At 43.8% G+C, this 144,179-nt stretch overlaps 4 protein-coding genes across 11 annotated transcripts; 1 reads left to right on the top strand and 3 right to left on the bottom strand.

Moving 5' to 3' along the window:
• Positions 1 to 56,188: 56,188 nt before the first annotated feature.
• Positions 56,189 to 74,756, bottom strand: KLF15 (KLF transcription factor 15). 7 transcript variants are annotated; one of them, XM_072347694.1, is made up of 4 exons: positions 74,723 to 74,745; positions 69,271 to 69,488; positions 63,070 to 64,179; positions 56,189 to 58,086 (listed from the first exon to the last, which is right to left on the bottom strand). In XM_072347694.1, the coding sequence occupies exons 2-4, from the start codon at positions 69,423 to 69,425 to the stop codon at positions 57,918 to 57,920; spliced, it is 1,434 nt and encodes a 477-aa protein (XP_072203795.1). In that variant the 5' UTR covers positions 69,426 to 69,488; positions 74,723 to 74,745; the 3' UTR covers positions 56,189 to 57,917. The 7 variants fall into 7 exon arrangements, with proteins under 7 accessions (XP_072203795.1, XP_072203792.1, XP_072203794.1 ...); XM_072347691.1 differs by lacking the exon at positions 69,271 to 69,488 and having other exon boundaries at positions 63,070 to 64,177; positions 74,723 to 74,756; XM_072347693.1 differs by lacking the exons at positions 69,271 to 69,488; positions 74,723 to 74,745 and adding an exon at positions 69,237 to 69,270 and having other exon boundaries at positions 63,070 to 64,177.
• A 10,988-nt stretch (positions 74,757 to 85,744) lies between these two features.
• CFAP100 (cilia and flagella associated protein 100) lies at positions 85,745 to 97,057 on the top strand. 2 transcript variants are annotated; one of them, XM_072347687.1, is made up of 17 exons: positions 85,745 to 85,919; positions 86,690 to 86,798; positions 87,401 to 87,580; positions 87,776 to 87,859; positions 88,644 to 88,750; positions 89,716 to 89,908; positions 90,497 to 90,564; positions 91,168 to 91,331; positions 91,929 to 92,009; positions 92,202 to 92,362; positions 92,441 to 92,573; positions 93,171 to 93,219; positions 93,813 to 93,964; positions 94,743 to 94,875; positions 95,090 to 95,292; positions 96,423 to 96,516; positions 96,727 to 97,057. In XM_072347687.1, exons 3-17 carry the CDS (start codon positions 87,505 to 87,507, stop codon positions 96,838 to 96,840), a joined length of 1,812 nt encoding a protein of 603 aa, XP_072203788.1. In that variant the 5' UTR covers positions 85,745 to 85,919; positions 86,690 to 86,798; positions 87,401 to 87,504; the 3' UTR covers positions 96,841 to 97,057. The 2 variants fall into 2 exon arrangements, with proteins under 2 accessions (XP_072203788.1, XP_072203787.1); XM_072347686.1 differs by having other exon boundaries at positions 86,690 to 86,863; positions 96,727 to 97,050.
• A 312-nt stretch (positions 97,058 to 97,369) lies between these two features.
• Positions 97,370 to 107,957, bottom strand: ZXDC (ZXD family zinc finger C). Its single transcript, XM_072347505.1, has 10 exons — positions 106,788 to 107,957; positions 106,078 to 106,230; positions 105,297 to 105,375; positions 105,050 to 105,180; positions 104,341 to 104,511; positions 103,356 to 104,041; positions 102,486 to 102,570; positions 100,577 to 100,749; positions 100,097 to 100,198; positions 97,370 to 99,546 (listed from the first exon to the last, which is right to left on the bottom strand). The coding sequence occupies exons 1-10, from the start codon at positions 107,872 to 107,874 to the stop codon at positions 99,460 to 99,462; spliced, it is 2,754 nt and encodes a 917-aa protein (XP_072203606.1). The 5' UTR covers positions 107,875 to 107,957; the 3' UTR covers positions 97,370 to 99,459.
• Positions 107,958 to 109,632: 1,675 nt separating this feature from the next.
• UROC1 (urocanate hydratase 1) lies at positions 109,633 to 143,059 on the bottom strand. Its single transcript, XM_072346950.1, has 20 exons — positions 142,905 to 143,059; positions 137,707 to 137,837; positions 134,994 to 135,087; positions 134,513 to 134,572; positions 132,444 to 132,572; positions 132,034 to 132,095; positions 130,952 to 131,018; positions 130,312 to 130,455; positions 127,608 to 127,696; positions 127,101 to 127,163; positions 126,254 to 126,433; positions 125,492 to 125,589; positions 125,273 to 125,345; positions 124,212 to 124,333; positions 120,337 to 120,407; positions 119,330 to 119,428; positions 117,677 to 117,776; positions 115,300 to 115,381; positions 110,587 to 110,686; positions 109,633 to 110,005 (listed from the first exon to the last, which is right to left on the bottom strand). The coding sequence occupies exons 1-20, from the start codon at positions 143,028 to 143,030 to the stop codon at positions 109,865 to 109,867; spliced, it is 2,031 nt and encodes a 676-aa protein (XP_072203051.1). The 5' UTR covers positions 143,031 to 143,059; the 3' UTR covers positions 109,633 to 109,864.
• Between the last annotated feature and the right edge of the window lie 1,120 nt (positions 143,060 to 144,179).

Here is a 144,179-nt window from a genome sequence, read left to right as displayed (position 1 = left end):
CTACTAGGAAAAGAAGTTCTGCTTCAGCTGTCATACAGAGTTATATATTTGAGCATGCTTGCGGTTAATCAGTATTTTATTTTGGGTTTGAAATGGTTGGGCCTTTGCGGATTTTATTTATTGATTGCTTTTTAAGGTTTATTATTTCTTTCAGAGGCTGAATCAAGCTCCCCTGTGCCCCCATCTGTCAGTCACACAGGGGACTTATTTGGAACTACGATGGTTTCCATTACTGGCAACACAGACCTCTCCCCTGCTGAGGCAGCTTCACAGCACGGAGCTGGTTGCCTTGGGATGCACAGGCACGGTGTATTTCATCCAGGAGATTTCAGAACCTACATTCAGAGGACTGAAGCCCTGCTGAACACTCAAGGGTGAGAATAAGTCCCAAGAACTACTTCTGATTTAATCCCATAACTAGAAAATACTAGCATGGGCTGCACAGGGAATGGTGAGGTTACCATTTCTGGAGGTGTTCAAGAAAAGGGCAGATATGACGCATGGAAGGTGAGGCAGTAGTTTCCAGATGTTTTTGGTGGGTTAGTCCCAGGCACTACAAGACCTGATGTCCAGCTCAGGGTCTAGCTCTAAGCCTGTGATCCACATCAACTTTGGTGGGAATTTTAGAAGCCGGAAGAAACAGTTGTTTTTTCCTTCCCCAAACCCCTGCGTGTTGGATTCAGTGATCTGCAGACATCTGTGACAAGCTGCTGAACAATTACACAACATCTGGGCTTTCCCCACCTTACATATAGAGACAGCATCGATACCACATGAAGTCACTGAACCGAGGTCATTCATTTCCCAACAGCAAATTGAACTCAGCTGAGGATGATTTTGTGGATTCAGAATAAATAAAAAGCAGAGGGGGAGCAAAGCAGAGCCCACAGGTCACAGTTTCTAAAGCACAGTTAAGACTCTCCTAATTCTTCAAATCATCTCAAAATACCACTTCTCTATTTTCATATCTCCTTATGAGCGGTATGAGCTACCATCATATTTTCAATATATGAATATATATATTCATATATTCATATAACAAAACAACAAAAAAATCAAGACTGCTTTCTAGGTACCAGATTCCTATACATCATGATGATCCCCATAGAATAAAGGATAGAGAGAAGAATGGATTGGAAATACTTGCTTCATGGAACAGATCATTGTGGGCTACAGCAGTAGAACATGGTTGTTAATGGAAGGGAGTGGGAAAATGGGTGTAAACTCCCCCTATGATCCACCACTCCATTCAGGTGCAAGGTTTGCTTCAAAGTAATGGGTAATAAAGAACAAAATATGCAGTGCATACAGTTACTCTGGGTAAGTGCCATATGACCAGTTGCTTCCAGTATGGTATAAACACTCCTGGGTGTGCATAAAATACAGCTTTTTTTTTCTCCTTCCCTTGTTTTTCTGAATTTTTATTATCTGCTTCCTAGTGAAAAAGAACACTAAGTAGTAGCGACTGTGCAGTCCTTTCCCACAACAGTACTCTGAAAACGACACACTTGTAAACAGCTCCATCAAGTAGGGAACAATAATGCAATCTGGCAGAAAGAGTCACAGAAGCCAAGTTACACAGAGAAATTATTGTTAAAATTACACTAATCAAAACCAGTTAGGAAAAGATGAGAGGAAGACTCTGGCAGAACATGGCTGGGATGTTACCAATTAAACTTGTTGTTCTTCCTAAAAGGCAATAGCATTCTTCTTAATTAGCCTCTGTCATTTTAATTCTAACAATAACCCATGGCACGATTACTATTTGAGCTACTTGAAAACTGAAAGCCTGCACCCCATCTCTTTTAAAGATTAATCCATGAACAACTGGTGTGGGTGGCTGAGCTAGAGCACAAGATCTATTCATTTAAAAACAGCAATAACAAAACACCACACAAAATTAACATATTGAATAGTCATCCCAGGGATAGGCTGAAGCTGAAGCTGCCTATAGCATAAATCGCCCAGCTAGGAGTCAGAAATAAGCAGAAAGATGCTTCTTCCCAAGTTCATGTTCTCTGTGAAGCAAGACATTGGCAGAGAGCTCTGCACAAAGTGTGGCATTACAGGCTCACACTGCGAAGGTGCGCACAGCTTCTATTCCCAGTGATGCCACTGGCACTGAAGAAGTTAATGCCTGCAGGCTGCAATGCTAATCCTCTGGTGTTACTACACTTTGCAACAGGAATGCTTGGCTGAAATGAGATTAGACATCTTAATGGTGTTAATGAAAATCTGACCTACAAAAACTGCTTAAGAACAGAAACACTGCATTTTTCAAGTTATCTGGGCTGAAACACTCAGATTCTCCCCTTTGCTTTAGCAATGCAGGTTCCAAATGGGAAGTACACGACTTCTGGACTCTCAAAAAACCTGTGATTCTAACAGAGAAGGTTCATAAAGTTATATTTGGTCTTAGTGTGTACCAGATTCCTGCCTCATCACTTTTCCCTCATCCACCAAGGAGTTATCACTCTGTTCATACTCTCTGTGGTGTGAGAGCTGGGAAAGATGACAGTTAGATAAGAGTTACGCTATAAGTCATGTGAAATCCCCATTCGTATCTGCTCAGACCCGCTCTAAAAACACACTAAAACAATGATATATTAAGTTTGTGGAATACTCCTGTTCTTGTTGAAAATTCCTTTTATACCCTCACCCTGGCCTACATTTTGTGCCTAGATATCTTAGCAGGGAAAAAACAGTCCTGTAGTGTTTTTGAATTTCTTCTTTACTATGGAAATAAGTCATTACTAAAAAGCCCCCCAGCCTTTTCAGTTCTTTTCCTGTTCTTTTTCTTAGAAAATGTGGTTCTCTTCAATCCATGAAAGGCAGCTGCACAATGCAGACCTTCACAGTGGCAGCTTTCTGCCCAAACAAATGAATTAGCCCCTTCCCACCTGGCTACTCTTAATTCCCTTCTGCTGTTACAGAAGGGCAAGATACAAAACAGGAACATGAGTAAGGAGATCTGAAATGGCAGAGACCACTTTTTCCTGGACAAAATACATCCCCTCCCTCCTACTGGGAAGGTGCCTCCTCCCTGAACTCCCAACACAACGTACAAGATAGAAGTAAACAAGCACCACGAGATACAGTGAAGCACATCAGAGTGTTGAGAGAAGGATTTAACAGTTCTACAGATGATCAGAAAACATCCGCAGTGACACTAAGCAGGATATGAGAGAATTCAGGCTCCAGGATGAAAGCCAAACGTTAACCACCAGGAATTCAGAAGGAAATTTCTCGAGGTAACAATGCTACGTAATTGTTTAATAGGATTTAGCATCTTGCTCTGAAGCATCTGGTAAAGTTTAGCTGCTGGATGGAGTGCCCGGCTGACCAATTTGTTTGATAAGGGTGGGAACGTTACTCTTTTGCCCTACAAAGTAGCAGCGTGTTACAAAGAGCTCAGCCCACACCAACCACGCTTTACAGCGCTGCATATTCTCGTGGCGTGCTGTTTCCATTACACTTCAAAAGGTATTTTAAAAGTGTCCCAGCTCTTCTACAGAATACAGTTTTAAAATAGCCCAGCACAAGACCCGCGGTATGCTGGCAAGCACTATGTGTTGGCAGCCAGTCCAAGATCAGGGCTGGCAAAAAAAGGGCACCTGTTTTCAGTGTTCTACCAAACACGATCCCTTTAACATCAGGAATGTTAGGAATGGTTTCATAAAATGTCAAATTAGCATCCCAGCCCACCACCAACTCAACTACATCTTCGAAGTGTTATCAATTGGCCAACATTGAACAGACATGAGAAAACTAGTTTGGCTTGATAGGCACTCTGTTTCACCTGTAACTTGAAATATCTGCTTGCAAAAAAAAAGGTATGTGCCAAAAAGAGTATTTGAAAGACACCCACACATTGCAAACAGGTATTTCTAGTGAAAGCCCTAGTGAGTGAAAGGTAATCACCAGAAATATATGCTGAAGAAGTTCAGAAGGACGCTAATAAACAAAGCCACATCAGAGATTGAAGTCACAGCCCCAAAGCTCCTGTTACTAATCTGGGCACTTGTGAGCAAACAACAGGAGTGGAATAGCCAGAATTCCATCAGCTAGCATTGCCCTTCCGTGCTCTCCTAGAGTGTTGGGTGTGTTTTCTTTGGAAGGAAGCATTGTGACTGTCCGTACGAGTCAGCGTGATGGTAGCTTAACAGCAATTCCCAGCTAAAGCCAAAGAAAATGAATCTGTGAGATGCTCTGGAGAATAGGCACACTTGGCAGAAGCACTTTGCATCAGCTACTGAAACAAGAGGGCATTTAGAGGAACAGACAGAGCAGGAATACCCTGGATATTCCATTCCAATGATTGCCATAGGCAGCAGTTTGCTACTTATGGGATTATATATGGATGCCCCCTGATGCCAGCATCCGGAGATCTTGCCTCTTCCTGTATGTATATTGCCACAAATCCACCTAAGGCACTACTTCTAGAAAGAACCTAGAAGAACAAAACAGCTGTGATTCAACACCGCTACAAAAAACATCACCATCGATGTCTGCTCTGCCAGTAAGGTACACTGCCAAAGACTGCCAACAATTCTTTCTAGCATTAATTAGGCTATGAGTTTGGTCCATAGAACTCTGGTTCCTACAGGAGGCCACTCCAAAGCTCAGCTCAGACTGAATAAGCACCAAGGGACTCTTGAAAATTAAACCCACTACATAAGGAATCTCTCTCATAATGCAAGCAGGGTTCAGTTTTGTTGTTTTGGGTTTTGTTTGTTTGAGAATGCATAGAAAAAGGAACAGCAGAAAGAACAGTCCTTATGGATGGTCACATTATGAGGTAGAATCAGCTCCGATTCCTCCATGCTCTGGATGGGGCTGGTAACATCTAATGCCATCAGCCTGAGCTGGAACCCAGTAATGACTACACTCAACTCCACATCTCAAGGTCTCATTTTGTTTACCACAGTATAGACACGCAGGGTAAAAATCCAGGCTCTAGCATCAAATGAAACAGTTTTTTTACTCACATAACAGGATTTCTCCCAGAGCAAGAGGCCATCCCTGCCCATTTTTAATCTAAGCAAGATCAGTAAAAGGCAGAACAGAAGAGGGAGCAGTAGGGGATGAAGTTCAAAAGTCATGGAGAGGCAGAACTCCAAGTATTGCTTCATGTGTTACAGTCCATCACAACAACAGCAAATTCTGCTAGGCTACATGACACCAGCTATAGGTAACATGGAAAAAATAAATCTTTCTCTTCTTAAGCTAGTACTTTATTTCCAAGAAAAATGGCAGAAACAACGCTCTCGGTCCAATAATGTAATTACTACAACCCATCTAAGATGGTGACAGTAGTACTGAAGGATGGAGGACATCAGCACTTTGGGAACTTGCTGGCTCCCCAGATGAAATCTGAGGTCCAAGCAATTCTAGGAGCAGCTACCAGAAAAACTTACAGTCTTCCAGCTCTGCTCTTGGAAAGCTGCCTGTAAGGGCCAGATCAACCTCTACCAAGCTTCAGGAATTAGTATTTGACAATGATGATGAACAGCCTTCAGCATAACAGTGCTGTCTCATCACAAACACAGCAGTTTCCTATAAAGTAAACCAGACTGTTTCACCTGCATGCATCTATTCATCTTACAAGCACAGATACTGGCTGGACCATAACGTTTTGAGACAGGCAAGAGCTCTCTGTCTGTATGTGCACTCCGTCATACACTGGTAAGAAAATCTGAACACTGCATAAATATTTTAAGTCAAAGTCTATCAAGCACACGTACAGTCTCAGCTACTGGTGCTAAAACATACATTAGAACAATAATCAAACTGACATATACAACAAATTTAAATCAATTAGAAATCAATTACATCTTGTTAGTTTTGTTCTAGTTTGGCTTTTATTAGGTTCAGTGTCATTTCTCCGTGAGGCATTTGTTTTGTTGGAAGCTTCCACTGATTTATAATAAATATGCTTTAACTATTTCCATGCCCCATCAGCAGCAGCTCTGCATGGAAAACTCACTGATTAAACACAGCCTGTAGCCTGATGTGAGTAATGCACCTCTTCTCTTCCAGATGATGGGACCTTTTTTGACTTGAACGGGTGAGATAAAGTAACAACTTCCCCACCAGAACCAGGTCTATTCCAGGGCAACTGCAGTCAGAGCTTGTTACCAGTCCTGCAGGTTATGTAAATACTCAAGGTAAATAGTGAGTCTGCAGCAAACAGACAAGTATCTCTGTCCTCTGACACCATAGATGAAGCCCTGAGCACAACCGAGGCAACACAAGAGTGACATAGAGTGACAACTAACATGAAAGGAACACAAACTATACGTGTCCTGATACCCTCAAGACAATGTAGAATGGGCTCAATTCCATCATATTCCCAAATACAGAACTAGCTATCTATACTGATGTCTATGAGATGTTTGCATTTTTGCTGTCATCTTTATAAGTATCTGTAGTGGTCACCCTCACTGCAGCCACCTGCCCCTAGAAGACTATGGCAGTATTCTCCAACCCACAGTGCTGCACAGACAGAAAGAATGTGCCAGTTTTGTGCCAATATCAGGGACAAATGCTCAGGCAAGAGTAACTCAGACTTTCAGCCCCACGTCCCTCCATTCAGCCCCCAGACTGCTTGGGAAGATGAAAAGCCCTGCAGATATATCTTATTTTCTAGCTTTCCTCACAGCTGATTCTTCCAACAAAGCCAACTGTTGTGTTTGCCATCTAGAAAAAGAAATATCATACGGAAGTAAATAGATTACAATAAGGAAACTGAAGACTCTGCTGAGGATAAACTCTTCAGCTTATTAAATAACTATGGACATCAGACAAACCTATTGCCTCATGCTACCAAAGCTGACCACACTGTCATTAACTTTGGCATTTGGACCCCAGACCAACTTCAGAATATCCAAGTCTTCCTACGTATACATTGCTGCATCTTAGTGTCATTTCTCTTCTATGATTTTGGAAGTTTGGTCTTGCCCTTTGCCCATCATGAAGAAGTGTTAATTAGATCAACTCAAGTATTTAAGCCCCTTTCCTCCATCAACCACATCTGTTACCCTTCTGTTGGATTAATGCCATTTTTTTCAATCAACTGCCTGCATCTCCTCCTCTCCCCCTTGGCTGAATTCTTTCATTAGCATCCCAGCCTCCCGTTCATACTTTTCAAGTCTTCAACTGTGCCCTTCCATTTCTATCTCCTTTTCATCTCTAAGTTTATGGTGTATAGAAAAAGGAAATGGTTTACAATATGCAGACAGGATGTGCAATGTTTCCTCCCTCTGAGTGAAGTTCTCTGGTATTCTTATATTGGAAGCTCTTAAGGAAAAGAGGCAGATACCTCTGCATTTGCTGTGGTCAGTAACAGCTCATTTTCATCATCGTCTTTGACTGACAAAGTAGTGCATCAACATTATTATCCCTTCCATGAAAAGAATGTGTCACCAGGGTAATCTCTCTAAAATCCTAGATTTACTTTTGCAGAGCCCCTTCTCTTTTTGCTGAGTATCTTGAATAAGGAATTCAAGGACATTTAATATATCTCACAGGAGCTATCAGAGCTGTTGTTTTTTCTTATTTTTTTTTAAATCCTTCACTGGTTTTACACTTAATCATGCACACCTCTGTTTAAGTCAGTGATATTTAATTTGCTATCATAAACTGCAGTAAAGAATATTAGAAGTATAAGGTCCAACTTTCTTCTCACATAGGGGACTGTTCTTTAGCAATAAGAACTATGGGCAGAAGAACCTCCTGCAGTCATACCATCAGCTCACTCAGTTTTTACAACAGGCTGGTCACATCTATCTGGAGTGCTGACCATACTGAGGAATTGCTTGGGAGAGTGCTGGGTGACCAACAGCATGCTAGGAACAACACCACTAATACAGTGATACAGATGATGGAGCTCCCATCTCTAAGAACATTTCTGAGATGCTGTAGCACAGGTGTAGGCTTAAAGACTTAAAGGATTTTTCTCCTTCTACCTTGAGTAAGTACAGTACTCATGCAAAATAACAGAGATAATAACATTCTGGACTGACAGCTTGGCACTGCTCTTATGAATGTGCATGCATGTATAATAAAACCTACATACAGGACATTATAAATTCTGTAGCTTATAAAGTGTGTGCTTGCAGACTGGAAGGCCGACAGTATCTTGGGCTGCATCAGAAGAGGAATGGTCAGCAGGGAGAGAGAAGGGACTGTCCCTCTCTACTCCAGCAAAGATGCCAATGGTTTGCACTTAATTTATTCCCCTCACCACCATCCCTGAACCATTAATACCAACAGTGAGATGCTGAAGGACAAAAGCACACAATTTGCATTCAGTCTGGCTGGTGCAAATCTGGAGCAACTCAGCTGAGGCCAACATAACTGACATCAGAATTCGGCCCGGACTCAACAAACAGAGCCAAATTACCACACTTTCCCTATACGCCTGCATATTAAAAAACATGTCTTTGGTTTTGTTGTTTTGATGGTTTCTAATTCTTGAGCACACATTTCAGCCAGTCTGAAAGTACATTCTGTAATTGCGACAAAAATGCCAACTGACGTAAAGAAGTTCCACAGATTTAATAATATTTTGCTTGGAAATGGGTGCAGAAATGCATGCATTTTCAGTGTGCTTCGACTCTGAGCTGTAGGAAACACCTTTCTGAGAAAGAAGGGAACTTTTCTCCCACACAGAAAGCTTCCAAAAGATCTCAGCAATGAAAACTACTTTTTTAAACTTGGACATTTCCTTTAGTGCCCAGAGGAAGGCAATTAAACCAAGATGGACAAATGGAAAGTGCACAGAAAAGACGTGAAGATTTTAGGGACATACGTAGTGAAAACTCTTCCTGCCATTTCTTTTCAATTGCTATCCAATAAATATTTTGCTATGTCCTGCCTCTTGATTGTGAAAGCACTGGCTGAAATGAAGTTATCTTTCTGCCTCTTTGATCTTCTTTCAAGAGCAAAATTTCCAAGTTCTGTCCCTACACACACTCTGCTAGTCAGTTTTTGACTATTCATGAATGTAACAAACCTGGGCACAGCTCTGGATCCACATGAAGAAAGAGGAAGGGGCCACACTCACACAGCTATGGGCATACTGAATGGCAGCTGGGGAAGGGGAAGGATGATTATCCCCATAAAACATCATCGCCCACCCTGGTACAGCACCATGCTCAGATCTGCACTGTACTGACAAGTGTCATGACAGATCTATGACAAACAGACATTCTGGATTCATATAACAGTAACAAGAATCAGAATCCAGCTCTCAGAGCCAGCACACAATTCCTCAGCAGCAACAGAATCATTCCATTTTCCTCTCCAAGAGCCAGAGGTCATCTACTTCATTTTCTCACGTGGCACAGCAAGTTCTGCAGAGGGTGACTGGGTCCTACAGGAATGTCAGCTGAGGAAGCATTCTGGGAAACACTCATAAGAACCATATTTAAAAACAGCCTCTCTCCTGTTTTACTCCTTCATTTTTTCCTATTACCTCAAGGTTTCAGCCTCCTTAAGTGCATGGAACCTACTCACCAGAAAACTATTATCTCCCTTCTATGCCACTGTTCATGCAGAAGCCATGAACTGCTCCTCTCCTTCTCTCCACCTTCTTGCATCCATTTAAAGAGCTGTAGCTGCAACATCAGCACTATCAGCTTCCACATTCACTTTAAGGCTGCTCGTCACTGCCAGATGTTGCCAAAGTGGCTGTGGAATTAATGAAGTTTGGGCATAATAAAGCCTATTTATTCTGTCTCATTTAGCACCGCTCATGTTCTTGGGTATGTATTAGGCACTGAACTGCATGGAAGAGGAAAATATTTGGTGTAGTTTCAATGGCTCTGTATGGCTCTCTGACTCAGTGGCCTCTGAAAGCACACAAATATTTTCCAATAAGCAAAGGACTGGTTTCAAACTATTGCCCATTGAAAGAGAAAGACTGAACACAGACTCATTTTCTTTTTTAAGAACTAGAAAGCATTCAACTTCTTTTTCTTTTTGCTGTGATGTGACAAAAGTCTCCAACTTCAATATGTGCAGAGGGCAATGACTCCTTCAGTCTTCAAGGAGCAATAATTCAACCAGATTGTTAGCAGCCCAGCCTAACGCTGTGAGCTGTGAAGTACAACAGCACACAGTCATCATTTTGCTATTACACTCGTTTCAGAGAGGACTGAACCAGAGATTTCTTGCACGTCAACATCTTCCAACCTGAATGCAGGTGTAGATTTATTGCCATGCAATCATCCGTTGTAGGTCAAACTTATACAAACATGCTAGCACGTGAACAGGACCCAGTGAGCTCTCAAAGGCACAGAACACGTGGACATCATAAAACCAAGCAAGAACAGAACTGAGTCATTGTGCCAGATTAGTGAATAGGCAAATTTCAGTGGAGTCAAAGCAATCAAGAACAACCTCTCTCAGAGTGATTGAAGCTCTTCATATCTTTAACAAAACTCTTGGACTAGAACTGGTATAACACAGGTATTCATGCTGGGATTTACCTTCTCCTACACCTGCATTTTTTGTGTGTATCCCTCCCAAAATGCCTTAGCATTTTCATTTAGTACCACTGAATAGACACAGGTCTAAGTCAAAGTCAAACTTCATTGACATATTCAGTAGAATTACGCAGACCTCAAAATGGGGGTCTGTATAACAACCACTTACTTATTTTGGGAGGTTTTTCAATAAGAATCACGTGTTGATATGTAAAAACTGAGTAAGATGCCTGAAGCATTAAAATTCTTCACAAAACAGTCTGAATTTCCAGGAGATCACCATATGAAGAGATCACAGTATGAAGAGATCATCACAGCATGATACACAGAACTCTGGAAAATGGATAGGGTAGAAAATGACTCAGACAGAGATAGGAAAGCTTATTTGAAAAGGAAAAAACTCTCAGAATGCCCTTACTTTCAATAGCTGCAGTCACACAATATTGCTCTCTAACCAGTATTTATTTTATTATGGCTTACACAATATTTAGCAAGCCATATATAAACAGAGGCACTGGTGTCTGTTGGACAGACTCCGATGTCTCCTAGGAATGGATTTCTATATTTGTTTGCTCTTAATGCCACATGGAATCTGTCCAGACTTGGAACAGGGAAGAGCGTGCACATTTCTGCATCCCTAAGAATGGTGAAAAACCTTCTATATGTTAAAAGTTTCCTTCCTAAACTATTTTAAACACTCAGTTCCATTTGCTGTTTGTTTCTCTTTTTTTCTGGTTCGTTTTGGTTTCATTTCTAATAAAGTAGTTTTAGTATTTCATTACAACCTTGTTTATCCCATAATTAAGGCAAGCTGCTCCTTTTTCTACACCCAAATGAGAAACGAGATCTCTAAATCAGCTTGTGTGAAAGAGTTGCTCACTGTGAATGACAAAGAAAATTCAACACAAACCAAGCTTCTGGATCCAGAGCCAAAAAACAAAAGCAAACAAACAAAAAAAACCCCACCTCTTCCTTTTAAAATTATTATTATTTTAATAGAAGAATTTTTCCTCCCCTCCACAGGAAGATTTCAAAACTTATTGCAGCAATAGCATAACTGTGATTGAAGAGAGATCCTATTTCTCTGGAAATACTTTTCTCAGGGGAGGGGATGTTTAGAATCAAATCAGAAATTATATTTAGAAAGAAAACAATGAAATTTTACAGCACAGCTTCCCACTCAGTTTCATTTAAAACAGAAAAGGCAACTTTCCTTCATATAGCAGTATTTTCTATCTTAAACACTGTTTAAGAAAACAAACTTAGCTTCCCATTAAGTGACACAGATTTAACATTTTCACTACAGAAAACACAGTAAATATGCCTTGTCTGATGACTGATATAGTCAGAATCATAGAATCACCAAGGTTGGAAAAGACCTAAAAGATCATCCAGTCCAACCGTCCACCTATTACCAGTAGCTGCCACTAAACCATGTCCCTCAACACAACATCCAATAGTTCCAGTTGTCCCTGCTCAGATCTTCTCTAAGCCCAGCTTCTCCTTAAAGCTGCCTATTTATCAGGCAGCACCTTTACCAGGGAATAGTACCATGATGCTGTAGGGATACACACCTCAGTACAGGATTTTTTTCTCCATCTGCTTCAAAACTGCATCCATCCAAAGAGCAATGTCTGCTGTTCACACTATTTTCTCTAAGGGACAATACTGCCAGTGATACTTAAACCTGTCCTTGGGCTGCTGTATTAAGCCTGTCCCTGAGCTTTGCAATTTGTAAACCATATAATGCATTTATAACACAACAGTTTATCAATATAAGAGTTTTCACACCGTCCTCAGCACTACATCAGCATTAAACACCGCACACCAGCATGAGAGAAAACTGGTGTGTGAAGCTTGCTGGCAAAACCCAACTGTTTCGCATATTGCCTTCTGATTTTGGAGGACTGACACCATAAGGAAGATTCACTCATTTATTCTTTCTTCCTGTCCAGACACTACAACAAATTGGGATCTTTGCATCACGGACTATGAATCACATAAAGCTGTGCTGCATTTTGGAAAGTCCTTGATCTCATATGGACGCAGATAAAACACTTGAATCATACTGTAAAATGGAAAAAAAATCTGCCTTTGCAGTATTGCAAATCTCATGATTTCATCTTGAAGCTTGTGATCAGTGCACAGCCTCGTGATTACCAGAAAGTTCCAGCTTCCACTTTGAAAAGTCAGAATCCAGTTTCACTGTTTTTCACAGAGAACATAATCCTATCATACCCTTAAATCCCGAGTGGTTCAAAAGCTGAGCCTTAGGATGCAACATTTAACATTTTATGGGAAAAAAGACTTTTCTAATATACCTTAAAATTGAATTCCTTTATTACTGTCTTCCCTCCTCCAAGGAAATTTTATTTCAGCCCTGAAAACATTGATCTTAGATAACATATTTTGAAATACCGAAAGTACTTCTGGTTTCCAAAAGTGAATTCAGATTCTTGTCTTTTTCCTCCACAGTTCTTCATTTGTCAGCATCCTGGCAGTCACAGACAGCAGTATTTAGAATCTACTTGAAATACTTACACATTTTAACTACCATTCTCTACAGGAGGTTAAAAGAGAGACGTAGTGATTGTAGCAAAACTGGAAATGTAACTTGTTGTCACAAAAATTACCCTTCTGAAGGAATCCAGAGCACTGATATCACAGTAAAAAGAAGTTGTAGCTTTTAGAAAATAACTTCTTCCTTTATTTAAAAATCACGGTCTGCAGATTAAAAAGACAAACTGGCACATCAGGCAGCATTTCCTTCCCTTTCCTGAAGCTTCAAACTGAAATCTTCGTTATAAATTATACCTACTGTTGTCAGAATGGGCTTAGTTTGTTTTGAGCACATTTATCACTGTGCACTCTACTGACTAGGAATGGTAGGAGCAGCCTTGAATCACACAATGGCTTGGGTTGGAAGGGACCTCAAAGACCACCTAGTTCCAACCCAACAACAAAATGCTTTGCTGCTTCTGCTTTTAGAGCATCAGATGGATTTGGAAACTCTCTTTTCATTTATACCTGTGGTTTAGAAGTTCCCATGTTCTCCCCGACACTAATAAAGAATAAAAAAAACAATCTATTTGGAGCCATTGCATGAGATCCATCCCTCTGTTAACCCTGATATCATTCTTTCTCCAAGATTTCAGCAAGAGTTGGGAGCCTTAGAGTTATCCCATGTTTCAAATTGTTACCATTTGAAGCTTAAGCAGAATATACACTAATTAAGTGCTAATATAGTAATTAAGATTCAGTTTAGTAAATGAAGCTGCACACGCAGACACTAATGGTTTCTAGAACCTTAGTAACAATGAACTCGTTTTTAACTGTATTGTACTAAATTAGATGGGGAGGGAAGATGAAGAAAAACAGAAAGAAAAAGAAAATAAAGAGTTCTGAACAGGCACAGATAAAACTGGAATTCCAAGCCTGATGAAAATACATACACAAAGCAAATCAGATATTAGACATTGGCAACAAGTAGCTTCTAAGCTTGCTCTGTAGATGACTCAAGCAAATGTTGTACAAAACTGTCAGATTTATAGTGCGCAGATCAGTTGAAAAGCTTTATGCTTATAATAATAGCCTGCATGCATGCATGCCATGACATTCTTTCTAAAGTGCTTTTGCAAGCCTCCCCCATGCAGAGATTCTTCTTCTACCTTTAAAGCAATAAAGAGCAGACCATTAACACAGAACAGAAATCCTACATTGCAGCTTTTACAAGAAAGCAAAGAATACTGCAACCAGCTGAAAACATGAAGGGGAATAAAAACGACTCTACGCAAATTACAGTCTGGCCAGGGCTCTGGGATTAGAGACAAGGAATGAGCTTCAGTCCTTTGACTCTTTATCTGCTGATCTCATCACTGCAATTCCTCCCATGATAGCCTCAAGATAACACACTAAAGAAAAAGCAATAATGAGTTCATAGCCAAAATGCATGCTAATTTCAAAACTCTTAATATAGCCTTTACGTTAAAAGTTCCTGTAGAGATGCCTTTTCCTCAGGGAAGAACTATCTTTTATGACAACCTATAATGAGTGAAAAGTCAAGCAAGCGAGAGTTTGGAGGTGGTCAGAGTAACTCATTTCAACTCCTTGAGCACAAGCACACAGGACAACAAAGTCTGCTTTAGCAGATACCTGCAGGTGGCAAGCAGGCCTCTTGGACATGAAGAAGAGGAGAAAAGTAAAGGAGAATTCATAAGAGCATTCTCATCATCTTAAAAGTACCCCAGGCTCTATAAAGATATGTAGTTGTGGTGAAAGGTGAGAAGGTAAACAGCTTCCACACTTCAAACAATTATATTGTCATTTTCTTCTTTTCTCTTGCTCAGGAAGAAATGCAGCTGTCTGGAATCCTAACGATTTTGTTTGCTTTTGCAAACATAATTAAACTCTTAAGTTTCTGTCTCTCTTTGTGTTAGATGTACTGTCTGGGGTAGAAAGCAATGCTGGTGGGACTAAAACTCATCCAACTCTACGTTTAGAACTATAGCGAGATGCAATGCAAGAGCAGAGACTATTCCAGTTTTACAGGCTATGCTGAACAACCACAAGTCACCCACTGTCTCGATCTTTCTCCTATGATCTGCAAGCCTTTCTCCAGTATTGCTGAACTTTGAAGTGGAAGTTTTCAGCCATCTCCAGAAGAATTAACAGAGAGAAGAGATTCTCGTTTCACACATCTCCAAAGCTCTCATCTTCCAAAAGAGCTGAACCTGATGTGTTCCTGGAAGGAGGGGAGGAGCGAGCTGAAAAACCCAAAGCGGTAGTGACATTCTGAAAATTCCCTCCTTGAAACAGCCAAACCGGGCACTCAAAATCTACAGGAAAACAAACCCCACATCCTAAACCAGGGGTTACTTATCAGTAAACTACTGCCATCCCTTTGCTACTGCCACTCCCCTGTTTCTTATTCCCCTTTACCAACCTCTGTACCCAGAGATCATTCCATCTCTTCCCTCTGAGCTGGAGCCAAGTGTACCATCTGCCAGTGTGAGCATGCACGTGGCAAAAGCAGACGCAGCAGCCACTCTATTTTTCCATTTAAAACATGGTCTTCTGCTGTTATTAAACTACTCCCAAGCTTTCCCCTCTTGGGGCTCTGCACATGACTTTGCCAGACTTGTTTTATTTAATTCTTTTTTGTTAGGTTTTTTTTTTTTTCCTTAGGATGGAAGAACTCAGACTGTAATTTAACTGCTACAAAGGTTATGGACGCTTTGTCAATACCGAAGCAAATGAGGTCTGTCTTTCTAAACCTCTTACTTAGCATTAGTTTCCTCATAGTCTGACTACTGGTGGATCAAGACAGAAATAAACAGTTTAACTTCTTAATTTTAAAGGGGCAAGAAGTATTTCTTATCGCTATGCACTTTCCTCTCTCTCCTTTCCCCTTCCTTTTTAGCCTAGCCTGAATCATTCCTTTCTCCGTCCCCATTCCCTCTTACAGCTACTCATGTGTAAAGCAGATTTCTCCTGAATACCTTCTGTTAATCCAACAGCTCAGCAGGCACTAACCCCATCACTTCCTGCCTAATGATAAATAACTGCCATGGCATAAAAACTGAGCAGAGAAGACAGGGATGCTCGAGGTCAGTAACACCTACTTTTGTGGTACCGACACAGTAGGAAAGCACACTTAAGTGAACATCTTTACAACCAAAACAATTGATATTTGTGCAAGAGAACAACCATGAAGAACCTGAAGAACACCAAAACAGCTCCATGTGGTGTGTGGTTTGTAAGTGCAGTGTGGATCTTCACTGTTTAGTTCTGACAACATTTTCTTTAATTAACCATTACTGTTCTATTTTCCTCTCTCAGTAAGGCCCCCAACCAGCTGCTGCTGCCTAACCAATGATGATATTTAAAGCTGACACAGGGTAAGCTGATGATTTTGCTATGTCAGGGTAGACATGGCCATTTGAAGGAGATCTTGGATTCAAATTCTCTCCTATCCTCCAGTTCTCCAAAGACACCACAAAATACTACAAAATGCAGCAACTTCCCAGGGAAATCAGGTGACTTCTACCTATGGGAAAAGGTCATGAGTCTTCACTGCTCATGAAAGGGGGCACAACAAAAGTTTCAAGCCCATGGCAACACTATTTTAATATTCATTACTATCCTGCACCTTTGAGATCTCTCAATTTAGAGTTACATCAAGTTTAGGAAGCGAGAGAGAAGGCAGAAGTTCAACGGGGAAGCCTCCTCCCTCTGTCCTTCAGCTCCCTGCATCCAAAAACACAGCACTGAGAACATGCTGTTGGAAGAGGGGAAAAAAAGAATCAAACCATGTACAATCTTAAAACAGAAAGATTTTAGAAAATCTCCAAGACTTCAGTAGTTTGAGACTTTGGAAACATTCATTCTTAGATCCCAGCTTTGTAATCTAGTCCTAAATATGCATCTAATTTAATCAGCTCATCTCACCTGTTGGGAAACTCTAACAACCTCAAGGAGTTAACTGCCAGGAAGCTCTTTCTTGATATACATGCTTCACTTTCCATTGCTCAATTTACTTAACTAATTCCTCCAAGTTACAGCCTTGTTCTTGACTGCTCCTTGAGCAATCCCCTTCTTCTATCTGGATACTAATGCCTTCCAGAGAGTCTGTAAACAGCTATTAAACATTTCACCATTTCCCTGATCAGATTAAAGCACATTTGTAGCTTTGTTTGTTCTTCACCTGCTAAGAAGAAAGGCGGAACAGAAGACATCAAGGCTCTTTGGGAAAAGAGAAGTACGAACTTAGTAAAGACATGGGAATAGAGAGTAATGAATGCAGCAGGAAGACTGGATTTGTAAGGCAGTGATACCTCTTGTGAGCAATTCTGCCTCAGTGGTTTCTTGAATTGGAAGAAGCAAGAAAGGTGATCTGTTATCATTATCAAACTATAGGCCAAAAATCAAAGAAAGAACATGAAAGGGGCACCAAACATGTTACAGTACGGAAGCTATTACTACAAGAAATTATAGGGTTTTGCAACTATGAAGGGCTTTGTATGCATCAGTTGAGTAGAGCAAGTCCTACTTCTCAGCAGCTACACAGGCTCCACAGACCATAAGAGGCTGAGCATCACTTGGCCGTAATACAGACTCATGAATGGAGCAGCCTTTTGACCCAGCTGAGCACTTTTCCCCTCCTCTTCTTTGAACTGCGCTAGGCAAGGTAACCTCAGGAAGTTGCACATGCAATGTAAAATCATCTGCTTCCTCCCTTAATATGCTCCCACATCAGTTCTGTCTTCAGTTTCCCTGTCTCATCTGTCACATACTCCTCACTTTGATAAGCAAGAAATTCAAAGGAGCGCATCAACAAGCCCTCATGACAGCTGCAAACAGATCACAATTACCAGGCAGGAACCAGGAGCTAAACTGTTTGACCTTAAAAGTATTTGTCTCAGAAGAGCGACAAAACTCTGAGGCAGGCTCCCAAAGCAGCAGGTTAAGCAAACACCGGGTGTGATTTCTCAGCTGTTGGTTACATGGAGTTGTTTGAATTCATTTGCCTGACAAAAGCCACTCTATATACAATAGCAATCAAGCAAGGTCACAGTGACATCTGGTTGCTCCTGCAGCCACTTTACTTACAGCGCTGTACACAGCGGCTTTGGGCTCAGGCACGCTGATAATCAGCTGAGCTATTCTAAGCCACAGGGCTTCATAGAATCTGGCTTCAGACTTAAAATACACCTGCAGCTAACCGAACACAAGGCTCAGAGGCAAGGAGCCCTGCTGAAGACTGCTATGTTAATGGGAACTGGGCACGAAGACACACGGGATGTTAGTGTTAGGGTAGCTGACACCTCAGTCAAGGCATGCATAACTAGCCCCATCCTGCTCAGGTATGCATTTTCATTCTGCTGTCAGTAATAGCTGCACTAAAAACTTAAGAATGGGGCTTTATGTAGATGAACAAATGCTTTAATTGCTTCTAAATTCATCTCTACTACACTTTCTCTTATCAGACTTTACCACTTTCTGGTTGCTTATTAACATCTCAGTTTAATTCTGAAGATTTAAAGCTTTGACCTTTGTGTCATACACAGAGACACTTTCCTACTGTGTTGACATAACATGTTTTCTCATAGTTGCCCATCTCAGAGGTGGCAGAACCTCCTACAAAAGGCTTTGGGTGTACCAACAGCCAATAGGAGATCAACAGGACAATTATGAGAGCGTCTGCATGGGAAAGAGATGTTTACATAGGAGAATGACAACTGCTAATCACAGCTATTAGCACTACAAACTATCAGCACAAGTCCATGTGTAGTGGAACAACATGTTCTGGTACAATGCATCCTACAAAAACTATCAAGGCCCAATCTGACCCAGTTCCCAGAAGCTGTACCTTCTTAAGTGCTATGAACTTCAGTGCAATTACTCACACAGACAAGCGTATCCACAGGCAAATCCTGATGCAGTAACCTCTATAATAAGACTGAAGTTCTGGTATGTGTATAGTCAGCAACATTCAGGATGACTCAGGTTGCTCTAAATATACAGTACCATTTTGTCTTAGAGCTTGAGAAGTTTTTAAACAACACAGATGCAAAGCAGCACGTGATGAGATTGTTCCTATTGCTCTGCTTGGCATTGCTAAACAAGAGTGTTAAGTAATCTACTGTGTAGCACATATAGCACACTACACCATAGTACACAGTGCTCCACCCTAATTCCAACAGCAGTTTCCTATGTAGTTTCTGATAAAGTACACGGGCAGTCAGTGACTGTGTCTTGCACATTTCACACTTTAAATCAATATGTAATCAATGACAGATTCTACCAAGTAAGTTACCAGCCCACGATCTATCACAAGCAATACCAATTTTGAAATGGTCAGAGAAGCTTCTGGTGTTCAACACTCAAATGGCCACAACAGAATCATCCCTCTGTCATTTGACTTCTTTATATCTGGGCAGTAGCAGATCTGGCACAGCAGAGACACAGAGGAAAGATGCAAAGAAAACCAACCTGGGCCACGGCCAGTCAGTGGAGTCGTGCTAATTTATACCAGCAGTGATTCAGTCTTGTAATTGGGCACACAAAGCATTGTTTGGGTTATAACTCTTCCCAGATTACAAATGTCATTTTGCTGTTAAAGCCTTTTTGCCTTCAAGGAGATCACAGTTCCAACTTTAAGAAGCAGAGGGGAAAGGACTGGCAGAGGATGTACAGGCCATAAATCTTCTATTTCAGCTGCCATTTCCCATCTTTGAAAACATATCATATCTCATTCTCTCTTGACTGATTTCTCATGCTGAGGCATGAGAGATAAATCAGCATTCCTGTGCTTCAGACACACCACAGCTTTACCACTGTGGCTATTCCACAGTCATTAGAGTCTGAAACATCCTTCTACACCCAAAGACAGTGGATGCAACAACTACAGACAGCTCACGTGAATTCATATGAAAACAGACCGTCTGAGAGAATTATACTTCCTGATGCAAGTTCTACATAAACTGGTCTGCTTGCAATATAAGATACGTTACACTTCCCACCAAAGTATTACTTTCTGGAATTGCCTTTGTTGCTGAGGACAGCTTCACTCTTTGAGCCTGATTCTTTTCATTCCTGCCCTTCCTAAAGGCTTTTCTAGCCTAGTTCACATCAGTAATCAGATTTACACAGAGCATCCCTTTGGCACAACCCAGAAAGAATAAGCTGTGGGAAAGGAGCAGACATTCCTTAGACACTTTCCTTCAGAACTTCTCAGGTGAATCCAACAGCAACAGCCTAGCAAGATCAGAAGTCCTGGCTTCACCCAGAACAAAACAGTTCTTCCAATTTCCAAGTTGTACGTGGTCACTTTACCTCTCAAAGTAGCTGCACAACATACCCTCAACACACACCTTCAAGTGAAATTTGCTCCTATATTGAACCCATCTCAGAGGCTTCATTATTGAAAACATGTCTGGACATTGCAGAGACTTCAGGAGCAAGTAGCAAAACAAAGGGTTGCACCAAACAGATTCAGGTCCAATTCAGTTAGCAAATCTCTGTGGACACAGCAGAAATGACACAGATAACAGCCAAGGCGACAAAGTTTTGGGAAGGTCTTGCTGTACTTTGCAACATTAGTAGGAAATTTCCCCATTTTATTGGAGGAAAAGACAATATGTTTGATCACGAGGCAACTAGGAAGAATACGTGCACTGGAAGATAGACTGTTCTGGGAGGTACTCCTCCACCTGCAGATCTGCACACACAAATTCATCAGGTGACAGATGCACCATCTCCAGTGGTGCACACTGCAGCACTCTGCTATCACCTTTCTGATCTATGAGATAAGCTCTCTTGGACTATCCTTGTCATGATGTTGTTGTCTCATGCTGCAAGCAGTCCAAGTAAATTAATACAGGTATCTGGTGAGTCTTCCCAGTGCCACGTCCAGGAGAAATCAGGAAAAAAATCTCATCTCAGGCTGTACAAGGGGGACAGATGAAGGGCAATTCCTACCAGCTCTTTCCTTTCCTTAAAGAAACCATGGCCAGACAATTAATCACCTGCTGTCTATGGGCAATAGGGGCATTATTTCCTCTCAACACCTGAATAACAGAAAAAATGAATTATCAGAAGGGAGAACTGCAAATACTTGTCCAGGCACAAACTGCTTTGTTTGCCTTTGTTCATGTGAAGAACAGCCACTCCTGTACAGGTATCCTGAGAGCACATTCACAAGGGCATCTGAGTCCATGCAGAGTGTGAACACAGGGGCTCTGCCTCCAGTGAGATGAACGGAACGCTTCTCAGTGCTCCTTTCTGCCCAGAAGTTGGCATTCTCAGGCTTTCAGTAACTAACCCACTGCCAGCCAGTTGTCCTACCACTGTCCCCATTAAATTAAGCATGCTTTATTTCTGACTCAATTTACGCATTACTAGAAAACAGAAGTGGACTATTTAGGAAAATTACTTCTCCACCATTTCAAGGCTTGTGGTTGGACATAACATCCTACAAGGAAAACAGATCCAAACATGACAGCTCCTACAAGAACTCACTTCCATCACCCCAGGAGCTGCAATTTAGCAACACTGGCTGGTCTTTACATCAGCATCTTTTGCAGTTCTGAACAGGGTTCCCTGACCCCCTCCTACAACAGCCCCTAGCTGAAGAACACCACCACACACTCTCATTGCCAAGGTCTTGCACAATGTACTTGTAAGTCTTTAAGGCAGGCTCTACTGCATGTTCTGGGCTGCTGGAGAGGAACAGAAAGTGAATGTGCCCATTTTAGCTTCAGACTATTTAAAACGCATGATGACACGCTCTGCAGCGGGAAGGGCCCTCTGACTGCTTCCATAGCACAAGTACACACAGACATGCACACACACACAGTGCAAGAGATGGGGAACAGAGCTCAGTGCATGACCCTGCCAAATCCCAAATAATGGCAACACCACAGTGGGCTGGGAATTAGCAGTCTCCTACCTTCCTCTGAAATCCAAGATGACACCATTTGTCCAGTATTAACAGAAACAAGCAACAAACAAAGCCAGTCACACAACAAAGAGTTATGCCATATCCTATCAAGCAAGTGTCACACTCCAGCATGCCACTGCATTAAAAAGGATTTTTCACAGCTTGGGGATACTGTGTGTTTAAGCCTATAATCACCTCTCTACCCATTAGTCAGCACAGAGAGTACAGCTATCAGTCTGCACAGGGCAAGGTTGAAGATCAGATCATGCACCGCTGGAAATGAGCATTTCTGGAAAAGGCTTAAACCTCCACCTTAGCACAGGCTGGATCTGCCTGAAGATGCACAGCTGGCCCTTAGCAATGGCTACAGGAAAAGTTGATGAGCAACACTCACAATGCCCATAGTTAACATAGGTGATAACTGTCACACTTGGAATTGTGGCATTGAAATCTTCAGCCATTATGTTGGTGAGATTAAAGATCTGAGACAATAAATCCCCAACACTCTGAGAGATGCTTGGACAAGATTCTGTGAGACATAAGAGAAATAACGATCTTTCTAAATCAGAAATAGATCTCCATCTCTTGACAAGAGTGACCAACAAAACCAGTAAAACACTTCTATTCTCCTTCCTTTTCTTCCTTGACAAAGGATTCCCAAATGGATACAGCAAAATGACTGAATTTAAAGAACAAAGAGTTAAATATGATGGTACCTTCAGCTTCTGTTCTTCCACGTCTCAATTCCACACACACATACGTCTATGCTTAATTTTAGCACAGAAACCTGCTGGTTTTTGTAGCTCAACTTATGGAATCTAGGGTGAAGACACTCCCATCAGCAGAATGAGACCACACTGCAGTATTTCACTCTTCAAAATGGAAGTTGGTAGGAAAAGGTCACACAATTGGAGTAAAAACTACAGGGGAAATCCTGCTGGTGAAGGGCAGTAGATGGATGTGCAAGAGCAGTTTAATCTGATTTGCTACCTTAGGGAAAAAGCAGCAGCCATAAGAGTACTCTGGTCCTACATACACCCAGTTAAAACACTGTTGATATAACATACAATCAAAGAATCATTTGAGTTATTAGAATATTGTACATGCTACAGCAACATAGCAAAAGGATTAAGACAAGTTTCTAATCACACAAATTGGAACTAGGAAAGGACAAGCACTCTGATGGAAAACACAACCCTAGCGCTAATCTCAGCTCAACTCTTGTAGCAGTCACTTTAAGCAAGTGCTGTAGTCATTTGTCAGGCTAGAATCAACTCGGCTGCCTATGAGCCAAATTTTGATTACTCCATACTCTATTCATTGTTAAAAGTCATCAGGATGCAAACATATATTTAGCAGGGGTCAAGGATCTAAGGTTTGTTTCACATGAGTCACTACAACGGGGGATGCATCACATTCAAGTGAGTAAAGATGTTTTGGCGAGAAGGACCTTTCAAGAACATGATTAAGTCAGATGACTGCAATGTCATAGTCTACACAGCCCTTTGAAATCAGCCTCATCAGATGCAGTGACTCCTGCTGCAATATGTTAGGTTTCATTAGTAGGCTGGTTGGGGGAGTCACTGAGTTGCTATTTCGTCTGATTGCTGTGGTCCCAGACAGCACAACTTACACAGCAGGATTCACTGCAGATTCATTACAACTCGAGTTTCGTATCACAGACCACTGTCTATGAAACATTTCAGACAGCATCACAACTTGAGTTGTATTCCTGATCTTCTGGAGACCTGCCATAACATGTCAGTTAGTCATTTAGAGAGCCCAGCTTTTTTCCCCATTGGACAGATTTAGGAAATTGGCCCATCCCAGGTACCAGCTTATTTTACTTGTTCTCCCATACTGAAGAGAACAAAAAGACATCTCACACCTTTTACTCCACTTTGGAATTGGTTTTTAGACGTCTGACAAGAAAATCTTTCACAACAAACACACGGTGCAGCGTAAAAAGAGACAGTCGTTGAGATTTAAGACTTCCCATCAAACTCCCAGAGAAAGGACTGAATAGACCAGTAGCAGGCCTAGGTCTGAAAGAAGTATTGGGTCACTTCCAAAAAGAAATGGGTCGGTGTGTCATCTGCTTTCATTCCTTTAAAAAACAACAACAACAAAAACCAAAAACTAGCCAGACACTGAAAGGAAAATGAAGGAATGAAATCTGTCTTTTCCATGTGTTGTTTCTGCTTTATATATAGAGATTGTGCAGACAGCATTAAAACATAACCTGGTCAAAGTATGAAGTTGCAAGGCCAGGAAAACAGAACTCTCATACTGTCTATAGACAAGGCTACACACATTGCCTACGCATCTTTGTTCTTAACATCCCACACACACAATTTTCACATCAGCTGTTGCTGATGAGATCTAAAAAGCTGCAGAGACCATTAGATGCCTAATCACCCATGATTAATTAAAATGGAGCCTTCCCATTCACAGGAGCACTCCCTGCTTCTGAGCTGCAGTGTTCTCAATTGTGTTTCAATGTGCTCAATGAAGTGTGATGAAAGAAGGCAAGAAACCTATCCTGGAGGAAGACAACAGGCTACTAGTGTTTTAATAAACATAAACTTAGTTCTGTATGAATGCAGCCTCCCATTACGTGTGCCAAACCAAAACTGTTCACCACATGCTTTCAGGATATTCGTTTAGTGTTCTTAGACCCCACATCAATGCACCAAACATGCTAAGGTTTAACTTTTCTTTGACCCTCTCACAGATCCATCTTGTATTTCCTTAGAGTGAGACCCCATCTTCAACAATGTTCACACTGAGTGAGATCTGTTCTGGCAGGTTTGGAGCTACATCTGCTGTTCCTTGCATAAGCCTTTCATATTTTAGCAGTGGTAAGTCATGCACTTGGCCCATTCTCACCTGTGCACTGCAGCAGACAAAAGTTAAGTAGGTTTCCCTATATAGACTTCAGATCACGTACAGATGGAACTATTTCTCACAGCTACTCTTTTTTTTTTTCCTGGAGGGAGAACATGGATACAAGGTAAAGATTCTTCAAAACCAAATGTTATTCCAGACAGTTCATTTCTACCATACCCAAAATTGTGCACTTACAGTGCCTTGCATCTTTTAAATGGAAATGAGCATAGAGATGAGTAGCCTGTAGCGGGGGAAAACAGACACAGACACACACACACACATACACACCAGCCTCTATTGAAGTTCTCTAACTGAGACATCCCAAATCATCAGTTCCAGAAGCCATGCCCAGAATCCTTGATGACACCTCAAGCCTTTCAGTGACTTCATGTGTAGACTTGGCCACTTCCTGCCTCAGTTTCCCCAGTTGCACAATCACAAGTTCACTTCTTACTGACTAGCACTTAGAGAATGTGGGGAACAGCAGGTTTGGTTGGTTATTCTCTTGTTTTAACCTGACACAATACCCATGATTTACCTCTTGGGTTCATGTATGAACACTGAATATTTTACACAATACCAAGAGCTCCAACCTTGACCTTGGACACCCAGTTCCACCTGAAAATTCAAAGAAATGCTCTCCTCATCCTCCACTGCAACTTCATAACAAAGAATCACATCGATTCCATCTTCCAGATTCTGTTTCCATGATGACAAGCTCAATATGAAGCGTGAAGGGTGGTGCAAATCTAATACACAGAAACAGAAGCAAATCCAGGACTGAGCATAGGCAATAGAAGACACACACCGTAGTTAGGCCTTGCCCTTGAGCTCAGTTACATTTAACAACCTCAGTTCCAGGCAGACAACAACACACACGCATCCCCTTACCTAAAATGAGCTGCTGCAACAACAAAGAAAGATGCTTCAAATTTCCAGATAAGTAGTGACAAATAGGAAACTAACACGGATAAAGCAAATGCTGGCAAAAGAAAGCAACCAGATATTACAGAAACACATGCCAGGAGCTCCACATACAGAGCCCAGCCAGTTCTCAAGACAGTGAAGCACTTGCTCCTCCTCATACACCATCATCAGTGAGCCAGCACTATGCAGATCAGTAACAAGAGGCCTGTTGCTGCTCTAACTCTCCCTTGTATTCCTAGACTATGAAAGCAAAGGAATTAAATTGAATAAATGTACAGTGTTAGCCTGTCTTGTGAGCCAAACCAAAGAAGTTGCATCTTCAGGACTGTGAGTTTTCCTGACATACCACAACTGTCATCCAGTCTCTTGAAAAGGACCACATAACTGATAGAAGATTTTGACCTACTTGATTTCCCAGGAAAAATCTTCAGTATTCATCTTCTTGGTATTCATAATTAAGAATAAGTGTTAATTCTTCTCACAGGTTGCTTCTTTAAAGTGCCTAATCACTGCCCAAGGGTGACATAGTTTATTTCATTACCTCCACTGTTCCCAGATTCTCCTTAAAGCTGATGAAGTCTGGTAACCTGGTAGTTAAGACTCGCTGATACCACATGCACAGGCTCCCAACTGGTTGCCAGATGGCAAGTAACCCATGTGATTTCTATTAACTTTATTGGATGGAACCTGGGAGTTGCAGAGCCCTATATCTCACAGCCAGTCCTCAGCTGAGTCCATTCCTTGCTGCTCTCCTTTCTTTGAAGGTTCAGATTTCATTCAGACAATGAGGCACTCTTCTAGCTGAATAGCACCTCCAGCCCTCACTAAAGAAAATCCAAGTATCTGTATGAATGATGAGACAAACTTAACTACAGCATCTGAGCAGGCACTTGGACATGAACTCCCCCCTGACAAATCCAAGACACCTGCACTGAAATGGTATTTATACATCAGTACTGTCTCTCATGAAGAGCACTTTGAAGACTGTAATGATTTTAGTTTCACAGTTACAGCTGTGGAACTTGTGTGAGCTGTAACTGCTCACACAACTCTGCAGATTAAAAGTCTTGAGGCACAGGTATGTTAAGCAACGCAAATCTATGGTAAAGCTTGGAACAAAAACCACTCTCCGCCTTATAGTGTTAAGCTGTAACTAGAAAAACAATTTTCCTTTATATAAACACCTGCTCTGCCCTGTATCATCAAGACTAATGTGATAAAAATTGCACTAACATAACTGGAATGGAAATTAATTGGTAATTTTTGATAGGATTGTTTTCTTTGCAAGGTGATACTGCTTTGTTAGCATCTAGCTGACGCGTGCAGAACTGGCAATAGCCTTGTGCTCTTGCACTGAGACTGAAATGGTTGCAATCCCTCTTTTCCAGCTGAACTTTGAATGAAATGCATTGATTTTCTGACCAGGAGCGACCTTCATGACCAAGGACCTCAAGCTATCGGCGTAAGAGATCACCCAAGAATTGGAGATTTTGACAGAAAAGCTCTGTTAGACATTACACCATAACTCTGTTTGAAGGGTGTGGAGGAAATGCTGTCCAACCTGTTAACTGAGTAAAAGGTCCTTTGAACTGTAGTTACCTGTTGGCACAGAGTTCAGTTGGGCAATCTTAACTGTTTGCATTTGATTATGCATATAAAGAAAACGTGATGCTGCGTCACTTTGAACTAAGATATTTTCAAAAAGACGTGGACAAACAGCTCAGGAACACACTGCAGGAACACCCAGAGGTCTCTTCCTGAAGAAAAAACAGGTTAGAGAGACCACAGGAGAACCCTTTATATTCACTGAGCTGGTTGTTCATCCATTCATACTGTCACCATCCTTTTCTACAGTGCAAGTGCTGTTTGATAGAGAACAAAGAAGGAAAGTCTTGAATGGACAAAATACAAAATCAGTATCCTCATGTGTTCACTGGTCTTCATTTGGACCAGGTTCACTCAAAGCATCTTTTGAGAGATGAATGTTCACATTGCACTTGGACCAGATCTGGACCCACATGTGTATGTGCAAAGATACACAGCAATGTGCAGTTACTAATGGCTTTTGTGGGACTGGTAGTAGTGTAAAACACATTGAAGAACACAAAGTATTCTAGTTATACAACATAAAAGCATTTCACACTCTGTAGTCAGGTATTTAGTATGTGCTGTGGGGGTGCTGGTAACAGAGATACTAACACAGCCACAGGAAAGCAGATAGCTTGGTTCAAAGATGAAAAACTGACTGGAAAAATATAGTGATGACTGAGGAAGGGAGGACAGAAAGAGAAGAAGATATTCGGTGTCAAGGAGTCCAATCCATATCCTGATTCTTGGCATCAGACCTTTTGACACTACCCACATTTACATGGAACAATTCTGGGGTGGTAGGAAAGAAAATAAATGTCATTCTGTAGGCTGTACGCCAAAGTATTCATAGAGCTGCAAATGATTTATAGTGTACCAAAGACACTTAGATCAGTGCTTGGAGCACAGAGGCTATTTTTCATTGACAAGACATAGGTCCATATAACACAGAGGAATGAGGTGCTATCCTCCATCAGAAACACTCATGGGACATCGGGTTTCTGATGCCAGGGAAAAAGCTTCCTGTTTGCTGTCTCCTGGCTCTGCCCCAGGAGCTGCAGTGTGTCGTGTGCATCATTAGTGTTTCAGCATCTTTGTTTGCTTACAAAGCAGATGTTTGACAGGCGCAGAGATAATTCCTTCAAGAACTCCAGCAGTTGTGGCCAGCATTCAGATAAGAGGCCCTATATTTCTACAGCCACCCAGCCAAGGCCTTATGCAACTTGGTTAAATTACCCTTTGAGACTCTGCCTTGCCAGCTCGAGTAAGTGGCAGACACCTCTCTACGGGAGAAGAAAATCACTCCTTTGTTAGATGCTAATTTACTTTTCCTTTGGGCTTCAATTTTGAAACACTTAATTTTTCCTGTTGTATTGTTTTTGGGAGGTTTTCATAATGTGGAGACTTCATGCATCCTGATGTGGGCTGCTTCTGCCCCTGCCAGCCTTCCATGCTTTGGCATGGAGGCGGGCTGACTCTGACTCTGTAGGAGCACTGAGCTTTCAAGGCCCTTGGTGTTGAGAGGCCATTTTCACAACCCTGGTCCTCCTCCTCTCTGCATGACAGATTTTGCTCTGTCAGGGCACAGCCTACGGTTGATATGTGGAATTTAAATGATTCCTTTTCTGGAACTAAAGCATCGTTGTATGACCATTCATTAAGGAAGAGAGAAGAGAAACCAGACTGAACTCAGCAGAATCCATGAGTATCCCTCAACAAGAAGATGAACAATCCCAAGATATTTTTGCAAACACAAGAGGAAATGTAGGAAGATACAGAATCATAGACTGGCTTGGCAGGAACCTTAAAGACCATCTGGTTCCAACTCTCCAGCTGTGGGCAGGGTTCGAACCAATAAAACAGGCATTAGGTCAGGCTGCTTAGGCCTCCATCCAACCTGACCTTGAACACCACCAGCGATAGGTGGGCATCCCCAACTTCTCTGGGCAATAACATAATACAAAAGTACTCACACTGTGTGGATGTAAGCCATTGACAGCAGTCTAACATTGGCCTGCTATTGTACTCACTTAAAAAAGTAGATCCAACACCAAGCATCAGTACTTTGGTCCCACCACCACCGGGTGCTGTCAATTGGGCTATTGCTGGCTGAGGTATTTTTATGCTATATCTATATATCTATGGTGTCATCACAGCTTCTTGGTTCACTGATATTCAGACTTGGTACACCCAGTTCAGAATTCAAACACACACCCTGTTTACTCCAACTCACTGCAGTCAACAGAAAGTTTACCTGGCATATTAACACGTGCTTTTGGTTTTCAGATCCTAGATCATGTGTGGAGGACATGAAAGAGTTGACAGCAAAGACAGAACTGATTTAGTGATCTTTAAATAAGGGAAAAAGTGTAGGTGGAAGAAAGCCTTCCATATTCTGAGTCTGGAGCTGAGAATGAAACTTAGCTCCATCAGTCCAGACAGGAATTTCCTCGGGATTGATGACTGAGGGAGTGCTCATCACAAAGACAGAGCTGGGAAACAGAACAAACACGGGGTGAAGCTCAAAACAAATCACACAACCATGCTTTTCAAAACAGGAGTCATAAAAAGCCAAAGGAACTACTAACATTTCACCCTCCTGTTGTAACTGCCTTCAAGATGCTTTACTGAAGACACATGCAAGGCTCTGATGCCTTTACTCATGCATCTTGCTACGTGTGACCTCTTCTAATTTTATGGTTTAATGCAGCGTACTAAATACAAAGGGATCAGACTTTTGCCCTAGGCAATGCCTTGTCGGTCATTTAAAAATTGTTTTTTACTAATGAAAGCGTTGAGTCAGAAATTACTACCACTTTCTCTTGTCATTAGTCTTCATATTCGGAGTGCGCTGTACTATTTATATTACGTTATTTAGTGCACTAAAAGATATGAAGGACTTTGACTTGCTCTTACACCTGCTCTTTCAGATTCCATTGCAGGATTTTCTTAGCTGTTCAGACCTTGCTGAAAGGAAGGTCACCCACAATGATAATTCCACAGTGAGTAAAACGGAATGACTACCATAGCGTGTCATTTTCTTATCATTTTTATGGTAAAAACACTCACAAGGGTTCTCCTAGCTGTAGCTGTCAATAAGAAGGATTGCAACATCGTGCAGTTCAGTTAAATGATGATTCCACTCAGGAACAGTGTCCCTGTAGCAGCAGTGTGTGTGTTGTGATTCTGCAGAAGCTCTACATTTAAAAGCATTGAAACAGGTGTTTTGATGGCGTTTTCAAAGTAGTGAGAAATGAAATTAGATCAGATGGGATTGGATTAGATTGGATTTTGTTGTTGTTCCAGGGGATTTCTGAGTGCTTGAAATCCCACCATTAATCCATGCTGCCAAGTGAAAAACACTGGAGTAGAATTTCCAAGAGCTTTCCTAATGCTTCCCTCAACTCGCAGGTGTAAGTCATGTTGATTGTTCCCCTTCAGTCCCTTCCTCTGAATTTGCTTAGAGGACTTGGGAAGGTGCTGCTGAGCTCATAGAGGTAGGGACTGCCTGTACTTCACAAAGACCTTGGCCATAAATCAACTATCATCACTGAAAAATCAATAAATTCTTCTGACGCTAACTCATGGTCAGCTGTTGAAGCATTCGGTAATACAAGAGATGCCTCAGTAGTTTGCTGTGGGAATCAGTACTAATTAAACATCATGCTTTCATGTTTCAGTCACTAGCTCACAGCTAGTGGATTAGCTGAAGAGGTGATTTCAGAGAGCAGCTAAAATGCTGGGCAAGGGGAACTGAATCCTCTCATTTATATATGGCACAGAGCAGGCAAAACCATAGCTTTCCAAGAAGGTGAGGAGGAACGCATTGAAACACCAGTAGATGTGGGAGCTGATCACCAAATTTCTTTGCTCCAGTGCTGGCCATTAATCAAGTATTTCCATTCCAAGTGGATCTCACTTTATGGTTTTTAGCTTACAGGTGTTCTTCAAAATGGTTCATTTCTTCCCTTTTCCCCTATAATTGCACAACCTGGACATAATTTTGAGACAAACTATATTAGTGAAGGGCAAAACTTGGACTGCAATGCCAGAATTTTGCATTTGCAATATTTCTGCAAGCAGATCTCTTTGTTTCAGCCCTCAGGTCAGACATCTAGCTGATATATATAGAAATGACTTTTCATGGACCCAACTAAAACAAAGCTGAGTGGCCAGTGAGAGAACTATTGCTTGCAACCGATTGCACTCAGAGTTGCAACACAGGCGAGAGTGGATTTTTGCTTTTCTGCAGTTTTTCTTCCCTCCATCCCCCCTTGTCGCCTTTGGAAATTTCACAACTTTCAGTTAGCCAGACTGAATCTGAGCTGAGGATCTTGCAACACTGGTTTATCAGTGCCACTGAAAAACAAATCCATATCACGTCATGACTTTCATTGATCCACCAGGCTGGTTCCAAGCTGACAGCAGCACAGATGAGATCTCAGGAAAAAAAAAAGAATCAGGTTTGCTGATTCAAACCAATCTAGAATTGCAGCCTGGCAGCCTCCTGGTTAGCAAATAGACTGCATGGCTCAAGACTTGGCTCAGTGCAAACTACATAGTACAATGAGGGAGGCATCTTCTGCTATTGGGCTTCTCGGGACTTTCTGTTTAAGCCTCTACTCAGAGCAACCAGGAGTCGAGTGGTGAGAAAACTGCACGATCCAGAAAAATGCTACATACTACAGAATGCTACTACATACATTTAAAACAAACACACAAATATATCCCGCACTGAACCTCATGGTCCTATGACACTGGTTGTTGCAGAACGTAATGGATGCCAAAGGCATGTGTTCAAAGAATGGATCAGTCTATGGCTGATCTCTAGAAGTAACCTAACAATCCACAAGGAATGTGAGGCTTAGAAGGCCCCCTGTTTGCTGCTGACTTTAACTGGAAGAACAGGCTATATCTGCAAAACAACACTACTGGCCACTATCAGCAAAAGGAGCTAAGGCACGTTTGTTGATGCTTTTCTCCCCTGCAACTCCACCAATGACCCTTGCAATACTGATGCAGTCAGCACAACAGTACTTAGTGCGGGTGGCCTGTGTAGATGTGTGAGCTGGTTACACAACTAGAGGATGTCTGGGGAATGGTTTAAACCCCTGACCTGCTGCAACGCTCCAGATTTGTGCAGTAATTGTTATTGGGTAGGTCCTGCCTGGGGCTGAGAGTTCAAATTTGGATCTAAGAAAGAACTTAAGCAAGTGATGCTCTTCGTATAATTCTTGCTAAAATTTCAGCATGCTAGTACATGCTCTTGGAACTACATCTTCTACACTTTCTTCCATCATATCCATCATCATCTTAGAGAACGAGGCATGTCAGTGATGGATTTCAGCTTTTTCATCCAGCACCAGCAGCACTGAGAGTGTGCCAAGAACCAAGACTGCAGCACCTGAGAAGGTAGAGGCCATGAGGGTCAAGGTGACCCCATCACAAGGAGAGATGCCAGGTTCCTGGGACTTGTGGTGCTGCTGACCTGCTGTCCGTTTGGAAGCTGTAGCATTGGGTCAAGGACATAGATCCTTCCCAAACAGATAACCACACACAGTCAAGGTACGATCAAGGTACACCAGTTCTGCTCTTGCACAAGAAGAGCTTTAGAAACACTCTCATTGATGCTCTTGACGTTTGATGTCTGGGAGCTGTTGTTTTGTAGGGAACAGCTGACATCCCAGGAGATGGGAATCCTGCTTTTGTGCAAAATGTCCCATATGAATAAACCATTTGAGAGGGGGAAAATGCGAGGACTAAAACTCTGCCATCAAGCATTAGATTTTTCCTTTAAAGCTGGGCTTAATAGGGAGATGAAGGATTAGGGTATTTACACCAGTTTTATCTCCTCCATCCTGTCTTCTTGACAGCACTAGTGAGAACATGAGGTCTGACCTTTCCTAGAACCTCTTCCGCTTTTCCTGGAAATAAGTCTCCAGTCACATGACTGTGTTTTGCTTCTCTTCAGGAATTCCAGATCCTGAATAAGGCAGACTGTAAACAAGGAAACCTGATACCTCAAGGACAGAAAGAGGGAGAGAACAAGATGTCCATAGACATACTGGAGTGTGTTCAAGCATTGCAATGTGCTCTGTGGTTTGTTTATAAATGTGTGTGTGTGTGAACCTAGAGACATGCACATACATACACTCTTACAGAGTACATACTGTGATTTTTTTTACCCTGCATCACTAAATGCTGCTTAGAGAGAGACAGTCCAAGTGAGACTTTCCAGGACAGGCTCTGCTCTTTCATCCTGGTTCTGACCACAGCTCTCTCTTTGTGTCTGCAACTCTGTGTTTTCAAAAACAGCTATTTTCTGGCACACAGCAGGGATTGCAAGGGGTGCAAGCATGTACGTGAGCACCCACAAGCCGCCATGAAACACCAGCCTCTCTTGGCTAACTGGTTATTAAAACCCTGTCTGGCTTTTAAGGAACATAGCCAGCATTGTGGCCGGGGTGGATGCTGAAGAGCAAAAGGAGGGGTTTCGGTATGAACAAGAGTATGGTTAATAGAAAGAAAATGGGACAGATTCCTCAAAAAGCAGAAATTTCGGGAATCAAGGGTAGCAACTGGATTGGTACACCACACCACTGAGACCCTTCCCCAAAGGGAGGAAAATAACCACAGAGGAACCTGAACCTTTGCATCAGAGCATGCTTTCTCCTCTGAATCAGATGCAGTTTGCATTTCTACGTCAAACATTCACATAAACCCCAAAGAGCTCCTTAATCCTAAGGCATTCTTAGGCTTCATGTTAAACATTTACCTCTTATCACAAAAGTAGCCTCAAACCTAATAGAGCTGGAACCCAGCCATAAGTGGGGTCGACAATAACCTTTTTCTCCCTCCACTTATTGTAGAATACTTCTAGACAGTTGGAGACAAACCTCACTATCAAATCCTTCCCAAGTGAGTAAATGTGTTGCTGTATGCACACTGTTGATTAGGGAGCCCTGTTTGCTTCATTTTTTATTTTAAATCTTTTAAATTATTATTTTATTTATTTTTTTTTTACAGGCACAACCCTCAGTGGTACTGGAAGAGGAACATGCAAAATCATAGCAAGCAAGCCATTAATTATAGACTCATAAAAACTCTATTGAAGTTACTGGAAGGATTCCCATTGATCCATTAGATTTTGGATAAGGCTTAAAATACAGCAACTGAACTAAAAAGAGCATAAAAGATCTCTCTCCAGCAGGATTTTTTGCTGATATTGGTATTTTTCCTTGTGCATCCAATACCAGAGGAATTAATGACCAAAACCTCTGTGCAGTCCCTGCAGCGTTGGTGATTGGTTTGGGCTGCTAAGTATTGTCTCACTGTCTTCCTCCTGGCTCTGTGGTGTCCCCAGAGACTTTGGATACCAACACAGCTGTGATTTTTACAGCATGGCACAGTGACTCGTGTAGTACAATATCACAGAGTAATGAAAGTGTTTAACTGCAGATTCTGCCATATCCACCAAACTGAGTTGAGCTTTACCAGACAACAAGAACAGCCTCGTAGCTGAATGATTTCTCATAACAAAATTGTTTTCTGCACTGTGTGCAGCCACTGCCCAGAGCCATTCACAGAACCATTCCGTGGTCCTCTCTTGTAATACACTGATTTAGCCCAGAAAGCACCAAGATCAGATAGCAGAGCAGCTGAAGCACTGAAACTGTTGGACAGAAAAAACCTGACTGATCTCCAGGACTATGGCATTGTAACTTCTCAGTTAGAGAGCTGCTGATGACTCATTTTGTTCCAGCCCTGGGCTAAACACCTGCCAAGTCATTTCTCTGTGTCAGTGTTTCTGTAAAGTAGAACCAATTATTGTTAGATGTCACTAATACGATTGGTACCTAGCCCAAGACATCTAATAAAGTACTGGAAAATTCATGAGCAAACACACATGCAACATGTGTTAAGATTCATCTCATAACTAAGCATTCAGCTCCCCTGCTAAATCAATGGGGCTATGATGTTTCTGCTATTCCCTCCTGCATGAGTATAGCTACACAGACAGATAATGGCAAGTTTCCATCCCATAACCAACTGCCTGCATGCAGCTCCCATCCTTCAATAAATGTCACTGGCTTCCTTGGCCATGAAAATAGGGGAAGCTGCTTTCCAGCCTCTGTGGTGTCAAGGTGGGCAGCTGGGCTCAGCCCAACTTGTTCATGCAGCCATTGACTGGAGCTGCTACAAGACTCTTCCGAGCCCATGTCTTCATCTCTCGATCTTCTGGAGGTAGTTCTAATGAGCTGAAACATCTCAGAGGAAGATTAGAAAAACAGCCAATTGTGGCATGTGCCAATCAGCAAAAATTTTCCTGACAGTCCACCAGTGTGTGGCTGTCTGATGGCTTTATATCCCTTCTGATATTTCCTCTCCTGTCACATAACTGTGATTTCTCTTGTTAGTCGTACTGTAGCACTTCCAGCACCTCATTTAATCCTTCTTCATCAAAATACCATTAAAACAAAGATTAACCTATTCGAAAAAGTGGTTGCTGTCATCACCTCCCTTCCGTGCCATATTTATTTACTGCTTTATTCTTTTTTGGGGTGGTCATGCCAGGTAATTTTTGATGAGGAACATGCTGTTTGCATATTCCTATTATGGTCAACAAAGCCCCAAAGACACCAGCAGAAATGAAAATAAAGCTCATTTTATGACACTGAAATAAGCAGAGGGAAAAAATATAGCATTGTCTGACAGCACAGCATGCCCTATGCTGTCAGACAGCACTTTTCCATATCATTCTCTTTGCGCCTCTTTGGAAAACATCCTGCTTGCTTGCACACACACAAAAAAGCACAGATTCCCTAGATCTCACACGAAGCAAGCATAATGTCTCAGTAAGAGTCACTTTATGAATCACTGAAAAGAAAAAAAATGCAGGTATAAAGCACTCAGGAGGGGTAGAATATTCCTACTGCATCTACAGCTGCTGTACAGAGGCGATTTGTTCCCACTCAGGTTGCTGTGTTTGTACCCATTTCTTGGCTAAACAGTCATGCATACGCTGGGTACATTTGCAAGCATACATAAGCCAACTTCTGTTTCTGTTGCAAACATATTTGCAAGTAGAAGTATGCAGTTTCAGAGATCTGACCTGATGTCTTTCTCTGTAGAAGTGGCCAACAGAATGGGCTGTACATGCAGCATAGATATCATTTGGATCACTGCTAAATGCCCACAGGGCCAGGGTTAATAAAGCAAAAGGGAACACAGCACCAAAACACTGTGATAACTGTGGGTGCACCAGAGACCATTTTATTGGCTTCTGTGAAAGACCTTTCTATCATGTCATTGCTCAATATTCAGAGCAATACTTGATGCTGCTTACTCAGAGATCTACAGTTCCAACCAGAAAAAATATATAGACTGACAGAAAAGTCTGTGTTGGGAATGTCACAACAAGAACTGCAATGAAAAAGCATCTAGCCAAGGAAAAATATCAGTGATGCTACCAGATAAAGGTTGGTCTGGAGTCTGTAATAAATTCAGGCTTTGTATGGCAAGTGTGCAAGTCTGGGAAGAATTAAGAGCTCCCCACAATAATCTGAAATGGGCTGCTTGTTATTCTCATCACACAGGTAGGAATGAAGGCTAATGGTTTGCCCAAGGCAGTATGGCAGAGGAGTAACCAAATGTGAAGCCTAGACTTTCCTCTATATACCATTTCGTGCCAAACCTGATTCCATCTATTTACCGACTCAGAGGGTCTCAGCTACCCATCCTTTGGATATATATACATACATATGTAGATGAAGCTGTAGCCTACCTGGTAGCCTGTATATCTTCTTTAAAGAACAGAGAGAGGAAAGTAATAATTAAAGACACTGAATGAAGAAACACAGATTGTAGAAGCTTAACCCTGCTCATCTTGTCACTGACAGTCCCATTGCCCCTAATGGGATGGTAAGCCTGGCTGTGCTCTAGTACTTGGTGATCTGTGCCTAAAAGAGTCACACATAAATAGATCCAAATTTGATTTACAGTTTTAAACTCCTTTTGACAATAAACTCTCTTTTCACTGTGTCTGTAATAACATGAAGCCCATTTTGAGCACTATAATATATTCACTACCACTGATAATAATTACAGTGATGATCAGTAACAAACTCCTCTGGCAAGATACAGCTGCCACCTCCCCAAAATAATGGCAGGGAGATGCCCAGAGATGCTCATCTTCCATCTTTTACTCCACTGAATGCAGAATAGAAAACTCTAACACAGCCAATACTCATTCCAAAATCAGACTGAGTTGTACCAGAGTATGAATGGAGTTTGCCATAGGAAAAGCTTTTCTCCTAGCAGCTTCCAAGGGATGTCCAACAGGAGTATCTGAAGCACAGGCAGCTAAAAATCCCCTCGCCTCTCATGGGCTCATGATCAAGTTGTAATTGCTCAGCTATTGCATCTGTTTGCGTAATTAAAACCAGCTGTTGCTGTATTAGCTTCCATCCAAGAAATAGCTGTGCAAATACATTTTTTACTGTTAATGTAAAGAACAGTTTTGTGGCCTCTGCCCTAACTGGTCCCTGAGAAGTAGCATTTGTGTTTTAATTCCTTCCAAGTTCACACAAAAATGTAACCCTCAAGAAAAGTCAGTTCCTATCCATTTCTATTATCCAGTACATGAGCCGAGGAGTTTCCCACTTGTATGGATTTATTGCCTAGTAATTACAGTTCATGAAACCCATTCACTGGAAAGTGCGTCCTGTATACTCCAACTCTTCCTGGCAAACCAAATGCTTAACATCATGAGGGGTAAAAAAACACCAGCGAGCGTGTTTGAGTCACTTTTAACATAACAGATTAGTTTGCATGGTCTAGCAGTGTTTCTAACATAAATCACACTTTAGAAATGGGAAAATACTCCTAAATTATCTAGTTCAACTGTGTTTTGCAAGAATCTATTCTCTGCTGCCTTCATCTAAACCTAATTTGAGAAATATCTCTATGCATGAGATTTCCACCACTTCCCTTTGGGATTATCCAACAGCTTGACAGAAATCGCTGTTAGGAAATATATCTTGACATTTAAGTCTACAGTTTCCATCGCTCAGTTTAAGCCTTTTACTCCTAATACTCAAACTTGAGTTACATAAATTGAGTGTCCTATTCCCTCCTTCAATGTTCACCATTTCTCCAGGTATTTACAGAAGGCTCAGATGTCACTGTTCCCTATTTTTCCCAGCCAAATCCTTGGCTGATACGAAGGACACCTCCTCAGCTTCAGCTCACACTATGTCAGGAATCACCCTATAGCCCTTGGGCACAGGTTTCACAGCAGTGGAAAGAAGAAGGATGAGGATTGCTAAGGACAGGTCATCGGCCAAGGCAAACAGTCCCTATTGCACAAGGGTGCCATTTCCAGTATGTCAATGTATTTCACATTTAATAGGTGTTTTCCTTGCTCTGATAGTTCTTCAACCACCTTTTCCATAGTTGAATCACTCCTTGGACCAAAAAACTGGAGCAACCAAGTGAAACACATTGGGAGTTAAAGGCTGCCGCTATTTACTACCATATTTTTCTTTCTCACAGAAGTATTTGGTACATTGTGGCCTTGTTGCTGAGTGAGTAGAGACAGGGTATATGGGGCATGTAAAGAACATATTACTCGTTCTGGTCAGGACTTGGCAGGAGGCACTTAGGAACAGCAGCTTAATGCACAGCTGGGCACCCTGACTTCCTCCTCCCAACACCATGCTTCACCTGGGGTTTGAGACACATGAGCTCTTGGTGCCCTTGTGAGGACACCAAAGGTGAAGCAGTGACCCCAGCTGAAGCAGTGGCAAAATTTCCACTGACTCCTCTGAGGCCAAGATTTCACTTTAAATGACTGTTCTTCAAATGCAGTGAAGGATTAAAACCGTACCACATGAGTGCACTGGTTAAAATGAAAGACTTGCTAAGCAGATACAGGGTCCAAAAAGAGTTACAGAGGGTCAAGTTTCCAGTTCAGTGAACCCTGTCAGCTGTCCCAGGGCAGCGCTTTGCTCGGGAGGAATGGATCTGTTGTCAGCACACACACTCATGAGAATTAAAGGCTGAGATTTCCAACGCTCGTGGTCTTGGAGGCATGGAAGAGCCTATTTGCTCTTCTGCTGCTTGAGAAATAGAGTACAAGGCAAAAGGAATATCATTCCTGTCCTGCTGAGCCTCTCTGAATGTTAGAAATTAGGTACTTACACACTCACACCAACTAGAACGTAATGCCTGGTTTGACTACTGTGCCTACTTTCACTGTATGGAAATATCACCAATGGGATGAGGTTGGATATGAGGAAATACTTCTCAAGAAGAACAGTTGGGCACTGGCACAGGCTGTCCAGAGAGGTGATGAAGTCAGACTAGGTGATCTTAGTGATCTTTTCTAACCTTGATGACTCCACAAAATTCTGGGTTGTAGAATAGTCAGAGAAGCACTTCAGTCCTTCCTACAGACTCCTGTTTCTGGAGTGGTTACCCTCTTAGTCCCCAAGACATACCTCTCTAAGGACATAAAGAACCAGCTTCCCCACTCTGGAGCTCACAAAAGAGCCCAGGTGAGGTCCTACATAGATTTCTTTGCTGACAACCCACTGTAGAACTGGCCCCATTAACGGAACGAACACCTCCCATTTTGAACAAAAGGGCCAGGGAGCATTTCCTTGTTTAAAATGCCACACATCATCGCATTGCATTTACCTGTGACACCATAGGTCAAAGGGTTGCAAGCTTTCTGACAGACCCTGGCCCCAGCAACACGTGGCCCTGCTGGGAGAGCTGTGTGAAGATTTACACTCCATCCTGTCATCTCTGCAAGATATTTCATCAGTCACCAGGCTGTTCTGCAACATACTGAATTGTGTAAACTCAAAGAAAGTGAAGGCAAAGAGCAACTTTGGCAATCCCTGTGCAGGACAGCAAAGGTGGTGAAGGCTGGGAATGGTCCTGCCGTTCAGTCATGTTACAGGTGGTGATTAGATATTTGCAGAGAGTTTTGCAGGTGTTTGCGATCCTGAGACAAAGGCTCTGAAAGGAGATACGTGTGAGCTCTTTTATTGCACCGAGCTGGTTGACCAAATGCAGCAAGTGGAGTAAAGTTTCATAGCTGTGTTTTCTCCCTTTGCTTCAGCTGATACCATGAGATAAAACTGGTTTATAACACCTTTATCAAAAAAGTGGTAATCAGCACTAATCGTAATCAACGTCCCTCTGCAAAACAACAGCCAAAGTAGGGAGCTGAGCCTAAGGGAACGGATTTAATCTGCTTCATTGACATTTGGACTGATTGCTACAACTGGAACTTGGTCTCCTATCTCGTTTAAAGTCTAGGCAACTCACTGCCAGTAATCTTCCAGACTGACAATGGGAGCTAGTCTTCACTTCAGGTCCCAGGTTACACTCTCTTGTGTTTCTATACAGCTTTCACCTGCTATAAATGATGCTGCAAGAGCTTGTCTTCCTCAGGCAGACAAAAAGTGGGTTATGATCTTGGGACACATCTGAGTTGTTTCCACATTACATGCAAGTGAAGATAGTTCCAATGAAAGGTGCTGAAGTAGCGGAGACTGAAGTCCTGTATTGATCTCCCAAACAGTCAGTGGCAACACAACGTGCCCCAACCCTGACCCATACAGCCAGTTGCTCTCCTGAGCCCTGCACCTCTCCATTGAGAAAGCCAGCCCAGAGAGCAAGTTATGTCTCTGGCCAGACAGGAAACATTTGTCTACTGGGTATGTGCATTTACTCTCTCATGAGGTAGCCATGTTTAACACTAATAAACATCTATTTTTTTCTTATGGCCCAAAAGCTGACATTACATCCTCAAGCATAAATTAGCATGGTGGGTGCTTTCCTATGGATGTGGCAGTACTGGGGTCTGTCTCTGGCAGTTCTCATAGCAGCATCTTACCTACCCCACGGATGCTGAAGAGCACGGTACCAGTTTGCTGACAACATGCAGTAATGCAATTGGTCCACAGAAAAGCTTACCCTCAATAAAGATTAGAGCAAGTAAAAGCTGACTCAAAAGTTCTGTGATATGATACAAAGTCTTTCTTCCCTTAGATAATTGCTACTAATTACATAGGGTGTTCTTGTTTTTTGTGAGGGTTTTTTTGATGATGTTGCAAAGTCACAGTAATTCAGATGCTTCCCAGGTAAAATGAGCTCTAGTTTTGCCATTTGGGGCTCCAGGCAATGTAGTCCCAACTGCAGATGCCTTCTTCCAGGCCTCTTACTTGTCATCTCAGTTTCAGGGACAAAGCTGGGCAAGCCTGGGATGAAGACTTGCTTTCTAAGGTGATTTTTCCCTGCTGAAATGTTTGTTATCCTCCCAACAGCGAAGTGGTAAAAGTTGTTTTAAGGCAGTCACGTAGATAAGATGCTTGTGATGAGAGCTTGCAGTCAAAGCCAGATAAATAAAATACACAAGAAAAGAAAAAGGGAAGAAATTTGAAAGCAACTGGAAAGCACTGACTGGGACCCTTCAGGCTGCTCCAGCAGAGCTGTCCTGGAGACCGACAGATAATCCCAGGGCTTTGGCTGAGGCAGCTTTTGCCAACAGCATCCTTTGGTCCTAGTAACATAATAATCACACACCTCTGGAAGGGCTGCTGGAGACATTTGGGTTCCCTGGTGACTAATTATAGATTTTAAAGCTGTGGAGGGAGCGGGTGTTTCCCCTATTAAAAAAAGAAGTATATTTATACAACTCCACACCCGTTTGCTTTCTAATGCAACGCACATAGGGAATCTCATACATCAACTACAAAGTGCCTATTGTTCTATGTCAGCAGATAAATAAGTCACCCTCTGAAGACTTGGAAGCTTTGCTCTCGGTTCAGGATTATTGTTCCATTTGATGCATGAAGTTGGCAGTTTTTCCTTTCCTCTTCTTCCCAAGCGAATTGGATCACTCCAAAACTTGAGTAACATCCAGGCTAAGAGCTCACCAGAGTTGTGTGTGTGTGTGTGTGTACACACACGCCTGTGGAAGAAGTTAGGCTGAGAGGTGATTTCATTTGTCTTTTATTGTCATTTGTTTTTAATTATATACTTAAGCGATGATGTTGCAACTGTTGCCTCTTGAACATCTTCCAGACATATTTAAAACCTATGATGCTCTATCAGCCAAAAGTTTCAAGGGAGGAAGGAAGGTCTGTATTTCTGGTTTATGATTTGTTTTGTTTTTGTTGTTGTTTTAAAAACCAGAGTGGCTTGGTATTAACACGTCTGACCACAACACTATTATGTAGTCAGTGTTGTCCTTCACAGCAGACTGTCATTGACTGACACAGCAAGGAAAGGAAGATGTGCTACAAGACAGGTTCGGAAAGCTCATTTTATCAAAGCAGAAGTCCAGATCCTTTTCCAATAGCCTCACTCCCTAGTGCAGAAAAAAGAAAGGTCGGTACAGACCTCTGTCAAGAGAACAGATTCCTAATGTGATTATGCTTTTTTCCTGGTATTGTTAATAGTAATTAAAAGTGCTCTCAAAGAGGAATGTTTTTCATTGACTTCAGCAGGCTTTGGACAAGAAACAGTCTGGAGGTTGTTGGAAAAAATGCTATTTTTGACAGAAAATGCAGACTCACTGAAACAGATCCTGGGAATAGCTTTCCCACCAACAGCTTGGGAAGAATGTTCTGTCAGGTCCAGGGTGTATTTTCAGAACCAGAGCAGGAAGAAAAAGCAGAAAGTAGCAAAGGACAGATGGCCAGGTTGCCCACCCCAACACAGCAGGCTGACTCAGGCAGCCTTGGTTCAGACTGTTGGTTGAAGCATTAGGGAGAGTTTTTACATGATCTGATAGTGATAGGACAAGGGGAACGGCTTTAAACTAAATGAGGGGAAATTTAGGTTAGATGTTAGGGGGAAACTTTGTGGTGAGGCGCTGGCACAAAAAAGCTGTGGATGCCCCATCCCCAGAAACCAGGCTGGATGGATCATGGGCAACCTCATTTGGTGGGTGTCCACCCTGCCCACAGCAGGGAGTTGGAGCTCAATGATCTTAAATGATTCCTCCAACCTAAGCCATTCTGTGATTGAGAAAAGTCTCAGCTTCCTCAGAAGAATGCAAATCACTAGAGCTTTAGCTATATGCAGCAGGCTGCTTTTGCTCTCCAGTCTAAGAGCTTATCTCCGCACAGAGCAGGACTGTTTTTGAAGGCTTCAAGTGTTCTTTGGGATAGGAAAGAGAACATTTCCTGCCAGCTGCATTGTAATCAGGCCCTAAAGACTTATGTTTAAAAACAATTGTGAAACAACTCAAACAAGATGCCCTCAAGGCCCTCTACTAAAGACAACAGCTTTGCCATCAGCTTTGATGAGCACTCAGCTATGCATCTGCAGCCTGACAATTCACTAAATTACTACTACCTTTCTAAGAGAAAGCACTCTTACTAGAAAAAAAGGTGTGCTGCTCTTGCTCTCATTCTAGACCTCTACAGATAAAGATACAATTGCCAAGACACAACAGTACAAAAGAATAATTGTCCTCAAAAATTAGGAGAGGAACTCAAACCACAGCAATAAGATCAACGTTCAGAGAAAGCAAGAGGTTGCTGCTGCAAAAACAACCAGCCAGAAACTCATCTGGCATTAAATGGCACAGCTGCAGCGCATTCAACAAGGCAGTATTGATTTACACCAGCTGAAAAGCCGTCCCAGAACTTGTTTGTAAAATAGGGCTAGCATTTAGGGTCAATTTCAAATGCTTTAAATGTGGAAGTGGTACAAGAAGAAAAGACCTTCTAGCCAGAAGTTGTATGTGAAAGGGACAGAAAAACAACAGCCTAGATTTGGCACGGTGCTGCATACAAGCACATGCAGGAAGGAGGGCACAGATGAATGCTGTCCTTCCAAAAGTCAGAATAAGTCGCACCTCAGACGCCTGCTGCACACAGCAGATTGACAAAGGCATGCACGTTCACAGGCCAGAATTACACTGCGTACAGTGATAACTCCACAAGGAGAACAAACGAGTCTGTTTGCTTTCTTAAAACAACAACCCTGAATGGCTTATTGCATGTCAGAGAAGGGCACAAAATTTAAAGGCTTTTTTTTTTTTCCTGAACAGTGCGTAAGAGCTGGTGGATTGGGATGGGGTTACGCAAGGATTGCATTAAACCCTACAGAGTACATTTCCAAGCCTTGTTTGTCCGAACAATTGACTCTGAGCACAGACACTTATCAATAGAAGCCTAAACAAATTTCAGAACAAGCTTTATTTTATTTTTCGCTGACTTGAACATCAAGGTGTTCCAGGATTGCAGTTGCTGTAGCAACAGGAAGGAGCTCATTAAATGATCAACCTGAAGGCCAAAGCTATCAGAGTTGAAATGAACGAAGGTTAATATTTAACCTAAATCTTCTTATTTGTTTAAAAACATGCAGCTCACTTTCTATTAGCAGTTGCCTTGTGGAACTACTTCAGAAATAGCTATGGAGCTGTGAGACCACTGACATTTTCATACATGTCCCGAATAGTGTCTGGTCCTAAGTTGTGCAGGCTCTGATTGCTGTAATGTACCAGAAATCATACAACAACATTCCTGGCCGAGAGCTATTTCCACTGATCTGTTATGCCTGGCAATCACTTGATATACATGCTGCTATTCTTAAAGATTTCCACAAACTAATAGCACTGCACATTATTTTAAGAGCTCATGAGAATGTGTGATCCCTTTTCCGACTCCTTAGATTCTGTCCTTCAGACAACCGTTCTGGGATGAGTTACACTTTGCCTTGGGCCCAGCAAGCAGAACCAAATGGAAATAGATTGCTGCGGCAAAATGAAGTGACCCATTCCCTGCTATTGCTTAACCATGTCTAGCCTCCCTCAGTGATGTTTCACATGCCTGGCAGCCTACTCTTTCCCCAGCTTTCAATATTAACTGCTATTTTTCATCAATGAAATAGCATCTGCTAACAGCCAGGAGGGACCTCATAGCTTTGTGCTTGCCCTCCAGTTGAACAAGGACACTTCAGGGAAGGCTGCATCTGAGAAACACTGCTTGGTCAGCTCCTGCTTTAGGAACAAAGCAACACATCTCCTTCAGTATGCAACTGCTGAAGGACTTCAGCAGACCGTTACTTTTAGCAATTTCCTGTAGCTTAGATCTCCCCTGTGCAACTTGAGGCCATTCCCTCTCATCCTATTCTTAAATGCACGGAAGAAATGACAGCTCACTATCATTTCTGATCTGATCAAACATCATTTTGTGATTCTGATGGGGCACCAGTAGAACCCAGGTAGAATACACAGGTCACTCCAGCTATCAGTCACGCACGTCACCAAATATTCCCCTTTCCAATACTTCTCCTTCCTATGGATAGCAAACCTAGAGGCAAGACCACATCAGTAATTTATACATTTGGGTTAGTGCTCAGTAAAACTGCCCTGTAAAATAAAGCTGTGAATCATAATTATGTTGTCCAATAGTTTCCTAAAAACAATTTTTATTGAGATTGCTGTTGGCATAGAGAACACAAAGTTCTAAAAAGACATTACAGGAGCAAGGCCCAAGTTACAGCTCTGCCAGTAAATGACTGCGGGTCTATCTCAAAAGGGTTCACATGGGTTGTCTCAATACTGATGCTGAGAAAGGACCGCTCTGCAAAGCAGCACAGAGGTTTCTGCAAGGTTGAGGATCAGAGCACAAGCTGAGCCATCCTGAGGGGGAACCCTCCAAGTGGTAAACCCCAGAAAACAAGCAAATAAGAAAAAAAAACAAAAACACAAACCAAAAACTACCCAAGATCAGCTTTGCTCTTGCACTGTCTCCTGGCTACTTTCTGAAGCCAATCTCCAAGGAGAAAGAGCGCTTGGACTTCACACACACACACAGTTGGTGTTGAGAAAGGCTGGGAAGGATGCCTGCAGGTCTCTTATCCCCCGGATTCCCTCCCCCGTGTGATCTAGCTGTGCTCTGCAGACCTGCAGCTGTCAGACCTGACTCTCCCAGTGCTCAGTAATCTGAGGCTCTGCAGGCAAGTGCTCGTTGCCTTCCTAAAGCAACACTTGCTCAGCAAACACAAATATGTTTACTGTGGAAACTTTGTACTTGCCTTACTGCCCTCGCTCTTTGCCAGGTGTTTTTCTTTTTATACCCACAGGGGACACAGAGCCATGTTCTAATATAGAAATATAGATTGGCACACATGTTTATTAATAAACAGGTGGGCAAATCTATTTGCTTACTGCTTTATTTGAGTGATTTATTCAGTTATTTTTAGACCCCTTAGACTCAAAGCAGCAACATCAAGCACTCACTATTGTAATATAACCAGGCTACAGCCACAAGTTGTTTTGTTCCAGAGAATAAAAGATAAGTAGATACAAGGGCACCCAGCACCAGTCAAGCCTGTATTTCTCTCACCACATTTAAACCAGTATCTTCCATGATACTGAACTGCTGAGAATAAAACAACAGGAAAATGGTGGCTAGGTAGACCAGGATCTCTGCTACAGGTTGCAGTATGGGATCATGTATAAACACTCTGGTAGCACAAAAATATGCTACTCTAAATAATATATATATATATTATTTTTTTCTATGGATTATATATGCACACACACAAATATACATGTACTAAAATATGACAAACAGTACAACCCCCAGCATTGCTTTCTCCACGTATGGAAAATGGGCAGGCACTGGACACCAGCACAAATCAGCCCTGCTTTGCTGAGATGAGTACTCAGAGGGCTTCTCTTAGCCAGAAAACACCTTAACACCCACTTAGATCATTCGCAAGGTAAAAAAAAAAACAATAAAAGATTAAGTGCAAAACATCCTCTCAAGGGTGCAGCACTACCCAAGGCCACAGGGACATCACTGGAGGAGACCTGAAGAAGCACGATCAGACAAGATGGGACACAAAGAGCTCCCAAGAAATCTCACTCTTACAAAGCCATTTTCACTCTCCTTCTGCCTACTGCACAGGGCCTCCCCCAAGTTGGCTGCTATGCATTTTGTGCCCCCTCAGGGTGCAGGTCCTGCTGAACAGGCATTTTCACTGTTCCTAGCATCCTCCTGCTACCCCTGTTGCAATAAGCAGAGTTAGTTGTCTGCCTCAGCCAAACAAGCAAGCATAAATGCCAGTAAAACAAAACATTGCATACATCTCTCATCTGGAAGTTATTTTTGTTTGTATTTATGTTCCCACATGTTGCCAGGGTGATGCCTGGGCTCAGGCCCGCATGTGGAAAAATCTGGACTGTGCCGTGCACTAGGAAGCTCTCTAGCTCAGAGGCTGAATTGTGCTTGCTCTTCCTCACCTGCCAAAAAAACAGCTTATGTGCTTGGCCTTACATCTCAGAGCACAGCCTCTTTCATCCTGAGAAGAGGAAAATAAACAGTTGAGCTTTGTTTTCCCAGTGTGACAGGAGGAGCAGGAAGAAGCCCTTCCTTCTGTGCCAGGAGAGGAGACAGGAGCACATGTCCATCACGCTTTGTGGCACAGCCTGGGCCCGGCCATATGAACCCATCTCACACCTTCCTGAGCAAAGCCAAGCTCAGCTGGGGCCCTGACACCTCAATCAGGGAGCTTCCTCCTAGCAAAGCACAGTTCAAAACCACATTGGTTCAAACACCAATAATCCACCTTCACCAACCAGCCTCAAGATTCCTCCATCACAGTTGGATTTCTCATTCCCCCCAAACAAGCTAAAAATTTCAAGACGTTACCTTCTGAAGGCTCATTTCCCAAAGCATCTCTGTCCATGCCAGCTTCTCTTCTACCACCACCTTCATCTTGGGTGCTCCTCAGAAGGGTCTGTGCCAAACCATGCCCTTTTGCACAGCCCCAAGCTATATGCATTTCCCCCACATTTCAGTGCTCCTCCCCTCATGCGGGCTTGGAAGCATCCTCAGCTGAGCCCTCTAATTAGCCCCAAGCCCTGCTGACAACCCCAGTTCCCACCTGTGCCCAGCCTGAAATTATCAGCTCTGATTGGGAAGGCTACCTGAGGACAAACTAGGGTTGAAGCCATGGCTTTAACCAATTCAGTTTTTGGTCATCGTTAGCAGAGCTGGGACTTCACCTTTCTGCATTTTGGTCTCTGCACTCAGAACTTGATTGGGACAGGCTCCAAATCCACGTGCCACTTATCAGCCTGGCAGACACAGGCTCTTAGATTAAACACGAGGCAGGACATCAGATCTGCAAATCACGTTTCCACCTCTGTCATAAAATCATAGAATGGCTTGGGACTATAAACATCTTCTAGTTCCAACCCACTGCCCTGGAGGTCACCACTGTCCTCATGCCCATCCAAAAAATTAGGAGAGAAAGAGCCACTAAACAGGACTTCTGACCAGGGAAAGCAAAGCACAGTAGAGGTTATAATTTAGAAATGACTGAGAATATAAGATAGGAAACTGAAACATCTTTTCTCTACAAGATTTTCTCCTTTCCCTCCTGATGGTGGCTGTCACTTAGCCACAGTAATCAGAAATATCATGCTGTTGTGGATGGCTCCACTTGAAGGCCCTGAAGGCTTCAGTTGAGTCTTCACATCTCTTCAGTTTTTCACTTGTCTTGGAGTAAAAAAAAAATGGCATTATCATGAAAGCAGTATTTCTGAGGTTGCTGAAAAGTGAAGGAAAAGTCAAATTAAAGGAGAACAAAACCAAGCAGTTCTGTAAATTCCAATTTGACCATTAAAAAAAACAAACAAACAAAACCCCTTTTTAAAAAATATTATTAAAAATGACAAAATCTGATGCTCATTTGACAGAAGAGTTTTGACTGGTAGCAGACCTTGACCAGGCAGGAGGAAGGAGGCATGGAAAAGAGAGAAAATGGCTTATGTAGCCCAGCACTGCCTGTTCCAACCTTAATTCCCCATGGTCCCAGGGCTCCTCCATTAATGTGAGCACAGATGTGCCTCCCCATGAGGGATTCTCAAGGATAAAGCCTGACAGAAGTGCAGATACATTGCTGTGAGGCAGAGACCCTGTTTGTGAGGGTTTCTGGGGGTTACAGATACCAATGAACTCATTATGAACAAGGTGAGTAGAAACCTCTATCTCAACAACACATCTCTCTAGCTTGTGACTAGACATTTGTTGATCTAATTAACTGCCTTGAAAGTATTAATTAGAGCTCATCACAACAAACAGTGGAGTTTATTTATTCCAACACAGATTCTCTTGCAGAAGTTGAAGAAAAGATGAGAATAAACAGCCAAGATTAAATTGGACTAGATCTACTGTACCAACCTTCAAAACGAGCGCTCTTATGCAATCTGAAATGTTTGTGTTAATAGATAACAGCTAGATAGATAGCTCACATATGGTGCACCAGCAGTCAGTCGTTTTCTTTAAAACAGATGTGTTTGAGAAGATTCCTGATAAGCAGAAAATATCAAAGTCAAGGAAGGAAAAGCTGCAGGCAGATGAATAGAATGATCCGGCAAGGTGCAAGTTAAGTTTTAGCACAAGGAAAACCCTGAGGGTGCTAATCAGCTTCCTTTTGATCACACCATAAGAGTGAAGTCTTAAACAGTGTCAAAGTGCTTTATGGAGTGACAAAATCAGTAATAAAAAGAAATCAAACTGAACTTCTCCTTGCCAATTACTACTGAGCCAAATGGTCCCCACAGAAGAACACAAGCCCGTCTGCCTAGGCCACTGAGGGCCACAGGCAGATACAGCCAAGCTGTCCCCTCCTGTTCCCCAGGGTCCTGCAGCAGCTGCAACCACAGCCCATTTGCTCAGCACCATTCATGCTAGAGAAGCAAAATGCACACATCTGTCATCCCTTGCACTTGACTTCATGGTTTTCTACAGTGCAGACACTAGGCTTAGACATCTTCAAATCGCATCCCATGATTAGGCTGTGATTGAGGCCTAGGTCTGTAAAATGAACTGGTTGCTGTACAGTTCTGCTACAGGCTCCCTGAGAAATATTAGTCAAATCGTTTAAAATCCATTTTCTGCCTTTGCACAATGAAGGTGACAACTGCTCTTCAGGGGCCTTGAAAGCCTGAAATCCTCACTGGGAAGCATGTTCTGCTCCTCAGCTGGAAAATGCCAGCAAAGTGCCAAATATTGTTATTAATTTAGCACAGCTAATTTGTTCCACGGAGATCAGCATGCAACTGCTGGAGCAAAGTGAGGGAGGTGGCTCCAGCTCTCTGCATTGACTGTCCTCCAGCTACACCAGGGATCTGTGGCATGGTATCAGGTAACTTGCATGAAGTCATCAGCACCAATTCTAATTTGCGAACCATTCCCTGAGGCATGACACAGATTGATTCACATTAAACTTTCATGGATGCTTCTGATCTCATGCACAAGGCTGGATTATCTAGAAGGCTCTGCCAGCAACGCTGACTGGGGGGCAAGCACTTAGGCAGCTGTGCAGTGCTTGAGATGGGCTGCTGTGAGCTCTGGTGCCAAAGAAAACCCATGCTCCCTTGAAGAGAAATGTGTTACCGATGTGTGCTTATTTATCAGTTGCTGGAATACACTGTGAGGAGACTAAAGGTCCCCACAGCAGGTAAATGAACACCCTCTAGTTGTGCCATTAATTTCTAGAGAGTGAGAGGAAGAGTTTGCCAGCAAACTTGTTGGCTGTAAATCACTAACTGGCTCTTCTGGAGAAGACAGATCTCTTCTTGCCCCATGCACCCCTTTTAGCCAAAAGTGGTCCTCGTTAGCAGCCCCTGCCCCTTCCAGAAGAGGTGAGGATCTGCCTTTCGCTTATCAGAGGCTGTTCCCTCAGGCTGTGAGGTCTCACTGACAGCAGTGGACTCCCTGCATCAGCCCTACCCTAGGATGCTGAGATCCCATCTCAGCCCCATGGTGTCACGCTCATACCCCAGCTCCTCTCCCCAAGTCCACGTGCAGACACGCTGCTGCCCTCAACACGTTACAGCCCGGGTGTTTTTCCAGCCGCTCTGACATAACAGAATTTCCAAGCCCTTTGCCCTCCCCAATGCATTATCTGCCACCAGGGACAGTTGGTCTGAATGAAGCAAGCCCCAGCCAGCTCTCTAAGGTCCAGGACATGCTGTCCATGGAAAAACAACGCACCAGAGAAACAAAAAGTTAGAGACTACCTGGCTGCTGTTAATGGGCTTCTCAGAAAAAGTCAGCAGTCAACAGCCAAACTTGAACATGCGCGTCAGTCTTTTGCTCATGGAAGGCAAGCGAGCTGAATGCCTGGCCTCCTTTCAGCCCAGCAGCCCCATCTCTGCGTTTGAAACAGTAACACTGGAATAAGGAGCGCAGCTTAAGTTGGTGCCTGCTGGAGTCAATAGGAGATGCAGGTGCCAGAGGCTTTTTTAGATACAGAACACTGATTCTTTGTACCTTTTTTTAGTGTGGGTTGCTGGACTCCACCCTCAGTCACACACAAAACAATTCCTGGATGGATATTTCTACTAAGGATCTGAGTGCGCCTTCTAATTAGCGTGTTTCCCAGTACTGGCGTCATAAATAAATAACTTTTGTGCTTCAGGAAGTGCTAAGTCTCACTCAAGGCCTCTCCAAGAATCAGCTACAGTCAGGAAAATTGACATCATTGTAGCAGGAGGGATGCAGAGGACCAGCAACGAGCCATCCCAGCCCCATTTCTCCATCTGTCTGTCGCAACCCTATAAAGTGCTATAGTTTCTGTTTCCATTTCCATTCCTCTCTCTGCTCCCTTCCAGGAAACTACAGGACACATTCACCTTGATTTTCTCTGTCTTGTCAGCACATGAGCAGAAAAAGTGTCACACAACATGCACTGGTACAAGCAAGATGAGCACTGGCTTCCCCATCAGTTCCTTGCCACTCTTGCATTTCACTCCCATTTTACCTAACGACTTAGCTCACAGAGAAGCAAATGCTACCTTCTGTTCCTGCTGGCCAGAGCCCTGCTGGATGCTATTCTGCACTGCAGGATGCTTGGATAGCAAGCTGGGGCTCAGCAAGACTCTGGCCAAGGAGTGTGACACACTCCACAGCACAGGACAGGGGAGCTGATAAAAGCTCTCTGTATCAAGGTCTCCAAGGGCTAAGAGTTTCATCCAGCCTTAGCTATGCAGGAGACCAAACACTAACAGGCCTTTGAGTCAGCCTGACCCCAAACCATTGAAAAAGTGGTACTTGGGTAGGGAATGTGGTGAGAGCTGGAGAGGTGCTCTAGCTGTGGCTGGAGGAAGACATGCAGAGTTTGCAAAGCAGATCAAAGCTCAGCCCTGTGAAATGCTGAGCACTGGGAAGCTACAAACCCAGCAGTATAGGAACATCAAACCAGAAAAGCCATCAAGTAGTGTCTCTGTAGCTACATGAAAACACACACAGTGTAAAAGCCAGAATATTCTTCACAACATCTATTTAGGTTGGATTGGATTTAGATCTAGAGATTTAGAGATCTGGAGATTTAGATTGAATATAAGAAGTTTTTTGTTGTTGTTGTTATTTGTTTGTTTAAATAAAAATAATAATAATGATAATAATAATAAGGGACAGTGAGGCACTGGCACAGGCTGCCCAGAGAGGTGGTGGTGCCCCATCCCTGCAGACAGCCAAGGTCAGGTCGGATGGGCTCTGAGCACCTGATGGTGCTGTGGGTGTCCCTGTTCATTGCAGGGAGGTTAGACCAGATGGTCTTTAAGGGTCCCTTCCAACTCAAACAATTCTGATTCTATGATTTCTGTTTTTCACACATCACACAGCAGAGCAAGCTGGAACAAAACTAAGACCTGTGGGATAAGGGACTGAAAGCCACAAAAGCACTGATGTCTCAGAAGGAACAAACAAGGGAAGCCAAGGACCTGCTGGGATCTGCAGTCTCTGCCTTAGCTGGAAATTTTTTCTTGAGTGAGCTATGGCAGTCACTGCCCTTGGCTTGCACTGAAGTCAGTGGGAGCTGAGCACAACTCATTATTTAAAAGCAATGTCTCTGAATGACAAGAAAGCACAGCACGGCAGTTGCTGAACTGAATGAATAATGAGTTTCATAGGTGCTGTCAGGAGGGTAGAAGGAAAACCTCAGCTGTCTCCAAACAACTTTCTCTGCACACTGGCAGATCCTTGGTATTTCTCCCAGATGGGGAGTGCAGGTCCAAGCCAAGTGCCCATGGTACAGCACACCCAGGCTTACATAATCCAGGGGGCCCAGGGTAATAATTAACACTGGCTTGTTGCCATTGGCTTTGTGCTTGAGTCACCTGGCTGTTTGGATCAAACATACAGCGGCCATTTAGGCAACAAGAAGGCTCCCAGCAAGAGGATTTAGGTAAAAACAACCCCTAGGGAGGTTATGGAGCAGGGGCTGTTGCAGACATTTAATGTGATCAGGGGAGTGGGACACTTTTAAGGCAGATTTGCCTGGGTCAGTCCCAAGCACACACAGGCAAGCAAGATCCTGTTCTCTCTCCTTGGCATCCTTTCTAAAAGTAGACATTATCAGTGCAGCCTGACTTTATCTCATGCCCCGTCTTTACCTTACTTTGCTTATCTGATGTCTCACTTACATGTCCTATCACTCTTAGCCTTCTGTAACCTGCTACGTGCCATTGATATTTGGTCTGTGCCAATGTCTGGGGCAAATGAGATTTGGGACATCTTGGTTCTGTTCCTGTTTCCCTCTGTTTTGCTTTGTAGTCTCAGACACATCACCTCACTGCCCTCTGTTTAGCTAAAGGCCAAAGAAGTCAGGTCGCCTTACAGAAAGGTCACTTTACTCTCATTCCTTACATTTAGTTCTTACCTTCAGGGTGACCTTCTCAGTCGGTGGCTGCTCATAACACTGTTCCTCCACTGCTACTTCTGATGAAGAGATGAAGAGTCTATAAACAACCAGGATTTGCCAATAAAAACATTCAGAATTACACAGAGCACCCACAGGTGTTAGGAACCTCCTTCCAGTCACTATATAAAAGCCGTAACACTGCACGTGTCCATTCATGTCTCCAGTTATAAACGCCTTAAGTCAGTGAGACTTAGCCATGTGCACAATGGTGTCGTGCTGTGCTTTACCATTCAGAGTTGCAAAAGCAAAGACATTATAAACCTACCTATGGTCATGGCACCAAAGCACTCTAAATATTCATTTATCTTCAGGTGTGTAGACAGTAATCAAGTTTAAGGCAATGCCACTTTTCTTCACCCCCAGCCAGGCCCAAACAAGCCAGTAATTCCAGGTAAAACAAACACCTTAAACTTATTCTTTCTTGATATTTTAACTTTTTTTTTTTTTCTTTTTTTTCTGCAACAACCCTCTGAAAACATCATTAACTTTCATGCAGAACTAACTCTGCTTTCACAGCAAAAAAAACAGCCCTACTCTTCTAAGCAAGATGTTGAAACTTTCACTTAAATTTCCCTACAGGTAAGCCTTTAAAGCCAAGGAAAAGCAAACCAAGAAACCACCACAAACCATACTCAGAAACTGGACTTGGAACAGAAAAGGGAAAGAAACAATAAAGAAGAAAGAAAGAGAAACTAAGTGTTTCACAGACAATATTCCAGGCTAAAACATGGGTTAGATCTTAAGATTTCTTCATTTTGTGTTACCCCATTTGTACTCTAAGTAGTGCCTCTTGCAGACAAATAACCACTTCTGCCCCAAGGGCTTTGCAGGGTGAGTTGCCTGACATTACAGCAATATCAGAACTCCAGAGGAGATGGGGAGGAGACTGAGATGCTGCTTAAAAGAAAGCAACTGTTTTAATGCATTATGTTGGCAAGGTGAGAACAGAAGGCAATTGGTGATCCTCTTGGCACAGGTTTGCTAATTGAAGCAAGTAAGCAGTTAGAAAGCTTAAAACAGCTCTCCTCAGGATTCTGGTCTTCAGGCTACACCTCAGGAGGTAACAACACAACAGAGTGAGCAGAGCTTGCTTTGCCACGTCCCTCAGCCCTCTTGCTGGGCTCCTAGGGGTGTTCTCGGAGAAATAAGATCAGCTGGCATTTTGGTAGCTGTACACTTTCATCCCCAAACACCCTTGCTGGGAGATCTGGACCTGCTGCACTATTGCTCTTGTGGGTTCTCAGATAAAATTAATGATTTCTTCTTCCAGTGGAGGCTGAACACATTAGAAGAGATGTCCCAGCTTGCCAAACACAAGAATCTTATGTTTGTGCCCACGTTGTTCTGCATGGGAAGCAATGGTTGTTTCAGGACAGGGCATCCCCTCCTCAGGTCTGAGGCATGCTCCATACTGCAGGTCCCAACACCACTCCTCCATATGTAGGATCCACAGCAGAGCCAACCAAAGTGCCTTGGCACCGAGACCTTTGCTGCGCAGAGCTCTTCTTTCGCAATCCAATCCTGTTGGTCTTATTGCATCTAAGGATTATTCATAAATCAAGTCCCACAATGTCACCATGATGCATTCATGGTCTCCATTTTACAGGGAAGGGAACTGAGGCACATGGCAATAGAGCCCTGTGCCCTGGGTCATGCAGTGAGTCACCATCCCAGCCTCAAACAGACTGAAGCCCTCCTCCTTGACGCTAGTGACTAGAGCTTGAATTTCCTCGAAACCTCAAAACCTGCTTGCTCTAATTTATTAACCACAGCCTGGCTGCAGCTGCAGACCTGTTCCACAAGCAGAAACCATAGACTGCATTTTGGTCCCAGTGCTGCCAAGCAAGGTGTGAGGGCTCCAGCAAGACAGCTCGTGCCTCCCAGGAACTTTGGGACAGGAAAAACTGAAGCAACTCGAGGTGTGCTCTGTTACCCAGCACCTGAAAGGCTACATCCAGGTGAATCCAAATTTCCAGCACTAACATCTTGATTACGCAGCTGGCGACAAAGGAAATGGATGAATAATCATTTCAAAATAAGGGATTTAAAATTTCCATTTTCATTTTATTGTCAAAGTATTTTTTTTTTTTTTTTTATGAAGAACAAAAGAAAATATACAGAATTGTAACTTATGTACACTGGCTTTATAGGTATTTTTGTTTCCAATTTACACAAATTTTGATATGTTATTAAAAGATATTTTATATAGATATGCGTCTATGTACAGTTTTATTTACATACATTCATAGGATGTGATATAAACCAGTCAATAGATGATAGTTCATTTATATTAATTTCTAGAGGACAAAAGGAATGCATTCGCCTTTGCAAGACCTGCTGTTCCTGCACAGCGCGGGCTGCTGCTCTGCCTGGCGCTAGGAACACAGCTTTCTATTTCCCATTTTGCCAACAAAAAGACAAACAGATGCCGTCTGCAAATGGAAAGGAAATGCAACATCCATTATAAAATCGCTCCTAATTACTGAATTCTATTTTCTTCTACAGCTTCTTACAATCGCCAGAGTTCAAAAGGAAAAACAAAACAAGAAGAAACACAATCACTTGCCTGCTACAATCTGATCATTTGCTTAAATTCCCTTCTTAGTCAGCTACCACATAAATTGATTTCTTTTGGCTGTTCTCACCCATTCGCCCACCCCAGCTGCATGGAGCTCTGACATGGCTGTTGGTAAGGAAAAGTTCAGCACTGAAGCTCACCCTGGGCCAGAAGATCTGGTGCTGTCTCACCAGGCTGGCACCCACTGCTGGGTACTGGGACACCCGGACAGATGGGGATATGGAGCCTCAGCCCCAGCCAGCGAGGCATCAAGCTGAGCGGGCAGTGAGTGCTCAGTGCCTGCCAGTTTCAGAGCACAGTCATTTGAAAGCAGCCTCCTGTCGCCTTACATATTAGACAACAGCTCTTCTGCTAAAGGCGGCGGATGCTTCAAGGCAAAGCAAAGCAGAGTTTCCTTCAACTCATGGGCATCCTTTCACCCTCAGTGGTAGCACAGGACAGGAAAAGCATGCACATGGGATGCACAGAGTCACACCAAAAGGCCTCTGCACCAAGCCATTCCATCCAGCCTGAGCTTTGGGTTTGTCTGGGGTACATCATAGCTTAAATATATATATATATATGTATGTATGAATATATATACATAAATATTTATATATAACCCTGACCAAGGAAAAGGTAAATGTGAGCTGGAGAAATGAGAGTGGTGCGGAGGCACGTTCCAGCACCCGCATGCCTCGCCTCCCCCTCTCCCCAACTCCCACTGTTCCTCCTCCTATGGCCGGCCCCTACAAATCCTTGGCTCAGGCGACCCAAAAACAAAGGAGTTGTTTTCATTTCAAAAGGAATTTGCTGTTTCCAAACTGGACAAATAGAGCAGCTTAATAAAAACTCACAATGAATGGCCTGTACATGAGCAAAGCCCTCAGGAATGCCAGGGCTATAATTAACTAGCAGCAAGCAACTCTTACATTTTCCTGTGCAGCAGAAAACAGCTAAAAATAAAACACTGTAATTTCCAAAAGAAGCGGCAGCAAAGGAGGGAAAGATAGAAAGAAATTGGGGAAAAAAAAAGCATCCTTGAAAAAATAAAAGGAAAAAAAAAAAAAAAGAAAATAAAAGAAGAAACATCCCCCTCCCCTGACCCCAGAATAACTTCATTCTCAAATCATCTTTAAAGGACACGGGATATTCAGACACGGTGGTATCAAGTAACAGCATTGACTGTTCTGTGAAGACAAATAAATTATCACTAGAAACATAGTGAGCAAAGTGCTGTCATCAGCGGCTGCGGGAGGGGAGGTGGGAGCAGTCAGTTGACGGAGCGCACGGAGCGGCTGCTTCTTGGGAACCGATGCACCTTGACGTGTTTGGACAAGTGGTCGCTTCGAGCAAATTTCTTCTCGCAGACGGGACACTGATAAGGTTTCACTCCCGAGTGGGAGCGCCGGTGCCGAGACAGCTCATCCGACCTGGAGAACCTGCAAGAGAAGAGAAGAAGGCTTTTAAGACAGATGAATGAATTCTCGTATGGCCTCAAAACATCCCCTCGGGCCATTGGGAAGACTCTCCTTGGGGAAAAGCCCATGTAAGCAAACTGAAAGGGTCAGGACACACAGCAGAACCGCTCCGGTCCCAAAGAGTGGTCAGCAGTGGTGATGGAAGCAATGTTTGTATGTAGAACACTTGCACTAAGCCCAATAATAAGGGTAAATAATAATTGTACAGCTCAACTGAGACAGCTCTGCTACTTATCCCTCTGTGAGTCCCCTTCAAAGATAGTCCCACAGTCTCTCTCCTGCAAATCCAAGCACAAATCCTTCTCGAGCAGTGGGAAGAACCAACATCCCACAGGTGAGGTCTGCTCCAATCTCCATCACCAGCATCATGGCAGATACATGCTGAGATGGGCCCCAGATAATAGCCAGACACAGCTACCCAGAAGCTACACAGTTTATCAGATCCAGCCAAAAACAGGCCTTTGTACATGCTCCTGCTGGCTAAATAAAGAAGACTTAGTACATTGGTAACACGGATGCTCAGTGTTATAACAGCTGAAATCCAGGTGGGCTGCAATGGCCGTTAGCATCAATACTTCATGGGCAAACTGAAATCAAGATGGAGACTCTAATTACCAAATTTATCTCCCACAGTCATTTTAATTTTAGATGTTTCCCAATTTCCACCTCAACAGAAACATCCCCAATCAGCCATCGTGAATCCCACAGGCATTAATGAACTCAACTCAGCCAATCCCTTGGTCTGAGCAGCTGGCTCTGCTTCCAGTCTGGACATGACTGGGAGCCACAGGGTTAATTAACAATGTCACACTAAAATTGCCCAGCCCAGATGGGTACAAAAAATTTGCTGCCTGACAAAGGGCAATTAAGAGTTTTGTTGCCAGAACAGTAACAAAGAATGGTACAGAAAGCGAGCTTGCAAGAAATGGTATCAGCTGTTTATTTACAATAAATAAATGAAGTCATGGGCACTAGTGGAATAAATGGGGGAAAGAACATGTAGAAAAAAAAATGTGCCCTTCTGGAGCAAAATATCACATCATCAAGCGGGTGGGTACACTATTTTTATGAAAGGGGAAAAACAGGACTGCTGGGCTCCTATGAATAAGTCCTTCATGCAAGGAAAATAAGTTTCCACATAAAGGTTTTAATTAGCAGAGATCTCCCGCCATGAGCTGCAGAATGAGGTGTGGGCACTGGGAAGGGTTCCTTCCATTCCCACAGCACTTCAGACTAGAGCTGCTCAGAGAGAGCCCCATGGATAGAGATTTTCACCCTGAGTGAGGCTGAGAAAAGATGCATCCATCCCAGTTGTTTTTCTATGGGAGAATCCTTCACCCATTCTTTTGCTTTCTTTGCCTTGCCCTTGCTTTGGTGTCCTCACCAAAGAGTCACAGACACCAAGAAGAGCACCAGGCAGATGCCTTAATGAAGCCACCAATTCATTCCTTGCTGTCTCTGTGGGACTTGGCTAGGCAAGGAAGGGACTGGTTGCCCACAGTAGCAACCACCTCCAGGAAAAGAGGGAGGAGAGACAGGAAAGCTCCTTTACATAGAGCTGTCCTCTTCTATACCAACTTATCACCCCAAAAAGGAGTGAAACCAGATGTGGCTGTGTTGCCTTGTCCCATGTCCTTGGCTGTTAAGGTCACCATCTGCAACACACACACAGCTAATCCCAACAGGAGCACATTTCAGTGGGAACTGCATGGATGGTGAAGGAGAAAAAGGTGCACATCAGGAACAAGCAGCTCCGCTCCTACCCGGGGAGCTCGGATGAGTTCATCCGATAAAAATACACGCTGCTTCATAACGATGTCCTTAGCTGAAAAGGCAGGAATGTTGCAATACTGTTCTCCAGCAGTCATGGAAAGATCAACTTACAGAGCCCACAGAAATAAACGTCAAGCTGTCAAGTGTGTTTACAAAAAAACAACGCAAAGGTTAGGACAAGGAAGCCAGGAGATCTGGTGGCCTGGCTCCACAGTGACAACGACATTTGCAGCACATTTTGGCACTGAAACCATCCCCAAAGATGTTGTAAACAATCCCTAATGGAAAGCCAAATTCAAATGAAAGCAAGGCGCCCCCCAAGGAAGACCTCACTAGCCCAGCTTACTGCTGTTTGCAGGATTCCTCCTTCATAAGAAAGGTAGAGGGAACTGGGCAATCCCACAGCAACTGGAAGTCTCCTTCATCTCTCCCTCTGGTGGTTACCAGTAACCACATCTCCCTTGGAGACCAATCCTGCTCTGCAATGCATGGGGCTGCCAGTCATGCAAGGACCCATGGCTCACAGGGCATCAAGGTCAGTAGATTCAGCTGGGACTCCATGGTCCCAGCCATTGCCACCAGCCCCAGGGCTGCCACAGGTTGTGCCTCTGCCTTGTGGTGCAGGGCAGGCCCCAGACACATCCCGAGCTGCTCCCAGACTCTAAATCCACACGAACAGGCTGTCTCCTGCAGAGTGGGTTGTGGGAAGTGCTTCCAGATGAAGGATGTGCAGGACATTTGAACACTATTGCCTAATCCCACGGCTTTTCATGCTGCTGTCCAGGGGAAGGACACTGAGAGCTCTCCAGCCCCTGACATAGCAGAGCTGCTGGGCCAGCCCAGCATGCTGATGGAGCCATCTCAAGAGCAAAGAACCAGAAGTTGCCAAAGGCACAGGACATGGATCAGCACATTGATACAGAAAAGTATGGAGCACAACAGGTCACCTCACCACCTCTTCCACTGTGCCGAGCACACCCAGTGCCAAGATTCAGCCTCCTCATTGGATTTTCCACTGTCTCAGAGGCTGGAGATGGGTCTGCAGCACACACAGCCCTACTCTGGTGTATGAAGCTGCCCAGAGAGCAGGGTGAGATTCAGTCACTTTGCTGTGTTTTTGAAATTACCATCTTCAGTGAGCTCACATCTCAAGTGTCTTTGGTGAAGAATAAATACACAAGCACACAAATGTGGGGAAAAGGGGAAGAAGTGGAGCCCAGCAGTGCTTTAGTGTTTAAATTCATTCAAGATGATCTAAAACCGGGGGAGGACAGAGAGTTTAGATGCTTTGATGTAAGTCATATGGGTCCCTGCTCTGGAAAAGGCAACAATGCTGTACTAATAGAAGGGGCTGAGTAATTCAGTGCTCAGCAGGGTCTGACATGAGAGCAGGGCGCATGGAGCCTTTCTGGGCTGCTCACCTGGAAGGATGCTCCAAGTATGGTCACCAGCCTGAGGCTCCCCAACAAGGCACCCCATGCCCTAATCCCTGCAGCACCCAGCTGCAATGCTCAGCCTCCACCTTTCCTTGCCTTACATGCTTCCCCCTAATTCTGCAGCCTTGAAAATGCCTTCTCTATGGGAAGACAGAGCTAGAGGAGGTCGCCCAGAGGCAACACTTCACACTCCTGATCCTAAGCCACAGAAATCACAGGAAGCACTGCCATAAATCTTGGCATGGACCAGATCCAAACTTCACGTGCTACATGCATTTGCCATAGAAACAGGATTTTTGTACAAGGAAAGCCCACACAAGACCCAGGGGCAGGATGTGTATTGCTGTCTGCGGCATGCATGCACGCACCAAAATAAATGGGAATGAGTGCCTTTGTGACAGGTCAGAAGCAAGATGCCTGTGCCTGGTGGGACCAGTGAGCTGAACAACACGGTGTTGCTTTCAGTGCATCCTGAGCAGCCACCAAGCCCTCTGCTGTGCCACACCACTCTCATGCACAGAAAGAAAATCTCCACCCATCCACAGAGCCACACAAATTGAAACAGGCAGGAAAAAAAGATAGCTATCAGAGAAATGAATTGCATCAAACCATCTGAGAGGCAAACTTCAAATCTGGGCCAGTTCAGAAATGGGATTCTGCCACATTCTGACCTTTTCCCTTAAACCAATTCAGCCATCTCTAACTGCTGCCATGTCTCACAAAGTTGCATTTCTATTCACAGTTTCTCCAGTTACTTTTTACTTTGTCTGTTGCCTATGATCACCACCTATTTCCTCACTAGCCATTGCTCACCAGAGCTCTGATGGATATTCTTTGAAAGAAATCTGGTTTAAGTTAATAAAAGGGAGTAAGGGCTATGTTTTGCTCCCATCATAACTCGTGGTGCTTTTTATTAATGCTTGCCAGCAGGCAGACTATTAGCACAGCTAACTGAAAGGAGAGACAGAAGCCTCCATCAAAGTCTCTGGCAAGAAATTCAACTTTTTCTCTCTAACTTTTTCAGCTAGTATTAAAAAATAATTAGAGATTGCTTCTACAAAACGCTTTGCTCAATCAAACCTGCAGTCTTCCATTCAATTCCATCTCAGCCTTTTGGGGATGCTGTTACATCTGACAGTTTTTTGCAACTCTGAGCAGCACCCACTCATTTTCCTCAATCAATGCAGAGAATAAAACCCACAGCAGCCTGGAGTGCCACTGCCAGCACTTGCAGAAGGCGTGGGATGGAGTGTGCTTTCTACAAAACTGCACAGAATGCTGCTTTTCTTAACCATACTCACTTAGCACAGCTCTTCACCGACCACATTTAGCCCCGTGCAGCCCTGATTCACATCATGATTCTGCCCTAAAGCACCCTGCTCATTTGGTAGCAGCTGAGCGTCTGCAGCAGCTGCCCTGTTGCAACCAGGCCATCACGGCTGCAAGGTATTGCCTGCAGTTATAAGCTTAATCTGACCATCTTAGTACAACATACCAGTTATAACAGGCTTTTTCCTTTCTTAAAAAGACACTCATCCAGCTGGTGGCAGCAGGTGATGCTCTGCCATTTCATACATCCAGTCCACTGGATTTACCCAACAAGAAGAAAAGGTCTTAATTCTCAAGCAAACCCAGCCAGCTTTAGGAACAGAAAGTGTTTATAAATGAGAGTGCAAACCTATTTGCTCAGCAAGTTAGAGAGGGGGATCAGACACTGCTGTGCCCCGATACTAACCTCCATCCACAACCTGGCCACGTGCAAGCAAAAGGCTTTTCTCCCGTATGCCTCCTCAGGTGGGCTTTCAAATGGCTGCTTTTCGTGTACATCTTGGTACAACCAGGGAAAGAACATTTGTGCATTTTAATGAGTTCTGCTGCAGGGTTCTTTTGAAATTTCTGACCCATGATGATTCCCGTCTGACCCTGGATCATGCCTCCTGGCCCAATTGGCTTGGCGGCGATGGGGACGGGAGCAATGCGGACAAATTTAGAGGGCAAGTTCAAATTGGATGATTGAACTATCTGGGGCACAAGGGCAAATGTCTGTCCTTGGATGTTGACTAGGAGCTGTGCAATTTTAATGTTCTCCTGTGCTGGTCCTTGGGAATTAGGGCTCGTGCTGGACTCCTGTTTGATCTGTACAGGTTGAATTTGGAGCATAACCGGTATGCCATTCTCCAGGGACGCTCCTCCATTTGAAGCTTGGCCACCTTCTGTTGAGCTGTTCAACTGTTCATTTTTACTCTCTTTTAAAGTAGCACTGGGTAACATATGGTCTTTTTGCTGTAGTGAAGCAACAGAAACTTGGCTGCAAGCTCTCAAGTCCTTGGTCTCACTTTTAGGTCTTTCTTTGAGCTCCAGCTCCATGTTTTCTTCCAGAAATTCCTCGATTTCCTCAAGCGTGGGCTGAAATGGTCCAGAGTCTTCCATATCCACAGCGAATTCAGGCAACCTAAAATACTCCTCTTTCACTATGGGCTCAAGTCTCCTTTTGTCCCACCATGATGCAGCGGTGTTCCCCAAGGATGCCTGGGACAGCAAGTAGTCTAAGATGCTGTCCTGACTCTCCGCACTGGATGTGCTTCCATAGCTGGAGCTGAGTACCTGGGATTCCGGGCTGGAACAAGAACAAAAGCTGGACGAGTCGCTGTCATCTTCTGACAGAGGAGAGGGCAGCATTTGGTAGGACCTCACCCCTGCTGTCATGTCCCTAAAGTATCCCAGAGAAGACCTTGTAGATGAAAAGGACTCATCAGTAGGCACCAGGTGATCCACCATTCCTGGGCGAGCTCTTACAGGTATCCCAGCAGCATACACCACGCAGCGAAGGTTCAGGTGAGAGCCTGGGTACAGGGAAACAAACCACCAGCAGTCAGAAGTCAGTTTAATTATTCACCTCCAAGAACTAAACCTCACAAAGCCCTCCAGCTTGTGGGGAAGTCCAAAGCATGCAGCCTCACCGTGCACATGCTGCTGCACGCTTTGCTATGTCCGTGCCACCCCCAAAGGACTGCCAGGGCCGAAGCGTTCTGCAGGACTGCACCACGTATTTGCAAAAGAATTCTTTCAGAAATCATTTCACAACTGCATGTGCTTTAGATTTACAGCTCCCTTTCAGAATATTACTGCCAAAAGGAAATAAATTATGGGCTCTCACCTAGCGGTGAAGCCAAGAGCCAAAAAAGGGAAGGGGAGAAGAAAAGAAAGAAAAAAAGAAGTGTTGAAATTTTTACCACCCCAAAGAAACAGAAAAACAAGCAAACAAAAAAAGAGAAGTTTATTGCCGGGGTCCATAAAATGCAAATCCTTCCCTCATCTTGTAGCTTTCCACCAACCTTATTTTTAACTTCCTGCGTTCCACAAATACAGGCTAATCAGCGTAATGCAGGGATCAATCTGTCAGGAGCCAAAAATATTTACTGTGCTTCAGCATTCACTAGGCGGATTTTCCCCTCCAGATGTAATGAATCAGTGTGCCAACGTCATCATCACCTGCACTGCCCTTAACAAGGCTGGCACCGCACTGAGCTAATTACCGTGGCCAGCTGCAGGCTGCCTGCACCCCATCCCTTCACATCCCATCCCTTTGGGTGTGGAGATCCCGGTAACCCAACCCTTGTTCCGGATGCTGAACTGGGAGGGCTGCACTGGTCCCAGTTCCCCCTGCAGAGGTGACATCCTATGGGACTGCACTAAGCCCCAACCCCACGGCACCCATACAGGCAGCACCACATACCGACAGCCGGGCACATCCCACGGTCTCCCAGTTAGGCTAAGCAAAAGGTTACTGGGGAGCGGGAAAGACAAAAGGGGTATCTATGGGTCTGTTGTCTTTTTTTCTTGCCTGCTACCCAGGGAAAAGAAAGAAGTTGCTTACGAGCTGAAGTCTGTGCCCCTCGCAGTGACCGCGTCCCCCCGCACGGTGCGCACAGTGGCCCTCAGTCATCTGCTGAAGGTGACTGATTGAAAGCAGAGCCCTACGTGTGCATAATAAAACAACTCTTTCTGGGGAAGGCATGCGGCAGGCAGAGATAGAAGTCATTTGATCAGCCTATGAGGGGTGCGTGTGTGAATTAGGAGGCATGTGACCAGCGCGAAGGAAATGCCACTCAGGCTTGTTACACGCTGTCATTTTCCACAGGCTCTGCCGCCGCGCTTTGGACGCTTTGCCATGAATAGTCAATAGCACCGTGCAGGGACAAGAACCTTCCTGCTGCTACTGCAGCCCCAGCTCCCGGATTTGCCCACCTTTGCCTTCTCTGGGTTAAAATGAAAAGCCGTATGTGCGCTCAGCAGCGAATGTGGCACACAGCACCCTCCGAGAGCTCCATCCCACTGACAGCATCTATTCATGTTTTGCTGGGAATGAGGGGAAAAAAAGCCTTATTTCTTAAAGGCACAGCTTCCTCCTCCATCCACACATGGAGGTTGAAAGAGCTCAGAAGCAAGCCTGCGCGTTCCCCTGGTCTGTGCAGCTCCGAATGCTCACATGTGCTGAGCGCGAGGAAGTTCACACAGAGGTTAGCAGCTCAGCCTATAACCATACCCTATAGTAAAAGTGAAGAGCCAGAAGAGCTGAAATTTGACACATAGCTCCAAAAAACAACAACAAACCGAACAGCGCTGGAAGAACTCTCCGCCCAGACTGCAGCAGAGCGGTGCTGAGAGCACACCGTGTTTTTTTCTAAGAAATGCTGGCACGCTGCGAGCAGCTGGCAAGGTTTCCTTTTGCAAAAAGAAAAAGCTCAGGTTGTCTTTAAATGCCTGCAAGAGGCAGGAAGCCACGTATCTGCACAGCCCTAATCGTGGGGAATAGAACTAAACCGCGGCGTGAATGAGGGCTGAAAAGAAGGAATGCCAACAGGAGCAGCAGAGCTGGCAGGGGACAGTCCGTGTGCGCAGTGCCACCTGCGTCTCAAGAGGACAGGGACTGTCAGGGGCAAACACATCAGGCACAGCGCACACCGGGGCTGCATTCCGCGCTCCCAAAGCTCACGCAGCAGCCAAGCGGATTTTGGGGAATGCCTGGAATGCAGGATCGAGCCCAAGCTATATTTTATCCTAAAGGCCAAGCCAACAACCGAAGGCTTTCATCCCTGCTTCGTCCGAAGGCACAGCCAAAACCAGGAGCTTCAAAAACAAAAACAAAACGCCAGGGCTACGCGAGCGATGAGAACGAATGATGGTGTTTACATAAAGCACCTCCATCCCTGACAGCAATGTGAGCACGGGCTGCTCAGCACAGGGCAGCAGCTGCTCAACTGTGCAGCACTACAGCCACCTTCGGAGAGGTCCGAAGTGGTAGGATGGCCCCTGTGCCAAAAACATGCTGTTCTGCTGAGATGTGTCCATCTAACCACCGGCTTAAAGAGCAAAATAATAATAAAGGGAGTGCGAGGGTACATTCTGTCTCAGAATGACACCAAATGTTAAGCCCTGGGAATCTGCTGAGAGCCGGGGACTGCTTCCCAGTTTGTCACTTCTGGACTGTCAGCCCAGCACGGCCGATAACACAGTGCTATGTGGGCTCAGATACACTGACACTCATCTGCTAGGTGTGTTGCTGCAGCTCTTTCAAGTTTAGGACCGATCCCTGTAGGGTTTTCCCTTGCTCCATAGGTTGTAAATCAGTGCAGGCTGACTCCCGCCCCATGGGAAGAGCCACGAAGTGGGCAGTGAATGACTGAGATATTAAAGTGGAAGTCAGAGGGGAAAGAAATAATAATAAAATGTATACATAGAAGTGAATATAATAATAATAATCAAAAGGAGAAGCCCAAGAGCCAGGGAGCCCATCTGCTCCCAGCCCTGCTGCAAGGTGGCTGTGCAGCTCATCGGACACCAGGGCACAACAACACAACTTAGGGGCCTCCCTGCCTTTTTCCAACCCCACTGTTTTTGGGAAGCCTCACAACCCTCTCCAAGACCCTATTTTCTTCCAACTTCCCCTTTCACACCCAAACTTTGGCTTGCACACAAGGCAGCCAGCAGCATCCCCCCTCCACCCCCCCCTGCACTGAACCCCCAAAACAACACACAGTGACAGTGGGCTGGGGGGGGGGCACAACACACATTCCAGCAGGAGCACATCTGCATCTTCACCACTGCAAAACATTTGGTTGGTTGTTCTTTTGGTTGTGTTTGGGTGCTTAATTATTTATTTATTTATTGGGGTTGGGGGGTTGTTCAGTTGTTTATTTGCTAGTTTTCCCTATTTTTAATAGGTTATTTTTCCTCTCTCCCTTCTCAAGCCGTTTTTTTTTCCCTACCGCTGGAGGATGTGACCTTCTCGGACGAGCAGCCCCTCGCTGCCTCCCCCCTCCCCCCCCACCCTACGGCGGTACCGGGGGGTTCCTCTGCCGGACCGAGCAAACCCCGCACCGCGCTTATCACACGCCCTTACCTGAACTCCTCCGCCAATCGGCCCTGGGGAGAAAACGCCGAAAATGCAAAACCAACGTTGAAAACAAGATACCAAAAACGATAAATAAATAAATAAATAAATAATTTCTAAAAAAAAAAAAAAACCTGGAGAATCGAAAAACGGCCAAAAAAAATTAAAAAATAAAATAACAATAAAAATCAACCATCTGACCGCCAAACGGACGGACAGAAAAAAAACCAAAACAAACAAACAACCAAACCGAAGAACGAAGAAGAAAAAAAACAAACCCCCCACCCCCCGGTCCCAACAGCGCGGCGGGACGCGGAGCGGAGCGGGCGCAGCTCCCCCGGGAGGCGGCGCGCGGTGCGGCGCGGCCCCGCGGCGTAGTACTATAAACCCTCCGGCACGGCGCCGGCGGCCGCGGGGGGGGCCGGGGAGAGGCTCGACCGCGTTCGCAGCCCCCATTGGCCCCGCAGCTCCGGGGGCCGGCCCGTGTTCAGCCTCAATGGGAGCCGCGCACAGCACGGCCCGGCCCCCGGGGCAGGCGGGGCGCGGCCACGTGCGAATCTCCGCGGGTGTGCGAGACCCCGGTTCTTCACCTACCCGTGGGAAATCACTGCTGGCTTCACCCCTAGCATTATTACCGTCAGTTTAATATGCACGTATATGTTATATATTCCTATATGTGCACTGTACTGTTTGTATATCTGCATACTCATATATATATACACAAACATATGTATACAAGCACATATATATATACACACACATATATGCAAACATATATTCAATATATATAGAATGTATATATCCAATTCATATAGAATCACATAGAATCATAGAACCACCAAGGCTGGAAAAGACCTCTAAGATCATCCAAGTCCAACCATCCGTCACCAATATCACCCACTAAAACACATCCCTCAATACAACATCTAAACGTTTCTTAACACCTCCAGGGATGGTAACTCCACCACCTCCCCATGCAGCCTGTACCAGCAGTACTCAATTCCAGTCCCTCTGCAAAGAACACATTGTTTATATATGTTATATACACATTTCTAAGTTACATGTATTACATATGTGGGCTCAAATACACCTGGAGGTGTTTAAGATCTGTGGAGATGTGGCACTGAGGGACACAGCCAGTGGGCACAGTGGGGGTGGGTTGGGGTTGGACTTTGTGCCATGTCTTCCCCCCAGGTAGGTGAAGTTTAGCTTGATGCAACACAGAGGCATTAGATGGGGAAATTTCCATACAGCTAAAACCCCAAACCCTTCAGATCGACCTTATTGGAACAAGAACTGCTTGCTTGTTCAGACAGGGAATTACCTTAGAATATTTAGTACCATGGAAACAAACAAAAATTACAGCCTTAATTTTACTATTATGACCTAAATATGCACTGGGACATGTTAGAGGTCTCTCTAAATTTGGACAGCTTCTTTAGATTTAAGTTCCAGTAAATTCTAGCTTTCTAATTCAGAAGAGGAAGGGAAATCGTGTATTTACTCACGTGCAAATAAAACAGTGCGTGCCCCAGTTCTGCTTTTCGAGCTGCTTTCACTTCATGAGGACAAATCCTTTCCGTTTCCCTCCCAGCACCATGCAGGGCTGGCTGCATTCTGCTGTTACACAAAGGCTGAAGTGTGCAGAGGGCTCTGGCAGACCCAGATGTGTGCAGCTGCTGAGATGAGATGTCCATCCATCTCTCCTTGTGCCGTTGTGCAGCTGCACACAGAGGTGGTGGAGGGAAACATGGCTTTACCTGCAATGGGAGAGTCACTTTGAGGGATGGGTTGAAACCTGTTAAACCAGGTAACAGACTGGTGAGGCTGAGCCCAAGGGGTGAATGAGCACTGCTCTGGTTCATGGGATGAGCAACTTCAGCCACACTGCAGAACCCTACAGAGCATCATGTCCATTCAATGCTAGGCAATAGCAATCACTGGGAAGCAAAACACAATGGAAATAAGCACACATGTAACTAAGGGTTCTGTATTGCTACAGCATTTGCCCAGGGAAGAAAAAAATATGCATGTAGGCAACACAGAGTGGCCAGGGAAAATGAATCTCCAGCATCCAGGATGAGCCTCTGGCTTGAGCTCTATGTGACAAGTTCTGGATGCACCAACAATCATGCACGTCTCCATGTGCCCTCTGCCACATGCATGGGATCAGCTGTGCTGGGAAACTCCAGGAAAGTCCTTGTGGTGCCTACAGGACCTCTGGGCATTCAGCAGTCTTGCAGATGTTCCTGCCCTGACAAAGCTACTGGGCAGCAGGACATCCAGGACAAACATCCAAAGTCCGCTTTTTCTGCCCAGGCATAAATTCTAGACAGACAAAGGACACACTGAAAACAAACAAACTCAATATACAACAGCACGAGTTCTGAGGTTTCATTTCAGCATAAAGAAATTCACTCTTGTGCAAACCCACTACTGTGCAACAGAAAATAATGAGAAAAAAAAAAAACGCACAAGTTGGTGTTACTTGGAGCCCAGATCCTTTGGGAAGGATGTCCACTGTTTCATCCTCTACAGCATCTGTTCTGAGCTGGGATTTTATCCGAGGACTCTTCTTTCCCAGGATGATCACACTGAGGTTGCTGTGAGGCCTCAACCTACAGCTGTGGTTCTGGGGTCCATAAATGTACTTTTGGGCCTAAACCAAAGTTGAGATTTACATGCAAAGTGGCGACGCCATGCACCTCTTAAGCTGTGAACTGATTTTCTGATCAATTCCTTGAAGCCCTGCGACAGTGAAAGCAATTGGCACACAGCTGAGCTTTGCTCTTGGATGATGCATGTATCTACATCAGTACAATGACTTCTGGTCACTTCTGACTGCCAACTCCTGGTGCAGTGACTGCTGGCCTGGGGCAGGCTGTCAGGTTAGGGTTAGAGAGATCCATGCTGCTGTCACCAATGGCTTGAATCAGCTTTCTTCTGCTCGATGACTTCATTTGGTACTGCAGCAAAACTGACCCCTACTCCACACTGTGAGATGCATTTGTCTTCTCCCCATCTCACGCTTTTTGTGCACTGTTAAGACACTTCCTTCCCTGTTCATCTCTTCAACAGGAGTCCTTTGAAAAGACCTGTTCACACCTTTGGCCCTTGATCCTGCCCGGGGATTTTCCAGTTTCTCTTTGCCACCTTTCGGGAGGGAATTTCAGTCAGACTGGTTCTCCTGCTCAGGCAGCTGCTATGGCATTCCTCTGCCCGCCAAACACAGGGCCCAGGTGAGGTTAAGGGACTTTTCATTGTCCTTTGTCTCGTGGCTGTGTGCTAAAGATCCAATCGGGAAAAGCAAACACAGCTCAGCACTGGAGCCTTTTAACATTTCCCTGGAGATAATAATAGCACAGCATTATCGAGTCAGAAAGAAACTGCAGGCTGATGTTGATCCCAAGCTGTTATGCACAGAACTGATAAAGGTAGGAGAAGGAGCAAAAGGCTCATCAGCTCTGTGCTCAGCACTGCTCTCTATTTGGCTCTGCCCACACATTGCCTTCCCATCTGTGGCTGTCCCAAGGCTCATTTTTCCTCCCTCAGGTTTTCCCATCTTCTGTAAGTTGTGTGGTATTGTGTCACAGCCAGCTTCCCATTTCTGAAGGGGCTGGAAGGGGAGATTTGCAGATGAGCAAAAGGAGAGACTGTGCCACAAAGGTAAGTGCTGTGCTGCCTTAGATGTCACCTGCTGTAGCTCTGCACCAGCAAACTGCTAGTAATGAGGTGAGTCCACTTGACAGAACAAGGGCTAGTTGGGCTGCACTGATTGCTTGCACACTTCTATGTACAGATTGACATTGCTCTTTTCCAGCGAGAGAAGCAAAAATAATCAGGCAAAGAAAAATTGAGGACTTCAATCCATCAGTAGATGGATCCCAGTGGCTGGACCCTGCTGTCCTGCATCTTTTGGCCCCATTGCAGGGATCAAGGGGAGCACCCAAGCCTGTCAAACTGCAGTAGCACTGTGAGCACTTTAACTCGGCAGTCCTTGACATTCGCAGATAAGGACTGCAAGTTCTTTTGGTACTACAGAAATATTGACACAAAGAATATGTTTATCCCTGACCGTGGTTCTGCAGGGCAAGGTGGAAACGGCAACAGCAAGCTCAGGGCTTAATTTCTTTGGCCTTGCAAGGGCATCTCTGCTGCAGAGACAACAGCTCATTGATTCTTTTCCTTCTTTTCTTTCCTTAACTAGTTTGGAAATTGCGTTGTCTTCTCAAGTCAGAGTTATAGGTCTAAGGGGGAGATAAGATAGAAGAAACTCAGTCTAGGCTTTTCTTTAATGCTCCTTGGAATATTAAAGACAATGGGGAGCTGAGCACGGTTTCTGATTTTCTCCCAGACCTTCTGTTCATTACGATACTGAAAAAGAACATCAGCTTTCTTTCTGGCTGTTATTTTCCCAGGCTATCTTTAACTAGGTCCACTTCAAACCTTGGCTTTCTATGCAGACCTCCTGCATTTGAGTATGTGGTCAAATATGCCTAAGAGAAGTGCTGCACCCAATGACATGATGAACAGACCAGGGAATCAGACCACCTCCTGCGGTTCCTAGAGGTTCCAGAGTAAGGGAAGCAGTTCAGTTCAAGCTGTCCCTCCTAAAGATGACTCAGGAACAGGCAGGTCTGTCAATGTGACAAAATCCATTGACTCACTTTGAGATTCAGCACCTACCTCTTCTGCGTTTAAAAAACCAAAATAGACTGGAGGACATACAGGAAGATCTGAGCCATGAGTAATCCTGGCTGCGGTTCAGGAGCAGATCTGCAATAAGCTGTATTCCCCTGCCCTCTCCTGGAAGGAATACGCAGAGCTGGGTGTGTTTGTGCAGGATCCTTGTGCTTGGGACTCCAGGAAGTGGCTTGAAGTTCTGAGAGAAGATGGTCACTTAGAAGACAGTGTTCAGAAAAAAGAAAAACTATGGCTGTGTTGAATCCATCGTGTGTTGCCAACACCGAGTCTGCCAGAAATCTTTCAAGAGAATGTGAATGTTTTCAAGGAAGAGCTGCCCTGCCTGCCCGTTTGCACTGAATTGGGAAACCAAGAAGATGACCCAACCGACAGAATCCAGAGCCTCTCCCTCACCCTAAATAGTAAACACAAAACCCACACAAAAACAATGGTAACCTTCGCTCAGGTCACAGAGCAGTGATAGGTCAGAAATACAACACTGACAGGGGACAAGTGTGAGAAGGCACGCGGGAGCCCATCACTTGGCCAAGGACATGGTGAGAGCCCAGCAAGGAGATTCTTCTTTGTCCCAGACACCAAACATCCAAAGCAACACTAGTCTTGTTTTAGGAACAGGACTGGTTAGGAAATTGCTGCTGTTAAGATAATAATGGGAGCAATGAACCACAAAGGCTCAGTGTGGTCACTCTATAAGTAAGTCTATAGTGCAATAGTTGCAGCGTAGGATTATGAAACAAGAGCTTTGGAAGGACAGGACCAACCTCATGTGCACTATTTAACCTCAAAAATTCTCTCACACTTTGAGTTTTCTTTGTGCTTATGTTTCACCCTGTCCTTGTAAGCCCAGCAACACGGCAGGCAAAACTCCTCCACCATTTCACAGAATTATAGAATCAGTAAGGCTGGAAAAGACCAGTAAGATTATAATGTCCAAATGTCAACCCATCCCCACCATACAACTGACTGCGTCCCTCAGTGCCACATCTTCAGGTTTCTTGATCACCTCCAGGGATGGTGACTCCACCACCTCCCTGGGCAGCCTGTTACCGTGCTTTCTGAGAATAGATCTTTCCTAATATCCAAACTGAACCTCCCCTTGGTGTAACTTAAGGCCATCATCAAGAGCTGAGTCCCCTCCATGTTGCTGAGGTGCTGCTCAGCACAGGAGAAAATGAGACCATGCTCTGCAGAAAGACCATGAGCATGTACTTGTGGGGAGGGGGGGCTTCATCTTTCAAACCTTGGCAGTTCTCTCTTTTTTTCATCTTGGGGAGTCACTGAAGACTGTGCCAGACATCACATAATACCCCAACAAGCTCCACAAGTGGGTTCTTTTCCCACAAAGCCTGTTTGCTGGGTTTGCAGTATGTTCAGGACGTTTCTCTGCCCTCCCCTACACCATCCTATCGAAGAGATGAAATCAACAAAGCAGTTCCAGCTGCCTTAAGAAGAGAGAAATCTCCTATTTCCTGCTTCAGCACAGGGGTTAAGAACGTTTCTGTTCATCACAGAAATAAACATTAAATGAATGTTGAGTTATATCCCTCCTGTGACTAATGTTCCAGCTTGTTTTCTAACGTTAATTCTTCATATATTTTTTGTTTCCCTCTTACATTTGTCCAGACTCCCATGTTCCTCGGGGAATAATTACCCACTCAGCAGTTACTCTGAAGTCCAATTGTAATAGCTGGCAAACCTCCATTCTTCCACGCAAGCTTTCAAAATAATACTTTAGCTTATTTCAAATAGCACCACTCTCTGGAACCTCTTCCCAATTTGCTTTGCCTTGGGTTGATATTCATTTCACTGCTTGTTGAGAGCTGACAGCTTTGCTTGTCACAAGGCAGATATTCTCAACAGAACAATTATAAACAAACAAGCAAAAAAGCAGAACAGAGGGGTGACGTGTTTAAAAATGATCCATTGTGATGTAATGTTCTATTTCCTTGTCTAATTAATCCTTACTAGGAATGTAAGCAATGAAGGAAACACTGATTCAGACCTGGATTACGCTTCCCCAAAATACAGATGTGATCATAGAAAGTATTTTCATTCACACCAACCTTGGAGTCATCAGATAGTTTGGGTAGATTTTAGTCATGAGTTCTATGATATAAAAATGTGCATCTACTTATTCTGTAGGGACTTGGGGACAAAACATTCACTGGCATAATAAGAAACAACTGAGAGCTAAATTCAGATCACCAGCATATACTTTTTCCTATAAACTACGTCCTTTCCCAACTGTGCTACTATTTAATTTATGTCTATATGACCAGAAGCAACCTACCTCATCTCCTTTCTCTTCGTTTTTTCCATCCCTGAGGATAACAGTCTTGGCACAGCATGATACCGAATGAACTGATGTTCAAAAATTGCATTCAGGTTCTCTGGTGAAGAATATATAGCAAAAAGATGGTGACAAAGCCTTGTCTTCAGGACACCCAATCTGTTCCAATATCACAGGGAGCGTGGCAGTTCCTGGAAGGAGAACCTGGAATCAGTGAATGGGAGAGAAGAGCACATCTTCATTAACCATTTCACTCTTCCTTAACTCTACACTAACTCAGCTTTTCCTAAAATAAAGAGAGATGGCTCTAAACCTTTGAACATCACCCATTGTTTGACCAAGCGTCTGGATTTCTTTTTGGCTTAAGCCTGTATTCAGTTGTGAGCATTCCATGAACCAATGGACGCAGTAGGGATCATCTGGATAGCACAACAGTCCCTGTCATTCAAAATGCATCACCTCCATTTTTGCAGTTAGGAACTGATCATGGTAACTTGACAGGCTTAGCTAAAATTTGCTATTGTAATTCCCTTTTGCAAGCAAATTCCTGTCTTGATATCACAGCCCCTAAGGTAAATACAGACAGGTTTCTGCACCGCGAAGTATCACAGTGCCAGCCCTACTCACAACATTGCTAGGGTGATCAGTCAAGAATACTGACTTTGCTTTTACCCCAGAAATAAGAGAGTTATTACTGATCTGAGAGGACAGAAAGGAGGTTGGCTTTAAGGCATTGTTTTTCTCTTTTAGTGTGCAAAGTCGCTTATAATCACAAGTGGACGTTATTTGCAACAACCAGCACTAACCAGGAATTTCTCTGCTTGGCACAGAAGAGGATGAAGAAATCAATTGCAAACTCTGGGTCTTTATCAAAATCGATCCTGTAATTAAATATTTACCTTCAAGACTTGTCCAGTACAAAATTATCTTTTTTTTCTAAGGATGACATCCTTCCCTCTGCTGCTACGTGCTAAAATCAATGTATGCAGATTATTTAAACCCCACCAATTTTTACTCTTTCTTTTTTATACAGTTTTAAATCTTCCATTTTCTTCACTTCATGAGCTCTCCTAAATGCTCCTGCTAACATTTCAGGTCACCTCTTTGTTACTTTCCTATTCCCTTCACTGCTTTTGCCCCATTGCCCAGCTTCTGCTGAACGGCACCGATTCTGCCTAAAGGAGAGGACACTGCACTGCCACAGTCATGCTGGAAATCCTCTTGGATTTTACATTTGGAAAACTCAAGTATTTCCAAAATCTTGGGAGCCGTTCTTCATCTGCCAGCATCCTTTTAGGAACAATCTAAGAACTGCCTGAGCATACATAGCAAAACTTCAACTGTCAAAAGCTCTTTCCTTCCTTCTGACCTGTGTGCACAGTTGTCAAGATGGACTGTTGCTTAGGCCAGCAGGCAGCCAAACAGCTGGATTAGAAGTGTCAGCTTAACAACTTAAGGTTGGAATCAGCTCACTTCAACCCAGGCCTGGTAGATGTGCACCGTCAGCGATGCTGTACCAGGTCTGTTAAAAGGCTGGCAAGATATAGGCAGTGCCAGGAGGTCACAGCAGGTCCCCTCCTGCAGAGCAGCTCCATGTGTTTCACAACTTGCCTGCCCTGCTGTAGCCTCTGGGGACTGCAAGAAGCTGGGGTGCTGTGGGTTGATGGGATGGAGCTCTGTGACATCTGCTCAGATGTACATTCAGGTCTCACCCTTCCCCATAGCACCCTGCTGCAAACAGCTAAATATATGCAACCCTGGTTTCACTGTGGTTGAATGCAAGCTGAGGCTGCTGCTGCTTTATCTGCCTGCCTTCAGCAGAGCTCAGCAGCAAGCGTTTGCAGCAGCTGCTAATAGATAACGTGTTCATGTTCTCTCCATCAGTGACACAGGGATGAGCACCACGGTTTACTGGCACCCTCTGTGGTGCTGGTTGCTGCAGCTCCATGGCAATTGGCATCCCCTCCTGCTAGTCTGAGCCTCAGGCATGGGAAAGGCTGCACATCAGCTGGAGTTTTATCCCAGCCATAGGTTGAAATACAAGGATGCTTCTTTAAAAAGCAACGTCAATTTGCTTCCAGTTTGGAACTGTAATTTCGTGCAGGAAAGGGCCAGGTGTGCAAGTGGATATCCAGCGTGCAAAGGTTGAAGCAGTGTGGCCTCCAGCACAGCTGCAGCAGCAGCCCAGTGCCAGGCTGAGGTACAGTATTGCAGCCTTTGACGTCATTCCAGCACAATCAGACTCCAGTGTCTGTCCAGTCCAGACTGGACATTGCACACAGTCCCGTTCCCCCCCCCCAGCCAAGAACAGACACATTGTGCAATGCCGAAACAGATTTCACTGAGGAATCAAGCCTAGCTTTGCCCTGCGGAGAATTGGCTCAGCACTGCCAGGATCAGGCCTTCACTGCACAGAAATAGATTAAATTGGTGCCAGGCTGCTCAGAAAACTGTATGATTATTTGTCTTCAGGCAAAAAACATCTTAAAATAGAGGAGACGCCAGCATGTAGCAGGAAAATGACAGATGCAAGAGCTGTTTGCCCTCCCAAGCTGAGCTGTTCGCATGGGGCAGGAGGGGATTTGAACACCACTTGAATGTGTTGCTAGGACAGTGCTCACTGCAATTGGGCTTGGGCAAAAGAAGTAAAGCTTACCAAAATCTGGGAGGAATACAGCATAGAATCATAAAATCATAAAGGTTGGAAAAGACCACTAAGACCATCCAGTCCAACCATCAAACCATTACCACCAACACTGCCCACTAGACTAGGTTCCTTAGTACTGAACACCTCCAGGGATGGTGATTCCACCTCTCCCTGGGCAGCCTGTGCCACTGCATCACCACTCTTTCAGAGAAGAATTTCTTCCTAATATCCAACCTAAACCTCCCCTGGTGCAACTTCAGGCCATCAACAGGTATTGCTGTTACCAGAAGCAGAGGCCGCCAACCCCTACCTTACCACAATCCCCTTTCAAGAGCTGTAGAGAGCAGTAAGGTCTCCCCTGAGACTCTTCTCCCCAGACTGAACCATCCCAGTTCCCTCAGCCACTCAAGTCGTCAGCCAGAATATGTGCTTGGAGATGTTTATGTCTTTTCTGGAATAAAGGAATCAAGGGACATTGAAGGGGAAGCCAAAAGAGGATGATATTTTGGGGTGGGAGAAATCAGAGCATAAGGTGCAAAAGGCACAGGAAAAGCCTGACACAGGCAGGAGCAAAGAAAGGCCTAAGGGCTCCCAAACTCCATTGGAGCAAATGGCTCAAGGTATACATTGCCACCTCCAAGAAGAAGGCTGAGGGCTGGCAGTTCCATCCAGCCAAGAGAAATGAGCAGCAGAGGGGCCTCTGGCCTGGAGGATGGAGCAGCAGCAGGGCAGGCTGTACAACACGGGTGAGGCACAGTGCTGGAAGTGGGGATGGAGAGGTGTCCCAGCCCTCAAAGCTCAGTGGGTGAGACAAGTCCTCATAAAAACACAAGCCAGCAGGAAAGTTTCAACAACCCAAAAGAAGAGGTGCAGGAAGGAATAAAAATGCTGAAAAGTCACCTCAAGTAGAGGCTCCTGAGCCATGTTGGAAGGCAGCCACCGCATGGGACAGGGCCAGAGAACTTGGCACTCCTCAGCTCTGTCTGGAGCCCGCTGAGACAGTAGACAAAAAGTTTTGTCAGCTCGATTACTGCAGCCTCCTCCTCTCTCATCCCCACCTTCAAGAGGAAGATGTGCCAGGAGCTTCTCTGGCTGGCTTCAAGGCCACGTGCCTGCAGAGGAGCCATGTGGGCTGCTCCAAGGGGCCACGGTGAGCAACTGTACACTGATGGAGCTGCAGGATTCACCTCTGAAAAGAGAATGCACTATGACCCACAATGTGCAAATTCCCAGATCTAACACAGCATATGGGGCATGGAAGGTAGATCAGCCAAACTGCTGCAGTTCTCACTGGGCTGATCGCGAACAACTTGAGACCTTCAGTTAAGAACTGGGCTCTGTTCCTCCTGCTGCAACAAAACATGGATATATTGCAGTGGTGAAACTGCTTGCTTCACACTTTACCATTGCCAAAGACAGAAGATGATTTACAAGATGCTAGGAAAAGCATCAAGAAAATAAACAAGAGACTTCAACTAGCCCTTGAGAATGGCTTAGCCATAGCTCAGGCTCAGTAAGCACTGAAAAGTCTACAGGAAACTCAATATGAGGATAACAGAAATCTAAGCATTCTTACAAGAGCCTTTCCCACAGCCACCACCAATCCGAGCAGCTTTAACAAGCTCCATTAAATTTTATTTGGGAACCCTGCAAAGAGGATACTGTCCAGAGGAGCTGGATCTGAAGGACAGGCATCAGCTGGCTTTCACTGCAGGGTACAGCCTTGGGATCAGCAAACTTCAGTCTGTGTAACACGTGGCAGGCCACTGGAGAGCGTGCAGCACAGCAAGCACTTGCAGGCTCTTCTCCATGCCTGGATGGTGTCCTGCTGTGTTCCTATAATTTGAACGTTAGCTGCTGTATCAAGATGTTTCCCAGCGAGACCGAGGCTGCCAGCCTGAGCCTGAACCAAAGCTGCTCCAAAACACTGTGATTTACTTTGGACATGCTGCTGCTGGCAGGGAGAAAAGCAATGGGAAAGCAGCGAGCTCACCAAGCTGCTCCTCTGGCACCAGCTGAGCAGAGCCAACATTTCACAACCCCTGGGGAGATGGGTGGGAAGGGAAACCATTTCAGTGGGCACCTGAATGCAATCAAGCCTCTTCAGCAACAGAAATGACTATCATCCTTGTGCCCTGCCTCAGCCTTCCAGTGTTGCAAAATCCCTCCTCGTATCGTATGCAGGCAGTAGGATTTCTAATTTAGAAGCTGAGTTGGAAGAACAGAAGAGGTATTCAGTGGTAAGGGTTTCATCTGGCGCAAGTCAGCAGTCACCAGCAAGACTGTTGCTGTACCTGAAAGCAGCTCCCATCAGAAGCTCTGAGCCACCACTGCTTCCATTCCCTCAATGAGAAATCCACCTTCTATCTCTGGGGTGGCCATTTAGATGTAGCAGCCACCAGGAGCAACTCAAGGAGTGATCACAAAACTTGTGGAGGGGCAGCCCCCACCCAGCCCAAAGGCAGCAATGCTGTTGCTTGTTCCGGGCAGCCCAGCTGTGTTTAGCACATGGGTGCTGATAAGGAGAGATGCTGGTGCAATGTGTGAAGTAAACTAAGGAGGAAAACATCAATTAACCTTATCTCCTCACCCCTAAAATCAGATAGCAGCATGGGAGCCAGTCACTAAGCCCTTGGTAGTCAACAAGACACCTCCAGAAGGAGGATGAGCACTGTAGAGCTCAATGCAATCAGAACCAAGTCAGACGGAGCCATTTACCTAAGGCACCAACCTCAGGAGACATCTGTCTGCATCTGGGCTGTGGGGAAAAAAGGTTTTTCCTGCAAACCAAAGGGAGCCATGGGGAGCAGGTGTCATTCAGCAATGACAGCATTCACACCTAGGAAGAGAGAACAGCCAAAAAAAATGAAGTTACATTAGGATTTAGTGTTGTCAGCACTGCTATGAGACAATGCCCAGAGGAGGGAGAGAGGTTTTAGGTCCTGTCTGTAAAGGGGCTGGGGACAAGCACCATTTAGAGTGTGACCAGTTCAGCGACACAGGACAGGGACTTTTGCCCTATCTTGGCAAAGAAAGAGGGTGACAGCTCAGGAGGACCCATCCACTCTGCTGAGGGCTCTGAGGAGAAGACCTTAAACCAAGTGAGTCCCTGTCTGCACCCAGCACTGGAGCAGGAAGGGCAGGAGCAGTGGTAGAGCCTCATTACTTGGATAACGCCTTTCCTTTGTCTCTTAAGAACGAAATGGAGACAAGGACAAAACCAAGGAACTGCCAATCTGAACAGAGCAGCAGAGCCTGCAATCAAGTACCCAGCTTCCAGCAGAAGCCAAGTTTGGATGCGTTGGAGGAAAATCTTCGATAGCATCCCAGTTCCAGGAAGAGCGCAATACGTTGAGTGTTTGCTCATGTGGGATAGCTGCAGAACCATAGCAGGGCAGACAGGCTATTTATAAGTATATCAGATGTCAGTTAAGCTCTCTGCACTTTCTGCAGAGCACACAACAAGTCTGATGAGAAGGGACACAGACAGAGGGGAGCAAATGTGCACAGGTTAAAGAGACATCCATTAATACAATACGTATCAGGAAGAACAGAAGCTGGCCCTGTGCCCAGCACTGCTTACAAGGCCTCCCCAAAGCAAGGAAGATCACTTTACTACCAACACCGTGAGAAAAAAGGGCTGAGAATGCTGAGTTTGGTGATAGTACATTATTAGATGGAGAATCGTTTGCCCCTGAAAAAACAGAGGATCCAAACCTATTCACAGATCTTACAGTATGCCCTAAGTATGTAGTGTGTAACACAACAAGAGGCCTGCTAAAGAGTTACTTACCTCTCTCCAAACCTACTACAAGAGAGCTAATATACATCTAAGCACAGTCAGAATATAGCTGTTCCAATTAACGTTCCAGCTAGCATCTGCTCTTTTTAATTAGTTGAAGTCTGGTTTCATCTGGAGATGAAATTGCTGAGGAGAAGCATGCTGGCTCCTTTTCTGCTTAGCCTGCTCTTCTGATCTCTCTTGGTCTTTGGAAACTTTTTCCCTACTTCACAGAGGCTAGAGCCTCTTGTGTGCTCAGTGCTCACAGGTTCTCCATACATTTCATTGCAACCAGCTTCAAATCTGCTTCCAATAGAGGGAAAACTGAGTTTTTGCAGATGGCCTCCCCACCATGCGCACACATCTCTGTGTCTGTGCATTGTTTCATTTATTGGAGACTCAGTTCTCTTCTGCAAGCAGGCATTTTTGTTGAGCAGATGCAAGTGGAAGGAGAAGGGCTCCCCAGGACTTGTTAACCTTCCTGTTTTGCTCGAAGCTTGCTGATCCTTCAACTCACCCTTTGTAACACAACCTTTGAGGATCTGCGTGTTTCTGTTGCACGCAGATGAATAATTTACAAGCCACGGCTGTTGGAACAAACAAGCTCCTGCTCTGCCCTTCTGCTCTGCCCAAGCCCTCGATAGCTTGTCTTAAATTTCCCTCACTTTGCTAAAACCTCCAGGACTTCAGCGGCATTCAGAAACCTTTAAAGGAGAAAGTGGCAAGGGAACAGCAGAGTGGCATAGCAGAGCAACAAACAGCACTCACAGCAAGTATTCCTTTTATCTCTGAGCAGGGCATTGACCTGTTGTACAAACTCCGGGTAGGAAAGCCACTGGCAAAGCAACCTCAGATGTAATATTTACCCAAGAAGAGACATTTCAGTGGAAAACAAACTACAGGATCTGCTGACATCCTGGTGGAGAGAACAGTGGGCATTCACTCAGGTGCAGTCAATGGGATAGGAACAGGATGTGGAAACTTTCTAACGTTTCCAAGTAACAAGGCTGTCCTTGCATGAGTTTGCACTGTCTGTGATTGCAGCTGCACAGATACAAGAAGCCCCACGTGTGGCATCAGTGCTTCTCTGAGCCCCACAGCTCCCTGCACGGAGTAGAGATGCAAACTGGAGCGTTCTGCAAGAAAACAGCCAGGCTGGCACCAAACATTTGCAAACCACCATGACCAGTACCCAGCAATGCCTCATTCTCTGGCAAGAGAAGGTGGATCCTATGAGCTACCCTGGGGATATGAGCCACGGTTTTGGATCACAGATAATAGCTCCTGTCAGAGCTTCTTTGGAGCAGCAGACAGACAGGATCGAAGCAGCTCTGGAGCAAAGTGAATAGCAGGGTTGTTTTTATCTTTAATCCTTTCCACATGAGCAGGAGTGGTTTGGAGCCATAAAGCATGTGCTCGCTTTTGCAGCTCTTAGAAATCAGCCTGACCCATGACTTTAGGAATCCTTCTTGTTCTGACCCACATACCCCTCTGAAGGAACTATTTGTGCAGGGTGTGTGGGATCACCGGTTCTACCACCACAAAGCAGCAGCTTCACCATCTTCCTAAGCACAGACTGGCACTGACAGGCAATTACATTATCCCATGTGTCTCTCTCTTCCTCAGCCCATCACGGTGAGCAAAATAAAAGGATCTTTTCCTTGGGCATGGTATTTTTTGGCTGGATTGGTTCCCAATCAGTCACAGCAGCTGTAGCTTTGCCACAAAGCAAGCGCCAGGAAAACGGCTGGAACGGTGCCTTGAGAGCTTAATGTAAAATCACGAAGTTGCAACCTCATGTTCCTGGGTCAATTGTCCCTGCAAATAGCAAGAATTTATAGCCCTGGTTAGGCAAGTCTCCTTGGCTTCAGCTCTGTGGCTCTCTTTACAACGGGCCAAATGCAGACTCCTAGGCCCCAGTTGTACTTAGCTTTGAGGGAAAGCTGGAACTATTTTTCGATTTGGGATTAGGGCTAAACAGTTCTTCAGAACTGGCCTTGAAATTGCAACAATATCATTTATTTATATCATTACCAAAGCAAGGCAGTGGGGCCAATCAGGGGCCCATAGCTCTTACCCTCTGTTATCTGGAGAACTTCTGAAATCTGCATCCTCAGAGGTTTTCAGATCAGCTGGGAAAGGTATTGGGCACCTTAAGTTAGCCCTGCTTGGAGAAGGAGGTTGGATCTGGGATCAGGAGCTAGCAGAGCATCACACAGATGAATGGAAAGCTTCAGATGAATGGAGAGGGTAAGCAGCAGTGCCACAGGCAGACCACAGACAGAACTGACCTCACCACCTCCAGCAGAGCACTTGCACTGTATGTGCTATTGACACTCATTGCGGATCCCTTCCTCCTGCCTTGCATGCCGCCCTGAAAACTGGCTCTGATTTGCCCTTCTTCCTTTTGGGATGCTGTGGGTTCTGGCAGATGCACCCATTCAGCAGGAAACAGAGGAACAAGAGCTCCAGAGAAGGAAAATAACCACCAGTCCGCGTGGTGCTTGTGTGTCACTCGTTGTTAGTTAGGTTGTTCCCTTTGTGTGGTGTGTATCAGGGCTCACTTCGAAGAAACTGAAGTAAAAAACTTAAACAAATGAGTCCCCTTGAGAAGACTCCAGGCAATGGCGAGATGGCTGCTCAGTGACCTGTGCAGCATCCTGGGTACACAGGGAGTTTCCTGTAAAGATAAGACTACAAAGGAGTATTTATTTACCGAGATACTTCTTTAGCTTTCATCTCTGGCAGCGTTTCTCAATCAGCTGTTTCAAAACGTTTTGCCAACACTAATTAACCCTCACAGCACCTCTGGGGTAGGGATCAGCATCCCCACATCAGAAAAGGAGCAACCATGGAGCAGAGAAGTCAAGCAGCTCCCTCCAAGGAAGAAATAAAAGGAGCAAAGAAACAACCATATCATAGAATCACTAAGGTGGGAAAAGATCTCTAAGATCATCCAGTCCAAACGTCCACCTACCACCAATATTGCCCACTAAGCCACGTCCCCTAAGTAACACATCCACATGGCTCTTGAACAGCTCCAGAGACTTCAACTCCACCACTTCCACCCATGCCTTCATTTGGTGACAAGAATATCCTGCAATCCCAAGTCTATGCTGTTACTAAACCCTCCCCTAAAGTCCCCCAGGTCTACAAACATCATCCTGCTGGAAACACAAGAAGCAGCCCTCAACTCTTATCATGCAAACAGCCCATCTTCCCCAGACCTGCAACAGACCAGACGTTTAATAATGCCCAAAATGCAGTGCCCCGAAGCTATATTGCACAACCCAGAAATCCCTAACGAGCTACAGCACCGGTCAGCTGCACAGCCTATGCCACCAAGCAGCATTTCCCATTATGTGCACATGATATTTATTCCATTCATTAACCAAGTTAATGGTGGCTAAGAATAGACCCCAGATGTCCTTCTGGCCTTAAAAACTTATCTGCCCTCAAGGAAAAACAAAGCCTAAGGGGTTTATGGCACGTGCAGGATCGAAGCCACCAACATTATGAGAAGCTTCCACATTTCCAAACATTCCCAAAATACATCTCTGATTTTAAATAATCTGTGTTCCAGCTTTGGGAAATCAGCAGTTGGCACCAAACAGAGCAATGGGTATATAGATATCTACGTGATGTAGGGATTAGGCCGGACAGAGCTGTAGCTGTTCCAATGCCTTTGTTCGCCATTCTCTATTTCTGTGATAGCTAGTGCTGCAGATTTGTATTTCTGTGATAAACTAGTATTTATGAACCAAGGGCATTTGATATTACACCTGTACAAAAGTGCATTTTAAGTACTCCTAAATTATTCTTTTTTGGTAATGGAAATTATCCTACAGTCTTATTTTTGATGCATATTCCCAATACATCTGGGAAATCTCCTAAAATATACTAAAAAAATTGAAGTATTCACGTACAGAATAAAGACTTTTTTTCCCCTCTATGAGCATTTTCCTTCTGTTGCCTGAATCCAATCTCTTGATAATCAGCAATCACAGAGAAGAACTAAAACAATCAAATGGGATTTTGCACTTATAGAAAAGCATGCTATTTATTGCACAACTTATTCAGATGGAAAAAGCTGTTTGGAAACCTATCTGTAAGTGAAGGAAACTGCTATTTTGGAAAGCTGAAATTATTTTAATAGAGAGTCTAAAGAAGAATATGATCCATTTGAAATTGATTTGGTCTTCTCAGAAACAGGAAAGAGAAAATATAGGAACTGAAGATCATTTCCTCCTTAAGACGTATTACTTTGCTCAACTGATAATTTATCAAGCCATATAATATCATAAAATTGTTTAGGTTGGAAAAGACCACTAAGAGCATCCATTTCAACCCAAACCTACCCCCAGATACCACATCTCTACAGTTATTGAACACCTCCAGGGATGGTGACTCCACCACTCCCTGGGTAGCCCAGACTAAAAACTACAGTCACTTCCAGTGTCAGGGCTCCAGCTCCCATTTCCACATCCCAGTGCTTCGTTATGGAGATGGGGTTAAGAACCTGAGCCCTTTTTCTACCTGAAAACTTAGGGATGTATGGCAATACCTGTGTCATGATGCTTCTCACTGTAGCTAGAACCCCGGGAGCCTTCACTCTGCTGCACCAGGCCAGGAGCCACACGTGTCACCCGGCAGCGGGAGCTCAGGTTTCTATGGCAGCACAAACAGAATATCAACAGCACAGTGCCAAGCCGTGCCCGTGCCTCTGCCCCCATCCAAACACAGCTGTGAGGAGCGTGGAGTCCAGTGGGGTGAGAAACCAAAATATAATGGGGGGAGCTCACTTACATCATTTTCTTTTGTTGTCGGCATCAGACGTAAAGCTGTACTCAGACAAGTGGAGGCAGAGGGTGTCTCATGGGAGATCTCATACGTGAGAGGTCTTTGCCTCTGTGTGAGAGCTGGGGGTGCACAGTGGGATGGGGCACCCAGGACAGCACCAAACTTGGAGTCACTTCCCAGCAAGCTCAACCCTTCTCTGCGAGTCCTTGCATCGTGTTTATTGATTACTCAATCAATAAATGAGCTTGTTGTGGACTCTGGGAAGATGGTGGATGAATGTTATTCTGTCATTTTTAGACTTGTTTGCATGTTTACTTTGTTCTGGTTTGTTGGTTGTTTTTTTTTTCCCCCTTCACGGCAGCTTGATGAAAGGGAAAAATCACTGGAAAACTGTTTCTGTAGATTAAAACCCTGAATGCTTTATCTGATTCACGTCCTGCTGGATGCTGATGGGGAGCTACTGAAGCTTAAAATATAAGAGGCAGTGAGATCTACGTGCCAAACGATTCCAGCAACAAAGCAGTTTCTATTTGCATTATAGAGTGTAATAATTGTAATTAGCACAACCAGTGCTTTTGCAGCTTTTGGAATCGTTTCCAAAGTGCTGTGCAAACAATCTATTAGGAAAATCAACAATCTCAGACCAAGAATGTCTTCATAAAGTGAATATTTATAAGTTGATCTCAGAAACGGCTCTGTATCCTTTGCTAAAGGTAATATAAAGCACTTTTGATTTCAGGGATCTTCACTGACGGATAATTTCCCACCTGCCAGTATCCTCTCTCTAGTTCTGCTTTCCAGTCCTATTCCCCGCAGCAGAAATTGGAACAACCCCGTGGAACAATAAGGTTATTATGGGAAAGCTTTTGGGTTACAGAAGTCGAAGTGTGCTCTAAGAGGGCCAAACACTCAGGTATTTGCCACAACCACCCCACATATTTCACAAAGTGTACTTACCAAACACTGCTTTTGGAAAGGCTTTTGGAGTGGGCACTTCAAGACCAGAAAAAGGAGAGAGAAAATATTGGGGTGCATTGCAAACTGCTTTATCTCTACCTCAGACTGTGTCTCATCAGCGCTGAAAGTCTGACACCTCTGAAGAATAAGACACTAATTGGGCAGCTGCAGAAACACAGCCAATAGGAAACACATCGCACCAAGGACAGGGAAATTAGGCCAGATGAGTTTAGCTCAAAATACATAAAAACTGGAGGCTGTTCAGAGCAAATAATGATGCTTTAAAATAGCCTTAAAACTAGCTCAAGCGGAAGAGGATATTTTCTGCTGCGCTTATGGTTGTGTGGATCAGGAATATAGCAGTAGAATTACATCAACTGAACAGTACCTCTCTGGACTCTGCTTTCTGCCTTTTTCGATTCAAGGATAAGTGTTACAATGATCTATCTGTTCTCTGTGAGTGAGATCATTACAATTATGCCTTCTCCCCTAGGACCTGCAGCAAAGACTACAAAAGAGATTGGATTCAGAGAAACTAAAAACTAACCTTCGTCACTTTGCCAGCCTAAAATTAAACGCGACCAAATTTCCTACAGCATGTCTGTGCTGTCCAGCAATCATTCAGCCTTATCACAAGAAACCCACAGCACTCATAGTGCTGAAACAACTTCTGGTAAGAGCTTCAGGAAGTAAAATTGTTGCTTGTGATCCAGCAATGTGCAGATGAAAGCATGGGTTTGGGTCAGAAATGGAGCTCAGTGGTTAAGATCCAGAAAGACCTGAGGCTCATTGCTGCTGTAAAACATCACTGCATCAGTCACTGGCAGGTCCCAGTTGATTAATTTGTTTATGGTTTTCTTTGGGCCAGAATCAGCAGTGTCATCTGCATGTGAAGAGTCAGTCTGTGAGAGTCTCTCTCCTAAACCTGGAATGGAAACCGACCTTGTGTCAGGTAAGGTCATGATGCTCCAGCAGCTTTCCATTCTTTGGTCAAAGGAGAGGTCTGCATTCATACTCTTCTGCCCATGGTCAGATAAGACAGGCTCCAAAAAGCTTCAGTAAATGCTCTGCCCGAGGAAAACAGTGAATAAAGACTTCAGTAAATGAGGTTAGGATATGGGAAGTGAGAATGTAAGGGAACGCAGCTCTTGGCTCTGCCACCAACAGCACTACAGAAGGGCAAAGGAATTAATCTCTCTGATAGATCTTCTAGTACAGCCAAGGTCTTGAGGTCCTCACTCCCTTTCTTCTTGATCTCTCAGACACTAATTCGAACTTGAGCATCTAGCAAAGTTGATTTTATATCCAATCATGAAATCATAAAGCCAAGTATCTCCTTGCACAGGAGCGTTCTGCTCTCCAGAATCAGGCCTGCCTAAAGCTTTCCTATTTTACAGATAAACTGTCTTCAAGCTTTGTCAACTAAGGGCTTAAGCTTATATTAACAATAACAACTTATGTCTTATGCTCACCCCACTGCCTTTCCTGAGAAGACTAAGTGCCTACCAGTAACAAGAGATGGAAGAGACCCAGGTGGCTCTTAGTATATTAAGGCTTCTAATCTAGGGTTGAGTTTGTTAAATGCTAACATTAAATGTTAAAGTAAGCAGCCAACTGCCACCAACAAGAAGCCAACTCAAGAGACATATTGCCATGATGCAGCAGATCAGAGTCCCTTTGCACAAGGTTCTAACATCCTGCCTTGTATCTTCTACATCCTCACCCATTTCTTGCAGAATTCCAAGAGGAAGATGAAGAATCCATTTACAGAAATCCATTTACAGTTCCTCCAGATATTGATATTTTTGTAATAAGGAGCAAGGAAAGAAAAAAAGCAAAGGCGGTACGTATACATGATGCTTTACACCCATGTGTACTCAAGGCAGGCAACCAACCAATATAAGTCAAACCAAGGATAAGAAATACATGCATTAGAAAAACAATACCTGCTAAATTCAGCTCAAATTCCCCCTTATCAGCTACAAATTCACTGAGATACATGATGTGAAATAAACCTTAGAGAGAAGAGTGTAGAGATTTGCTAGTTGCTATTGCACAACTTACGTGCTGCTGTTTTGCTTCCATACTCAAAGGTAGGTTTGCTGCTCCCTCCTGTTCCTGGAGGAGATGCTTGCTAGTGCTGCTAGTGTTGATTATCCACAGGAGGTTTTGGTGCAAGGTCTCTTTCCTTGCAGTTCAACAGGCCTAAGAAAAAGGAGGACATGGGATTCATGCCTTAAGTTTCTCTCCATAAAACAATGATGGGTCTGTGGAATGTCTCTTTCTTCCTTATTTCTACTGAGGATTTTCCCTAGGGCAGTGGGAAATCACAGGGAGGTTATGATGTCTCAGAGAGGTCTAAGCATTGATGCAGTTGCAGAAGCCAAGCAGTGATATGAAAGCAAGAGGTCTTTGTTACTAAATCACAAAGGGAAGCCTCCAAACAAGCTTAGGCAAACCTCAGCTGACTGATAATTTGATTTTAGCTTGGGTTCAAGGTCACAAAGTAAGTATGGGGAAGGGCACCAAGGATGTCTGCTGAGCAATGCCCTCAGCCTAACCCATGCAGAGGGCAAATGAATTACAGACCTCAGCCCATGTGAAAGCACTGAGCACAAGCAATGTTTCACTTTCCAGAAAGCTCTGGAGTGAGTTTCAAGAGACCCTCTCAACCTGGACTTGAGGGTTTACATCAGCAGGGTATTAGAAGCTGCAGATTTCTAGCCTGTGAATAACCACTTGATGTCAATGAAAACCACAGCAGACAAAACAGATTATCAATTTGTCCACATAACTGACTTCTTATAGGAACGTGAAAAGATGAAGACCATGAAAATTCATGAGAAAATGACTTGCTCCTTTAAAAACAAGGCAAAGGAAAAAGGGGTTAGGAAAGCTTTGCAAAAGGAAGAGGAAGAAGAAAACAGAAAACAGGCAACAGATGAAGACAGACTGAAGGCTCTTCAGGAGTGTCTTTCATGGAAGATAGCCATTAAAAAAGGTAGGGAACGGTTCCTTCCTTTATAACAGTGCTGCTCAGCTGGAGAGCAGCCTAAATCAGAAATCAAAAAGGGGATGGGGCTGGCAGTTAGCTCTAGCTGATGCTGGTGAGCTCCTGTAGGCACAGTAGTTATCTGGTTCACCTAGACAGCCTGTGGGCTGTATCCATCTCACACCACCAGGGCAGCCTGGGTTCCAGCATCCCCTGTGGCTTCCACAGTAGCTGGGAGCCCTGGGATACAGCACACAAGTCAGATGAGAGCTCGCCAGGACCTTGTATCAAGCTGACCTGTAGCTGGATTTTGGTGGACACGAGTCTGTAGTTTTCTGCCTCTGATAGAGGAATAGTTTTGCCATTAATGTCTAGAGAAACAAACTCGATCTTTGTAAGGACAAGATTCACCACTCAATTCTACCTGTTTATACAGAGACTCCTTTTGAAACTGATTCAAACCAATGTCAAAATGGTAATAAAGTAATCAGTTTTTCTAGTTTCAATGCCAACCACATTATCTGCTATCATATTCACTCTTCTCTGCATGACCATATTTCTCCCTGTAGTCTATTGAATTTGTTGTCTCCATTTCAGATTATCCATTAGAAAAAGAAACTTTCCGTGACTACATAAATGACAGAAGAGAGATATTTTTGCTGGAGGTACTTGGATTTCTTTAAGAATGTTACTCTCTGCTCATTTAATTGTCCTTCAGAGTTGCCTTGGGTTTTTGTTTGTTTTCATGAGACCCATTGCCTAGAGGTCACAGCAGCAGGGCATTCATCAGATCTCATTAACCAATTGTCCAAGCCCTGCGTTAAAGACACGTATGGTCTATAGACCATCAATCCACTAAGAAATGAAACAGGTCATTCCCACCACCCAGTGGCTGCCATCCAGTTATTTCCCCCTTAATTTGCAAAATACATCCACATACTGACCTTTTGGCTTTTGCTCTACTCATGTAATTTATCCATAAGTGCCATTATGAAATCAAAATAATGTTGGAATATCCCCATTATTCATCTCTATTGTTGTGCTAATACACTGCTGAATTATCTCAATCACTGCTTATCTGTTGTGTTACTTCTGAAAAATCTCCTGGCCTCTATGTACCTAGTTTGCACTAAGACGTGTCTTGGTTTGAGTCATTACCCTCTGCCAACAACTATAAAGCAAGAAGGCAACCAAGAACAAAGCCAAACCAACATGCCTTCAGTATCAGCCAGTCAACGTGACTGTGTTATCTTTTGGGTTCATTTCAGTATGCCATAGCAGTTAAGAGACAAGAGATTCAAAAGCTGGAGAACATAGCGAAGAGAGAGGAAAGAAAGCTGGAAAAGGCTGAACGTAACCTGGAGAAAGATGCTGCCATATTTGATGAGTTCCTGAAGGAGAACCATAAAAGCTCTGTTCAAGCCCTGAAAATGTAATGGAAGCTGAGTAACTCTTTTGTATTGAACAAAGATTTTTTTGCTTGATGATCCCCAGAGGGTTTTGGATAGCATCCAACCTCAGATTCCCTGTGTCTGGGTTTTCCCAGAGCCCTGGTAGCATTTTCTCTCCACACATTCATTGAGAGGAAGGAGCCAGTAGCTGGGGAATCCCCTCATTACTGAAGCCTTCAGTTTATCTTTAGTGAAGAATCCATCGTTGTTCCCACCAAGTCTCACAACACTGATAACAGACTCTTCTCCCTAACCTCTGGCAGCAGGAACAGTCCCCAGAACAAAGCAAGCTGAGCACTTTGGCTCATTACACAAAGGCAGAGCAGAAAGTGATGCTTAGCAACAGCCAAATTAAGAACACCCTGACCTGGAAAAGTGCTGCTGGGACCCTGTGCTCCCTTTGCCAAGGCAAGGCCTTCAGGCAAAGTGTCTTCAGACAAGTGTCACTAATGGTACATCTGTACCTGCAATAGAGAGATTTTTAGGGTTCCTCCCCATCTGTGTTATATGCATCTCAGCTCACTACCTGCTTACTGCTAAACTGTTTTGTGGCTCATTTTGCTGTATTTTTCCTCTAGTGCCGAAAGAGAATCTTCAGCAAAAGCAAAGAAAATAGTAGAGATCCACTCAATTGGTTCCCAAATAATGAGCCTCCAAAGGTAAGAATCACATGCTATCCCTGCCCAGCCTTTACCAGCGCCTGCAGCAGAGAGGTTTACATTTATGTGCCCATGAGAACAAGAGCTCCCTGTCCCTTCTCTGGGTGTAGTTGAGTGTCAAGGGTTATAAAGGACCTGCTCAAACAGGGGCTTTCCTCCCTGCTAACAAACTGCCCACTTTTCCCACCCCAGCGATATAACCAGATTTGAGAACTCTCTGCGAGAGTACAGGATGTACAAAGACTTCCTCTATCAGCTATCTCCAAAAGAATGGCAGGAGGAATATGAAAAAAAGCACGGAAAGCAATTGAAAACAGCATCCACAGCTGACAAAGAAAGTGCCTCAGAGGAGGGTAAGTACTACAGCAGAGCTGCCCACTCCTCTGTGGGGCAGCCTCACACTCCAAGTATCCACCTCTTTTTGTGTCCAGACCAGGATGTGACCATGAGTGGTATAGATGTGCCAATTTCTCCGATGCCTGCAGAAGGTTTGAACTCAGGTTTATCACCTGGGACCAAACCACAGATCAAAAACCTCCTGAAACGTCTCACAGAAGAAAGTATGTAAGTACTTGACACACACACACACAAAAAAAACTCCAACCAAAAAAAACCAACCACAACAAACTTAGTTTGGTACAGAGGAAACTTACTCCTCAAGGTAGAACCTGGCACCATCCTGGAGCAAAGCTTTTCCATGCCCTGTTTATGGCTGAGTTACTTGTCCCCACTGTTGGTCACAGTTACCTGTTCGGACACAGTAGACATCACCCACTAAAAGGCATCCGTACCATAGGCAGGCCCATCCCTCACACAAAACCACTATTGGGCTGCTGCCACATGGCAGCATCAATGCAGACATAAATGGGCCTGGCACTAAGGGGACACAAATCAAGGTTTTCACCCCTCCTGTGGAGTAAGAAGGCAGCTCCTATTGACCCCTCAGCAGCCCACAGGCAAGAGGAGCCAAACTTGTGAATGCTGTAGGGGCTGCCCAGCACCAAACAGCCAATACGGGAAGCTGCCAGTTACCTGCAGCTGGAGCCAGAGGCTGCTTGCAGGTGTCAGCATTGGCAGCTTGCCGTGCTCATGATGTATTAACAAGGTCTCCTCTGAGTTGTCATTTCTCTAAGGGCCTGATAACACAAAATGCTTTTGCAGATATTCATCGGAGGATCAAGAGAGTGAAATCTGCTCGGATGAAGATGAGGTCAGAAGCCTTACGCTGAAATATTTAACTTTGTCCTGTGTCACATATTAGCGTTACTGATTTCCCTCAACAGGAGGTGTTGTGATTAGTGAACTTTTCATTTTATACCCAAAGGAGAGGATTTCTCACCCAGATGCTCGCAACACTTTTTCCTCCCCAAAACGCAGCCTGAAATGAGCCTTACCATTTGCTTTTCTTGAGTTCACCACATTGGCTGCAGAGGACAAATCTCACCACCCCTGTCTGTAAGGAGGTGAGCCTTCAGAAATAGGCTTGGCCCTGGAGAGAAGGTTACAGGAGTAAAGGAGAAAAAAATTAGCAGGTGCAAAACACCTTTCAGCACCCATAGCCACTGCCATAAGAAACCAGGGAGCCACTCTGCCGCACAACAGGACTTCTTTAAGCTAGGCCAGGGTCTGCTCAGTAACATCCCTTAAGTAAGCATATTTAATTGGGGTCGCATAGCAGCTTTTGGAGGCTGTGCCTGATTGTTCTGCTGGGAAAAAGCCACAAATAACACCAGTAAGCAGAGGTACCAGAGGACATTTCTCTCATTCTTCTCACCCAGATTTTCCAATCGTTTTCCAATCCAGGAGCCTGAGCTGTATTTTACCAACCCCCAACAACTGCTGTCTGTTTTCACGGAGATGGAGGAACAGAACTTTTCCTACCTCTGTAATTTCCAGGAGGCAGAGAAAGAAATGAATGAGCTCCAACACACCTTCATCAACACACAACAAAGGAAGTGAGTGAGATCCTGTCATGAGTGGTGAGAAGGGGGTCCCTGTGCAGTCCTTTGAGTTCGAAGGGTCCCTTAAAGACCATCTGGTCCAACCCCCCTGCAATGCACAGGGACACCCACAGCTCCATCAGGTGCTCAGAGCCCAACCAGCCTGACCTTGGCTGCCTCCAGGGATGGGGCACCACCACCTCTGTGGGCTGCCTGTGCCTCACCACCTTACTGTAAAGAATTCCTTTCTTATCAGAAGCTGTGTATTCACAGCTCGGTGCACAGCCCTGAAGGCACAGGCTGGTGCATGTAGTATTCTGCAGGGGGATGTATGCCATGAAGGATGGTGTAATTCTCCTAAGGAAGGATCAAAGGCAGAAACAAAGCTCATCCTGAGAGATCCAGACCAGCGCCTGTTTTGAGTCAAACCCTTCACCCAAGTGTGATTGCAGAGCAGTATTTCTATGGCAGGTAGACACACCTATTCTCATTTGAAGTGCCTCTCATTTGAAGTGAGTGCTTTTAAATGAAATCTGCTTCCCACACTGACTCGTCACAAAACCCAGACCATTACTTAACCTGTGCACCCTCTCCCCCCACACACCCTAACTGCTACCCTAGAAAAAGCCCATCTCCTTTTGCTCTCCGAGCCGAGGTAAAGTCGACCAGAAATGGAGTGTAGTGATGCTTCCACCTACCGGCAGCAGCAAGGACAGCCTGGCTGGAAGCAACAGAGAAACCATATGTTTTGTGGACACCGTTTACCAAACAGCTCCTCTCTCTTCCTACCCAGGGATGAGGAGCAAGCACAGCTGAAAGAAGCTTCGCTCACCTTGAAATCTAGTGTCGCCAAATTGGAAGAGAGAGCAGCAGACCTGAAGCTCAAAGTTGAAGACTTTTCCTCAGAGCACAAAGCGGATGTTCAGGTACGCCCCAAAGTCGAGGTAAAGTGGGATAGCATGACAATGAGCTGCTCCTCATTGAGCCATCCATCCCAGGCACTGCTGAGCTCAGAAGCAAACAATCAAGTTCTAAGAGAAAGCATTCTAGTTCCCTTCTCTGTTCTTTTAGAGGGATATAGCAGCTCTAACCAGGCAGGATCCAGCTGGTGCATCTCACTGTATCTCCTCTATTCTCTAGGATAAAATGCTTGCAAGCTTGGGAAAAAAGGTGCGGGAGATCTATGGTCACTGCATCGGAGAAAGCGGGGAAGGCATGGAGACAGTGGAGATGCTGGCAGCGATAGAAATAAAGCTCATTGAGTTACTGGACCACCTGGAAAGAATCCCAGCCGCAAAGATAGCGGAGATTGAAAAAGCCAAAAAGAAAGAACGGAGAATGAGGTAAGACAAGAACTCCTAGAAATGAGAGACCTCCATTTTTAACTACTGACAATCAAAAATCAAAGCCCCTGAAATAGCCAAGTTTGTCAGATCAACTTAGGAAACATTAACAGTAATCTGAAAGCCCAGGGGACTGCCATATCCCAATTTAGCCCTCTGAGAGCTTCACACTCCCAGTGCTTGCAGCTCAGCAAGCAGCAGCCCAGAGCTGTATTAGGAGAGCCTGAAGGTGCCTGTATTGTGAATGGGAGGGCAAGATCTGGAAGAAGAAAATGTCTTCTGTGCAAATTCAATGAGAACCATAGTTTTAAGAAGATAGTTTGAATTAATGAAATTTGAAGTCATTGAACAACAAGTGACTCCTCTGTTTAAGTATATAGGGCACCTGTAAGCAAGGCCAGCTTTCAGATGTTTCTTCTGCAGACCTGTACAGTTCAAATTGTACTTCTTGATTAAAACAGGAGACAATTAACACAACTAATTTAAGTTGCTAGACGTTACCATTGGCTCTGTTACACAAATGGAAGTTCCCATGCAAACAGCAAAGACATGAATGGGGAACTGACTGTATCTGGTCATCCAAGGGTGAATCAGATTCATTACAAGAAAATTAGTTTGAGAATTTAAAGCCCAAGTGACATTTTCCTTCTACTTCTTTCTCTGAGTCTTTCTTCACCTTTATGGTGGAAAGGATGCGACACTTCCTCCCTACATTCTGTGAATGATTTTACACTCTTCACTTACAAAAGAAACATGGCCCTGGAGACACTCGAGGTCAGGCTGGATGGGCTCTGAGCACCTGATGGAGCTCCGGGTGTCCCTGTTTATTGCACAGGAGCTGGACTGATGGCCTTTAAGGGCCCTTCCTAATTGTAATGATTCTGTGATTCGATGAAGCAACACACACTTATTCTGCTCTGAGGATGGAAGAATCTGTGAAGGAATCTGACCAAACCTTGGCCCCTGCCTGCCACCAAAACAAAAACCTTCAAAGATTGTTTAAAATCCAGCATTGTCTATATCCAAACCACTGCATTCCAGTGGTCTCACAGTTAGACAAGGAATGGATCTAAAGCAAACTGCTATAACTGCACACATTCCAACCTCCTTTTTTTTACTCCCTTCAAAAGGCTGAAGGAGGAAAAAGAACAACGGCAGAAGCAACTGCAGGAGGAAAAACTGCAACGGGCCCTGGAGAGAGCACAGGCAATTGTACAGAAAAAGGTAAGTGCAGTGATCCATATAAACACACCTCACCTCTGCAGCCCACTTCAAGGACAATGGGGCACCCAAACACCAGACATTAAAGGGGGGAGGGACTTAACCCTGCCATGAAAACAGCCAGCAAAGAGCATGGCCCCAGCAGCAAGAAAGCCCTACAGCACATGTGGTTCATGGTGCTGCTCTAACAATGTGCCGCTTCTTTCTCTGCAGACCACCAGAAGGCTGATGTTCCGCTCCAGTCCACCTGTCAGGAAGGAAAAGAAAAAGCACAGCCAGGAACAAAGTGATAAGGAAAAAGAAGAACTACTGTACTATTTCACTTGACAGCACAGCTTCTACTACGTAACATAGGGTTGATATTACTCATGAAAAAGGTTTCTGTAGCTCCTGTCTGAGCCTGGGCTGTTTGTAGTGTGAAAACTTCATAGCCTCATGAAACTCCTCCTACCCCAAGACCCAAAGGAAAGGAGCCAGTGTGAGGCAACTACTGATTGCTTTGCTTAACTAAGGAAATAAAATGCTCTTATTCTGCTTCTTTGGCTCCTGCTAGCAACAGTGCTTTTCTCTTTCAGTTGCTGATGTGAATAGCTCTATCCCTACCAACCTGAACAGTGTCTTGGTTAACAATTTTGCCATGGCACAACTAAGCCAAACACTTACCATTTATTATAACCACAAACCAGGTGAAAAGTGAAGTCTCTGCCTTAATCTGAAGGATGGGTTGGTGGACTCCACCCCACTACTGTGAAGATACAAGCAAAGTTAAAAAAACAAGCTCTACAGAAACGAAGCCACTGACTGTTAGTTTTATGTCAGATGCATCCACATAAAGAACAATACCCAGGGACAAACTGACCATAAGAAAAAAAAAAGCTTTATTAACCCTTTTGCACCAGTAGTTCTTCAGGCATCCATTGCCAGCAATGGACTTTAAGCCATGTGATCCAATTGTCAGCCCCAAGAGGTTAGCACTTTACATTCATTTACAAAGCTGAGTGAGGTACATTTTCAGAAGTAGAAAGATTAAGCTGCAAGTCCCATAAAAAGATGGAGTGTTCCTTGGCCACTGTCTTACATTAAGAACTGGTATGGTCCTTGAGAGCAGAATAACACAGGCATTGGGAGCTTGAGGAATATCAGCTTTTAGAGAGAGAGCACGGTGAGCGCTACAGCAAGAACCAGTAGTCCCTTCAGCACGATTCCTCCTCAACCTTCCTACCTCCCAGGAGAGGATCCTATGTTGTGGTCACAGCCATCAAATAGAAGATCTCCCCCTACCAGTGAGTTTGGTTTGGAAACCCCACCAGAGAGGGTAACGAGAGTCCCTGGGCATAAGCTGTAAACTCAGGATGAAAGGAACAGAGACCTCAATGCTCAGATAGTTAAACAGAAGATAGAAAAATAAAACTGGTTCAACCAGAGGATAAAATACTGTCTAGAAATCGGGATCTCAACTTGAATGTAACCTGCATACTTCTTTTTTTCCCCCCCATTAAGTCATCAACCAAAAAAAAGCATTTTTTTTCTGGACACATACATAGTTCAAAAGGCACAGGAAGTAAAAGCTTTTCTGAATGACCTCATGTGAATTCGACATCAGTATAACTGTAAAATAAATAAATATGTGCAAGATTAGAAAGATCACAACGTTCTTCTGCGTGACATACCTTACTTTGTAAAAGAAAGACACATACGTGCATACACACACAGCTCACTGAGAATGAAAAAATTACATACACCCTCTTATCAAATTCCTATACGTCATTTTATAGGCATTTAGTACACCACCATGAGAAACCCTTAATTACTATCTTAAAATGCAAACAAAGGGTGTTTTGATTTCCCCCCCCAACATACAATTCTATACTTACTTAGGTGTCTGCAGTCCAGATAAGTTCAGTACGTACACCCTCCTGCCCACCATTAGAAATGGCAGGTTTGCAGTGGGGCAGATCTTACTTACAGCTCTTCTTCCCCTCCCACAACACTTTAACAATTGCATATTCTGTAAACCAGCCGGAAACTCCACATGCATGTGATACCGTGGGATATCATTAAAGAACAAGTGTTGACAGAGTTCAATAATAATAATAAAATATATAAAAATAAGAAGGTAATGGCCAGTTTACAAGCAACTTGGCAGCAGTTCGTAGATGAGACATAATCAAGGTGCTTAAATTTACGTGACGGTCAAAAATCCCTCCCAAAAAAGGGAACACAAAGATCAAAGTAACCTCTCTCAAACACTGCTGGAGTCTTAGCTCATCACTTACAGTGAGTACAATTCTATTGCGTTTCTCTCTCAAGTTTTGCTGGAAGAATTCAGCAGAGTATTTGGGGTGAGGGAAGAAGGAAAGGGAGAAACTCAACATGAGCTACAAACTGATTCACAGCTAAGTTAACATTTAGAATCTAGCTTGCTAAAACAAAACCAAGAACATTCTGTTTTCACGGTGTAGGGCATCAGCTTTGTTACATGTGGCACTTGATTCCAGTTTTCTGCCAAAACACGGCAGCTAGAACAACCTGCGTGCACCTGTGTGTAAAATACCTGTTAGGAAAGTCTGAGCTATCATCGTAGGCAGGATGATAAGCTTCTGTTAGCTGCAGAATACTTGCTTTCCTGTGAGAACAGTAAATATCACCTCAGCTTGAAGTTGAATCGAGTATTTCTCCCTGAAACAACACTGTACAGCAGCCTGCGTCAGGCTGTAGCCATCATGCAGATGGGTTATCTGCACTACACAGGCACATCGAGTAGGATTTACACTCGTTAAGAAAACCTTTCGGCTGTAACTGTCTTTAGCAAACCGCAAAGAACGCAACCATAACCCAGTACTCCTAGTTTTCCTATCTTCCTCAGAAAAAGACCCACAGAGTTCTCTCATTTGGTTGAGACATGATTGCCCAATTGGTTTTTCAAGTAACTGTCCTTATTAACTGTCATTCCAGATCCTGTAAGTTTATTGTGCTTCCAGTGAACTGAGAGTTATCAGAACCTGCATCGTCTTCAGCAGAATTGTGTGGTTCCTGTTGAAACAAAAAACAAACCAACCAGTAAAGAAGTCCAGTACTTTCACCTCTTAATGCTTATCAGTAAGAACATCCTGACGTTAATCCAAGATCAGAGAAACGTTCTGAGTTGTTTGAATTGTTCCCCAAAGCTTTCCCATTCCCAAGCAGACACCTCTCTGACATCGAGGATCAAGGTTTTGTTTTCTCACTTCCCATTCTTCCTGCACTCACACACTTATCAGTTCTGATAACTCTCTCTTGACCTGCTCAGTATCTGCAGGATAGGATAAGGATAACAAGGATGGGGCGCTCCAATAATAAATGAGTAACATCTTGTTATTCATTACTCACTAACAGAGGTAAAAAAAAGCAACCGCTGTAACATGTCAAAGGTTGGTAAAACACACAAGATAAGCCTTGCAATACACTTCTCTGCTTCCTGCAATTAAATCTGAACTTCTAATAGAAAACAAGGTGTTTCCATTAAGGAGAACATCAGTGTTCAGAATGAATTATTCACTTTTCAAGCAAGGCCATAAAACCCAGCGGCTCTGACATGCTGTACCTGAAGTATGTGAACAGGTAAATCCACTGTGAGCTGAGAATGTGATGAGGAGGACTGAGAGCTCAGCTGAAAGGGCAAATCTCCCTCTCCTGAGGGATCATCCTGTAAAAGCAGCAATGTGATGCAATTAGAAGACTGAAGCATTTCAGCACAATAAATTCCACTCAACCTCAGAGACTTAAACTGATAAAGGCACTGCACTGTACTAGTGTAAGGCCTACACCCACAAAGATAAGAGAAATCCTAACTACCACTTAAATTCAAACCTTATTCAGTACACAACCTATTGTCCCTTTCCCAGACCTCTCTAAAGCCACTTTTCTTATAAGCTTTCCGTGAGTGTGGGCAAGTGTACTCTGAAGAGTACACACCGAAGATCTCAGATTCCCATCCAGAGGAGTACATGTTTAGGTTCTTCTACACATGTGCCAGTTAGAATAACAGAGAAGGTAAGGGGATGCTTCCTCCCTCAGTGCTCACCTGAAGAAGCTGAATTTGCACATACTGTGCTCCCGTTGCAGGGTCCCTTATTGTCAGCCCTCCGTTTGGCAGAACAATGTTGCCACCCAGCCGGCCACTGGGAGCAGACGATGAGAAAGTGGTGGGGCTTACTTTACCACCTTTGCTTTTCCTCTGACCAGAGCCAGGTGTCCCTTAAAAAAATAAATAAGTTCAATATTTAGGTGGTCAGAAGCAATTTGCCAAAGTTTCTTGCTCGTGTTTTTCAATTTTATGCAATCATTTACCCTGCACCACTCACGGCACTACGTGGGATATGCCCAGAACAGCACAAGGTAATTAAGCACCATCTGATAGCTAAAAAAAGCCAATGAACTCCCGACTGCTGAGTAGCTGTCATGTAAAAACATGAATGCCATAAAACCACGCCACAAACTGCTAAGCGTAGGGCTCTCCCCTCTGGTAGCACAGAAATGCCGCCACATTTGCACAGCTATAGAAAGGAAATGGGAAGTGAAATTGCATTTTCCATCTTTTATTTTTCTATTTGTTTCCTGAGAAATTACGTACAACATTTTTTTTCCCAATTCATAATAATAATAATAGTAATAAATCATAGTGAAGCTCATCTACTTCCAGAAGGAAATGTGACGGGTAGGATGAACCAGCTTTACACTTCAAGCTGAAAGCCACCAAGCTAAACAAAAACCAATGTAACGGATAAAATCCTGTCATCCGTTTGTCTGCTTTTAATCTAAAGTAAATAAAAGGCTCGGGTAACTTCATTTTAAAACCAAACTTCCCTCTACAGTGCTTATGGAGCCTAGTTAAACTAATGAGAAATACAAGACTTCTGATCACTGTGAGAATCACATCGTGGCATTAAGGTGACAGCAGCTGGTGAGAAGCTGACTGCCAGCAGATCAGAGTAAGAAAGGAAGCAGGAATGTTCTGTGTCCATTTCAGAAACAGGTGCAGATTTAATGCAACCACCCATATAAACAAATGTACCAGCACTGAGTACATGCACATGACACAAGCACGCTTAGAACTAAGCCTCATAAAGCAGCTCTCTTTCTGCATGATGTCTCACTGAACCAGCCAACACGAACCAGTACAGATTACATCAAGAACAGCGTGTCACAGCACTCAATTCAGAACTAGTTACCTCACTTACCTTAACAATTACCACCTTCTCTTTTACAGAGCTAGCAGATACAACAGGCAGCCAGAACTAAACCATATATAAACCAGAACAGATTTTCCATCACAGCACCAAGGGGCAGATGTAATTCAGACACCTGAGATTGTCCCCAAGCACAGTGAAACACCCATCGCTTCTCAGCTGACAAATCCACATCAGACAGCTTTTACTTAAAAAGAAAGGCAACACATCTGAAATGGTAACTCAAAGATCACCTTGCTCTCTAAAAGGTTTCAATGTAACAGAGAGGTTTGAGTATTCCTAGATAAATGAAGAAATAAATCTGAAATAAATTCCTTGACATGGCACAGACGTTGTTACTAAGCAAAAAGAAGAAGCAAAGCAAATCCAGCTGATCTCTTCATTATCTATACAGAAGAGAACCCACAAGGTAGGATCAAACACATGAACAATGGAAAGCAAGACAGTCCTTTTTCTGTTGTTGCTTTTAATAACAAAATCAAAAGCAGATGAAAGGGTGGAGGGATATTACCTTTATAACAAACTTTGTAACATAAGGTGAAGATTTCTTTACTATGAATTTGATGTTCCACAGTTAACAGGCGGCACACCGCGTGCATAGTTATGGTAGTTAAGTTATGGTAGTTATTTTAACTACCAATAAATGGATATGGTACTTGAAAGTGTACTCAGATACCAGTTCCAATTTCATTGCCAAACCCTTTTATAGCTGTGTTTAGCACATTTAACACCATGTCTTCTCACCTGTGCTGCTCCCATTCCCTTTCTGTTTTCTTTTCTTGGCCAGCTGAATGGCTCTGTAGTCTGTTCTCGCAGACCCACTGCTCTCCTAAATTAAAAAGAAAATAAAGGGGAAAAAAAAAAAAAAGGAAAGAAAGAAAAAAAAAACCAAGAAATGCAAAGACTTTGAATGCAAGAACAAGCCAAGACAATGAAACCATACTGCTGAGTTCCCAGTTGTGGTTATCTTATATTGCAAACACTGAATTCTATATTCCCATACTCTTCTGATTAGTTTCAGTGGGTTCCCTGTATTTCATACCTGGAGTTCAACACAAAAGGAAGTTATCTCCATAATTATAAGCATTCAGATTTTAATAGGGTAAACATGGCAATAGAAGCAACACTTCATGCTGTAAACAAACAGGCCTCCAACAACATGATAAAGCAAAAAGGGAAGAGTATTTGAAACAGCTATGGGAATGAAGGCTGAAGAGAAAACATTTCAGTTTCTCTCCCAATGCAAAACATTTCCCTGTATGTAAGGAACACGAGACACCGCATCTTCTTGGCCTGGGGTTTCTTGCAAATCCCATTTCATCCTCAGATAAATGGATGGTTGCTTTCTAAAACCCCTACTCTAAGAAGCTCTCCCTTCACTCTCCCCACCAGAATTCCAATTTTTCTTAAGAGAACTCATCAGCACACTGCAGCTACTTCTGACAACACGCTGCTCATTGTCGTGTTCTACATCCTTCATCAAAGAAAAGCCAAAGCACATCACTCACAGAAAGCTAAAGAAAGGCCTGCCTAGAAGGTGTGAGCAGCAGTGGATATCCCCAAATTCAGGGTGTCTCAGTCATCTAAGGGTAAATGAATATAGCTACTGCGTACCAAAAATGAGCTGCCAGTCATTGTGCTAAGATCCATTTCTTTCTGAGCGCTGTAGCTTCCTGGAGGGTTGGAGAAAACAAACTGAGTCACTACTTTGCTGCCCTCTTGCTGACCAACAACATCCGAGCTGGGAAGCAAATTCCGTTCCATTTTAGTTGGTGTCAGTAACTCAGGCACATTGGTACCACCAAGGCTGCTAGAAGGAGTCAAAGTGGCTGTGTCAATTGTTAAGTTATTGCTGGACGTCAAACCGTGCACATCCTGACTGGGATTCCTCACTGACAGCGATGCTAGTGAACCCAAGGCTTCCGCATTGACAGTCTGTACGTCATCCAAATTTAAAGTGCTTTGCTGTAGAACTGTTGTCCCAGTTCCCAGCAAGAGAGAACTGTCCAGGCTCTGCTGCATATCGCTGCTGGCCACCAGTATCAAAGGATCGACTGCCTGGCTTAAGGAACTGCTACTGACAGGCAGGTTTCCTCCAAGAGTTGAGCCTACTGAGGCAACATCTATGGTGACAATTCCAGAGTTCACTAACGCCATGTCTGCTGAGATCCCCGAATTGTTGCTGGACACGTTGGAGAAGAGGGAAACGAGGTCTATGTTGCTGAGGTCGCTGTGTCCCGGACTGGTGAGCTCACTGCTGGGTGTGAGGGAGCTGGTTGCTTCAAGCTGCGTCAGGAGATCTGCAACGGAATACAGTTTGGACATTTTTAATTGCTGGGACAAAGAAGGAAACAGTTTGATTTACCATGACAAGGAGTTGTGAGAATTTAAAAGAAATCTAACAGAGTTTTACCCATTCTTAGGGAATGCAATGACAGTAAAACAGCAACAGCACATTAAATACAACTTTTTGGGGAGGGTTTGGTTATAAATCAGAGCTTTCATCAGACAGTGAGGATGAAAGAATATGAATGATCAGTGGAAGGAGCTTTTAGAGTTGGTCTGCTGCATCTCACACAGCTTGAAACAAATCCCTTACCTGGGCTGAAGTTGTGTTGTTTGACCATATGCGTCTTCATACTGTGCTTGGAAGTGAACAACTTATTACAGCTGGATACAGGGCAGCGAGTCTTCAATGACTCCACATCCTGAAGATGTTTTTTGGAGTGAATGTACAGACTGCTCCGTGCTGAGAATTTTGCACAACAGCCTGCAAGAAGATACAGATGGCTTTAAGGATTCACCTAGTTTTAGCCTGACATTCAGGCTTAGTGTCTCTACAAACCAAATCACAACTCTGTTAAGTCTGTAGCATCCGGACATACATTCAGAGGCCTCAGAAGCAAGCCAAATATACGACCTCTCGTTTTACATCAAGGACATCTCAGTGGATAGGACAGCTCAGCAAGCCACTTCTGACAAGAAGAAATGCTAAGTCATTCAATCTATTCCTTCCTCTCTGCAGCATTTCACGTGGAAATGCTTGGTGACAACTGCTGGTAAAATCATTAAAAGGAGAAACAACCACCAAGCTGTTTTACTTTGTGAAGGTGAATATTCCAGATCATATCCAATCTTCTACATTCCTGGAGTCCAACTGAAGCGATGGACCTTCAGTTTTATCTCTTCAGACCCTGCTGGACTCCCTCTGATCCTGTAACTAGCTTGCATTTGGGGAAAAGCACTGAGCTTTCCTCTATTTATGCACCACACACCAGTTACCAGTTAATGCAAGAGCTAAGCAGTACCTTCTACTGGGCACTCAAATGGCTTTGTACCAAGGTGGGTTATGCTGTGGCCTTTCAAGTGTTCTGCTCTTGTGAAGGACTTCCCACAGCCTTCTACTGGGCACGTGAACCTCCTGTCATCTTCATGTTTCCTACAAGCAAACGGAATCACCATCAGCAAGACTACATCCACCGCTTGACTACAGGAAGGAAAAACCTAACAAACAGCAAGGGACTTGAAACAAACAGCACAGTCTGACAACGCTACCTCTTGTGTCGCAGCAGCTTGGACATGCTGGTGAAAGACCAACCGCAGCCTTCGAAGTCACAGATAAAAGGCCTCTCACCTTAAGCAAAGAAAGGTCACATTAACAATACCAATACACTGGTATTAGGTTAAGAAATCCCCAATGCTGTTTAAATTTAATTATTTTAAGACTACAAGACTCAACCACCACCTCAGGTAAATCACATACAAGCAGTGATGCTCTCTCCCCTCGCCTACAGTCAGCACTTTCTGTACCTCAAGGCTACTGCACGTCTCCATATGCATCACGAAACACAGACCATCATTAGTACATCTAATCTAAAACCTGTGGTCTCAGTTTTGTGCTCTTTGTATCCAACACAGCCCATTCTACCTTTCCTTATCCAAAACCTGACCTTCCTCAGTGTTCTCCCCATTTTCCCCCAGATACGTCTCCCAGTACCCCACAACTACCTTGAATGTGCTCTGATAACCAGTAACAGCACTGTTCAAAACAAGTGACTGAAGTTCTTTTCCTGCTTTCACAACCCACAGCTCTACACTGATTATTACAGCACAAAGAGCTTGAAATTAGCTGCACCACTTCTGCGAACCTTCACTTAATCAAAGCGGCACTTCTTTAACTGTAGCCATGAAACCAGGAAAGCCAAGGACAGCAGCAAGTACACGACAGACCACACCATCCCTCCCACCTCTGGCTTTCAGCCTTTCCAACACACCAAATCCCACTGTTCACAGCCTCTACGTGCCTTCCCCGGGCACACCCTGCCCTTGTGAGTACCTGTGTGGCTCCTCATGTGGATTTTCAGCCGACATGCTTTGTCGTACTGCTTGTTACAGCCTGGGAACGAGCAGGAAAACTGCTCCTGCTCCCTGAAGTGGGCCCGATTGTGGGAGAATAGCGCGCTCACTGTGATAAAAGTCCTTTCACAGCCTGGGGAGAGACAGAAAACAGTACATCAGGTTGGTATGCAAGTGAATCAAGGAAGATGCTTTCATACAATCATTAAGCTCGGAAAAGACCCCTAAGATCACTTACAATTGTCAACCCATGATCACTACACCCACAAACTCAGCGCCACATCTCCATGGCTCCCCAACACCTCTATGGACAGTGACTCCACCACTCCCTGGGTGGCAGTGCCTTATCACTCTTTCTGAGAAGAAAGTTATTCTCAGGGATTACAATTGCTCGGCCAAAGAGGGCAACCAATGCCTGCATAAGGCGCACAACCCAAGGCTGGCGCTTCCACTGCTGGCGTTCCACCACCTCATCCCAGCAGCACCCCTCAACCCCAAACCACCCCCCTTGTTAACGAGGGTGTCAGAGAGCGGGAGCATTCCTGGATGGAATGGGAGAGGGAGAAGAGGCAGCAAGGAAGCAAAGCGAGCACAGCTGGGACCCCGGGCTAACCCGAGGGCAGCTGTACGGGGGAAGAAAGGACGGAGAAGGCACGGAGCCCAGCGGGCCCGGCCCCAGGCGCGGCTTACCGGGGAAGTCGCAGCGGTAGGGCCGCTCGGGCTCCAGGTGGCTGCGGCGGCGGTGGGCGGCGAGGCGGGCGGCGCTGGGGAAGCGCTGCCCGCACGCCTCGCATTTGTGCGCCGCCTCCTGCTCGTGGGCGCGGCTGTGGGCCCGCAGGTTGTAGACGGTGGTGAAGCGCTTGGAGCAGCCGGGCGCGGCGCAGGCGAAGGGCCGCAGTTTGTCGTGCGAGTGCAGGTGCCGCCGCAGCTTGTAGGCCGTGGCGAAGGACCAGGCGCAGCCCGGCACCGGGCAGCTGAACGGCCGCGCCGCCCCCCCCGCCGCCGGCGCCCCGCGGCCGTCCTCCCCTCCGCCTCCGTGCGCCGTCAGGCGGTGCAGCCGCAGCTGCTGCTTGCGGGGGAAGGCCTCCCCGCAGCGCGGCTCGGGGCAGGGGAAGACCGGCGGGGAGCGCGGCCGCGGGACGCCCGACGGGGGCTCGGCGGGACAAGCGGAGGCGGCGGGCGGTGGCGGCTGGGCCGGCGCAGCGTTCGCGGCCTGCTCGGCGCCGGGCCCCAGCGTCAGCACGCCGTTCTCGATGCGCACCACCAGGCTCTGGTTGTTGATGGTGATGGTCCCCGAGAAGGAGCCGTCCTCCGCGCCGCCGTCTCCGTCGCCGTCGCGGGGCGGCCGGGGAGGAGGAGGCGGCGGCGGCGCGGAGCCCGGGCCTTCCTCGGGCGGCTCCGCGGGCGGAGGGCCGGGCTGGGCGCGCCCCGCATCCCCGTCCCCCGAGTCGGGCTCGGCGTTGCCGCGCACCACGTTGAGGACGAGCAGCAGCCCGTCGCTGTCGGGCGCGGGGCCCGCCGGCGGAGCGCTGGGGCTGGGAGCCGGGCCGGCGCCGGACTCCGGCTTCTCCTCCACCAGCAGCACCGGGAAGCTCACGTAGAGGCCCGACGCGGCGCTACTGGCGGCGGAGGAGGAGGCGGCGGCGGAGGCCGCCTGGTCCCAGTCGGGCGGAGGCGGAGGGCGGCCCGGGGCGGCGGGCGGCGCGGCGGGGCCGCCATGTTGGGCGCCGGGCCGGGCCCGGGCCGCCTCCGCGGCGGGCAGCCCCTGCGTTTCCATCTTGGGGGTCCCTGTAGCAGCGGCTGAAACCGGAGCCGGGGGGCGGGGCCTGGCGCGGTCGGCGAGGAAACGTGGAACGGCGGAACGGAACGGAGCGGAGCGGGAGGCGGCGTTGAAACCCGGAGTGCGGAGGTTCGGACCGGGCTCGGACGGGAAGGGGCCGCTTCTGGGCCGGGAGAAGCGGCGTGGGGAGGGACTGAGGGATGTAGAGCTCCTGCTGGGGGCGGCGTGGGGCTGCTCCTGCCCCGGGGAGGCTCAGAGCTGGGCAGCGTGTGGAACGAGGGACGGCGGAGGGAAATGACATGTGAAGGAGGAAGGGAAGGGGGATAGAGGGACGAGGAAAGCGTAGGTAGTGGAGTTGGTTGAAATCAGGCCATCAAAAGCCCTACAGGTCTGGCTAAAGCACAGAAAGACAGTTGAGCAATTGGCTGATTTATCTTTCATTCTGTTTTTTCGTTGTCATTTTCAGCTCTGTTCTTGCAGCCTTAAGCAGGAGGAAGAACCAACTTGCTTGCGGTGGAAGTCAGGCTCCGATAGCCGTGAACCCTTCGAGCGGTCCCAGCAGATGGTGCTGTGATCCTTCCAGCCGGCAGATTATTTCCCCAGGGCTATTCTGCATCAAATCTCAACCCAGAGGTGAATCCCTGATGGGAGGATGTCACACCAACCTGTGGCAAGCTTCAAAACTCACTACAGAAATTAATCTCGTCTGTTACCTACTGTCTGGTCTCATACAGTGACTGCAGATGTGTCTGAAGGAGGCTGCTCTGCCTGTATTGAGCTTTTCCAGCACTGAGGTCATCTGCCTAGAAATGACATCAGCGTCCCCCCAGAGTGATGCAGAACAACTGTTCATTCATAGGCTCAGTTTATCTGCAAACAGAGAGCAGAAAAACAAGGAGGTTCAGCAGAGCTCAGGGAGTTTTTGCCCTGGCCTATGGCTTCTGTGTGCTGGAAATCACAAGCTGCTTCATCCCAGCAGGGGGTGGTCGGTTACTGTTCTCTCGGTGCTAAATAACACAAAGGTGAAGAATCCATGATGATATTTCTTCCACATTTTCTGTGGTAGATTTTTCAACTCGGGATTAAGATGACTATGGAGCTGAGCTTCCATAGTACAGAGAGCCATTTTCTGGATGTTCCCTGTGACAGAAGGTGCCCTATTTCTTTTGGGCTACAGCAACTAGAGTGTTTGTATGAGATACAGCTACCAAGATACCAATCCAGTGTGATTATTAATAGCTAACGCCTGACATATGTTAAAGAAAGGCTGTCAAATCTGGCTGGCAACTACTCAGGTCTCAGTGGTGTAACTTGTCAATGTGTGCTTTTTTCCACAGCGTAAAGCAGTTCTGGTGAACTGCAAAATGCACTTCACAGAAGGTTTGGTTGCAAGCAGATGCCAGCCTCTCGCTGTTCATCTGGAGACGTACATTGTGTGTGAACAGAGTAAAGAGCTGATTCCTAAAGGAAATTAAAAACAAAAAACAACACAGCACACCAGGTTTGCTGTATTCTGGAGGCAATGCATGGCTGCAGTGAGTACACGCTTTATAAGACCCTGTGGTATACTTAACGTTATTTGGTTTCTTGAGATCCCACAGTCCAAAGACTGCAGCTTAATCACTCCTCACCTGTAGTAGCCAGAGCAAGTATCTATGAATAAGCTCCCTGCTAATCACAGAGCACGTCAGTGAGTTACAGTTAACACACATATGATGGAAGGCTGGAGTGCCAAACAAGACATTTCTCTCAGTTGCATCTGAACAGCTGGATCTTTATTTAATTTCAAGGGACAACATTGCAGCTCCTTTCCTTACTAGTGAAAAGGGCGTTCTGACATCAGTGGACCTTTCACAGGCAGATACAGATCTGCCCTATTAATGAGTTAGAAGGAAAAAATGCATGTAGTGCCAGAGACAATTGCAAGGCTTTTATTGTTCGCACATTGTATCAGACATTCCTGCCAGGATAACAGGTTGGGATACCACTAACTTCTGAGGGCTTGTTCCAAGATGTTCTCATCCACCACTTTTTGAGGAAGAGTCACTTTCAGTGCGGCGTTGTCTCTCATTGCTTGGCAGATGGTTTCATACGCGTAGCCATTACCCGACCAGCAGCGCCTGGCAACCTGTCAGACCAGAAAAATCAATGAGTATAAAAAAAAATCACCCACTTTTCTTGCCCCATCCCATTTTGCGTGATATCTGCGCAAACACTGACACTCAATTTCAGCACAATAAGAAGTTCTTGTAAGAAGTTCTCAGGATCACAGCGATAACAACTAAAAATGACATTTCAAGTCACCAAGCTGGTTTCCCTGCCACTCAGCTGTGACTGTTCCTGGCAGTGTATTTTAAGGGTGCACTATAGTTTCTTTTCAGCCTTGTATATAACATGGGTAACGTTCCCAGATTGTACTTTCTGAACACGTATGTGAAGGAGTGGGGTTTTGCTTGCAATAAATCAGAGCAGCAAGAGATTGATGGGGTTTGTAAAAAGGCTGTCTGTGATGCACAGTGCTTGCTAAGGGTTTGTCTTTATTAATCTACAAATTAATACCATTGTTCTCCTCCTTCTTCCTCGATAGTTTAGTAAAGATATTTCAGATCTGAGACAGGGAATGTGTTCAAATTATCCCTCCTCCTTTAAAGACACTTAGGTCTAGAAGTTAGGAAGATAGAGAAGTGAAGGTGTAGGAGTTTTGCTTACTCCATTGGAAACATCCCAGCTGAGCATCATCTTAGCTCGTTCTTCAGCCTCTGTGGACCCATCCAAAACCAGGCCAAATCCTCCATTGATCACTTCACCCCTAAAAAAAGAAATAGGAATGGAAGAATTCGAATCAGAAGAATGTAAATCAATCCCACAAAACATCGTGGATTTGATCAGCTGCACTGAATGAGAATATTGTAGAAAGGGCATTGCAAAAGGCACTAACAGCGGCCTTTCATACAAAAAATACTCCCGATGGACTCAAGAGTTACTTATCTCAGTAGTTTGAAGGTTCAGCTCTTTGTGCTTTCTATGCTAGAATCCACCATATCCATAGGATCGCAAGGAGGACTGTGTGCTTACTGCAGCAGACAGATGGATCTGTTTATATTCTCTTGGGACAAACGTGAGTGTGTTTTATTAAAGCGTTAAGCAGCACTTCATGCACATCTGCCTCGATCATTTCAGAAACATTCATTTCTGTATGAGATACAAAGATGTGTAGAGACTGCAGTGCCAACGTTTCAGGAAGCAGATTTATTGGTAGAAGAGCAGAAACATACTACAAACTAACAGACTATACGTGGGAGAAATACCAGTCTGGTTTTATAAGGACAGGGGAAACGCAGAGAGAAAAACATCTTGTCTCACTTCAAAATCTGGTCTGCTCAAGTTCCTGTTTGGTTGCATATGGTGAATTCAGTAGGAAAATTATCGGTTGCTGTAAAACTATAAGAGACTTCTGGCGTTATAACTGAGCATCAGCAATGTATGAGATGGGGTGTATCCTACCTACAGCTGCACACGGCAGGAGACACTAAAGGAGGTTCTGGAGGCAGGGTCTTGCCCTCTGTGTTTTGTAGTTCCACAAAATTTACTTCAAATAACATCAGACGTACCTATGAGTCAGGCAGACAGAGGTGTCCTCCAATCCAGACAAGAATCATTTCTTATGTCTATTTTCCTGCACTAAATTAAACTTAGGAACTGGGAAAAACGATGCTGCACTGGAGCCTCACAGACTTGAGATCTGCTTCCTGAACCTAGTACTCATGTTTACACCTTGTCGTTCTAATGCAAAGCACTTACATGATGCTAATGCCCTTTTATGCACTACCTGTGTGATAAGTAGGACTTTACCACATAGCTGAGCAAAGAACTCTCAGCTCCAGCTCTCACAGTCACTGTACCTTTATAGTAATCCCTTCCACTTCCTTAGATTATTAGATATGCTACTATTACAACCATTGTCTGTTGAAAAGCACAGTTTTCTTGTAACTGACAGTGCTCACAACAGAATGTCAGCAGATGAATCAGTTTCCTTCTTGAGCAGGAAAATTTCAGTCATGTTTTCAGTGGAAACGGTGACACAAAATGATTCTTTTGGATCGACACTCAGCAGTGACACAAACAGCTCTTATGGTGAGAAAACTTTAATTCCACCTTTAGTCTCATTTGGGGACGAAAACGAGCATCCAAACATTTGCACTTCCTGCCATTTCTGCTTTTAGTATCAGTGATGGCATCACAGCGCAGTTGGGATCACAGTATGATCTCACCTCAGGGCAGCCCACTGACAGTATCAGACAGCAAGAGGCCTCCAGAGTGATGCTTTATAAAGATTTGCCGCATTAGCAGATGATGTTCTTTCAGTGGCAGAGATCCCTTCTGTGCACAGCATCCCAAAGAGCATCCTTTGAAGCTCAGGCATGAAGAGTGAGTGTCTGATCTCAGTTGCACTCCATAAATTCAGAGTCTCTCCATTAATTTCCATGGAGTTACTCCAATGTAAATCAGAATCACTCATCAGAATCTGTCCTACCGTCTAAAAGTCACTCAAACTGAATGCCACCATTTGTTAGAATGGATCCTCTAGCAAAATCTCTCACTTTTAAAGGGGAGTTCTCTGCCTTCATTAGCATTGGGCCACATTTTCAGGTAATTAGAGAAACATGTGGCATTTTGACCTAAGCTACCTCCTATAATTTCCAGATGTCTCCTTCCAAGGTGATCAAAGAAAACAAGGCCTCCCTCACAAACAAGATGTCACACCGTCAACAGCACAATTCAGTTCTTAAATTACTTCTGCCTTCTTCTACTACAGATTACTTGGACCCTACACTATTTATTCTGCAAAAAAAGCCAGGCAGCAAGAAATGATTAACATTCACTTGCGGTAATCATAGTCAATACTATGCTAATCTTAAGTCTCTCAAACAGCACATGATGCAGATTCCAGCTAAATGAATATTAATCCTGCTTTTTCTTCTTCTTTTGTCTTTGCCCCACAAAGCTACAGCACAGAATTTCTGGTCTCATACAGAAGAAATAGCAGATCCGTCAGCAGCTCCAGCCAAGCCCAGATCCTGCAGGGAGGACTGGGAGCTGGACACAGCACAATTGCTGTTTCTGATCAGCCAAAAAAAGAGCTTGATTTCCCTCTAATTGCACACGTTTGAATGTGTGTATATCCACACACAGGTAGAAGCTTCCAGGTGCACTTTCATACCTCCACATCAGCTGACAAAGAGATTTCACCAGGCACATGGAAATTTCTTCATGGCAAAGTCAGCTTGATCCTTACCTCCCTTGAAGAAGAAAACCCATCCTAAAACCTAAGAGCATCCATCTCTGCAGCAAGGAAAGGCATTTCTAAAGGTTGGGGGATGGTTTTGCTTCTTCTCCCACCTTCGAATTGTTCCTCTTTTTCTCCTTAGAAGCCAAAGAGGTGCAGGTTTAACTGGCTGGGGTGGTACCGGGATCAGTTAACCCAAACAGAACCACCCATCCAGCACAGCTTTTGGGGCTCTGCAGACTGTGGCACATAGTGACACAGCATTGTTAGCACATCTGAGTCCCAGCATGGTGGTTTACAAAGGCTTGTGCAGAGACAGAACTAACTTTCAGGCTCTGTATTCCTCACCAAATCACAGTGATTTAATCACACAGGCTGTGGTCTCTCCAGAGAACAAGGTGAGCAGATACTGTTCCACAGCGACAACCCTAAGCAGCCACAAGAACTGGTTAAGAGGATTAGCCCTGCTTTACTATGGATATTTTGATTTCAAGGAACAGCCACATGCTAATTTTCCAGTTCATTACCCAGATGACAGCACCTTTGCTCTGCCTTCAGAGATTATTCCTTTCCAATGATGCAGTATAAGGAGCAAGGAGTCAGGGCAGTCTCACCACTCAGCCAGTCTGAGTTGCTCAGAGGGCTAGAAACATCAGGAGGGATTGGCTTTGCAGAGGCCAGAGACAGGGAACAAGATCATTTGTATCCTTTGGATTCTGACAGAGCAACAGCAGTATACAGAAGAACATTTGTGGCATAAGCAATTACTTCTTCAGTTCCAGTAATTATAATAGCTATAATGAAAATACTCAACATATTTTGCACAACAGTCACTGGGAAGTGCTTTTCTTCACTTGTATTCCAACAGCAGACACTGTAAAAAGGTTAAATTCAGCTAAATGTGTGCCTCCGGTGGCGCAGCGGTAGAATTCCCGTTTGCAACACCAGGGGGCCCGGGTTCGAATCCCCTCCTGTGGAGCAGGGGGTAGAAGTGCCGCTCTGCTACACAGAGGGCTCGAATCCCGGGAGTTGGACTCGATGATCTCTAAGGTCCCTTCCAACTCGCACGATACTATGATACTATGATGATATGATAAAGCCGTTCAGAAAGTTGTAGTCCACTGCTTTCTCAAGGCTGTGACTGAGGTGATCAGGGTAAGCAGATATTACGGAATGTATTTCCCATTCAGAATTCAGAAGTTGCAAATAAAGTCCTGATTGCTGTGGTTGTTATAAATGACATCAGTGAAGTTGTATTTCCCATTGCATGTAAGTCCTCAAAGTTTTCCTATCCTATTATATAGTTTTGCTCTCAAATACCTTCTATTCAGTAGTTACTCCACTGAAAAAAAAATCAAAGGAGTACAAGGAAGGGAACTCTGCATCTGAGCTGAAGGGTTATTTTTCTAGCTCCGGCTCATCTGGACAAGGAATAATTATCATCAAATGTCTCTGAGGATAACATCTGCAGCAAGTTCTTTAGTTTGCTGCTGTTGGCGCATTCCAGAACTGGATGAAACAGTGAAGAGAGAGGGATCACTACAGTATTTTATAAGAGAGTCGTCTCTCTTTGGCTACATCAAAAAATGAAGATATGGCTGTGGTCTTCTGTGCTGCCAAGCACAAGCAAAGGGAGAAAGAAGACTGGGGGTTTGCTGGCACCTGAGCTGCTTTGCATCAATAACCCCTCATTGCACTTTAGCACATGGGCATTTATATTGGGGTCCTAAGGTCACAGATTTAAATATAGCTTAAGGGGAAACCTAAACATAATCCATCCACTAACACTCTGACTGTGCATGTGCAAAGACAACTCTGGAAGTGGGATCTGTTCAAGAAAACCACGGCAGACTGTCCTTGTTTGGCAAATTAAGTTACTCAAACTGTGCTGTGTCCAATATCCATAACACTTTTTCTTGGCATATTGAAACAAATTAAAAGATCCTCGTATAGAACTGCACTTCACCTTATAACGCATCCTTTCAGCCCTTGCCTTCAAACCCACCCTTCCCATGATCATGGCACCATACTACACCAGTAGTACAGTACACAGTTCCCCTCCTGTCTCTCGCTCCTCCCCCAGCAGTGATAACTGGTTTCATAACCCAGCTTTAGAAACACCACCAAGCTCTCACCAGCCAACTCCACCGCCGTTGTGCAAGGCAACCCAGGTTGCTCCTCTGAATGCATCTCCTACGAAATTTTGTACCGCCATGTCTAGGAGAAGAGGAAACGTGTTACCATGGCTCAGACATGCTGCATTTGTTTTCTGTTGGCTGCTCACTTCTTTCCACTGTCGCCTCCACTGGCAGCATTCTCTGGTCACAGAGAACTTTGTCTTGGATCCTGGAACTGCTGAAATCACCCGGGATGTTTCTTTGTTTCCAAAATGAAGACCAGTAATTCAAGAGACAACCGTCATTTGTCAAATGCGTTATTTCTGCTGATACATCCACTAGAGTTTCATACATTCACTGCAATTTGTGCTAAAGGATGTACTCCAAAAGAACACCACACAGAGGGCAACAATGTACAATTTACTGAAGACATTTACCTAGGTTTAGTTTGGAGGCAGTTGCTTTTAACTGCAAAAATATGCTAGCACAGTACTCTCACTGGTCACATTTGCAACCCCACAGTTGGTATATATTTGATGGAAAAATGAGTTTACTTGAGCACTAATCTATGTTAAACCCTGTCAAAAGCCCCATTATGGCATCTTCTCTCTGGCATTAAGTCACTTTAATAACCCAATTATCATAATTACAGTGCTGTCAGGAGGGAATGGGAGATATTCAGTTCCCTATATTCTTAACACATACAGTTTTCTTCCTCAGCCAGCAGATGATAAGAATGGAGGTTGGAAAAGGAGCATGGCAAGTGGGATAACGATGTAATAACATCGTGCTCCTTGGCTTTGATAAAGGTCACTAGCTGTGCAAATGTCTGTGCTGAAATACACTTCGCAGAGCAGCAGCAGTCCATGTTTGACAAGGTAATTATTGCAGAATAAAATTACACAAGCAAAGACTCAGAAGTTCTGGGCTAGAGAAGAGCCAATTTCAATGAAAACAACTCAGACATGGTGTTAAAACAGCAGGAAGGGAGGGAGAGAAGAGAGCGGAAGACCTGAGATGTAAGGTGCTCTTTAATTACCTCCAGAGCCTCACTTGGTTTCAAAGACCAGCAGAAACAGCAGCCAATAGGATTTGGAAAAGCTCTCATAGAGGCAGATAGTTCATATAATTTAGAAAACTCAAAGCAAAACAGCACACGGTAAGCAATTGGGTTTAGCAGGCCTTGTTTCTCTTGCCCTCTCCTGAGGGCATTGCCTTCTGTTTATTATATGGTTAAGCCCTTTGGTGGAGGCATCCATTTAGATTGCTGTTCTCTGTGCATCTTGGCAGAAACAAACATTATTTCAGGCCTCTGTCCACATGGCACATTGCAACCAGCCAGCATTCTCAAAAAAACATTGAAGTGAGACTGATAGGCACTGCTAAAAGCCCCATTTCATCAGGCGGTCCATTAAAGATAGCAGGGAACTTTTCTCCTGAACACTGGCCCATAATTTGTTTCTATTACGAATTTCCAGTCCTAATGGCAGTCGTTCAATATTCCCAGCTATCTCAATCACAAAGTGTCCTTCTATAGCAACTTTCATCCTCCTGCCTTGAGTCACTGAATGATTGTCAGTTCACGGCATGTGAAAACACAATTGGGCTAAAATTGTTACCATAATTATGAACGGAAAATTGAGACTTAGGTGAAGAAATGTTTAATGCTTCACTCGTGTTTCAAATCCATAATCTCATATCCGTTGGGTTTATTTTTTCTAAAGCACCATTTCATCATTTCTTAAAAGCAGATTCTGATTAGTTCAGGTCAGCTATGCAGAATTAAAGGCTCATATTGAATAGCAAACATACATAATTTGCCCACAGTCACACTGTGAGTGAGCAACAAGGAATGGAATCTAATCCAGAGCTCCTAACTTCATTCTTGTGCTTTTACTATCAATGTACATTTCTGTATGACCAGAAAAGTTCCTTTCAGAAACTCCAGGCTTTTCTTGAACCCTTGAGCAAAGAATGAACAGAACTGCAAGTCTTAAAGCATTAAGAAAAATGCTATTTGAATCTGATTTTCATTCCACGTACCCCAGGGAAGCCCTGCCATAACTCTGCTCACATCACTTCTTGGAAAGACAGAGGTGCAGAATTAAAATCAAACACAAGGTGCAGTTCTCTAAGACCAACTGCTCTCCATCTGCATTCAGGTACATCTTTTCACTGAATTTTCAGCACTCTTCTGAGCCCTTCCTATTTAACTAACTCCATATTCATTTCTGTATTACTTGACAGCCACTATACCAAGGTCACAGGAAGTCTGATTAACTGGGATTAAAGGGTTGAATAGAAACATTTTAAAACATCAAATTATATATATGTATACTTCTCAAAGCAACTTCCTTTTTTGCCTGTACAGACAATATTCAGATGCTCTGCTGACCTGCACAGAAGGCTGATCCATCATAAACATTCGATGTTTCTCTGTAAGGACTGTCAGTTCCACTCACATCGTGGTGATCTCGGCTTAGGACTACTGGAGCCTGCGAAAGCAAAAAAGACAGAAGATAGAGTCTTTCGTGAGCTGTCAGTGCTACCGTGGGTCATCTTTTGCTGTATTTGCTTCTATTTAAGTCACGACAAATTGCAGCTTTGTCCCACCTCTTAAATCCTGAACCTCCTTCCCTCCCTGCTCTCCATTTATTACAAAAGGAATGCTGGCATGCTGTTCACAATAGCCATCACCAATTCACAACTGAGAACTTGAGTTAGTTTTTATGTACGTGACATCCTCAAAAGGGACAGGGAGAAAAGAACTGTGGCTTTCTCATCAGAAACCTTTCTCTGCTGAAACTGCAAACACACTTCAGTGCTTAAGAACTCATTCAAAAAAATAGTTGTTTTTCCAAGCAAATGAAAACAAATAGTAATTTCTTTTATTTTTTTTCCATTCTTTTGGAAGACTTCAAGACTACAAATAACGCAGCAACAAGAATTAGTGTTCTCACACAGACCAAACAAGCCCATTCTTGATCTGGAATTTAACTGACAGAATAATCTAGATCAGTTTGCAGGGTTTCGTTACCCTTTGCCACGCACATGTTTCTATAAGAGCCATTCACTCTCTTGGCATGGTGTGGTCTGGAATTAACTGGCTCTGTTTTATGCTGGCATTGAATTAGAAAATAACTGAAACTGGATACGAGCACCCAGCTTCCAAGAGGGGGAATGGAGATTTGAAGAAACACAAAAAAGGACAAAATCTGAAGGGCCTGGGATTTTGACCTTGTGAGTCGTAGCTCCAAGGGAGTTCTGTGTCTGGTCAGGTTTACTTGTTAAGATTAGCTTGCAGTGACGTTCATTTTGAATCCTGAGAAGGTCAACAGCTCAACATTTGAAATATTTTAACAAACATTATCTGAGTAACAAAAACAAAGACCTTTCCTTGATGGAATCCCTTCCAAATTTGCCTTGAATTTTTGCCTCTTTTAAAAGGGTAATTATTGTAGTTCGGCTGTAAAAGAGATGAAGATGAAGGAGCAGACATGCCTAAATCCGGTGCTGCTGTATACATGCAACAAACAGCAGAGCACTGATGAAACCTATTCATGAGCAGAGATCACAATCCTTCATAAAACTTCTACCATCCAGAGAAGGAAAGAAACAAGAATTTGAATCAAATCAACAGATGTGAGGTTACTAATTTGAACATTTCAAACTCACACAGTAATTCAGCTGTTGTAAAAATTCTCTTTTTAAAAAAATCACTGAATGTTTGTCCCAATTCATTTTTCCCCCTGCTTGCTACAAAACCACAGCTTACATTGTACCTTTGTTCTGGTCAAAGAACAAATAAGGCAGATTCCCAATGTGAAATAAAAGGTAACATATTCCAGTTTTTAGACTTGTCTGTTACACAGCACAATACTGATTACTGACAGAGAGGAGAATGGAACACATTAACAGAATACTGCATCCATGTAAATGGCAGGCATCTCTGCTCTTATTGGTAGATGCTCTTTCCTTTCCCACCTGCCACCCTATTATCAGATATGAAACACAATTACCAGACCATATTAAGAGGAAAAAGGCAAACCTTAATCCTTCCTTCAGCAATGGCTCGATTAATAGCTATGGCTATAGACACACGACCCCTCTGATCGGAATATAAGATTCTAGCTTGAGATCCAACAACCTATAAAACAAGAAAAGCCACAGTGATAAGGTTCTCTGTGCAACTGGCTTATCTTCCGGCCCCAGATAAATGCAGCCAGAGGATTGTCCCCTTCTGTAGGAGAAAATACAGATTATTTGTTCATCGACTTCCAGAAAATAGAAATTAAGGCCTCTTTGAACAGAGTTTTATCTCTGCTCACACAATCTGCAAGATGTATTCCTGTAATCAGCTGCTACTGTCCAATAATCCCACTTTTTAAATCAACCCGATTGCTGGACTCTCAACAAACCCCTTATCGACAGCTGAGAAGCAGACGTTTGGAAATGGTGATGGGCTAGAAAGAAAGAGAAATGTAAAGGCAAAGAACAGCAAAGAACATCTGTCCTGCACAGCTATGTTCCTCTTCAGCCTTTACTCCACAGACCAATCTGGCTTCCAGATGAGGAGAGCACGTGTAAGCCTTTCAGTGTTACCAGTTAGCTCCACAGTGAGAGCCCTCCCTTAAAGAAATACAAAGGATGCCTCACCGCCATCCTGCTTCAACATGACACAACACAGTATATACCAGTTTTGGAACGGGTGCTGGGAACTGCAGGTCCAATGAGGTCAGGCCAAGTGAATGCCACAAAGGACACTTCGAATAGTGCTGAAAGGTGGTTACAGATGAGGTAGAGGATGAATACTGCCCGGTTTCACTCCAGGTATAAGGCTAGATCTTGTATAATTTGAACATTTCCAGATGGGAGGGGTAAAGGGAAAGAACCACTTCAGCTCACCCTAAAGCTCTGCTCTAGAGAGATGCTTGAGTTACCAGCTGTATTGACTGCTCATGTTTTCATTCACACCCATACCTACTTTTCATTCCAGCACTGTGAAGTGTCTGCACCAGGAGCAGTCGCTCATCCTGAGAGAGGCTGTGCACTTACCAAGCTGTGCCTCCCAGCTTCCCGAATCCAACGGATGTTGTCATGGTACTGCTGCTTCACAGATGTGCTCACTTGCAAGGGAAAGCAAGGAAGAAATAGGTTTTGAAAATGAATGCAATATGCTTTAAATTAAATTAAAGTCATCTGACAGCACTAGCAAGTTATATTCCTGCTCTCAGCTACAAGCACGCATATAGGATGTGCTACGTTGAGTCTTCTTTGCAGCCAATGCTGTAACTTATAGAATATATTTAGGGGAAGGTATGAGACGTTGCATGGGAGGCAGCTGGAATAGTAACTCTCAGATCTTTAGCAAACTGAATTAGACCCTGAGATATGGTTTGCACATACTGTTCATTGCTGGTGACCTGGCCTGCTGCCTACTAAATGCCCAAACCCTTTCTGAGCCTTTGTTAAATTAGAAACTTTAATGAACTCTGTGATATCTGCTACCATAGTTCAATGTTTTATCAGGTAGTAAATAACTCATTTGACCATCTATCAGAAATCCTGATATTATCAGCTGGTAATATATACTGAGGATGAGTTACACCCATGCTGGGATGTAGATTTATAGCACTGCAATTGCTCTATACTGAATTGCCAATGTGAATGTCCTTATCTCAAGATAAATCCAAGGTTACTTATCCTACAGACCAAATTACGTCGCCTCATATTACTATGGAGCATAAACTGCATAGAAAAAACATTGTTTAGGCAAGTATATAATCTGAGGAGAAAACTGTATACAGCTTAACCACTCTCCAGCTCCTACCTGTGCCAAGCTAGCATATTTCCCTACCACTTCCCATCTCTCACCATTTTTCAAGTCAAATTACAATGTATAAATGAATTACCTGTGAAAATCAAAGTGGACTAACTGAACACTGCTAAACAGTCCCAGGTAACTGAGAAGTGTTTCCATTAAGTAATGTGACAGCAAATATCTATAGTAAAACTAGAACTTTCTGGGCTAAACTGGTTATTAAAGGGAAATACAAAATAGTCATTCTTGCAGAGGCAGTCCTGCCCCACAAAGTTTTAACAATCCTAAAAGGACCTGTCAGTGCTTTATGGGTTGGTTCCAAATGAGAGTTTCTAAACACAGCAACGAGGATTAACATGCCAGCTCTTAGATTCACTGGGAGCGAAAGATGAAACATCTGCTTGTTTAGAAAACAGAAAAGTGAACAGAGTTCCTTTCTGCCACTTTTATAAGCTCTCTCAGAGAACACTTGTCGCCTTTCTTACCTCACAGTGCACTGACTTATGGAAAAGATCTGTTACTCCTATAGAAGATCCTTAGAAGGGAAGGCAGAGGAGCAAACCAGCTGCAGGGACCTACCAACACAACATGCCTGTCTCCCACAGCCAGCTCCAATAAACAGTTATATTCTCTGTCCTAAACTGGGGTGTTGTCCAATTTGGATAACATCAGTCATCCCCAGGGAAGGGAAGAATTCTCCCTTTTATTTGGTCTTCCTTCCTGCAGCTGAGAATCTTAAAGCTTCATTCTAGAAAGAGCTTGAACTTTAGCTCCATGTGTCCCATTTGTTAAACTGTTGTCAGCCCCCCCACCCCCATCTCACACTCCAAGAGCAATCTCTTTCTAATTCAGGCAGGCTACTGTGTGAGTGCTGGTATTTCACAGGCATTTCTCTGCTTATTTAGGCTTTGAAAGACAGTAGAAGATGTTGCACTCAGAGGAATAGCACTCATCAGCATCTCCCTTTTGATCTTGAGAGATTTGTATAGTTAACAGCTCAGCCTTCAATTAGGCTGCATCTCTTGCACAAAGGCCAACTTAAGAGCACAGGTAGCTCAGAAGTGGAAGCAGATAAAACCATAAAGGATTTTTTCAGTCTATGAGGACAAAGCATAACAATTCATCTCCCCAAAAGAAGAATAGTTAACATCAGGTTTGAGGCCAGGTCATAGGTTTAGATTTGGAATGCAATGCACATCAGCTCTTTGGAGTTTTCTTTCAACCATCATAACAGATCCTTTCATGAAATTCAAAGGCAGGTTCCGATTTTAGATGCATATGTATGTGAGAATATCCAGACCCCAGAATTTGTTCCAAGCCCAGATCCCTCAGGGAGCAAGTCAGCAAGCACAACAGTTATGAACACAAATCCATGAATGGCCGTTTACTTTCTGGCCAGATTCTGCTTTCTTCTTCCCACTATCCTGCCAAATACAGCAGAAAATCCAATAATAGCATTGCCCTTAAGCCTGTTTTTACCTGTTGGAATTTCTGAAGTGTCACTTTTTATATTCTTAAGGAATACATATGCCAGAGTACAATTTATTATTTTGTTAATGAAAATCCTCTCCTCAGCCCTACATTAACATCTATATAAACATCCATGTACCACTCAACATGTAGTAAGTGATTCATTTCCTAATTCATTTCCTAGTCCCACAGTGCAAACCATCCAAATGTCATGTATCTGTTCAATCTTGAGAACAGATGACCAGCAATTTTAATACAAGACAAACTGCTACAGATTTTTGAAGACACTGCAGTACCAGATTTCTTCTTCCCTTCAACTAACCCAAGAGATCAAGTTTACAAACATGAAAATGTCATCATCCACAAACCAGAGCAGATACTTTACAGTCAGAGAATTAGAAACACTTCATAGTCCTGTGCTATTTCTTCAAGATAATAATTCAAGAAGGTTTAAGATAGTAGATGGAGCTGACAACCTTGCAGTCAGACCCCCTCCATCAATAATTCACCTCTTGCAAAGAAGCATTAAGGCTAATATCCATCCTCATTATAGGAAGACAATAGCAGCATTATTTCAAATGAGAAATGTATCCAAAGCTGGTAGATGCTTACAATACTAACCATTCCAGAACAAATAGAAAAACACTTAAAATCTTTTATTTATATTCCAGTGATTTCTTTTGTGAAAGAATTAGAAGATATTTTAACATAAAAAACAGGAGGAAACAAATTAATCAGACAGAGATGTGCACTCCTCCCCATAATAATTTGGTTTTGCAAACCATTTTTTCTGATACCAAGGAGTACAAACCTCCCCTGTGTGGAAACAGAAGAGCAGAGGACTTCAGTGCTGCAGAACAGTACACTTAAAACTCTGAGTCCCTGATGCTCAGCTACTGTGAAAGCAGACAAAAAAAGGAAAAACAGTAGAAATTCCCACTGTGATCTTGGAGACTGGGATTCAGCTTGCTAACAGTTAGCCTTGTCTCTGTTTCTACTCATAATCTGGGGATAACAGCAACAGCTCACTTTCAGTGATATGGAATAGTGCAACTCCTAGATAGCAGAGCAGTATACACAACATGTATTCTAGATTACGGTTCCAGCAATGAGTAATCAGATGCCATTTTATTAACAAATAAAAAAAAGCTTTGGACTTCAAAATTGCAATCACGAATAAATGACACTGGATGGAGCACCAGGAGCAATGAAACCTGGGTTTCCTGCAACTGATCTGCTACCTAACCTCTTATAAATCTCTAGATTCATATCCTTCATTCCTCTGAGAGACAGCAGCAAAGCAATTTGACTACTTTATAAAACACATGGAGACAGGATGAAAGATACTGTTTGCTTTTTGCAAGGTGACAAAGCACAGGAGAATAACGAAAGAAAAGAAATGCTCTCAGCCAAAATCACAGTTACGGTTTTGGGATCAATAACCTCTCTAGATGGTGTTTCTCTATCTTACCTACTGGTTATAATCCTTACAGGAATTTAGGGAACAATTAAACCTCCTGCACACATGGAACAGGCAAGAGAGTTCATTATGGTTTCAGCCAAATGCCATCATGCTGCACAATTCTGATCAGCTTTCCAAAACCACTCCCAATGATGAGGGCATGCAATGCTGCCTTACCTCCCCGACGAATGGAGTCCTCCAGCACAGACATGGCAATTGAGTCAGTGGTAGCAAGGTCCTGTGGGTCACCTGAGGTACAAACCCAGCGGAATGGCCCAAATCCCAGGGAAAAAATGTCCCTGTGAAGAGAACATTCTTCATTAAGAGATGGTTGAAATTCTTTCTTTATTTATCCTGGCTGCAAGCAGTGCTTTTCTTTCATTAGTTAGAGGGAGAAGAATTTCAAACATTTCCAATGAACTAATCTAAACAGAAACATCAGGAGCCATTAACTAATGAAACAGTGATGTTTCATATAGGCATTGACTGGATTATAAAGATACAATCAGACCACCATTTTGACAGCAATGTTGGACAGTTCAGTCAAACAAGTGCATCATCAGATAAATTGCAATTTTTCTCCTATTTCATAAAATGTATTTTTACTGTTGCCTGGTCTTTTCCTCCTTAAGCTGCACTAACCCTGAGTGCATCTACACTATCAGACAATTCTAGGTCTGAACAAAAACCCAAGTCCAGGCATTTTGTGGAAGGAAACGTAAGGAAGAGTTTTGATTTGGCAGTGTTTTAGCTTACTGTTCAGACACCTGGTGTCTGCTTTCATATAACTTTGTAAACATAAAAAGGACAAAGTTTTACACCAAATTATCAAGACTCATCACATCATGTCTTTCACTTCAAAACATTAGCAGAACGCCTCTGCTATAAGAGCCTCGTGGTAACTACACATAACATGTCCCTCTAGGACAAGTTCTTTTTTCCTGTTCAAAGGAAAATGTGAGGAGTAGCTCTACCAAAACCAATAGAAAAGACAAGGATGATGCTTATTGCCTACAGGACATCTTCCTAAGACTCATGGGGCACTACTCCAAAATAGAGAAAGAAGAAAAGTAACTGTGACATACCTCCCATGAGTCAAGTTTACTACTGCTACAGTTACCTCCTTTTCATCTTGTACTGCACACTGCAAGATATGCACTAAATGGCACCTCCTTAGTGCAATACCTCCAGACACCAATAGTCATAAAGCGCGTTATTGCGGGATCAATCCAACATACCCCATGATGTGCTGAACATAGGAAGGATATCTGAATTCTGTTTTATTGGCTCCTTTTTTCTCAACATCAGCACCTACAAAAGTAGTTAAGAGGCAGTAAGTGAGAGAATGGGAAGGACTAGAGAGTTTGTACATCACTGTGGCCAACCCTATCAAAGAACAGGGATAGGAAGATGCATTCCAGATTGTCCTCATTTCCTCTTTTCCAGGATCTACTCACCAGCTCTTTGAGCCTCCAAGAGAAAAGCATTGCCATAGTCCCAAAAAAACATGCCCTTGTCAGTTAGTCTGTTAATAGCAGCCACTTGTCTCCTCAGACTGAAATAAAGAACAAAACAGTTATTCACGAGATTGATTAAATATGCAGCGGAATATTATCACGAGCTCACTAAAAGCAAGGAAATGGGGGGGAAACAGGTGGAATGTAGAAAAATAAATAGATAAATGCAGACAAACTCACAAAAGACTTAAGATACTCTCAAACCCTGCAGCACCTCTTATCCCCAAATCTTGAACTGATTCACAGCCATTGCTGTGCTATTGCATATCTAACAGAGAGAGGTCATATCTTTCAGTAGAGAAGTGCAGCAAGCTGTGAGGGATGAAATAATGGCAGCCTACACAAAACTGCAAAAACATATCAAGGAGTTCAGAGATAAAGCAGGCAAAAATCAGAAAAATAGAAAGTGGCCACATATCACTATTCTGGCTTCAGCTATGGTCAAAACAGCCCAGATCTCCCTTTGTTTTCAACAGTTGTTTATACTGCTGAGATGGTGGGTAAGTGGTATGTCTGCCAGACTCTGAGTAACAGCTCTGTATGTAGCAGTTATTACAGGTACATCAGCCATACTCCAGGCTTCTACTGAAGAGCAGTACATAACAGGTCAGTGAAATGTCTTGTGAGAAAGACAAAAGATGCAATCCCTCGCAAAGCGACTAAGCTTAAAGGTTAAAAACATGAGTCACTAAGACATTTTACCTCTCCTGTACCAGAGTTCGGAACTTCCCCGGATTGGTGGACAGGAGCTGCTTGGCTTCCTCAAAGCCAAGTTGGACTGGATAGTATCCCCCACTGAATGGGTTGTGACAAGAAGTTTGATCAGACCCCAGATCAGCTAGCAGCTCTCCTGTTGTGTCCAGCTCATATGCAAGCCTCTCCCTTGGGGGAAGGGAAGATAATTAACAGAATGCTTGAACAGAAGCTGTTATTTCACATTCAAACTCCTCTTTCAGGTGAGATTCTTCCATCCCGAACAGCTGTTTATAAACGTACACCCTTGGCAAGATGTCTTGTTTTAGCAGCCAGGAGGTGGGAAATCACAGTGAAGATCTGTGCGCAACTCTTCACATTTCCCTATACAGGAACACCAGTAGATGAGTCAAATACCAATTGTATTGGTCAGTCTCAGCCCTTGGTACATGGTTTAGTACTGGATAAAGCCTTCAGAGTGCTATAATTCATACCCATCTTCTGATTGATTTTATTCAACCAATGCCTCAAAATACTTTTGCTCTTCACTGAAGTCAGAGATGCTTTCTCGCTTACCAGTTAGTGAAAAGTTAGGAGAAGGATAAATTACTTCTTCATTTGAAGACAAATCTCAGTGATTTCTTTCCCTAAGAAATTCACTGTTCCATAAGAAAAGAATGCATGAGAAGCAAGTGGGAACTGTGACATGAGCATGAAGATACCCCTTTTGACAGTGAAGTTTTTCATGAATATCCAGAGTCATTAACTCAGCCCTACTCTTAATGCCACTTCCCTTTCAAGCCTGGAAGCAAGTTTCAAAGCAGTAATATACCAATCACCCATACATAATACTTACCACAGGTCCACCACATTCCCATGGTAACCCAAACTGAGGGCAATTTTATTCTTCCTCGCATCTCTAGAACAGATTTTAAAAGGCTGGTTGAAAGAAAAAGAAACACCATGTTGCAATATACACATTGCAAACAAAACTAACAGTCTGCATGCAGTTTCCAACACCCAGCCTGGCAAATGAACTTTTGACCTTCGTGCAGTTGTTAATCAGTGATTCCAGAAAGAACGACCAATTCTTGAAGAATAACACTATATGTAATTGTTATATGCATATTCATGGCACCACATTTAACACACAGTATAAATTATATGAAGCGTCAGTAACAGCAAGTATTATGCATTGGAAGTCACTAATAAGGATGGATTCACATTCAAAATCAGACCTGGGATAAGAGGAGATGTCCTTCAACCTCTCTTCTGTGCATACTAAAATGGCACAGGGCAGACAGATGTAAAGTAAGGAATAGAGTGTGGAGATCAAGTAGCTGAATAACGTTACAAGCCATACCTAAGGCGAGCAATGCAGTGGTCCAAGTTATTAGAAATTTCCATGAGCCATCCTTGCTTGTAACGTTTCATAAGCGCTGCTTCATCAACCTAAGACACACAGCAGAGACCTTAAAACCCTCGTTTTTCCCTACTGGGTCACTTTTACCTTTATATATTTTTAATTGGCCTGGAAAAAATAGCAAATGAGTAAATCAGTCCTGATTGGCCTAAACACAGAGCAACTGTTCAAATCCTTACTTTCCTCCTCTGATATTTATTAATCCCATTCTCTATTATTTTAAGCTACAAACAAGAAAAAATAAACCCTTTTTGATTCATCACTTCCCAACATAGACAGCAAACAAGAAATTCTTACTGAAACCGTACAAGAGTTAACATACACATTTAAAATCATTTTTGTTGTTACTTTTTGTGATTATAGTGAAAAACAAACAGCAAGATTTAAATACGTGTTATTATTATTTTAAATCTACTCAGACATTTCTGCTGGACTGCCCAGGGCAAAACAATGGAAATTGACCCTCACTTTTGCTCTTTGAGCTGGTTGAAATTCTCAACCAAATATGGGAAAGAAAAGAGAAAAGCTCTTCCTTGTCCCAGCTGGCTGATGCCTCTGTGAAAAATGGAGTGGATCAAAACAAAAGTACATCTTCAATCCCTTCTTGCTTTGAACCTCCAAACAAGCTCAGTCCCAACTCAGTACCCTTCTGGACTCACTTTCTGTGTGTACACATCAGAGATAAGCTGGATAAAAATATAAATGGACAAATTCTGAAAGCTTTGGCACAGATTCCATATTAATGATTCAATGTCCAAACTCGCACATCATTAAGACTTTTATAATGAGCTATCAGTGGCATAAAGCAAATGACAAAATTAATTAAAGCCAATTTTTCGTGGTAGCAACTGCTTTAGACACTGAGTGGTGTGTGCCCAAGAATGAATAACCTGAGTATCCTACAGTATTTCATTAAAGCATTTTTACTTCTCTATAATCCACCCCATCACTTCCATTCTATTATTTCTCATTAACAAAGTACTTATATGTAAATTAAATAAGTTCCATATTCAGGAGTTGCTTGAACACCAGGAAACCTTTTCTTCCCCAATTATTCCTAGCATGAGAAACCTTCCATCACTTCCCACATCAGTAATAAAGACTATCCTTTCCAAAACCCCAGATTATGGTAATAGCAGTGTCACTACCGATAGAATTATTCAATAGGAAGTCAGGTGCCATGGGAGACAGCTACTCTGGGAGTCATTTAAATCAGCACAGGGGGAAAAAAGATTCAATGTTTCATATGAATTACAGGAATTGGGTTCATTTGAAGCTCTGCATAACACAGAAAACCTATTTAAATTCATTACATGTTCTATTTCAAATCTGTCTGACAGCCTTGGAAAGCCTTTTGCAGGCTTGCTAGCGCACAAGAAAGCCAGCTTCCTTCCAACTGTGTTTTTAAATACACAATTAAAGAAAACAAGAGAAAACAACCTCAGTTTTAGAATTTGCACAACCATGACGAGCCAATAACACCTTCAGTGCAGCCCTGGGGAGCTGAGTGCAGCTCAGAGGACATCATCTGGCCCTCCACACTGTTATTTCATAACATTACGATTTGCTTCATGTCAAACAGAAGAGGTAAAAGACTTGCACCATTAATCCCTGCTGTCTGAGCTTCGGAAGCCCTGGCTGACAAAATGACATCTCTTGCACAATTCATCAGTGCTATTTGCATAAATAGTTCCTTAAATAAATAATATGTACATATATATAGCTATCCACATGTGCTCCTGAGGCTCATTTCCGACATGGATCATCTCACAGAAGATAAAAAACAGGCGATATTCAGTCTCCTGAACAAAATCATCTGCAGCCATGGAGATGAAAAGGACAAAAGGCTGCTGTGAATAGCATTCACTAGAATCTCTCCTTTTGTATTCTAGCATTTGAAAGATCATGATGACACAGTAGAAGTCTGAATAAGAATTTATTCAACAAGAATGTTTTCAATGATAGATTTATTTCATCTTCAGGGAGTACTTGATGAGGTCTCAAATACACGCATAACTCATGTTTTGATAACAAAACCCCAGAATAAACAAACAAAAAGCTCACACTTCTGCATCATCACTGCAGAACAGCTGAAATCTACTATTTCATGAGTAAGGCTTCAACTAGCCAGAGCAGGACTGATCTACTGCATGCCCATGGGCAGTCCAGCCCATTATGTTTTGAATTTTAATGATCATAATTACAGGTCAGATCACAATACTCTTACCCTTCTGATTGCAGCAAGCGACATGCCTGCAGCAGAGACCTGCCGGCTAACTCTCTATATAAAGTAATTTGGCTGAGAAGATTGAACTCCCCACTCTAGTTTGCCCTAACTGGAGTTTAGTTCTCAAAGTCTTTCTTCCTCTAGCTTAAGCACTGAGCACAGCTCATTGAACAGAATCATTCTTCGTTATTGGTGAAGCAGCCCTAAGTAGTAATCATTCATATCTTTACAGTGGGGTCACAGAGGGTGGAATAGCAGTGAAAAATCTCAGCAATAGAAAGATATGCTGATTTCGGTAGACAGTATCTTTTGAATTTGGCCTGGTAGTATTATTAAAGGGGTTGAACTGATCAGGAGGATGAGAGCTCCAATTCAGCCCATGAAGAAAAGACAGAAAGAAAGGAGCACTGCTCTTACCTCTGCAATAATCCCCACACACCCAGCAATGACCGCAGCCTTTGCTTGAGCCCCACTCATCCCTCCAAGACCAGAAGTAACAAACACCTTTCCAGACAGGTCTTCTGCCTTCAAATAGCGACGGCCTGCATTCAGCACTGTGAGCTACACACAACATAATATAGCAATTATCAGGAGTTATTTCACCCAGAGTCCGTGAAATTTAACAAAAACAAACAAGCTGCATTTTCCCCAATTAACTTCTGTAGATACCTTGAACATATGGCTGTTTGCAAGCAGGACTGCTAAAGGTACTCACAGGCACCTATTTTCTATATCCAAATGATGTGTTCCATTTTCAAGGACAGTTTGAAACTGTGGAATTGGCTTCAGAGGTCACTGGGACCATGAAATGGTGTTCATCTTTTAAAAAGGAACCACGTTACAAAGGTGATGTTATGAAACCATCTGTACTGAAACATGTTTCTGCCACTCTCAAATAGAATAATGAGCAGTTCACAATACAGAGACTTACTTGAGATGGCTGCTAAGGAAAACAAACCTGCTAAATACCTGCAAGTAACATCCTTCCACAGTGGTTCATTTCACCCCATTCACCACCCACAGTTATCAGCTCACCAAGCTTTCCCTGGTTTCTTACCACAGTTCCATGGACTATTCCCTGGGGTCCAATATAGCAGTAGCTCCCTGCAGTCATCTGACCATACCTAGCAAGACCAAAGAACATGATGATGCCATGTGTTACTCAGGCAGAGTGAAGGCTGTATATGTCAACATCTATTTCTAGTATAACAAAACAAGAAAAACTCCTAGCAACCTGACAAATACACAAAAACCAACCTCCTGTACTTCTATCTGGTGTTATTTTATATTATCCCATTCCCAGCTTAATTGACCTTCTTCATTAACAGTGCTTTTGCAGGATCATTGAGCTCTTTAAGCTACTGAGTTTAAAAATGTGTAGACTGGAAACTATATGTAAATCTTTGTTTGGCATTCAGCACAGGGACTGGGATGCAAACAGATTCCTTTGTACCATTGGTTTTCAGTGCCAATCCTGCTTCTAAGACACACAGTTATTATGGAAGTTATAACCCCAAATGTGACCTCGATCTATTGCTATGAAATCCCTGGGTACGTGGTAGGGGACTCTCTGTTTGAGTCCTTCCATTTCTTACCAATCTGTACACATTCAGCTCTCTTATAGTTTTAATTGAGTCTCTTCATGGCAAACAACAAATAACCATCCTGTGCTCATCTGATAGATGAACACTAAAAGAAGCAGGCAAATAATCATTATAAAAAAAGAAAAGAAAAAGAAAATCCTGCAGTGTTCTACTTCAAAGTTTTCTCTTGGTGCAAAGAGAAACAAACACTCCATAACTTATGGTTTTTGCAGATTGCAAAACAACCACTGCAAAGTGTAACTGCGAAGCGTAGGTTATGATTATGGCTTCAGGCTGAAAATCAGCCAAGGCTTACAAATAAACCTAACTCTAATTCCTAGCAGACCTCAATTACATTCTTATATGTGTGGCTGAACGTAACTCAAGCTCCTAAGTAATTGTGTTTAAGTGTGAGTTAATACGTTGCAGCATCAGGACTTTAAGCAGCACAGTTGAAATCCATCTGCATCAGATATTTTAAACAGCAGCTGCTTGATGATTGTATTAAATTTTAGATAAATATTTGATAGTTTTTAATAGCGAGGTGTCTTCTTACATTGTTACTCCCAAAGCAAACATCTTCTCATATTCATCTCTACTAGAATAGTTGGGAATAACCTAAGAAAAGAATAAAAAGGAAACTTCAATAAGCAAATTAGAGATTTAAGCAAATCTTCTTCACTATCTAAACTCTACAGCTGAACTGTTTCGATCAAGAACATGTACAGCTCAGGCTCATTCAGAACTAAATCCTCTGATAAGGAGAGAATCGTTCCCTCTCTCACTGCAGGTCAGCTCACCTGAGGTGACAGAGATTGTACTGCAATAAATGCAGCAGAACTTAGACCTGAGATTCTTCAGTGAGCTGTCATTAGTTCAGGTAGTATCAGTTACATTTTAATTCAGTAGACATATGAAAACTAAACAGAAGAGGAGGAAAAAAGAAAACAAGATGTTAACACCTACCATGCCATTAGTAATGACTAATCTTGGAGCATACCGATGGCTGGGAAAGAGTCCCAGAGGATGTCCACTGTACATTACCAATGTTTGCTCTTCGGTCATCTCTGACAAATATTGCATTGCCAGCCAGAACTGAAAAGGAAAGCAAGGGAAGTGAGGGAACCTGTTTCCATCGTGCATTTATGTTCCTTCATGAAGCTGCTAAATGGAGTATGAATGCAGCTATAGAGATAACGAGGTGTATTCACATATGGAATAACAGCCAGAGCTCTCAACACATTCTTGCTTTTAATAAAATCCATTAAGAGACATCACTCAGCAGGAAACATAAATCAACAAGAAGAGGTTTGAATAAGATCCAGAATAATTTCTCCAGTATAAACCCTAGAAATGCTTTGCTAGCTTTTCAGTGCATCATTTTGAAAGCCATTCTGATTTTATCTTGAGATTAACCATTTGGATGTGGCACATTTCTGGCTACGTATCCAAATCCAAGCTGCAAAACTTTCTCCATAAAAGAGATTAAATACTCATGTATATTTTTGATGCTAACCTGAAACAGATAATTCAGTCACTTCTGGTACTTGTCATCTTTTCAATAGATGTATGTATTTAAATTCTTCCTCAAACCAAACAAACAGTTTTCACTATGGACAACACTCCTTGAAATACCAAGGAACACATAAATAAATGCATCTCCAATCCATCTTCATAATTCAATAGCTACTCTTGGTTTATGCCACAAAGTATGACTATTTAAACTGCTATAGATTAAACTCACATCCATCACTGCCTATTACAAAGCCCATTCGTTATATTTCATGGGCCTAGAGATTCATTATATTTCATGGGACAGCCGGGTACAAGAAGAGCTTTTCCATGGGACATGGAATTCAACAGCAGCTTGGAATAGGGTTTCTGCAGTTACATAGAAAAATGGATCTGCTGATCAAAGAGACAGCAACATCAGCAAAAGGCCTGCAAGTTTGAGGACAAGTTGGGAAGTGGAAATTTACCTCTGGTTGTTGTTTTTTTTTGTTTATTTGTTTTTCTTCAAAACTGATTCAGGATAAAACAGAGGCCTGTGTGGATGATACAAACCAAATGCAGCCTTTTCACTGGGAATTTTGCAAGGACGAATTTTCAAAAAGCATGCTGTTTTTAACCCACAGAGAACAAAATGTTCTATCATAACTGAATCATTCATGTGATTGCTACTCCAAATAAGCAAGAGCAGAAAGGTTTTGTTTGTTCTGCTGTGAAACAACTGCAGGTCAAAGCTCTAACTTGGATGGGAACAAGAGAAAAGAAAATACTTCTGTCTTTGGCAGAGACTCCCCTTCACCTTCCAGCCCAGCATCTGCCTGAGGGATGTCACCCCAGTCAGGCCTACAGTATGAACTGCCAGCAGTGGTCACTTGCGAGATGCTGTAAAGCTTTCATGTGATGCATTAAATGACATTTATGAGTTAATGCACAGAACAAAGAAACGGTGTGAACTTTTAGATCGACAGCTGTAACTTCCCAGCTCAGATTTTAGATAGGATATCACCCACTTGTCATTGCCATCAGAAGATCAGAGTTAGTCCTGCAAATAAAAAGCACTGTGAGCTGCCCAGCTAGCATGTGAATAATTTCAGCTCATCTGATTTCACTGGAAAGACTCAGGGCTGCACTTCATTACAGCCTCATTTTCTTATTCCTCTATGTATTATGAAAAATGTTGCAAAAGCACCAAAATAAACAAAGATATGCTTTTTGTTTCCTAAAATTTCTTTTGCCTATAAATTACCTGTGCAAAGTACAGACACATACACACACATCATCTTATGCAACTTGACTTTTTTCTAACACAGTATTTCTATTGGATTGTCTGTGCTCTCTTTACTAAATCAAGCTCTTCCCATCTATGCGGCTCATAACTGAGCATTCCTCTACCCAGACAGGATGTTTTGGAGTATTTAGAGACAATGACTGCCAAGAATTATTGCAAACTCTGTCTAAGCAGAACGTGCCTGGGGGAGCGTACAGCGGCTTTCATGACAGAAGCTGCAATAGCAACAGCGTCCTACCTGAGCCCAATTGCTGAAGACCTGCCCATTTCCTCCGTAAGTGACAAGCTCCTGTGGAAACTGAGAAGGATAATTTAATAATAATAAGGCAAGCACATTTCTGAAATATTTCTGTGTGTCTCCAACACTAGCTGTTCAATGTGTGCTATAGGAGCAGTGTACTGGGAGCTGTACTATCTCACAGACAGCAACCAAGCTCCTGTGTATTGTGGGAGCTGGAGTGAGCCTTGCTAGTGCTGCAGGAGTCCTCAGAGGTCTAAATTAGGACCAAAACCCACTGTGCGTTACGGAGAACTATGTACTGCAATAAGCAACAGATATTAGCAAAAAAGACCCAAAACCCAGAAATCAAAACATAGCCACAGGAAAAGTGTAGAATCACCTAAATTCTTCTATTTGTGTCTGAGCACACACAGGAAATAACTGGCAGATTTGCTTCTGCTTCGTGACTCCGACTTCCTTTATTGTCACTGCAGCTTACCTGAGCCACCGAGGGATCCAGATTATTCATGATCATCAGCATGATGGCAGCAGCTGATTTGGTCTTGCAAGGATAATCTTCTATGGGGTACGCTCTGAAATGGCATTCACCAGACTTTAGGGCACATATAAGGGAAACTACAACAAAACATCCAACAGAAGTATGCCCATGTGTCAACACATTCCTTTGAGTTAAGTTATTATCTTTGACTGAAGAGGAGAAAGTGCTGATCTTATATGGCCTGTACCTTAAGAGGCACATCGGGCTTCAACTTTTATCAGAAATAAGCAAAGTAAAAAGAATGCATTCATCTTGTCATTTGCTGAATCAGGTAGTCAAAATGAGTATGGAAAATATGGAAGCTGTGAGATCTCATTGCTTTTCTACTCAGATTATGTGGGCATGCTTGAACCCAATTGCCAGGGTTTAACAGCATCAGTGAAAGCTGCCTTTGGGCTCTTCAGCCCTTGTAAGTTTATGATCCCATCTGAAAAGGAAAACACCCAGCTCACAATTCAGTTCTAAAGGAATACCCCAAACTTACCTCGCTCTGGGAAATGTGAGGCTTTTTACTGAATAAGGTGTATCTGAGAGGTTTGGTATAGGGAACTCTTACAAGGACTTGTGTGTACATATTTATACGTAATCTCTTCAGGCATGGGATGGTTCCTTTGCTGTGCCTGTATAAGCCTGAGCACAGTTGTAATCAATGCCACTGAGATAGAACAGCAAGAGTTATAATCAAGAGTTCTGCTCTTTCTTTTTCTGTAAGCAACAAAACCATCACAGGCACTGAAAACTCCTGAAGGCAGATAGGAACAAGTGACATGCTGTAATACTATAATGTCATGAAAAGTAAAGCAATAATAGTGGGGTTAGCACAATCCTAGGCTACAGCAAATGAGGACAATCCCAAGTGCTACAGCCATGGATTCAGAAAGAAAGGAAGCAAAGCTGCTTACCTTTGGAAAGCCTCCAGTAAGCAGGGATCTTCAGTGAGACACCCTTGCCTTTATTGCTAACTCTTAAATGAGATCTGGGAAGGGCTGGATCCTGGTTCCATCCCTTCCAATCATGCAGATGCATTGCACTGCATGCACCTGAGCTCCCCTGGGTTGGTCCTGCCTTCCCACCAGGTGCTCAATCACTGCTTCAAGCTGTGACTTAGCGTTTCTGCTACACATGTTCTTTAAACAGTCTTCCTTTTACTGGACCTCTTCAGTATCTGGATGCTTTCTTTATGCAAGGAAGACAGTTACACTGAAGAAACTATGCTAAGGAGTGCAAATGGTAAAGATAAATAAATAAATTCTATAGATATAGACAATGGGCTCCTCCCATGATCATTTGCACTTTATCCCAGCTATTTACATTACGATACTGAAGCAAATGCTTTGCAGTCACTTTGCTTTTCTAAGTTTGAGATGATAAAACAAGAGGACTTCTGTGGAACGATACTATTTCATCAAGAGAAGTCATTCCCCCTTAAGATTGTTCACAGTTTAAGAAACCCGATGTTCAAGAATGGGCTGAGAGTGTTTGTATGGGGAAGAGGGTGTTGAGGGGAACAGAACCAAATGGGACTGTGCTCCCTGGTATAAACAGAACAAAACCAAATAATACTAGAATAAGGCAACAAAAGATATTTCTTAATCTGAGACTGTAAGAGTCAGCTGGAAAAGCAGAGCTGTAAAATCATCACAAACTATAAAGAAAATATTTGAGGCTGTCAAGAATCACTGATGCCAGTGATAGAAACAAGCTGGTGGACTGTATTATTCAAGCTGAGAGCAGGAGTCCTCATCTGTGCCTCAGGACTACTGTCCTCTTCAGTCCAGCTCTGCAATATCTTTCAGATTCTCTTACAGTTGTCATCCCCTTGGCTGATTTTACAAGAGCTGACCCCAGACTATGGGCAGCACAAAAACATGGATGCCTGTGGAAATTAGAGTGCTTTCTTGTTGCTTGCTTATTCTGATTTCTGCATAGACATTAACCAGGCCCCTGCTGGACACAAAAAGGAATCAATCAGTCTAAAAAAAGAAGCTAGCCCCTGGCAGCCCTCTCCAAAACTGTTCTGCTTCACAAACATTAGCCCCCTTAGATCTGTAATGAAGTGATGCTTCGGGATCAACAGACACTGCCTATTACAAGACAGGGTCAGATACAGGTTCCAAGCATAGAAAAAATGTGCTGCTTCTCTTTCATGCCCAGGAAATCTTCTTTGAGACTGACAAATAATCAGTCTCTCACAGCAGATCGCAAAGTCATCCACTCAACTGATCTTACCTCTTGGTTCATGACAACTAGCATCATCTCAGGGCTAGTGCAGGCTTCCTGTTCAGGTTGCAATCAGAGATTTTTGAACAGTGACTGGTCCCTGGGAACTCTAAGATTTGCTATGGGGTAGAGCATATGGCATCTCAGTATATGGTTACCAAGTACATGACCTTACTCAGCCCCTTCCCTGTACTAAGTGGTGCTGAGCTTCCCAGCAGCAAGTCCTTCCAGCACCTATCCAGAAGGGTGCAGTCTGTTTCCCTGCTAGTCCGTGAGACTCTCATGAGGACAGAAAATAGGATGAAAACTGAAGGATGAACAATGCAGCTTTACAGAAGAGTAAGACACACATTAGCAATCAGTGGAAACCATATCACTTCTGTCTAAAGACACACAGGACTTCCAACTGCAGCATGAACCCTCCAGTTCTTACCTCATCTCAATATCTGGAAAGAACCTGTACATGTAGATATGGCCATACAGCCTGAGTTCTTCAGCAAATTCCAGCACCAGCTTCTTTTGTATGTCAGGTGGGAAATAACGCAAGGCATTGCGCAAAGCAAGCTGTCAGGAAAAAAATTAAGGACACAATAATCAAGCTAAAAGAGAAATGGAGGTAAGCGGGTGGTCCTGAACTTTAGACTCAGCTGGAAACCTATGTCAGCTATCACAAGGATGGTTCAATTTAAAAGGCCAAGCCAAGGGAGAGCTACCCATCTCTGTCTTTCCTTGTAGATTCAGTGGATGTACACACGCAACCCAGCTCTCCCCACTGACCTCAAATCTGCATGGGAAGACCTTGGAGATTTGATAAGTAATGCATGGGAAGACCATTTGATAAGTAATGCATAAGCCTACAAACATCTGATTGGGATGAATCTCCTCTTGCAGTGCTAGGGGGCACTGAACTACCAAGAAAAGCACTGTTCAGAAAACCTTATTGTGAGATCCTGGACTCCCAGAGGCTCCAAAGACCTTATTGTACCTTCAGTTCAAACAAGTTAGCCCTGAATGATGTGACTTACAGAGGAAGATATTCTTGGGTTAAGTTTTGTTATACATTCAGCATACTAATGTATTGCATAGTATGATGGCTTACATTATTTTATTGAAGTCACACACATCACTTCCAAATTAGCTACAGTGATTAGTAGACGCTGAATTAAATTCTGCAGATGACAGTAAGTGGCTTATCCATCCTATTACCTTCAAAGATATTATCCATCATTTGCAAAGTACTGTGTATCCTTTGAGATGAAAGAAAACATAAATAAGTCACTCTTTTTAGTAACAGTCTCTTACATCAAGTCTCTGTATTCTACATTACATTTGATTAAAACCACACTGAGATTTTGTAATCTTTAAAATGCCAATTTCATGTGAAGGTGCTAAAAACTCTCCTAAGTTCCTTGATATATGACAACACCATGGAAGTGACTCTTAGACGGAGAGATTCACACAGTTCGTCTCTTCATTAGGCTCACTTTTAAGGGCTGTGGATATGGATAGGAAGGGATCGAGTTTGCTTCCAAATCTGACAGCAGCCCACAAAATGACCAAGGAAGCCCACTTTGAGAGGGGTGAGGATGAAACCTGCTGCTGTCAGTTCCAACAGTTATAGAAGTTATGGAAGTATTTACTGCAAGAAGTGAAGGGGCGGCCTGCAGCACAGCAAACAGGTATCCAGAACAAAGGCACACAGAACCATCTGGTCTGGGTATTTCACTCTGATTACTCTTCTGAGAGGAAAAAGCACCCTGATAAGAATTCCTAAAAAGGGCTACAAAGTTCAGCTCAGAGAAAAGCCTCATCCGACATGACTATACTCTGACTGGCTGGAGTTCTCCTGTCCCTTCACCATCTGAGCATGTGGGTCTCACACACCTCTTAGCCAACATAGTAAAGTATATCAGAATCTAAAAACAATCCATACTAAAAGATATTCTTGTTGGCATATTTGCTGCCAAACAGGCACACAGACCCAGATCAGCCATGCAACCCCTGCAGATGAGCCTTGCCATACCACACAGAAAATGACAAGGAGGAAAACCTGTTTAGGAGACAAGCAAATGCAAATTCCCTTTTGATATACTGCCTTATTCTTCTCCAGTGAGGTAAACTCATTTTTTGAAAGCATTTTATTACAAAAGAAAATCCCAGCTATATCCACGGAGTGACAGAATACTGGGGGGCTTTCAAAGTCAGTACCTCAAGGCAAGCAGGCTTCATAGGGCTTTCTAGCTCTAAGAAATTCCTGAAGTGAGAATAAAATCAGCTACACCTCTTGTAACCAAAAGGAAAGCAGTGAAATAGTGAATAGAGGGGGAAAAAAGTGCTTCTACATTTGGCATTTTGGCTACAGAGAACTCTTAGGATGAAAGTACTTTGCTTCCATACTGGCAAGGCTCACCTAGTCTCTGATCAGTATATCTGTTATTGAATTATAATGAAACTGAAGGAAAAACAGCATTTTTCTTTGCTCTAAAAACACAAGCAGGCAAAATCTGTCTGGATTTTCAAATATGCTTAGACCAAGCCCCTGTCCTATTAGTGTCCCATGTTAGCAGAGACCTGAATTTTGATGATGCAGACATTAATGAAACATGAACTTCAGTGTTACATGAGGGGTGAGAAGGGCTCAGACAATAGAAAGCTGATCTGATAAAAGAGGACTAAGACTGTGCCTTGTTTAGCTTAACAGAACAAAGGTGACATTTGATTGCTGTCTTACTGCAGGATAAGTGTCAAAGTAGGAAGCAGCTTCAGGGAAATGCTGGAAAGAAAAATAAATGGCTGTAAATTAGCCATGAAGAAATGCAGCCATGAAATTAGATGAATTTAAATAACAGATTCTGAAGCAGCCTCTCAATAGCAGCACCGGGTCTCTTAAAATTGCTTAGATGGAGCCTGACTGCTTCATGAAAAGGCAGTTGGCATATGCATCAGGGAGAATTTTGCATATTCATTATTGAGTCAAACTGGATAACCTGAGATAGGCACTTAAGGAGCAAATTCAAATTCCTTTCAAGGAAAAGCAATACAAGGCCATTATTCCTTAAGTTTCATTAAAGCACCATATGAAACTCTATTGTGATCTTTAAGATTAATTGTACCCATAGCTGACACATTCCCCTCTGATATTAGACTGTGGTTGTTTCATCTGTAGGTGTTCCTGTTTGTAGCTTCCTCAGCCAGCACTCTGAGTGGCATCTATCTGCTCAGCACCTCTGAAACATCAGCTTATCACAGTGATGTCCAAGCCTGTTGTGAAGCCAGGAAAGCAAGTTAGGATCAGATGATGGTTACCAGGATGAGATATGGCTCAGAGTTCACCAGGCAAGCCCATAAAGGCAAGGCAGGCCTGAGACCAAGTCAGCCTATGGGCTGGGGCCCATGTCTAGGCATTTTTCTGATTCTTTGCAAACCCGAGAAGTGTGCATCAGCTTTAATAGAATGCCAGTGAGTACCAAGAATGCAGTGTCCTTGTTCTGCAAAGGATGCACCGCTCATAATATTTAAGGGCTGTTTTCCTTGCAGTGTATTTACATAGTGATACAGAGGCTGAGAAACTGAAAACTGGGGTTTCCTGAGCTGTATAGAGAAAGGGAGAGGATGTGGCTGCTACAGGCCTCAGGCAAAGAATGCAGAAGGAAGACGTCTCAGGAAACATAAACAAAAATCAGTTCTGAGAAATGGCTTGATTTATCCAAAGAGATTAAAGTTGATATGGTAGGAAGCATTGTATATCTCTTTAGCAAGCCCCAGAACATGCAGAAATGTATAAATCTTGCTTACAGGATTTCTATTGTAGCCAAAAAAGGAAGCCCAAGAAAGTAAAAAAAAGAGCAGTGCTAAGGATTATTACTGTGAAAAAGGGTAAAATTGGAATGAAGGTATGTGAACAGAGGGACAGATCCTTCGCCTGAGGAAATTAGCAGAGCATTATTAACTTCACTTCTGTCAAAGCTTCCGTGAGCGCCTCAATTAGCAAATGAGCACAGTGTTATACCTAAAGACAAGCCTCGCAATGTGTTCAGTATTGCACACGGCCAACAAGACCTGGTAGCCTGTCTCAAGACTTTAAAACCACCTTGTAGACAGGCAACCTTTCCTAAGCATGAAACACTTCTTAAAAAGGAGATTCAGCCTCTCAGATAGAAAATAAATACCAGCCGAGCCTCTAACCCTGCTAAGAGTTGAAGGTGGAGGACTAAGAGTAAAGTAAATCAGAAAGGAAGCTTTAAACATTTTAAGAGGCTAATAAAAAACCCAGCCAGCATGACCTTTTATCACATGTGGTAGATAAGAAGGAGAGCTGAGGAAAGTAAGACAGTAGGCTGGGACCAGAAAAGCAGCCTACCACGGTCTCCTTGCAATGCTTTGGGGGCATTCAATCCCGGTTTCCATGTGGGCAGTGAGGGTTTTGTCATTACCAGTGTTTCTTCAGGTAGACAGTAAGGTTTGGCATTGCTCTGAGAGAAATACCATCTCCTGTCCTGAAGTACGGACTTCCTCGTGTTGCAGTACACTCGTCAAGGGGAAAAATGATTGAGCAAAGGTGGGGAACAAAATGGGGATGTTTGACAATCTGTTGCCATGCAGTGAAGTTTGCCCCTCACTTCTTTATCTTCACATCCATCCCCACAGCCCCTTTCCTCATGCTCACAAGCCACACTTCCATCTGTCTGAGCTGTCCCAGGCACACACAGGATGCCTCCACCACAACTGCTCCTGACATTGGAGTAAATCCTCTTTGGATATCTCACAGCTGTTCCTCCCTCTACCCAGAGAATGGGTTCTCCTCTGCTTCTGGAAACGGGCTTTGAAAGAATTTCAGTGCTAATGCCAGGGGGAACTCCCACGAAGGCAAGAAAGCTGCATGCAGCTTAGTGTGGGTGAGGAACTTCTGTGTGACCAGAAAGTCACACTGTCAAGTATTCCATGTGATGAAGCACAGGCTTTCAAGCTAAGGAACCCACCTCATCCCCTCCTCAACACAGTCCCTAAGGATCTCTACCCACTGATCATTATTTTCTGCTGCAGATGTTTTTATGAAATCTCTAACATGAAACACTGCAATGATTGCTTTAGTGTGTACATAAACTATTCAAACAAAAAGAGACTGGAAAAGAATTACACAACGTAAGACAAATAATTAACTCGATTCCTTATAAACTTGTCTCAATTCCAGGATGCTTCAAACTACTGGTTAAAATAAATCATTTCTGGATCGTTATGCAAACATGTAGATAAGTAACTCATACCAAGATGTCGATCTGCCACATTTTGTGTTTACTGTATGTGAGGGGTTAGTGTTCACTCCCATAAATAGGCACCATTTTTGCAACAGCCTTCATAAATTCATAGTGAAACAATGCTGGACTGACAGCATTGAAGTTAAGGCTTCTTCAGCCATTTAAAGTCATGCGAGCTGTTGTGCAGCACATCTTCATATCAATCAACTCAGGGAGAAAGGAAAGAGAGCAGAAGATTTTCCAGTATTTTGTCCCATTGCTGAAGTTATAACACAAAGGAAATACATTTGCCCATGCTCAGAAAAGCATTTGACGCCACTCCCTGATGCATTTATCTGAAAGGAAGAGAAGTGAGCCTCGTGAAACCCCATGTTACCTTTTTCTCCTGAGCAGTGAGATTAGGGGTTCTCACAGGTGCATGGGGTATTCCGTTCCTCCGACCTCTGTTTTCAGGCAAAGGGTTTAGAGGAAGGCCATGACAGATTTCCTTCAAGGTAGTCATGGCTGTTGAGGAAATATAGGAGGAAAGGCGAGGCAAAGTGGAGAGGCGCAAGGAGTGAAGAACAAGGGCTGCAGGCAAGCAAGGTGCTCAGCAATTGAGATGCACTCTGCTCTACAGATGACAGCCTGTCCTCTGCTTTGGAAATGCCTGTGGAGCACAGAAGGGCAGGCAGCACAGGTGACACACCTACCCCATCTGTGCTGTGCCATTGGCTCTTCTGCCCTCCCCCAAAATGAATGATTCACAGTTTTGCAGTTTCTTCACTGGGCGCTTTGCAGCAGGAGCTGCACTGAGCCATGACAGCACTTTCCCAATCACCCAATTCCCTGGGACTCCTGCTCTGCAGCACAAACCTTGCCCAACACCACAAGGATTGCGTTTTCACATTTCCATAGCTGAGGAACCAACCACAACTAACCATCTTTCATGCTACTGCTCGCATACAGAAGATGGTCAGTCTCTGTTTGAGCACCCTGGGAACGGGCTGTTCTCAGATGCAGTCCAGGTGTCCATCCCCTGGACGACAGCAGATATCAAGGATAACAGTAAAATTCCCCCCTTAGACGTTAGCTCCTCTTAGCCCACAGGCACACCTGGATTTCAGTAGTATTAAGCCCTTGTACTAGTTTTCTCAAGACAGGCAATAATAGGGAAGAGGAATGAAAGCTTTCAGTTTTAAAGCACTTTTATAGCCCACAGTCAAGAAGAACTGGACAGCCTTACGGCGTTGCCGTCCAGACATCAGAAGTAAATGAATATGCTTCACTTTGACTTCCCACTTAAAGAGCACCATGAACTCTGCTCCCTGTTTTCAGCTGCTGTATAAATTACACAGGAGCTTCTTGACCTTTATTATTACATCCACAGAACTACAATCATGGCCAAGGAATTTTTCTCAAGTGCCGTAGTTTAAGTCTGATGAAATTATCTGGGAGAAACATTTCAGTTAGTGATCGTGACACAACCCACCTAAACTGTGGAAATAAAGAAAATGCTGTGCTTTCCCACAAAGGCAGCAATTGACAAGCAAAGACAACAAAGCAGGGTCATTAAATGACAGCTCATTAATGTCACGTTGGCTTTAGCTTTAGGACACAGTGTGCATCCCCAGCTCCCACTGAAGATGCTGGAGTTGAAAGAACTCAGAAT

Source organism: Excalfactoria chinensis, chromosome 12, assembly GCF_039878825.1.
Source record: "Excalfactoria chinensis isolate bCotChi1 chromosome 12, bCotChi1.hap2, whole genome shotgun sequence".
NCBI classification, from domain to species: domain Eukaryota; kingdom Metazoa; phylum Chordata; class Aves; order Galliformes; family Phasianidae; genus Excalfactoria; species Excalfactoria chinensis.
This window is presented reverse-complemented; position numbering and strand designations above follow the sequence as displayed.

Bases quoted from the DNA above. Each gene is read 5' to 3' on its own strand.
- KLF15 (XM_072347694.1), bottom strand. From the start codon at position 69,425: ATGGACATCTCATCTCAGCAGCTGCACACATCTGGGTCTGCCAGAGCC. The intron at 64,180-69,270 runs AGCAGAACTGGG...TTCCCTGTACCC, and splicing joins GAAGTGAAAGCAGCTCGAAA to AGGCTCTCACCTGAACCTTC. The intron at 58,087-63,069 runs GTTAGTATCGGG...CTTCTCTTGCAG, and splicing joins TGGCCAGGTTGTGGATGGAG to GTTCTCCAGGTCGGATGAGC.
- CFAP100 (XM_072347687.1), top strand. From the start codon at position 87,505: ATGTCTGTGCTGTCCAGCAATCATTCAGCCTTATCACAAGAAACCCAC. The intron at 92,574-93,170 runs GTAAGTACTTGA...ATGCTTTTGCAG, and splicing joins CGTCTCACAGAAGAAAGTAT to ATATTCATCGGAGGATCAAG. The intron at 96,517-96,726 runs GTAAGTGCAGTG...CTTTCTCTGCAG, and splicing joins AGGCAATTGTACAGAAAAAG to ACCACCAGAAGGCTGATGTT.
- ZXDC (XM_072347505.1), bottom strand. From the start codon at position 107,874: ATGGAAACGCAGGGGCTGCCCGCCGCGGAGGCGGCCCGGGCCCGGCCC. The intron at 104,042-104,340 runs GTAAGGGATTTG...ATTCCGTTGCAG, and splicing joins ACAACACAACTTCAGCCCAG to ATCTCCTGACGCAGCTTGAA. The intron at 100,750-102,485 runs GTGAGAAGACAT...TATTTTTTTAAG, and splicing joins AGGGAATGGGAGCAGCACAG to GGACACCTGGCTCTGGTCAG.
- UROC1 (XM_072346950.1), bottom strand. From the start codon at position 143,030: ATGACTACCTTGAAGGAAATCTGTCATGGCCTTCCTCTAAACCCTTTG. The intron at 132,573-134,512 runs GTAGGACGCTGT...TTTCCTTTTCAG, and splicing joins TCTTCAGCAATTGGGCTCAG to TTCTGGCTGGCAATGCAATA. The intron at 117,777-119,329 runs GTTTGCCTTTTT...TTGCTTTCGCAG, and splicing joins TTGCTGAAGGAAGGATTAAG to GCTCCAGTAGTCCTAAGCCG.